Source organism: Notechis scutatus, chromosome 8, assembly GCF_049901735.1.
Source record: "Notechis scutatus isolate UNSWTSFEM ecotype Mainland chromosome 8, rNotScu1.2, whole genome shotgun sequence".
In the NCBI taxonomy this organism is placed as follows: Eukaryota; Metazoa; Chordata; class Lepidosauria; order Squamata; family Elapidae; genus Notechis; species Notechis scutatus.
The window spans coordinates 18,171,625-18,315,803 of record NC_142016.1 but is presented as its reverse complement, the minus strand read 5'-3'; the positions used below and the strand labels follow the sequence as shown (position 1 = coordinate 18,315,803).

General features: G+C 43.5%; 4 protein-coding genes across 5 annotated transcripts in view; 2 read left to right on the top strand and 2 right to left on the bottom strand.

The window, feature by feature from the left end:
* Positions 1–3,880, bottom strand: part of FCGBP (Fc gamma binding protein) — a 54,994-nt gene extending 51,114 nt beyond the window's left edge. Inside the window, exons 1-2 of the mRNA XM_087970886.1 lie at positions 3,841–3,880; positions 440–493 (exon numbers count right to left, since the gene is read on the bottom strand). Coding sequence (XP_087827012.1) covers positions 440–491 — 52 coding nt within the window. The 5' untranslated portion in view covers positions 492–493; positions 3,841–3,880. The remainder of the gene's footprint in view (positions 1–439; positions 494–3,840) is intronic.
* Positions 3,881–25,405: 21,525 nt separating this feature from the next.
* On the top strand, positions 25,406–54,055 carry LOC113426783 (IgGFc-binding protein-like). Its single transcript, XM_087970395.1, is given in 11 exon segments — positions 25,406–25,409; positions 27,478–30,755; positions 32,132–32,705; positions 34,464–35,053; positions 40,068–40,371; positions 40,374–40,628; positions 43,517–44,121; positions 45,324–45,897; positions 47,468–47,667; positions 50,414–50,794; positions 53,771–54,055. Coding segments are annotated over 11 exon segments (7,050 nt in total).
* Positions 54,056–64,848: 10,793 nt separating this feature from the next.
* Positions 64,849–107,547, bottom strand: LOC113426784 (IgGFc-binding protein-like). The gene is made up of 19 exons (XM_087970394.1): positions 107,505–107,547; positions 105,320–105,922; positions 104,690–104,989; positions 103,970–104,304; positions 99,532–100,105; positions 95,554–96,158; positions 92,986–93,553; positions 91,276–91,868; positions 89,148–89,721; positions 86,546–86,745; positions 85,311–85,449; positions 83,644–83,975; positions 81,222–81,792; positions 79,251–79,819; positions 77,268–77,793; positions 72,478–73,040; positions 70,763–71,321; positions 66,350–66,543; positions 64,849–64,923 (listed from the first exon to the last, which is right to left on the bottom strand). Exons 1-19 carry the CDS (start codon positions 107,545–107,547, stop codon positions 64,849–64,851), a joined length of 7,923 nt encoding a protein of 2,640 aa, XP_087826520.1.
* Positions 107,548–117,294: 9,747 nt separating this feature from the next.
* TYROBP (transmembrane immune signaling adaptor TYROBP) lies at positions 117,295–127,285 on the top strand. 2 transcript variants are annotated; one of them, XM_087970885.1, is made up of 5 exons: positions 117,295–117,495; positions 120,044–120,064; positions 123,469–123,603; positions 125,067–125,098; positions 125,891–127,285. In XM_087970885.1, the coding sequence occupies exons 1-5, from the start codon at positions 117,327–117,329 to the stop codon at positions 125,960–125,962; spliced, it is 429 nt and encodes a 142-aa protein (XP_087827011.1). In that variant the 5' UTR covers positions 117,295–117,326; the 3' UTR covers positions 125,963–127,285. The 2 variants fall into 2 exon arrangements, with proteins under 2 accessions (XP_087827011.1, XP_087827009.1); XM_087970883.1 differs by having other exon boundaries at positions 117,297–117,495; positions 123,469–123,606.
* The last annotated feature ends 16,894 nt before the right edge of the window (positions 127,286–144,179 follow it).

The following is a 144,179-nucleotide window of genomic DNA, read 5'->3' as shown; positions in this document are numbered from 1 at the left end:
ACAAAGCAGGGTTGATTCAGTGACCCCACTCTTTATTTCTACAAATCAACATATTTGTACTTGACATATTTATGAGCACCCCACAATTAGAACAATTTAAACTGATTATCTCCCTAAAATATTTAGCAAACACACCGAGGAGAAGGTTCACCTGCGAATGTTTTCAATGCATAATAATTTATCTCTAGATTAAAGTATTTCACAGAATTTCTGGTTTCCGAGAGTTCATATATCTTCAAAGCATATCAGCCAGGATAGTTTAATGTCTTGGCAGACTTATGCACTTACTGCAACTCAAATCCCAGAGCTATTTTCTTTCCTGACTCTGTGATGTGAATCTGCTCTGGAGTTTTACCTAAATTCAATTTGCAATTTATTCATCTGATTCATGAATCCAGGGTGTGTGTAGACTTTCGTTTTGAGATTATTTCCTGCTCACCTGTGAGTAAAGCCAGCCCTATGGTTAGTGGCAGCAGCCTGCATATCCCCATGGCTATGAGAAAAAAAGAGAATGGAAAATGGTAATTAAGGATGAGGAATTGGGTGAAGGTAAAAATTCAATAGGCACTTTATTTTTATCCCACCTTTATAATTTTTTAAATACCCCAAGGCATACTCAAGACTTTTCCCTCCTTATGTTTTCCCCTCAACAACAACCCTGTGAGGTAGGTTGGGCTGAAAGAGAACGACTAGCCCCACGTCCACCAGGAGGAGGAAGAAGTATTTGGCATGTTCGGCTTTTTGAGTTATTTATAAAAATAATAAAAGGGGGATAAACAATATCCAAACTATAGAAAGAAAGAAAAAAGCCATTTGTACTACAATGCCCATAAACAGGAACCACCCACCTCTCTGTGCCTGTTATTCTGAAATCCTGAAATTATAAAAAGACACGATAAATTTAGAAGTTGTAAGGAACAGTGATACAAAGCAATGTAAAATCAATATGGTATTCAAGAAGCAATTTGAAAAATTGTTCTCTCTCTCTCTCTCTCTCTCTCTCTCTCACTCACACACACACACACACACACACACACACACACACACTCACAATAGAATATATATACTATATTGCTGGTGGATTTTTGCAGCTATTCCCAATATATCCACTTGCAAATAAATCCCATTCAATTCAATGGGATGTATTTCTGTTTAGAGCAAAAACCAGACTGGGTTGAACCTTAATCTCCAATTTCTTTTTCCTGCTGTTCTCCATCCCTTGAAATATTTTTTAGGGTGAGGTGGGGATTTGCAGGGGGAAAAGAAACTTTGGTTTTTCTCATTTATTTTGATGAAAAGATTGATTAAATGAAGCAACCCATTTTAACATGAGTGGAACGGTTTCAAAACGCTCATTATTGTTTCACACCAGCTGTGGCTAATTTAAAAAATATTTCTTCTTTCTATTAGGGTGGCAACATTTTCTTCAATTCATTGGTTCATGGAGCTGCTCCAAAATCAATCAAAACCATTTTCCCTCATGCACAACTCAAAATGCTTTAAAAAAAATGCCTGCCATGATAAGAGCATTCAATTATCTTTTTTTTTTAAAGGATGTTTTCTCTTTTTATTCAAATTCACTATTTTATTCAGAGGCAAATTGCTCAAGCTGTAATTGATTAAAGCTCATATTAACATTTGAGGGGATTATATCTATTTAGAGGCCTAGATTTATACCTGGTGCCAGAAATCCTTGGTTGAAGCCCCTAGAGATCCCCCAAACATGCCTCTCAAATGGTAACTTTTGAGTGTTGGAAGTTAAAACCCACCCCTCTCCTAGGAAAATGAAATATTTTAGGATATATTAAAAAGGCAAAATATTTCCCTTAAAAAGAGAAATAGAAACTTGGAAGCAGAAACTCACCTCAGAAGCAGAAGCTCACCCCCACCTTTGTTAATGGGTGGGTCATTAAGGCCTAGGCCAGAGTATTCTACATAACAAAGGCCTCTGCCCATCTCATCACCTGGCCTGGGAAGGTTGCATCAGCCAGCACTCAGGTGGTCCAGACAAAGCCTACAAAATTAGCTAAGACCCCGCCGCTGGGAGTCTGACAGCCAATGGGATACATTTCTTACACAGGAACAGGAAATACTAAGGTGAGGGCCAACAGAGGGTATATAACTAAGGGTCTCTCAGCATCTAGGCCCTTTTTTCCTTCTTTCTTCACCCAAGCCATGTGGTCCTGTCCACCATTAAACCATCTTTCCAAGCAGTCACCATGTTTCCAGTGTCTTTCTTCCCCACTTGGAACTGAACCCAGAAGGATATTTCTGCCAACATGAGGTTGACAGCGTAAACCGTTATGATATTAGCAATAATTGTGAGAGGGAACTTGGAGTCCTAGTGGACAATCACTTAAATAGGAGCCTGCACTGTGCTGCAGCTGCCAAAAAAATGCCAACACAGTCCTAGGCTGTATTAACAGAGAGAGAGAACATTGTTGAGAATGGATTCTGATATGCACATTCTTTTGAGAAAAAAAATAATCTTAGATTACTGTCAGAATTTTCCCCAGCTTGGTACTTTCCATCTGTTATGAGATAGAAACCCCATCCATTTGGGAATTTTGGAAGATGTGTTCCCAGAAGAAGAGCCTGTATTATATAATCTTCAGGAGACAACAGAATGGCAGAGTTGAAAGGGACATTGGAGGTCTTCTAGACTAATCCCCTGCTGGAGCAGGAGACCCTATACCATTCCAGATAAGTGTCCAGTCTTTTCTTAAAAGTGTTGGAGCAGTATCCACAACTTCTGAAAGCAAAAGATTCCACTGGTTATTTTTTCTAACTGTCAGAAAATTCCCCCTTAGTTCTAGATTGTTTCTCTCCTTGATTAGTTTCCACCCATTGCTTCTTGTCCTGTTCTCAGGTTCTTGATTCCATCTTCTTTGTGGCAGCCCCTGAGATATTGGAACACTGCTACCATGTTTCCCCTAGTCCTTCTTTTTCATCAGACTAGAATTTTCTAGTTCCAGCAACCGTTCTTTATATGTTTTAACCTCCAGTCCTCTAATCATCATTGTTGTTCTTCTCTGCACTTTTTCTAGAGTCTCAACCTCTTTTTTTCATATTATGACAATCAAAACTGGAGCCAATATTCCAAGTGTGCTCTTACCATGAAATTATAAAGTAGTGTTAACGCTTCATGGGCTCTTGAGTCTATCCCTCTATTAATGCAACCTAGGACTGTGTTGGCTTTTTTGGCAGCTGCAGCAGAAAATAAGAAACAGGTAGATAGCTGTTTGGTTTCCACTTTAACCAGAAAGACAGAATTCCTCATATTTGGTCACCACCATTCCTCCATTAAACCGCCTTCCTAATGCAGATAGTTCTTGACTCACCACTAGAACTGAGCTCCAAAAGTGAGTTAAACCCCATCTATGACATATGTCAGTTTTCCAAGCCCCCAAATTTTGATTACAGGACCATAGGGATGCTATTAATGGTAGTGAGCCTAAGTCACTTTTTTTCAGTGCCGTTTTAACTTCAAACATTTCCTAAATGAATGATCGCAAGTTCGGGACTAGCTGTAAGAGCCGTGGTGGTGGAGTAGTTAGAATGCAGTACTGCAGGCTACTCCTGCTGCCTGCCGGCTGCCTGCAATTTGGCAGATCAAATCTCACCAGGCTCAAGGTTGACTCAGCCTTCCATCCTTCCGAGGTGGGTAAAATGAGGAGCCAGATTGTTGGGGGCAATAGGCTGACTCTGTAAATCACTTAGAGAGAGCTGTAAAGCACTGTGAAGCAGCATATAAGTCCAAGCGCTATTGCTATTTAGGCAATACCTACAATGACTCCACTTTCCCATATTTATTTCACAAAGTTAGAGTACCCCACTTACCTGCTGATGAGAGGTTGTATCCCAGCACCACCTTTGCAGGCTGAATATATTGTTGGGAATCTAAAACTTAACCAAATATAGGAGTGACCAGTTGAGTCATTATTGTTTCTGGGTGGAGGGAGACTGACCGTGGGACAATAAAAACTCACTTCTCCTTATCATGAAAGGATCTGGTTTATTTAAAATGGTATTCAATTCACCTATAACCCAAAAGTTGAGGTTGGGATCCTAAGTAAGTTTTCTATAGTTTTTTCCTAGTAGAATCAAAGGAATGTGAGCATTCTTCTCTGTTTTTGATCTCCAGCCTAAATCAACTTATTTGGGGTAATTTCCCATGTTCTTCCATAATGTTGTTCTCTGATATGTTTACAGAAAGTTAATCTTTTCGGAAAATTTCCCAGTGGAGGTCTTTGACAGTATAATTGGGTAGATGTTTTTAACTGATGTAACTCTGAGATCAATGAAGTACATTCCCACATAAGAAGTTATAGGACTGGAGTTTACATAAACACCCAAGATGGACAGAGAATATTATTTCTTACCTGGTTTGTAAATTTCCATTCAAAACTCTCTTCGTTTTGCCTTCATGTTTAAATTTTAACATTTCAAAAATCCACAACATATAAATTATTCAGTTAGCATTCTGGAATATATTTCTTTTTTCAAAAAATATTTCTATATGTACTTCCTTCACATTATAGTCAGATTCCATATGCAACGTTTATTTGCAGTTTTCGTAATTTAAGCTGCAGCTTGCACTAGAAAATTCAGAGAAGTGTGACTTCGCAGTTTGCATTACAACCTGCAATTCATTTGAAGCTGTTTCAAGCACTTGGAAAAAGAAAGTTTTGCTGAAGAAAGTGGACTTTTACTTTTGGAAATACATTGCTAAGGTCTGGTGGCCTAAAGGTGGAGCTCTCGCCTCATAATCAGGAGACTGTGAGTTCAATCCTAGATAGTGGCAGATATTTCTCTCTGGGTGCAATGAGAAAATACTTGTGACTGTGCTGTAACCTCTACATAGGTGTCAAGAAGGGCATCCAGCCAGTAAATGCTCAACTCCATTTAGTCACCCCAATTGCACCCTAATGCAATGGATTATGGCAGGAATGTCAAACTCAATTTCATTGAGGGCCACATCAGGGCTGTGGTTGACCTTGGGGGGCCGGGCAGGCATGGCCAACTGGTTGGGTGGGGCCAACTGAATGGGCGTGGCCAGCTTGACACCATCCCCCAAACTGCTGGCATGTTTCTTCTTTGCATTGGGTAGACTGGGCCAAAACAATGCAGGTTGACCAGGCTGAAGTGATGCGTGCTGGGCCCTTACATTTTTCAGGATGGCCCCACGGGCCAGATCTGACCACACCGTGAGGTGGATTCAGCCCGTTAGCTTTGTACTTGATATCCCTGGATTACGGGAATGTTAAAAGGAAAAAAAAAGGTTGCTAAGGTTTGGTTGAGTCTTATCTCCCAAACACTGGAGAAGTTGAGTTTTACATATTCCTTAATGGAAAAACTATTTCAGGAAAAATCGGGTAGTTTGGGTTTCTTAGAGTCTAACGCATAGTTTTCAACTGAGCATTTATCTCATAACATAATTTAGGGTGGGAGTATTTCCAGAGAAGTTTCAGAACCTTTATCATTTTCCTCTACTTTAACCCTTAGGTTATTTTTCTGCTCCAAGTATTTTCAGCATCTTTTTTTCTTTTTATTTAGCCTCCCTCAGAACTTTACGTTTAAATATTTGCCAATCCATCCTATCAATATTTGTTGTTTGCTTTCACAGGGGATTAAATAGGAAGGGATTTTCACCGTCATGGTTCTGAAACTGTACAGCAAAGGAATTAAATCTCGTGACGCTCGTCTGAACTCAACCATGACACATCACAAATACTGTTTTGATAACTTCCTGAATTGGGTGCCTTTTGTTATATGCCACTTTATAAACCTGAGCTGCAAAATTGCTAATGAAAGTATTGATGATAAAGAAAATAATAAGAACTCTTTCTCAGCTGACAATGAGGGTGAGATGGTGGGTTCTATTTCAGAGCAGCTGGCCTCTTCTTCTTACATTACATTTTGTTTCAAAGATAAGGCAATCAGGTATATCCCAGGGTAATGCAGAGTCTAGAAAACCCACAGCAGGATTAGTTCAGAGGAAGTATTCAGCAGCCTTTATCATTCATTCATTCATTCATTCATTCATTCATTCATTCATTCATTCATTCCTCTCTGTTTTTAAAGAGCTCAAGATGACTTACAAGAAGCCATCTTTATTTTATCCCTTCAACATCAAGCTGGTGAAAAAGATGAAGCTGTAAGGAAGTAACTGGCCCCATATCACCAATGTATGTTTCATGATCAATGGGTTTTTGAACTCTAAGGGTTTCACTTTAGCACAATTCAATAGTCTAACCCTGATACCACATAGAGGAACACTTGCCTCTATAAAACTGAAGACGTTGAAGAGCTGTGGTGGTGCATTGGTTAGAATGAGTATTGCAGGCTAACTCTGCCCACAGCCACAAGTTCAATCTTGACCGGCTCAAAGTTGACTCAGGCCTTTCATCCTTCCAAGATTGGTTAAATAAGGATTCACATTGTTGGGGGCAATATGCTGATTTTGTAAATTGCTCAGAGAGGCAGTATGAAGCGGTATATAAGTATAAGTGCTATCGCTATTGCTACCATGAAGTCTAACAGACAATGGAAACCACAGAGGCTGCATTCACACATAACATTGTCCCCAGATGTTACCACATATTTTGTACCAGATATTTTTAGCTTTCTGAATGGGCATGTATGAAACTCACATGTCGTTTGTTGACTATCAACCAATTAGCCCCTTCCTTCCTTCCTTTCCATCCATCCATCCATCCATCCATCCATCCATCCATTATTTACATACTGCTCTAATCTGTATAGACTCTTGATAGTACCATGGGTCACATAAAAACATAACCAGTCCCTTAGTCTATTCTCTTATCCACCTATCTCCCCTACATGATGACTCTGGGTCACATACAAGATGATTCCCCTACAAGGTGACTCTGGACCTTTCATAGTAGTTAATTCCAATGTTGAATTGCACATCATGTCAACAAAAAAATCCTTTTCTCTGTCCAGATACTTTGAGGATTCAGTTTTAATATATAGGCTGACCTCTGGTTCCTACTATTTGGGGGAAGGGGAAATAACTTCTCCTTGTCCATTTTATCCACACCATGTATCATTTTGTAGCCCTCAATCATGTTCCCTCTCCTTCACCTCCTTTCTAAACTAAGAAACTTCACCTTCTTTGTAAATACCTCTTTTCTAACTACATATTGCCTTCAATTTAAATTGTGTACAAAAAAATCAGATAAATATTTATAAGAATGAATGATACCAAGTCTGAAGAAGTATATAAGTAGCCTCGCCTCTAACATAGGCATTTTTCAAATTCAAATGCCATCAGATGAGGGGAAAGAGGGCAGTTAAAATCAGACTTAATACACGTTGAAAATTAATCCTTCCATCTCAGTTTGCATCAGGAGAAATCCAGCATTGATCTATTGATTTGGAAAAAACCAACATGGGTTCTTTGTTGTGTCATGAAATATTTATTACAATAATCATTGTTGCTCCTTGCTTCAGTGCTGAACAATGCCTGAGGAGAATCTAAATAATATTATCAAATAGTAAATTCTATGAAGATAATTTCTTAATGAAGCAATGCCGCAAATATTTCCAGTCCTATTATTGTCTTGCTAGATGGGCTTTGTCCAGTTAAGTTAGATGGCACTTTTTCTTTCTCTATGCCTCATTAAACCATGACAAATTACACTTAGCCATGATTTATGGCTATTTCCTTGATTACCAGTAGAAAGCCATCATAGATTCTGGAAACCGAGCGCAGAGTCAGACATGTTAACAGAACCAGTGTAACCTTTCAGTTGTCCTAGAGTGCCCAACCTGGGCCACTTGAAGATGTGTGGACTCCAACCCCCAGAATTCCCAAAACTCCTATGCTGGCTGGGGAATTCTGGGAGGTTAGGAAACATTGCTCTTACAGGGTGTTTTCACACTAAGACTCTGAAGCAATCCTTCTTCCATTGTTGCCTAGAAGAGGAATTTCAAACAGAAGTGAACTTCAGTTTGGATCAAATCCAGACAGAATTTATCTAACCTTTATCAGATGGCCAAATCAAAGCACAAGGAAACAAAAAAAAATGTTCCTAAAGTATCTGAAATTACAACAGTGTGTAAAGAAACTTTCCACCCTAATATGTACTTCTGGGTACAGTTTTTTTTTTTTTTGAAGATGAAAACTGCTTTGCAAATCTAAAAAAAAAAAAAGAAGATCATTCAGTGTATAATTGTTTTCCAGTTCATATAGTCCTATTCTTTCCCCCATGAAGCCAATGCAATAAAAACCACTGAGATATCCAAATTATTCAAATCAGAACAGAATTTTCCTTATGCTTGCTGTTTTCTGGTTTTAGCTTAACAGACCATGCCATCACACTAGAAATCCATGCTTGCATGTATATGAGCTTTAACTGCTATGATTATAGCAGGCTGATTAGTTATTTCTCTGCTGAGTTTTCTCCGTCAGCCTTATCCTTAGGCAAGTAAGGAAGAGCACATCTGTAATTTGAATTAATCCTTTCTGGTCATCCCTTCATTTCTATAAGCCATCCACCACTCTGTTTCCAAGGGTGGAAAATAACTACTCCCAAACACGCTGCAGCCATTTTAAAAATTGAAATTACAGGCCCCTGGAAAATATGCTACTAATAAAGCTACAAAAGTGGATGAAAAGCTAACAGAACTTTATCGGCTAAATCCGAAAGGGAAAACCAGGACTGCAGATAATTAACAGATGCTTGCGAGATCCACAGAGAGCCCCTCGGTAGGCTGTAATTTGTAATTTGCACTGTAGCAAATGGGGAAACGTGGTTAGATTTATGGAGAGTAGTCGTATTTGTACATCATTAATTTCATTTTAAAAATGTACTTTGAATTGATTTATTTGGCTGGCAGCCACACTTTTGGGGGATGGGACCACTGGTACGTGAGCCAGAAGCCGAGTATTGCTTTTCAACACCCCCTGTCTGATACTCAGGGTGAAGGCAGAGATGATGGGTTAAGGATGCCCCAATGAAGTGCCTTTCTACCCAGACAAAGGTCAAATCTCCTTCAAACTGAGTTTGACTCCTGGTGTCTTAATGGACAGTCCCTATATTCCAGGACTGCGATGGAAATATTTTTACTACCGGTTCTGTGGGCGTGGCTAGGTGGGCGTGGCTAGGTGGGCGTGGCCATGTGACTGGGTGGGCATGGCTTCTTCTTCTTCTTCTCCCCACGCTCCATCTTTTTTCCTCCTGGGCCTCAGGGAAGCCTCCTGGGCGAAGCAGTAAGACAGCGAGGGGGATCCCGGCACAGCTGATGGTCAGAACAGCTGATGGCCGGGAGGGGAAAAAAAAAAAGAAAATACCAGTTTGGCCAAACTGGTATCTGTTTTTTTACTACCAGTTCGGCCGAACGGTAGCATTTTTTACTACCAGTTCACCCAAACCGGGCCGAACCAGTACAATCCCACCACTGCTATATTCCCTTGAGCCTAGCATCCAAGAACTAATCAAGTTTGACCCTACTTGACTTCTGTAGAAAGTTAGCACCCACCCCTCTCCTAGAAGAATGAAATATTCTAGGAAATGTTAAAAAGGCAAAATATTATACCTCCGTGGATGAGAAAAGGAGAAACTTGCTCTTGGAAAGCAGCTCCCACCTTTGTTAATAGCCCCAGAAAGACTGGGACTTCCTATTACAAGACAAAAGGCCTTCAGCTCCAGGGTGATAGGATCAGCCCTTATTCAAGATCCAAACCAAGACAAAACCATTAAGCCACAATAGGAATTGCCCAACACCTTTTCAGAACACAACCCCCTTCATTACATCATCCTCCAGCAAGATTCAACCAAGCCTGGGACATAGACAGCCTACAAGGTTAGCTGGACCCCTGCATAGCCCCCTGGGAGACTGACAACCAATAGGATACATTTCTTGGAAAGCCCAAGAGAGGGTATAAATATCTCTCTCTCTCTCCACTCCATGTGTTCATCTACCCAGAATCACACATGCTTGGTAGTTCTGCTTCACCATTAAATCATCCTTCCAAGCAGCCTCCATGTTTCCAGTGTCTTTCTTTCCACTTGGAACTGAACCCAGGTGGACATTTCTTCCAACACTTCCAAGCCAACGGCTATGCTTGGCCCTTGGCTCAACTGGGAGGAACATTGGAGCAGAATCACTAACCACCTGTGAGATCTTTGCAAAAGAGCAAAGCAAGACCCACACAGTTGCAGTGCTGATCTCCAGACCTTCCTGCCTGTTTTGGAATGTACGCCAAGAGAAGCAGTGGACAGCACAAGAGCCTTCCCAGAAAAGATGCAGTAAACTCTATCAAAGAGGGGTCCCAAGAGAGCTCAGGGAGGAAGGAAGAGGTTCAAGGTAGCCATACCCCCCAGAATCTCTCAGGATACACCTAGTAGATTAAAATAATGTTCTTTAACCTTGGTCAATTCAAGGTGTCTAGACTTCAACTTTCAGGATTCCTCAGCCAACAATGCTGGCTATGGAATTCTGGGAGTTGAAATCCCCCCACTTTAAGTGACCAAGGTTGAGAAACACTGGATTAGAAGGTTATAGCTTTAGCTTAGATTCTGTCCAGCAGGTGTAAGCAAATAAAGGATTTGGACTCGATGGGATTTTGCTGTGTTGTCTTAGGCTTGGATTTGACACTGCCCTGACTTGCAATTTTGCACCTTTTTTCTCCCTTCCTACTTGCTCTTTTCAAGTCCAAGAACAAGAAAATGAGACAGGAAGCTCATCTGATTTGCGTTGGCTTCCTGAAATCCTCCAAAAGTTGTACTTTCCCTGGACTATATAGAAAAGGTCTACTCTGGGTTGATTTTTTCCTTCCAGCTATTAAAGCCCAAGGACAAGGCACAGTTGTGTAGGAGTTGTCCCATGTTGTTCAAGGAAACAGGGGTTTACTGATTTGGCTCTCCACCCTCTCTGATGAAAATATACTGTATGTCATGTACTCAAATGAATGTAGACTAACAAAGACACCAGTCCCAAAGAGTCAATATTTTAACTGCTTATTTATAATTAAGAGTCTTAGTTTCCATTCTTTTGCACTTTGGCCACTTGCTGAAACCATTACTGGGAAAGGTACACTGTTTGGATTAGATTAAAACAGAAATTTGTCCTGTGTTAGCAGAAAGTGTTAGACAAATAACAAGGTTGCCTGCCTACACACATAAAGGTGAAAGTGGAAAAATTAGAATATCGTGCAAAAGTTTATTTATTTCAGTAATGCAACTTAAAAGGTGAAACTAATATATGAGATAGACTTATTGCATGCAAAGCAAGATAGTTCAAGCCAGGATTTGTCATAATTGAGATGATTATGGCTTACAGCTCATGAAAACCCCAAATCCACAATCTCAGAAAATTAGAATATTACATGCAATCAATAAAACAAGGATTGTACATAGAACAATATCGGACCTCTGAAAAGTATAAGCATGCATATGTACTCAGTACTTGGTTTGGGGCCCTTTTGCAGCAATTACTGCCTCAATGCGGTGTGGCATGAAAGCTATCAGCTTGTGGCACTGCTGAGGTGTTATGGAAGACCAGGATGCTTCAATAGCAGCCTTCAGCTCTTCTGCATTGTTCGGTCTCATGTCTCTCATCTTTCTCTTGGCAATGCCAAGAGAAAATTGGGAGTGTCCTATCAAATTCTGTACCTGTCAATAGTGGTGTCCCCCAAGGCAGTGTTCTAGGACCAACTCTTTTCATACTCTACATAAATGACCTCTTTGATCATATTAAGAGCAACTGTGTTCTCTTCGCTGATGATGTAAAGCTGTTCAATACCACAGACAATACTGCTACCCTTCAAAAAGACCTTGACTATGTATCAAAATGGTCAAACAAATGGCAACTTCAAACCTCAACAAACAAATGCTCTGTCTTACATATTGGCAAAAAAAAAAAATCAGAAAATAAAATACAGGCTGAATAGTCAAGACCTTGTTGATGATCCAAGCTCTGTAAAGGACCTTGGAATACTCATCTCTAATGATCTAAGTGCTAGAGCCCACTGTAACTACATAGCCAAAAAGGCATTAAGAGTTATTAACCTAATCCTATGTAGCTTTTTCTCTGGTAATATTACACTAATAACTAGAGCATACAAAACATTTGCTAGACCAATACTCGAATACAGCTCATCAGTCTGGAACCCACATTACGTATCTGATATTAGCACAGTTGAGAAAATCCAGAAATATTTCACAAGAAGAGTTCTCCACTCCTCTATTCGTTGCAGAATACCTTATGCTACCAGACTTGAAATTCTAGACCTAGAAAACCTTGCATTATGCCGTCTTCGGTCTGATCTAAGTATGGTATATAAAATCATACATTGCAATGACTTACCTGTCAATGAATACTTCAGTTTTAACCATAACAACACAAGAGTACACAATAGATACAAACTCAAGGTTAACCGCACCAAATTTGATTGCAGGAAATACGACTTTAGCAACAGAGTGGTCAATGTCTGGAATACTCTACCTGACTCTGTGGTTTCTTCCCCAAACCCCGAAAACTTTAACCTTAGACTATCTACTATTGACCTCACCCCTTTCCTAAGAGGTCTGTAGGGGGCGTGCATAAGCGCATCAACGTGCCTACCATCCCTGTCCTATTGTTTCTTTTATTTTTCTTATATGTACCCATTTCATGTATTCATAACTATGTATACACTTATACCTATTATCTTGTAAGCAATTGACAAATCAAATCAAATCAAATCAAATCAATAAATAAATAAATAAATAAATAAATAAATAAATAAATAAATAAATAAATAAATAAATAAATAGATTCTCTATGGGGTTCAGGTCAGGCGAGTTTGCTGGCCAATCAAGCACAGTAATCCCACAGTCATTGAACCAGGTTTTGGTGCTTTTGGCAGCGTGGGCAGGTGCCAAGTCCTGCTGGAAAATGAAGTCAGCATCCCTATAAAGCTCGTCTGGAAGCATGAAGTGCTCCAAAATCTTCTGGTAGACGGCTGCGTTGACCCTGAACTTAATGAAGCACAGTGGACCAACACCAGCAGATGGCATGGCTCCCCAAATCAACACAGACTGTGGAAAATTCACACTGAACTTCAAGCATCTTGCAGTGTGTGCCTCTCCATTCTTCCTCCAGACTCTGCGTCCTTGGTTGCCAAATGAGATGCAAAAGTTGCTCTCATCAGAAAAGAGGACTTTGGACCATTGAGCAACAAACAGACCAGTTCTGTTTTTCTTTAGCCCAGGTAAGACACTTCTGACGTTTGTTGTTCAGGAGCGGCTTGACAAGAGGAATACAACATTTGAAGCCCATGTCCAGGATCCGTCTGTGTGTGGTGGCTCTTGATGCACTGACTCCAGCCTCAGTCCACTCCTTGTGAAAGTCCCCAACACTTTTGAATGGCCTTTTCCTGACAATCCTCTCCAGGCTGCGGTCATCCCTGCTGCTTATGCACCTTTTTCTTCCATGCTTTTCCCTTCCACATAACTTTCTATTAATGTGCTTTGATACAGGACTTTGGGAACATCCAACTTCTTTTGCAATTACCTTTTGAGGCTTTCCTTCCTTATGGAGGGTGTCAATGGTTTTCTGCTCAACAGCAGTCTTTCCCCTGATTGTGATTCCCACTGAACCAGACTGAGAGACCATTTAAAGGCTCAGGAACCCTTTGCAGGTGTTATGGCTTAATTAGCTGTTTACAGTGGGATACTTTGAGCCTAGAATATTGAACCTTTTCACAATATTCCAATTTTCTGAGATTGTGGATTTGGGGTTTTCATGAGCTGTGAGCCATAATCATCTCAATTATGACACATCACGGTTTGTACTGTCTTGCTCTGCATGTAACAAGTCTATGTCATATATTAGTTTCACCTTTTAAGTTGCATTACTGAAATAAATGAACTTTTGCATGATATTCTAATTTTTCGAGTTTCACCTGTATGTCTAGCTTCCCATGGGGCTTGGAATTATACATCTCCAATCACCCAGATCAGGCCCATTTCTCAACAAGCCAAAACTCATTCCATTAATTCCAGTGCTGCCTGGGGAATTCTGTGAGCTGAAGTCCAAACATCTTAAAAGTTGCCAAGATTGAGGAGGAGATTGGTTTAAGGTCTCACCTTCATTGCTCAGGAACCGCTTTGGACTTCTTTCTCTGCAGAGTTGCCAGTTCTTTTGCTGGCTCTGGTTTTTTTTTTTTTTTTTTTTTTTTTGTGCCTTTAGAAAAGAGATAAATCAAGGTCATATTTAATTGCAGCTGTTTCAGTGTAAGGTGTAGCCCATCCAAGATTAAATTCTGAGCCCTGCAGTACTAAACAATCTTAGGCCAATCATTCTCCTTTCACAATTTCCCATTACTAGGCTTATGAAGACTGAAAGAAGGAAGACCCTTAAAAGTCCTTGGAAAGAAAATAGTGGGATACTGAGATGGGGAGGGAGGGAGAAGGGAGGGGAGGGGAGTAGAAGGGAGATGTAATAACACTGAAAAGTAAAGGAAAGCAGAAACGTCGGGCATGCCAAAAGGCTCTTCCATATTTATCAGCCACAACTGCTACTCAGTCATGAAGCTGCAGTTAATTCATATTCTCCAAATGATTCCTGCAATGAGGACAATTTCACTGCAGTGTTTAAAAAAAAACAAAAAACCAAGAAATCTAATTGCTCCTTATTGCATTCTGCAGTTCTACTATCAAGAAAGTGCCTTTCTTGATAGTAGACAAACAGCGCCCTCTGCTGGGCTGATTCTGCTGCAGCGCTCTTCGCCCTCTCGTCCTCCCCCTCCCCCAGCCAAATCACTGTCCATGGGGTGAGCCATCATCAACAAAAACCACAGGAACCACTCCTTAGCTGAATTCTAGAAATGCGTGCACACTTTCAGGAGCAGGGATCAGAGGTAGTGTTCATCCGGTTCAGACTGATTCTGACATACCGGTAGTGGAAATACCGAAGCACCCTCTCCAAACCAGTAGGAAAAATTTTTGGAAACCCACCACTGGCAGGGATGGAAGAAGCATGGCCTGGTGACCACAGGCACACTTCCAGCATCCCTTCTGTAGCCCCAAACTACTCGATTCCAGAGCTTCCAAAGTAGGTGAGCGTATAAAGTTGACTTTGTGTTGCATTTAAGTGTTGGAAGGTTATGGTCAAAACCTTAAGCCTTCTACTGCATATGCTTAAGGTACCCAGTTCACATCCTAAAAGCTTCTGAACCCCTCTCCAAAAATGTACCCCTGCCTGGTTTTGGAGTAAGACCACTTCATTGTGGCTACTGCAGTCCCAGCTCCCTCCATTTTAAGGAAGTCCTGCTGAATGAAGGAACTTTCTCTGCACAGGATGATGAACACCTTCTCAGAAACATGGGGAAATTATATCTGAAACCTCGGAGAGCATCATTTCTACACCTGAGAAACATGGACAGTGGATTTAGAACACAATTTATAGCCTCTTTCTATAGCTTCCATTCAGGGATGAAAGAAATTGTGTCTTTTGGGGATTCCTGGCGATCTTCCCCTGAACCAGAGGTCACAAAGAAGGCCAAATATTTTTGTTCCATTCCTTCTAATCATAGCAGAGATGATCTGCAGGTGTCAGCTGAGGAACAAATCAAGTGTCACCTAAAGCAGGGATGGTCATTTTTTTTGATGGCTCAAGGACCATACTCCACATTTTTGGAACAAGAAAATAGGAGCCAAACCGCACACGTTGTAGGTTTGGGGATAAAGAGTCGAAGGCTTTCTTCTTCTTTTAACAATTATGTGCCTATTTAGGGAGTTTGCACTACGTTTTTCTTGCTTCTTACTGCAACATTGTGGGAAACTGGTCCTTCAGTTTTCAGAAGTCTTGATCGAGAGGGCTTCAATAAATGCAGGATTTTTATTTCAAAGGCAAGAGAACCCTTTGAATATCCAGTGGACGCTCAGTGAACAACGATACATGACTGGTAGATGGATAAAGAGGAAGGATGCAGCCACGTTAATCTTGACCTTCCAGCTTTAAGCATCCTTGACCTACATGGATATTTCTAAAGTAAGCAAGCAAGCTGCCCCCTCACTCGCCCAAAACAAACCAAGGGAGAATCAGAAGAAGAAGCAAATCCCTGCCTTTTCTTTAGGAAGCATTTTAACAATTACAGGATTGGGGGTGGGGGAGAAAAGAGGTGACTGTCAACCAATTCCCAAGATATTTTTTTCCTTTCATTTTTACTTTATTCTCTCTTTTATTTGTTTGGAGTTTTCTCTTAAATAATAATACAAAATATGCAAATGGTACATGAGTTGTGCTTAAGCAATAGAAAAGACATCCTGAGTTAACCAAGATGTGAGCAACTCTGTTCCATCGGCTACCTGCTCAATTTTATTTTCCATCTCAGACTTTTCCAGCAGAAATAAACTATTCAGTTATTGTAGATGTTGCTGCTGACATTTTAAATACCCTGCTCATTTATGTCTGAAAGGAAATAAAACTAGTGTGGTGTATTTTATTTTTTCTTTATGTACATTGAGAACATATGCACCAGAGACAAATTCCTTGTGTGTCCAATCATACCTGGCCAATAAAAAATTCTATTCTATTTTTTAAACTATGTTTTTATTGAGTTTCTAATTTTCAACATAAAACATCATAGTTTCAACAACATTCTTGACATCTATTTAAGTTCTTATCTTAAATATCTTAACACATTGTATTTATATTTATCTAATATCAATAACTTTTACTATAATCATTATTTCTATATTCTTATATAATTTACAAATTTACATTTTATATTCTTAAGGCTTCTTACAGTTAAGTTTCTTGTCTTATTTTTTTGTTCTGTTTGCTAACCAATCATACCATTTATTCCAGATTAGGAAATATTCAGAGTCATCTCTTTCTTTCAATTTCAACGTTAACTTATTCATTTCGGCACTTTCTGTTACTTTTTGTAATATCAGTTCTTCTTTAGGAATATTCTATTCTATTCTATTCTATTCTATTCTATTCTATTCTATTCTATTCTATTCTATTCTATTCTATTCTATTCTATTCTACTTTACTCTACTCTACTCTACTCTACTCTACTCTACTCTACTCTACTTCTATTCTATTCTATTCTATTCTATTCCATCCTATTCCATTCTATTTCATTCTCTTCCATTCCATTCCAATTCCTATTCCTATTCCTATTCCTATTCTATTCTATTCTATTCTATTCTATTCTATTCTATTCTATTCTATTCTATTCTATTCTATTCTATTCTATTCTATTCTATTCTACTCTACTCTACTCTACTCTACTCTACTCTACTCTACTCTACTCTACTCTATATTCTAATTCTTTTGGATGTCTTCAGCAAAAATCTAATCTTTTTCCCCCAAAGAAAAAAATAAAGCTTTCTGTCTCTACCTTTGGGATAACAATACAGCTGCACTGTTCTTCCTATGGGAACAAGCAAAAGAGTCATTGAAAAAAGGCACCTGGTGGCCAATTGCCTGTTCCTTCTTTAACTGGTGGGACTCTCTCATCTTTGAACAGACAACTCAAATGAGCAGAAGGTCCAGCTCACCCATTGTTCTACATTCATGCCTTGCAAAGATTGTCTAAAAACACATTGATCCTGACCAGGTCAAGGTGGCCCCCTCCACACTGCAATTAAAGCATGGCTCCCATTGTGATCAGGTGCCTGGCTGGGTAGCACACACCCTACCTCTGACTCCAGTTGAGGTTCCTCATGCTCCTCTGCCCACAGTAATTGCACCCTGAAAGAACCGCCATCCTGATCGCTTTTGTTCCTGATGCAATAGGTAACTCATAAGTACTTGCCACCTTTTGAAAAGAACACACACACACACACACACACACAATCTTGTCCCAGTGAAGTCTGAAGTCTTACCAATTATCTGCTTTACTGTGATTGGAACGCATCCCTGAAACTCCTTCTAGAGTTTGCTCAGTGTAGTAAGCAGGAAATAGGCAACTTCTAACTTGCTCACTTAGGAGATGCATTTTTATAATCATCGTTATTAAGCAATAGCAATAGTACCTAGACTTATATACTGCTTTATAGTGCTTTACAGCCCTCTCTAAGTGGTTTACAGAGTCGGCCTATTGCCCCCAACAATCTGGCTCCTCATTTTACCCACCTCGGAAGGATGGAAGGATGGATCAAGCTTGAACCTGGTGAGATTCTGCCAAATAGCAGGCAGTCAGCAGTTAGCAGAAGTAGCCTGCAGTACCATATTCTAACCACCACAGTGGCTCATATTATTATCTGAATGACTATCATAGGATTCCAACAAGTTGAGTCCTAACCTAAAGGTCATGGAAGTATTACTGTAAAATATATGCTGTGCTTTTAAATAATCACATTCCAATAAGTTTTACATTTCTAAATATTTGATTATTTTTTTCCAGGGTATTGCACCAAAGACTGCAATCGGCATGTGGGTTTTTCCCCTCTATAATCTCTATTTGGACATTGCGATAGTTGGCTATTTTCTCTAGTTATTATCAACTTGACTCCCTTTAGATATTGCCATGTCAATGAACCCCACCTTCTTATTTTTGATAACAGTAATTCTTATGTAAACATTATTCTTATTGGTTTTTATTCATCAAGGAATAACATACCGCAAAGAACAAACAAAAAAGAATCACGTCTTTGGTGTTGTTTGTTTAATACACCTCTCCTCTCTTCTGGCACCTTGCAGAGTTCTGCAAATCGCAACACATCTGGAGAAGGTTCTTCTAAAGAATTCACACATTCTTTCATAAGCAAAAAAAAAAGAGGAGTTGATTCAAAGAAAGAAAAAGAAATATGGAAGAAACCAACGTGGACCCTTCCCCTAGGACTCCTAGGATGGAAGCTTTATCAGAATAGTCAAAAAATCCCTGCTTGATCAAAGTCCAAATCATCAAGCATTTTGTGTCCCACATAGCAGATTAAAAAAGGAGGTTCACAAATACAGAAGGACATTGATTGATGGACTGGATTGAATGATCAATTACCTGTCAACAACTGGATGTTAATTCTTAATAACCATAGGCAACTTTAGGATGATCTATCTATCCCAACCTGGCCTTCAGGTCTTCCATCACTGCTCTAATCAAGTCCATCCATGTTGCTACTAATCATCAACTTTCTTTCTTTCTGTCCATTTCCCCAGTTTTGTGGACTTCTCAAGGAAGCTCGACCTTGCATGATGAGTCCAAAAACAGGATCATTTGAGCCTAGTCATTTATGCCTCTCAAGTGAACATTCTGATTGATTCTCCCTATTATCTCTTCCAACACAGCATTCAGAAGCTTCAATAATACTTTTCCTAACCTGCTTCTTTAGGATCCAAGCGGAAGGTCCTGCCATCCTCAGGTGCTTCCAAGCTACTCTGATTTAAGGGTGGTTCTATTTTCTTCAGAGGGCAGGAAAATCAGAGATGACCGGAAAAGGGAAGGAAGTCATTGCAGAGAGAGAGAGAGAGAGAGAGAGAGGGAGGGAGGGAGGGAGGGAGGGAGGGGAGAGAGAGAGAGAGAGAGAGAGAGAGAGAGAGAGAGAGAGAGAGAGAGAGAGAGAGAGAGAGAGATTTTAATCAGGAAAATCTGAGCTTTGAGCAGACCACTCTAGAAATTAGCAGATGGTCTTTCGTTGGAGGAATTTAAGTTATTGGATGGTCATCTGCCAGAGTTGCTGAAAGATCATCTGCACAGTTGCAGGATTTCTGCACAGCGGCTGAAGGTAGATTAATGGGTTGGGGTATTTTACTTGTGAAGCTGACCGGAGTGACCTAGAAACTAATTAAATAATAAATAAGTAGATCAATAAAGGTCCCTGAGACGTGTGGGGTTTTTTTTAAAAAAATTATGATTTGATATAATTGAAAAGAAAACATCTTGCATGCAGAGGGTAATTTTTTTTTCTTTGTTCCTGTGCCCAAGATGGATGATGTGGAAGGGCTGATCTGCCAACAGAGGCATGGATTAACCTTAGAGTTGGGTCTCTCTGTCTCCAGGCTGGGAGACACTCTAGCCATAAATCTACGGGCAGCGATTCCACCCTGACTGTGTCTATGCTTTTGATTTACTCAGCAATTAAAGGGAAGAAAAGGCATAATTGGGTGGTGACATGATCCTGCCTTTGACCCACAGCAGAATGACACAATGGGGCTAATGAATCTGATCAGAGAAAGACAAATAAATCAAGTCAGCCTCCAACTGGTGGGGAGAACAAAATTATTACCTCTAGCCCGGAGACAGCCAAGCTCTTCATCCCTGGGGGATATTAGTTCACAATAAAAATCAAGTGAGGAAGGCATGTTTGCAGTGGCCAAAGCTGAAGCTGTAAGTGGGTCACGCTGGTATTTACTTTCCTTCTTATTCCAAATTCCTGTGGAGGGAACACCTCACCATTAACAAAAAAATAAATAAATCTGAATGATTAACTTGTAAAGATTTGATGAAATTAAGCTAAGGATCAAGAATGCGGGACCCCTACTCCTCTCTTAGTGCTTTTCTTAAAACAACAACAACAACTGAGTAACTTTGCATGATTTCAGGGAAAGATCTTCTCCATCCATAACCTGATAACTTTCAGATATAGTGGACAGAAGGTCCCACCATTTTCCAGCTGGTGGCTAATAGCTTCTTGTCTCTGAGAGCAGGAGGCATGCCAGGATAGGGAAAAATGTCTGAATATGTTGAGCAATTTCTCTTGAGGAATCTACTTAATGCAACACTGGCTGGGAAAGGGAGAAGGAGAAGGGGAACGGGTGAAGGGAGGATGGTGAAAGTTGAAGGGGAAGAAAGTGACGGAGGTGGTAGTTCAGTAATATCTGGAGGGCTGCAAGTTTTGCACCCCTGTCTCAACGGTCCTCACTTTCAGCCTTCCATAAACATTTCTCAAAACAGAGAAGTCCAAATTTGCAGTTTCAAAAACACGAAAAGTCATGTGTTACGCATTCTCCCTCCTCTTCTTGAAGTTTTTCATACAGAAAAACTATATATGTGGCTTATATGGTGCCTTTCGTTCAGGAGCTCAAGGTGGCACATGTAGCTTTCCCTCCTCCTGTGTTCTCCCACAACACTCCTAACTGGCAAGCGGAGCCAAGAGACAATCCCTAGCCTAAAATTTCCCAGTTAAGCTAATGGGGCTGAAGGTAGAGTTCCTAACACAACACCCTAACCACTGGCTCACACAGACTCCAGAAAATCCAAGGGTTTTTATAGAGATGAAGCCCCACATGGATTGACTTTTAGGGCTGCCCCCATGAGGCAATCGATCTCTATTACTAGATTGATGTCACCATCAGCGCCCTCTTTCTTTGCTCTGAAGCAACCAATCAGAAATAAATTCCGGTTCCCATGTATCCCATTTAAATTATTATAATCAGCCTGCAGTCTTTCTGAAGTCTAGGAGTGTCCCTTATCTCATTGGCTGGGCTCTGGTCCTGAAACCTAGAAAACTGAGATGTTGAGTCCCAAGTTCTCATCTAGGAGCCAGGAATGAGGTAGATCAAGATCAAGACTCCGAAGATCAAGTCAACCAAGGTAGGAGGGAATACATATTATATGCAGGAGAATGAGGCCAACTTCGCCCAGGAAAGTAGGTTCCCCCAGCCAACTTCTCTGTCCATGGAAGGTCATGGTCCAAAAGTTGCATTCTTCTGCTCCAGGCTTTACAATGTATTTAATTGAGAGAACTTCTTGGAGTTGTAAGCTGATAAAAAATACTGATGAGTGTCCTGTAAAAGTGATTGAAGTGGAACCAGCATCAGGGCTAGAATCACTGGGCATATGCCCAGGTCATATTTCTCTAAGCATGCCAGGTTCTAATCTTCAAAACCTCTTAATCTTAATTTCAGATCCTTGTTTCTCCTATTTGTTCATTCTCAGTCTGCAGTTTGTTGTGGACTAAGCCTGGAAGAAAAGGGCAGTCGAGAAAGTTAGAAGGACATGGACAAGGAAAAAATATGTAATTTTGTCAAAAGGTTATGAGAGTTACTATTCGATTCAACCAGGAGAATCAAGGCTGGCTATACTAAATGCAGAGCTAATGGAACCAACCATAATTGACAAGCAAGCCATCATTGTCCTTGTCATAATCTATTATGGTTCCAATGTTCCTTTTTCATTAGGATGTTATTTTTTTTAATGAAAGGTGACCTAACAATGAGTTGGAATTTACCAATTATTCAAGTAAAATCATTTTACTCTTCCTTCACTATTTCAAAGAACCGTTCCTATTGGGAAGTCATTGGTAGATATTTTAATGAACTGCATCAGTTCTTCACTAATCAGTTGTAAAAAAAAAAAAAAAAGCAAAGAGGCACTCAAATAGCATCAATTGAGAAGGGGCACTGAAGAATTCATAACTGATTGTAAAATCCATGGCCTTTTGTTCTCTCTTCTATGTTGGTCAAAACTCTGCAGGATCCTACTTAAGTCATCACCTATTTCTCTCACATAGGTGCTATGCTGGGAGCATTTTAAAACATTTTTAATGTAAAAAACTGGTGTTTTTTTTTAACACAGTAAAGGATTTATGCAAATTCACGTACCTTTAAGAGAATCCTAGTAGCCTTTCAAATATTCATTGAGGGGCTGTACAATAGATCTTTTTGTAAAGATATTAGATAAAATGTACTCTCGTTGTACAAGTTCAAAGGTTCCTTCCTTCCTACCACAAAATTGGAGAGATCAGAAGCTGCACTTAGTCAAGGAAAGTAGGGGACGGCTGGGTGATTGTTTTCTTTACACCCACTTTTTTTAAAAAAAAATTGCATGAATTTAGCTAACAATCTTTGGGCAGGATTAATGCCACTGTAATGAAAAGAGCGAAATCACTCCTATTTATTGTATGGAAATGAATATCAATTGGGCTGATGGTTTTTTTCCCCCCGACTTACCAACTGTAAATTATCAACCTACTATTTATGCAGAAAAATGCACAACAAATATTTACATGCGTTGCTGTGCCCACATTTCAAATATAAGAGTTTTTGTATTCTATTTTCATAGTGTGCCATTTGAGACAAGGAACTGTGTTTTTTTTCCCCCCGCAGGAAAAAAAAAAAAGCTTATATCTTTGGGTCTGCAATTTTTGAAAACTTGCAGCCTTTTGCTTAACAATGACTAGGATGGGGTCCTTGCAAGGTCATGCAACAATACCATCAGTTAATCCAGGCGCCTTAATAAGGAGACTATTGGTTTTGCTGAAATAAATTAACTTAGCAAAAAAAAAAAAAAAAAAAATGGGCACGTGCAGATCTAGCAAATGCATCCAGTTTTGGTCCCCACAAAATTGAGACTCTAGAAAGAGAGCAGAGAAGAACAACAAAGATTATTAGGGGAGAGAAGAGAGAAGAAAAGAACTTTATTGTCATTGTACAAGTACAACGAAACTGTGGATGCCTCCCAGCAACTGTTCGCAATACAATAAAACCAAAGCACTTAAAAATGGAGATAAGAAAAATAGAGTACCCACGTCTCCATTTGCAATTAGAGAGTACAATATCTACGAATATACACAAAATATACTTGACTTGAGGCTAAAGCATATGAAGAGCAGTTGAAGGAATTGGGTATATCTAGTTTAATGGAAAGAAGGGCTGGGGTGACAGGATAGCACTGTTCCAATATTTGAGGGGCTGCCAGAAAGAAGAGGGAGTCAAGCTGTTCTTCAGAGCACCTGAAGGCAGGACAAGAAGCAATGGGGGGAAACTAATCAAGGACAGAAGCAACCTAGAACTAGGGAGAAGTTTCCTTGACAGTGAGAACAATTAATCAGTAAAACGACTTGCCTCAGAAGTTGTGGGTGCTTCATCACTGTAAGTTTTTAAGAAGAGATTGGACAGCCACTTGTCTGGAATGGTATATGGTTTCCTGCTTGAGCAGGGGGTTGGACTAGATGACCTCCAAGATCCCTTTCCAACTCTGTCACTCTGTTCAATGTGAACCAGAAGTGTGCTTTTGCAACTCACCTCCCGAAATGTTTAAAAAACAATGTCATTCTGGTGCATTTATATTCTGCATATATTTTGGCAGGTTTGAAATTGGTATGTTGTTCTAAAATTTCCCGATAAACCAGATTTCTTATCCAGCGCTAACCTGTATTGCACCCAAAGATGGATTCTGTTTATATCTTTCAGGTTCTTATTTCCAACGGATATGACTTTAGTCTATAATCTTAAGCACGGAGGGATTTCATTTATCAAATGAAACAGCTAGTGGAAAGCAATCTTAAGTACATTTATTCAAAAGAAATCCCACTACGTTGTGTGAAAGCTGGATTTTTTTTTTTTTTAGCCCTGTCGTTTGCTAGAAACTGGTCATTTCTTCCTCGTTTAAAACAATCAGAGGGAAAGACAACCATGCTTTTTTTCCCATCAGAGATTTCTAATGCACTTTATTCTTGTTTTACTTTCCAGATTGCAAGATGTCCCGAATGTGGCTTCTAGAAACATTGGTTGTCATGTTCTGTAAGTACAGTCTTCCAGGATTTTAAATATTTTTGAGCAATAGCAATAGTAACAGCATTTAGACTTGTATACCGCTTCACAGTGCTTTACAACCCTCTCTAAGCGGTTTACAGAGTCAGCCTATTGCGCCCAACAATCTTGGTCCTCATTTTACTGACCTTGGAAGGATGGAAGGCTGAGTCAGCCTGGAGCTGGTGAGAATCAAACTGCCAAATTGCAGGCAGCCGGCAGTCAGCAGAAGTCTAACCACTGTGCTACCACAGCTTATAAGTAATAAGTATATAAGTGAGCTAGTTCCTCAAAACCATAGATGATTTACATCTACAGAGATTCTCAGTCTTCCAGGTCATGGTTGTCCCAAAGGGGCTTTTTCAAGAGGGAACTGGACTTTTCTTGCTTTTCTTTGAAGACGTTTCGCTTCTTATCCAAGAAGCTTCTTCAGCTCTGAAGAAGCTTCTTGAATGAGAAGCGAAACATCTTCAAAGAAAAACCAGAAAGTCCAGTTGCCCCTTGAAAAACAAAGGGCTTTTGGGGCACGGGCTTTTGGGGCACGGAGGATTTATTTCAGTTTATCCAAATTTAATGACCACTTGTTCAGCCATCGTTCAAACTTGCGACGGGGGTGTACAAGTGATACTTCCAACCTGTTTTTAGAGTTCGAGCTGTCACAACATTCCCGTGATCATGTAGTCATCCTTTGCTGGAAATCCATGTTAAGTCAGCAGGATGTCACAAAAAGGTCACCATGTAACATGCTCACTTAATGACAGCAGTGGGATTTGTGTGATGGCAGCAACCGAGAGTGTCAGAATTGTGGTTTGTAAGCAGTGTGGTTATCTAAGATCATGATTTTTGACCATGCCTCTTAACGATAGAAATTCCAGCTCCAATTGTTGTTATTATCTAAGGAATACCTGTAGGAATTCATGGAAGGCAGGCAAAATGTATGGCTCGTACATCTTGCTAACAATGGACCATGGGTAAGCACACCATAATGTATTATGGGCCACATGCAAATATTCCAGTATGAAAAATATTGAAAATTAAACAGAAAGAGGATGTAGAATATTATCAAACATGGAATTTATTTTACCAGTGGTTGGAAAAAAGGGGTGGAGATTAAGAATGTAAATTTGTATTGTTAAGCAAATTAAATACCCAGACAACATGATTTTTATTAAGCATTAAGAAATGTATTTAATAAAATCAATCAAATAAAAAAACAAATATAAATAACAGATAACAGATAATCAGAGTTGGAAGGGACTTTGTAGGTCATCTAGTCAACCCCCCGCCTAAGCGGGAGACCCTACACCATTTCTGACAGATGGCAGTCCAATCTCTTCTTGAAGGTCTCAAGTGATGGCGCTCCCACAACTTCTGAGGGCAACTTCTGTTCCACTGGTTGGTTGTTGACAATGAATTTTACTGTCAAATATTTCAGTATTGGGTACAGCTACTCCTCAACTCACAACCATTCATTTAATGACCGTTCAAAGTTACAGCGGCCCTGAAAAAAGTGACTTATGACCGTTTTTCACCCTTACAATCATTGCAGCGTCCCCCATGGTCACATGATCGAAATTCAGACACTTGGCAACTTGTATGTACTTGTGACAGTCGCAGTGTCTCGGGGTCATGTGATCACCTGTCGACAAGCAGAGATGTTTCTGTAGGATGTTTTTGTAACTGGATGTTTCCACATAGTGAGACCATCCAGGAGTAACCAGACCTTGCACATGAAGTCAGCAAACAAAAATTGCAATGTGAGATTTTAACAGCCAACTTTAGCAATGCTGCTTCAGGCCTTCCACGTTTGGTAAATTGTGGCCTTCCACACCTTGCTAACAGGATTCCTAGGCTACCCTTTCTAGCATCTTAGGCTGATATAGCCAAGGATGAGAGATGCCACACATTATAAATCCACAAATCCTGCAAGGTCACAGGTTTCTAATCATAGTCTCTGTTGCAGCAAGAGCTAGGTAACAGCCAAACAGTTCTTCTGTCTGTCTTTCCAGTGGTGGGATTCAAATAATTTAACAACTGGTTCCCTACCCTAATGAGTTCTTCCAACAACCAGTTCGCCAAACTGCTCAGAAAGTTAACAACAGGTTCTTCCAAAGTGGTGCGAACTGGTTGAATCCCACCGTTGCTGCTTCCCACCAACAGCAGTAGCATGAGGGTAGCCTTCAGACCACTGGAGCAGGGTTTTCCAACCTTGACCATTTCCACGTAGATGGACTTCAGCTCCCAAAATTCCACAGCCAACATAGCCATTTCTGAGAATTCTGGGAGTTTAAGTCCACTCACCTTCCATTGGCCGAGGTTGGGAAACCCTGCTGCATGGTAAGAGGGAGAAGGAGAGAAAATGAAGATTTTTAAAGCCTTATAATATTAAGGCACACAGCAACCAGAGGCTTACTTTTACCGAGTCCCTGTAAATAGCATGAAAGCACCAAATATTTGTTCCTTAATGTATTCCAGCAATTCAGTAAATCAAAAATTGCAGCTCTATCCAGTATGCAAATACGTTTTGTCCCGGTGATGAATATCGCTTTTTTTTCTCTCTCCTTATAACATTTGCCTGCTCTGCCACCTGGTAGAGCAAATTCTTTTCTTCCCCAGCTCTATATAATGGAGGGCCGTCTAAGGGGAATGAAATAAAATGTTAATTCAGAATTATTTAATTCAGAATCATTTTAATTTGCTTTTCAGTCTGAATTAGATATAAATAGGGTTCACTCTCCTTCCCGCCACCCTTTTTACATTACACAAATTACATCCGTACTGATTTCTGTGGAGGGCATTAGCATTTTAATCAGCCGTGCCATACTGTATCTGGCAGCCCAACTTACAACTCAAGGTGTATTGATCTTTTTTTAAAAAAAAATTACATTCTCCATGAACATAAACGATTAATGTGGGGGCGGAAATTGCACTTTTTTCTAGCAACCCAATAGCATCTGCTTGATGCTTTGAAACTTCCAGAGTATTTCTATCCTTTATTTTTTTTCCCCATATATCATCTGTAATTTGTTTCTTTTCTAGCACTGCTGCCTCCAATAAGCTCTCATCCAGATCCATGCCATGAAGTCAATTGTGGGAAAGGATATGTTTGCCAAGATGTTCACAACCAGGCGGAGTGTTTCCCAGAACCGCAGTCCTGCAATTCTGTCCAATGCCAAGAAGGGATGCTCTGCGCGATAGTTGATGGCTTGCCCAGATGTGTCCCTTACCCATCCTCTTGTCATCAGGTCCAGTGTAAAGAAGGGACAATTTGTAGCCTGACAGATGGCTTCCCCAAATGCATGCCTGTGCCGCAATCCTGTGCTGCCGTTCAGTGCAAGGAAGGCACCATCTGTGCTATTATTAACAGTTGGCCTCAGTGCATTTCAAGGCCCAAGTCTTGCCAAGACATGCCGTGCAACCCAGGAATGGTGTGTGAACTCATGAATGGCTGGCCGCACTGTGTGCCTCACACGCCTTCCTGTCGCAGCGTCCACTGCAAAGAAGGGACCGAATGTCAGGTCGTTCATGGCCAGCCCCAGTGCGTTCCAGCATCTGCCTCCTGCAGCGAGATCCTGTGTGAGAGAGGAACCATGTGCGAGATGGTTGATGGCCAAGCCAGGTGTGTCCGATTGCCACCCTCCTGCCTCCATATTGAATGCAAGCAAGGGACCATGTGTGATATGGTGGACGGGTGGCCAAAATGCCTCCCAAGTCCAACTTGCAAAAATTTAAATTGCGAAGCTGGTTCCGAATGCAAGATGATGAATCACTTGCCCAGATGCTTGCCTATCCCACGCTCCTGTGGCCAAATTCACTGCAGGCCTGGGTCCATATGTGAGCTGGCAGATGGTCAGCCCTTATGTGCGCCCATCCTACCCTCTTGCAGCAAGATCCATTGTGAAGAAGGAACGCTCTGTGAGATCCTGGATGGTGTCCCCAGATGTGTGCCTGCCATCACCTCCTGTAACAACATCCAGTGCCCGATGGGAACCATCTGTGAAGTGGTCAACAATTGGCCCACGTGTAGACCTCGCCCACCCTCCTGTGAGAGCATTGTGTGCAAGAATGGAACAGCCTGTGACATCGTCAATGGCTGGCCGACTTGTGTTCCGGTTGTGCCAACAACTTGTGCATCCATTGTTTGCAGAGAGCAAGCTGTGTGTGAAATGGTGAATGGTGTACCAACCTGCACACCCATCCCACTCTCTTGTGATAGATATAAGTGCAGAGAGGGAACAATTTGTGAAGTTGTCCACGGATGGCCCACATGCATACCTTTGGCATCCTCGTGTCAGAAAATAGATTGTGCCCAGGGCTCTGTTTGTAACATAATTGATGGCTGGCCTAAATGTGTCCCAGCCCCACCTACTTGTGACCAGCTTCAATGTAAAAGAGGAACCATCTGCGAAAAAGTAAATGGCCAGCCTGCGTGTGTTCCACTCCCTCACTCTTGTGAGCGCATCTATTGCCAACAAGGGACCATTTGTGAAATCGTGGAAGGATGGCCCAGGTGTGTTCCAATCCCCGCATCTTGTGACAAAATCCACTGCAGGCCAGGGACCACCTGCAAAACAATCGATCACTGGCCTCAGTGTGTTCCCATCCCACCTACCTGTGACAAACTGCGCTGCAAAGATGGCAGCGTTTGTGAAATTATTGATGGTTGGCCCATGTGCACGCCTACTCCTGCTTCCTGTGATAAAATCGAATGCAAGGAAGGAACTGTTTGTGAAATGGTTGATGACTGGCCCAGATGTAGCCGAATGTTGAACTCTTGTGAAAAAGTCCACTGCCAGGAAGGGACCAAATGTGAAATACACGATGGGCTTCCAAAATGCATTTCCATATCCCTTTCCTGCAACAATTACCATTGTAAAGAAGGGTTTCTTTGTCAGATCGATGAGGGTTGGCCAAAGTGCTTTCCTGACCGTTCTCCTTGTGAAAAACTCAACTGCAGTGCAGGAATGGCATGTGAGACACTTCAAGGGCAGCCCAGATGTGTCCCCATCACCACCTCCTGTACTAATGTCATCTGCAAGGAAGGAACCATCTGTGAAATCCACCATAGTTGGGCCAGATGTGTTCCCGTCTCAACCTCTTGCGTGAACTTCAAATGCAGTGAAGGGACTGTGTGTGAGATATATGATGGGCGTCCGAAATGTCTCCCCATCTCACCTTCTTGTAATCATTTTCAGTGCAGCTCTGGAACTGTTTGTGTAATCAGCCATGGTTGGCCCAAATGTGTCCCTATCGCACTCTCTTGTGAGAACTTCAGATGCAGTGAAGGAACTGTGTGCGAGATAAATGAAGGGCAGCCAAAATGCCTTCCTAGATCTCCCTCATGTCACCAATTCCATTGTAAGAGTGGAACAGTTTGTCAAATAAACAATGGCTGGCCACAGTGTGTTCCGATTCCCCCTTCTTGTGGAAATGCCAGTTGCAGCGTTGGGACCACATGCCAAATGGTTTCTGGCTTGCCCCAGTGTGTTCCTACATCACTGTCATGTGATCAATTCACCTGCCAAGATGGAAGTGTTTGTAAAATGGTTGATAACTGGCCAAGATGCCTTCCTATCCTGTCCTCATGTGATAGGTCAAACTGCCGGGAAGGTACCGTTTGTGAGATTGTTAACGGATTGCCAATTTGTGCCCCAATTCCATCTTCCTGTGAGAAAACCATCTGTAAGGAAGGGATGATATGCCAGATGGTGAACGGTTGGCCAACCTGTATTCCAGCATCCTCAATGTTGTGCGCTTCTACGCATTGTCACGTGGGAACTGTGTGTCAACTTGTTGGTGGAAGCCCACAATGTGTGCCTAGCACACCTTCCTGTAGCCAGTTTCAGTGTCCTGCTGGGACTATCTGTGACATGGCCAGTGGATGGCCTAAATGCGTTCCTATGCCAACATCCTGTGAAAATGCCCATTGTCAAAGTGGGACTATTTGTCAAGTTATAAATGGTTGGCCCCAGTGTGTGGCTTCTACCCATTCATGCCAGACAATTCAATGCTGGGAAGGGACCGTTTGTAGAATGGTGGATGGTTCACCTAGATGTTTTCCTTCTGTATCTCCCCAAGTGATGTGTTGGGCCTCTGGTCAGCCCCATTATCACACATTTGATGGACGCAGCTTTGATTTCCAAGGAACTTGCACTTATACAGTGGCTAAGATTTGCAGCACCAGCTCCAACCTGCCATTCTTCCACCTCTTTACCAAGAGTCAGAAGAGTTTCCCTTTCTCTTTCATCAATCAAGTCACCCTCACCATCTACAACTCCAGCATCACTATGGTCAAGCACGAGTATGGCCTTGTCAGAGTAAGAACACTCTTTGTACCGTTTCATTATTTATTTTTTACATATTTACATTTTACATTTCTTAACTGCCCATCTCCCTCAGTTAACATTGAGACAGTGCTGGTGGCTTAACTTCAGCTGCCCCCAATGAAAAAAATTTCTGCTTGTGAGAGACAAATGAAAGCAGGTAAAACACATTTCTTTTGGTGGGTCAGTGTTGAAAGTTGATAATCTAATAGTTATAGAACGTTTGAAACCTTCCTTTATGCCAGAACAGACAATAGGACATTACTCTAACCCAGGGGTCTCAAACTCAATTTCATTGAGGGCTGCATCAGGGCTGTGGTTGACCTTAGGAGGGCTGCCGGGGGGGGCACGGGCAGGGGATGTGGCCAACTCGATGTCATTCTTGTTGGGGGCGCCTGTGGTGGCCCAAGTGCTCTTCCAGGCTCTCAAGCTCCATTTTCAGCTACAACTGCCTCTTGCAACCCTCTGCCAGTTATCCGGCCTCCGGGCCTTGAGTTTGACACCACTGCTCTAAGCCATTAAAAAGTGCATGGCTTAGAACAAGGATGTCCAATCTAAAGTTGTCCTTGAGAAATTCCTCCACCGGCCATTCTGGAAATTGAAGTCCACAGGTCTTAAAGTTGCCAAGGTTGGAGACGCCTGGCTTAGAACCAAGTAGTTGTGGGCTGGATGTATGGTTTTCTGTTTTAGTGTCTAGGCAATTGTGTCACCTTATATCGTCTTCCTGTCCTATATGTAAGGTCCCTTGCTGAACATATTTGGCCACCTTGTAACACAGAATGAATGGTAGATTATATGGCTCTTTAGCTATTCTTAATGTTCTTAAATTATAGCTAACACAAATGGGAAAACATTCACATACTGGCTCAGCAGGGTAGGTTTTGACCAGTTCTAGCCCTCCAGGATCTCACCCATCAATTAGTAACTTGACCTCCCTTTTAACCTAAAGATATTAAATATTGGGAAAATGTTCTGCATCCATAGCACAGCAGACTTTACTACCAGTGTAAGTAATCTGCTTTCATACGACTGGAAGGAATGTGATCACAAATAAATCTACCTTATTAATTAAAAATTGGGTCAGCATATTACTGAAGATGTACTTCCAGGATACCTATAGGCATTGGTTCTCTATGGGAATAAGAAGTTAGACAAGAAGGAACATTTTGAGGTTTAACTCTCAAAGTGTCCATCTGCTCTTCCATTTTAACATTTCTATTGAGGCTCTGTTATCTTTTTTTTTTTTTAAATACTTCTGAAAATGAAATTACAGTTCACGAGCTGCTTTGGTGTTTTGTTGCAACCCCATTCATCTGTCAAATATGTAATCTCAAAAACAAACAATGATCACCGGCCTCTGTCTCTTCTAGATCAACCAGGTGCGCTCTCGTCTGCCGGTAGGTCTACACAATGGGATGGTCTCCTTATACCATCGAGGAAACCAACTGGTGATCGAAACCCAGTTTGGCCTGAAGGTTTACTACGACTGGAACTATTACCTAGTGGTGAAGGTCACTGCAGCTTTTCAAAGTCAAATTTGTGGCCTTTGTGGCAACTACAATGGAGATCCCAATGACGACTTTACTACCCCTTCGGGAAGCTTGGCCACCAACGCTGTGGAATTGGGCAAGAGCTGGAAAGTAGAAGATGGAGATGAAGCTTGCAGGCACGGCTGCCATGACAGGTGCCTGCAGTGTTCTGCCGAGTTAGCAGCCAGATACAATACAGAAAGTTCGTGTGGCATGATCATTCAACACAGGAGCGGTCCTTTCCATCGCTGCCACTCCTTGATTGATCCCAAGCCATATTTGAATGACTGCGTAATTGATTTGTGTGCCTTTGAGGGTTACAAGCAGATTTTGTGTCGGGCCCTGAAGACATATGCTGATACTTGTCAGAGAGAAGGAATAGCAATATCTGCCTGGAGGAAACACGTCGGCTGCCGTGAGTAGAACCTGGGATTTATGGAGATGGGGCTCCCACTAGTTTACAGTGACAGGAAGCATTCATGGGAGGGGACTGTCATTCCAGATTGCAATGGGTGTGATAAATCAGTGTTGCATATATGTATAGCCAGACAGATGTTGCAGGTAAATGGAATAGAGATTGACTGCAACATTACACTTAAAAGGAAATGGTTCTCAGAAGGGATTAGTTGATGAGCTGCTGAAAAATAATCAGAAAATAAGAAGACTGATTATATTAAGATGGATGGAGAAGAGTGACGATGAAAAGAGAACCAGGCAATCTATATAAGACCGGGTGACTTGGGATCTGCACCCGAAGGCCAGCAAAAAGCCATTTCATTGGTGGCTTAGCAAGTGTTCGTAAACAGATAGAGGCATGGTATGGTACTCCACAATGGCCTTACCTGCAAAATAGCCACTGTATTCTGCACCAAATGTAAGTTCTGAATGTTCTAGTGTAGCCCCATGTAGAGGACAGAACTCATACAAGGTGAGTGAGTGAGAAAAAGAAATTTTGGTTCAGAAAGGATGGATTTGGGGCAACAGATAACTCTGTGTAAAAGCTTTGGTGGTCACAGCTGCCACTTGCTCTTAGAACAGGGGCTGGGAGCCCAGGAGGACCCCAAGTTGCATAGCAGTTCCATTTGAGGAAGCGCCACACCATTCAAAACCAAATATGGAGAATCTCCAGTAGTGGAAGGACCATGCACTTAATTCAGTGTGGTCAGGCTTCAGTTTAAAGCAGGAATGTCCAAACTTGGCAACTTTAAGACCTTGGGACTTCAATTCCCAGAATTCCCCAGCCAGTATGGCTAGTTGGGGAATTCTGGGAGTTGAAATGCACAGAGCTTAAGTTTGCCAAGGTTGGGCACTCCTGCTTTAGAACCTGTTCCTCCCCACCTAGACACTAACAGCTCCAGACGTTAGATCAGGGGTGTCCAACCTTGGCAACTTTAAGACTTGTGAACTTCAACTCCCAGAATTCCTCAGCCAGCAAAGCTGGCTGAGGAATTCTGGGAGTTGAAGTCCACAAGTCTTAAAATTGCCAAGGTTGGACACCCCTGCGTTAGATCAACACTTCAATATAATTACTTAGTCAAGTGAGGGCCTAAATATACAGCGAAGTATCACTAGCATACTGATAATATTTGACCTCATGTTGATGGATGACCTTAACTTAGACATTAAACAAGAGGGTATTATATATTATATTAAACCAGGGGGATTAGGGGTCTGGAGACTAAAACACATGAAGAACAGGTACAGGAACTGGGCATGGCTAGTCTAGTGAAGAGAAGGACCAGGGGAGACATGATAGCAGCCTTCCAATATTTGAGGGGGGCAGCTATTTTCCAAAGCACCCGAAGGCCAGACAAGGAATAATGGATGGAAACCGAACAAGGAGAGATTCAACCTGGAAATAAGGAGAAATTTTCTGACAGTGAGATCAATCAACCCATGGAACAGTTTGCCTTTGGGAGTTGTGGGAGCTTCATCGCTTGAGACTTTCAAGAAAAGACTGGACTGCCATTTGCGAGAAATGTGGCATGGGTCTCCTTCTTGATGACCCTTCCATCTCTGTTAATCTGTTAACAGAGGGTGGAGCATCAATTTCCTGAGGCACTCCACAAACTAGGAATCTTCTCTGTTTCGTTGCCTTTTATTATACAGCAAAGATGAGATCTTGTACAAGAACATTGAGCGCTAACCCTGTTTGTTCTTCCTTCTACCACAGCCTTGATCTGCCCTGACCACAGCCAACACATGGCCTGTGGCACAGCCTGTCCTGCCACTTGCAACAACCCTGATGCGCCAAAGAAATGCCACCTGCCCTGCATGGAAACCTGCCAGTGCAAGCCGGGCTACGTGCTTGATGGTGGTAAATGCATTCCCAAAGAGCAATGTGGCTGCATCTATCACGGTCAGATCTATGCTCCCAATGAGCAGTTCTGGGGCGATCGGCAGTGCCACCTGCAGTGCGTATGCAACCCACGAGACAGGAAAGTGGCCTGCCACAGATCCACTTGCAGGGAAGGAGAGGGGTGCCATGTGATTAATGGCGTAAGAAAGTGCCATCCAACTGTCTATGGGACCTGCACTACCCTGGGCCAGCTGCATTATATCACGTTTGATGGACTGCACTTTGACTTCTCTGGAACTTGCGTTTATCGGTTGGCTGAGCTCTGCTACAAGATAGCAAACCTCACTCAGTTCCAAGTCCTGGTTCAGCACCAAGGACAGGGGTCTGAGAGCTCAGCGGCCGCCAAAGTACTTGAGGTCCATGTTTACGGCATGGCAATCCTTATCAGCCATAGCAGAGTCTTGGTGAGTACAGTACAGGTAGTCCTCAACCACGATTGAGCAAGTTGGTGGTTAAGTGAGTTATGCCCCATGTTATGACCTTTCTAGGGACACGGTGGCTCAGTGGCTAAGACGCTGAGCTTGTCGATCAGAAAGGTCAGCAATTCAGCGGTTTGAATCCCTAGCGCTGCGTAACGGAGGGAGCTCCCAGCTTCTGCCAACCTAGCAGTTAGAAAGCATGTAAAAATGCAGAAAAATAGGGACCCCTTTGGTGGGAAGGTAACAGCATTCTGTGTGCCTTTAGTCATGACCACAGAGATGTCTTTGGACAGCACTGGTTCTTCGGCTTTGTAATGGAGATGAGCACCGCCCGCTAGAGCCAGAAATGACTAGCACGCATGTGCGAGGGGAACCTTTACCTTTATCTTTATGACCTTTCTTGCCACAGGTGTTAAGTTGTGCAGTTAAGTTAGTAACCCAGGTGTTATGTGAATCTGGCTTCCCTGTTGACTTTGCTTGACAGAGGGTTGATCACATGACCACCAGGATGATTCAACGGTCATAAGTGTGAAACACAGTCATAAGTCATTTTTTTCAGTGCCGTTGTAACTTCAAGAAGGCAAATTTTGTAAGTCAAGGACTACCTAATATCTTCTACCTTTCTCTATTTATACTTGTGAGATTCTTTCAAGTGATATCTCATTTTTATTTCTGGAGGGTTTATTATCCTCTCAGAAGAGAATGAGCAATCAAAATAGGATGATTGGGAAATTGTTAATTATTGATCGGAAATTATAAACCTCACCTATTTGCATATTACTCTTTCAGGCAAATGACCTGTGATTCCCCAGGTGTTACTTAACTACCCTCTCCAACATGCCTCATTTTTGGCTGTGATTCCCAGGGATTTGAGGACGTATAGCTAATCCGCAGCTGCAATGCCATAGGTGTCCTATTCCTCTTCTAAGGAAAATCTACCATCCACATTTGAGCACCAGTAGAGATAACAAATGCCTGCCCCCACTGCTCAAATTAAAGAAGAAAATTGAGGGAGCCCCTGCCTCCAATTAAGGAACTCTTTCCCCAGAAAAGAACAGCTGGCCCCCGTGCAATCTTGTTTTAAACAATAATTGAAGACATGCTTGTTCACTCAGGCATATTTAAGATAATTGGCTCGTGCAAGAAGGTTTTGATTTATTTCAATGAGGCACTTAATGCTGTAAAAGCAACTTGAGTGGCCTTATCAGGGTGAAGAGGCAACATGATTTAACTCAATGAGCTGCTTTTCATCCCATTGCATTCCCCCTCTTAGCCTCCTCTAGCTCTTGCAAAATCCAGCAGAGAGGTGTGCAAAGGTACTCGGTGTGCCTAGAAGCCTTTTTTTTTGGCTATGCAACTGTGTGGCTGTTCCCGAGGCAGGGAAGGTGCTAAAAAAAGGCAGGCAGCTCTTGCAAAACCACTCAACCCTGTTGACTTACGGAGCAGCTTCAAGGGCTTATTTTTGCTCCATCATCAAAGTGGAACCCCCCTTTTTGAAGTTCTGTGTGGTTCTTGAGCAAGGGTGGGCAATTATGGCCCCTTTATGACCAATGGACTCCAACTCCCACAATTCCATGGTTAACTCAGGAATTCTGGGATTTGTAGTTGCCCACTCCTCTGCCTTAGAGAATAATTGTAACTCCGAGACTCTTTCCTTTTTAAAGAGTCACATTTGTTGTACTTAAATTGTTAACTTTAAGGCATTCCATTTTGCTGTCATTTGCCTTTCCCCATGGGGCTCTAGGAAAGCACTACAGCAACAGAGGCAACTTTCTGTCATACTTGTTCACGGAGCCAGAAATAAGCTTTTTAGCAGAGTTGCGACGGCCAAATTCTAGCAATCCACATTTTGTGTCAAGGTGCAAGAGATGAGGCTGTACCAGTTTGCCCCAGTTGAGAGACAGATTAATTTCAATAAGCAGAGAATAGCTCAAGGTTGAACTGTTGGGTTCTTAAAGGCAGGGGTGGGCTTCAAAAATTTTAGCAACCGGTTCTCTGCCCGGTTGCTGGGTGGGCATGCCCATGGTGGGTGTGGCTTAGTCAGCCTCCTGCACCATGGTGGGGAGACATTTTCCTTGAGCCTCCAGGAGAGCGAAAACTGCCTCCCCCGGGCTCTGGAGGCCAGAAACGGGCCTGTTTCCAGCCTTTCGGAGTTTCCAGGTGGCCTGTTTGTTGCCCTCCCCGGGCCTCTGCATGTGCCCTGCAGTTACCCAGGATCCAAAATGGGCTGTGTTGAGACTCCTGGAAAGGGAGGGGAGAGTGGGTGGGGCCAGCCAGGGGTGGGATTTGCCAGTTCGCTGAAATGGCCATACAATTAGCTATCAGTTGGCTAAGGGTTTGCATAAAATTAGCTATCAGTTGGCTAAGGGTTTGCATAAAAGTAGCTATCAGTTGGCTAAGGGTTTGCATAAAAGTAGCTATCAGTTGGCTAAGGGTTTGCGTAAAATTAGCTATCAATTGTCTAAGGGTTTGCGTAAAATTAGCTATCAGTTGGCTAAGGGTTTGCATAAAATTAGCTATCAGTTGGCTAAGGGTTTGCGTAAAAGTAGCTATCAGTTGGCTAAGGGTTTGCGTAAAATTAGCTATCAATTGTCTAAGGGTTTGCGTAAAATTAGCTATCAGTTGGCTAAGGGTTTGCATAAAATTAGCTATCAGTTGGCTAAGGGTTTGCGTAAAATTAGCTACCGTGTTTCTCATATAATAAGGCCGGGTCTTTTTTTTTTTTGAGCCCCGGAAAAATGGCTAGTGCATCTTTTTGGGGGTGACTTAATTCCCCCCCTTGCATCTTTGGGCAGGCGGCGACGGCTTGGATGTTGACCTCGGCGTTGGTGGGGCACTTCATATCGGGTCAACGCAGGCAGCACCATATCCAGGTGTGCAACAAAAGTACTTCCTAATGGCAAGCCCTCCCATTCCTCCCATTTCGCATGTTTTAATATAGGCCTTAATTTGGGGGGAGGGGCTTAATTTCATTTCATGCCTATAAAACATGCTGGGACTTCCTATTGGGGGAGGCCGTATTGTTGGAGAAACAGGGTATCAGTTGGCTAAGGGTTTGCGTAAAATTAGCTATCAGTTAGCTAAGGGTGGGCTGCTACCTGTGAACTGGTAGCAGCCCACTCCTGCTTAAAGGCTTGAGAGTTGAATTTCTGTTTTGCTGACAAAGAAAAAAGGGAGACTAATATAGATCTATTTCAAGCTATTTAGCTCTCATCAGCTAGCCATACCCTTCTGGGATTCGGACCCAGGCTACTTGCATCTTAGGTAGATGCATTAACCTCTAACGGAAGCAGTATGCTCCATCCCATAATTGGGTAGACCAGGTTGCCCTGACAAAAAAACACTTAAAAAGGCTTGAGAGTTTGTTTCTCTTGCTGCAGATGTTTCATTGCCAAGTTAGGTAGCCTCTTTGGTGCATGGCAGAATGACACTTGCTGGCTGCTTATATATATATAACAGTTGTAGTTTCTCCTTCTAGCCTGGTTTCCTTCATCTATTTTTCTTTTCTGCTTTCTTGATTGTTCCTGTTTATCTGGTGCTAATCCTGTTCTCTGAGTCCTGGTTAATGGATCAAGGAATTCACCCTGGCAGATATAAGATATGCAGCTTCAAAGTAAAACTGACCCCAAAGTTATTTTAGCTAGAAACCTGAATTTTTAATACTCAAGCCTTCTGCACTCCACAGCCAAGCAGAGATGGCGCTAAGAAGCTTTGAGTTGGCTAGAATTTGATTACACAGAGCTTTTAAGTTTCTCCTGCCAGTGGTCATTCTTTTACCTTCTGGTTCTCCAGCTTTTTCAACCTGTATTTTCAATGCTGGGTAGTCTTGTCTCCTGATCAGAATATAAGTGCAAGTTCTGGGGCTTGATTCTGGTATATATCTACAAAAGTGGATAGCAGTAAAGAATATTTGTTGTGGGGACGCAGTGGCTCAGTGGCTAAGACGCTAAGCTTGTCAATCAGAAAGGTTGGCAGTTTGGTGGTTCGAATCCCTAGCGCTGCGTAACCGAGTGAGCTCCCATTACTTGTCCCAGCTTCTGCCAACCTAGCAGTTCGAAAGCATGTAAAAAATGCAAGGAAAAAAATAGGGACCCCTTTGGTGGGAAGGTAACAGCGTTCCGTGCACCTTCGGTGTTTAGTCATGCCGGCCACATGACCACGGAGACATCTTTGGACAGCACTGGCTTTTCAGCTTTGTAATGGAGATGAGCACCGCCCCCTAGAATTGGAAACGACTAGCATGTATGTGCGAGGGGAACATTTACCTTTACCTTAAAGAATATTTGTAGCTCAGGGTTGAAGTAAGGTGATGCTCTCTGAGCTTGGTTATTTTCTTGCAGATATTCCACGAACCAAACTAGGTAACTGCCAAACAAGTTAACAGAAACCAGCCCAACCAAAGAACCTCCAAGATTACTCCCACCAAGACTGAAGATGAAACCAGTAGAATATAAACTGAGAGCAAAGCCCACTCCTTTCTAGCCTTGATGATGTTACCTAGTTTGGACAATGAAACATCTGAAAGTAAACATCCAAGCTCAGAAGGCACCAAGGACCCCACAATCCTCTTCCTCTTCTTCCCCTCTCCTCCTCCTCCTCCTCCTCCTCCTCCTCCACAATCCCCTTTCCCTTCTAGCACTGATGATTTACCTAATTTGGGTGCTGAAACGTCTGCAAGTAAACAACCAAGGACACCAAGGAAAATTGAGTATATCAACTGTCTTCCTGTAAGAAAGATAACACATCTGGCTGATCCCTGATCACCTCTCTATTTCCTACTGGGGAAATTGTCTTAATGGAGAATGCCAGAAAAAAAAAAAAAAGAGGTTTCCGGCAAAAGAGGGACCTGCAAGGGCCTGATGTATTTTCAAGGTGGATATCTTTATGCTCTACCAGGTTCCAAGATCTGAATTGCTGCTTCCCTAAAAGACTTGTTTAACCTACATATTGCAAAATGTTTTTTTTTTCTCCCTCTCTCTCTTTCCCCCCTGTTTTCCAGCTGAACGGCTTACTGATCAACCTGCCCTACAATGTTGATTATAACAAAATTTCCCTCTACCGCCTGGGATGGGATATCGTGATCATGACTGATTTTGGTTTAATGGTTACCTTTGACATGAAGAACAATATTCGTGTCACAGTATCTGGAAGCTACAGGGGACGGACCTGCGGTCTCTGTGGCAATTTCAATGGGAAAGTAGAAGATGACGTGATGCAACAAAGTGGAATGCCAACAACGAATCCAGGAGAATTGGGCAGAAGCTGGAAGATCTGGGATATCCCAGGGTGCCTTGAGAAGGAACGTCCTGTGTGGACATGGTGCATTTGGAGTACATGCAGAGAACGAGTAAGGAGTGTGGGCTCCTACTAGATGTCCACGGCCCTTTCAAGAGCTGCCATAGCAAGGTGCCACCTGAGTCATACTTCAAAAACTGTGTCTTCGATTACTGTTCCAGTAAGGGCAACAAGAATATCATCTGTCACATTATCTCCTCTTACGCTGCAGCTTGCCAAACATTAGGGATCCAGATTTCCAAGTGGAGGTCCTTCCACTTTTGCAGTAAGTGAGCACGGGCTTTCGACAGGTGGTTCCCGACTTACGGGCACAGTTGCAACCCAAATTTCCATGGCTAAGCAATGGCGGTTTTTAAGTGGGAGTCATGCCTGATTTCACAACCTTTCTGCCATGGTTATTGAGCGAATCGCTGCAATGTTACGTGAATCACATGGTCATTAAGTGAATCCAGCTTCCCCCCCCCCTCCTTTGACTTAGGCTAGGGAGGTTGCAAATGGTGAACAAATGACGCCGGGACCAGGGGTGGGTTTCAAAAATTTTAGCAAAGAGTTCTCTGCCCGGTTATTGGGTTGACGTGGCCATGGTGGGCGTGGTCTAATCAGCCTCCTGCACCATGGTGGGAGTGGCGTTTTTGCCTTCCCCGGACTCCGGAGGCTTTTCTCGAGCCTCTGGGAGGGCGAAAACTGCCTCCCCGGACTCCGGAGGCTCTCTGGAAGCTGGAAACAGGCCCATTTCTGGCCTTCCTGAACTTCTGGGAGCCCCGTTTTTCGCCCTCCCCAAGCCTCCATGCATACCCTGCACTTACCTGCATCCAAAATGGGCTACGTGGGGACTCCTCAGAGGGGAGGGGAGGAATGGGTGGGGCCAGCCAGGAGTGGGATTTGGAGGTTCTCCAAACTGCACAGAATCTTAGCTAGGGGCCCTCCCGAACCCTTGTAAGCCCCTAACAGCCCATCCCTGCCTGGAACCCCACAACTCTTGTTAATACACGCTGGTTGCCAAGCGCCCAATTTTTCATTACGGGGATCCTGCCAATGGTCATAAGTGAGAGGGCTGATTGCAAGTCGCTTTTCCCAGTGCTATTGTAATTTGGAATGGTCACTAAATGGATGGTTGTAAGTTGAGGTTGTAAGTTGCCTGTATAAGGTTCATAGTTTGTGCAAATCTATACCCACCCATTTCTGTAACCGTTTGACAAAAATGTTTTTGTGCAAACAAAACAGTTTTATACAAATTTGGCCAATCTATAGGTTGGGGTCAAAAAAAAAAATCACTCTGCATCAAGATCTAGATTAGTTTTATATATTTCCTTAATGTCCACGATTTTATGTACTGGAGAACAGCATCACACGAGGTAAGGAAAGGATATATGCTTCAGTCTTATGGAAACAGATCAGAAAAACACATTAGGTCAGTTCCTACTGAAATTTGTGATGAATGAATTATATTCACATCCATAGCAGACTATTTCTGGATAAGAAGCTTGTAGAAATTTCCCACCAAGAAATGATGAGCAAAGCAACAAGCAAGCCGCTTCTTTTTCTGAGTGAAAAAGATATGAATTATTCATTTTAATGAGAAAGTGGCTAGGGAAATAACATTCTTGCTCACCTTGTCTAGAAGCTGGGTCAGCCCAAAAAACCACTGTGCTTAATCATTATGAAAAACAGAACGTTAAACCGGATCAAGGTACAGTCATCCATATATTCCTAACTACAGTTCCTAGCAGCCTCCGCTTTGCTTTCATATCCAATGGCAAAGACTTGGGGGAATAGCAATTCTAGATGGGCAATCCTTGGGTTGGCTTTTAGCAATAGCACTTAGACTTATATACCGCTTTATAGTGCTTTACAGTCCTCTCTAAGCGGTTTACAGAGTCAGCCTATCGCCCCCAACAATCTGGGTCCTCATTTTACCCACCTCGGAAGGATGGAAGGCTGGGTCAACCTTGAGCCTGGTGGGATTTGAACTGCCAAATTGTAGGCAGCTGGCAGTCAGGAGAAGTAGCCTGCAGTACTGCACTTTAACCACCGCGCCACCGAGGCTCCTTTTGTTCTAATAAGCAGGTCTATTTTCATATCTTTGTTCCTAGCTTCAGATCAGAAGGGATATTTTGATGATCTTCCTGGTCATCCAGCTAAAAACAGACTGGCTTAATATGTTACCGTCAGATGTCCTTGATTTTAACTTTCCTAAATCAGATATTGAAAAGGGCATCTTCACATCTAGAAGGTACCTGGAAAGCAATGTATTGAAAGCATGTCTAAGTGTTTTGCAACGTTTCCAGAGGTGGTATTCAGCAGGTTCTGACCAGTTCTGGAGAACCGGTAGCGGAAATTTTGAATGATTTGGAGAACCGGCAAATATCACCTCTGACTGGCCCCACCCCCATCTATTCTCTGCCTCACTGATTGGCTGGGTCTTCTTTGGTTGCCCTGCACAGGAGAATGGAACTGAAAAGCAGGTTGGGGAGGGAATGGAGATTTTACAGTATCCTTCCCCTGCCACACCCACCACGCTACGCCCACGGAACTGGTAGTAAAAAAAATTTGAATCCCACCACTGAACCTTATGATATGTGGACTTCAACTCCCATGGCTGGCTGGGGGATTCTGGGAGTTGACATCCACACATCTGAAAGTTGTCAAGGTTGAAAAACAATGGTTTTAAGAAGACAGAAATTAACATATCTTCTTCCTTTGATGATCAAACAAGTAAGAGATTAAGAAAACTGAACCTATAGCTCCAATAAACAACCTGGGAATCTTTCAATAATCTAAACTACCAATACTCAATCTTTCTTCATCAGCTATACCATACGCAACTTATTTCAGTTGTGAAGCCAAATCTTTGGGGGAGGGAGGGGGAGCAATAGTTTCCAATCAAGATTCAAAGGGAGATTAGGTATATGATGTAAATTAGTTTGATGTAAGAATAGAATATTAAAGTAAGAGTAATGAATATGTATAAACTATAATGGTTATTGCACAAGATACGTATACTCAGATGGCACACTGTTCAAATGAAAGATGGAATGTTTGTATAAATAAAATAAAATAAAATAAAAAAAGATTCAAAGGGAGATTTAAGAAAATGTGATACAACAAGACTGTCTTCTGCAAAATACATCAGTGTCTTCTTGTGTTCCCCAGAACCTGACTGCCCCCCAAATAGCCATTATGAAGTCTGTGCCAGCCATTGCCCGGTGACCTGTCACATCCTCTTTAATCCAGTCCTCTGCACTACCAACTGCCGAGAGGGATGTGAATGCAACCAAGGTTTTGTCCAGAGCAGTGACCAATGTGTCCCCATCTCACAATGTGGCTGTGTCCATCAAGGTCTGTACTACAAGGCGGGCGAGTCTTACTTTGTCAATGGGTTTTGCAAGGAGCGGTGCACTTGCCATGTCGGTGGTATTATGGAGTGCCACCGATCCTCCTGTGGACCCCACGAGGAGTGCCGTGTGGTGGAAGGCATCCAGAAGTGCCATTCAGATGCTCCCAAGAAGACCGGGATCTGTCACGTCGCTGGAGACCCTCACTACATCACCTTTGATGGTGCCACCTTTGACCTTCAGAGCAACTGCACTTACACGCTGGCGAGGAGCTGTACACGTCAACATTCCCTTCCGCCTTTCTCAGTCAATGTACAAAATGAAAGGCGGTCCAGGGGCAAAATCTCTGTGACAAAAGTTGTATCTATCACAGCCTACCAAAACACCATTTCTCTCTTGCGGGAAAAGAGAGGCATTATCCTGGTAAGAAGATATAAATTGAAATATTATGAGTAGAGATGGGTGGGTTGCTTTTGGTTGGGAGCTTCAATAGCAGGTAAGTTAAAGTGCCAACTCATTAAAATATTTCTTTGGACATTTAGAGTTGCCAACAGAAAGGGTAGCAGCTTGCAAAACCGAAAGTGCATTCCATAGATGTTTTCATAGATAGTTTCCAGGCGACTGAAGTTTCTGCCATGCAAAATTCTAACTGGAGAGTATGATTGATGATTCTTGGCTATGGATGAGTCCCACTGGAGAATATGAATTATGATCCACCCAGGGGGTGGGGGAAAACCAGAATCAAGGGTGACAATGAATGATGTGCTTCAGAGTCGGCTACACCCAGGCAGCACTGGCATGTCTTCTTTGAGCTTTGAAAATCCGGCTAGAGACTCATGATTTAAATGGAGGTAACTACCGGAGCCCTGACATAAAGAAGCAAATGGTTGTATTAGCTACAAGGCAATGAAAATATTGAGGATGTACATGTTGAGATGTCCATATGAATATAACAGAATGTGAGTGGAGAATGATTCTAGCTATACCAGACAGTAAAAGCTTAGAGGGAAGGTAGGGCATGTTATGGGTCCCATCGATTAGGGATGTACACCTGAGGGATCATGAAAAAGGCCCTTCTCAGTGCTGCCCTCTTCTCTATGGAATATCATTCCCGCCCCAAGATATGGGTGGTCCCTACCCTGTTCCTTTTCCAAAAGGCCCTAAAAATGTGGTTTTCTCAGTGGGCCTGTGGACCATGAATGGAGACAAAACTGATCAGGAGGTTATTTGATTGTAATGCTGCTACCATGTGTGTGGTTGGGTATGTGTGTGTGGAGAAGGTAATGTTGTTGTTTTTTAATCTGGTGGATGTTTAAGTGTTGTAACCCTCCCAGAGTCACCTATGTGTGAGTTGGGCAGCTGTATAAATCTGTATAATAAATGGACAAAAGTGACATGTTCTTTTAGACCAGGGGTCCCCAAATTTGGCAAATTTAAGACTTGTGGACTTCAACTCCCAGAATTCTCCAGCCAGCATAGCTGGCTGGAGAATTCTGGGAGTTGAAGTCCACAGGTCTTAAAGTTGCCAAGTTTGGAGACCTCTGTTTTAGACAAATCAGGAGTAACTGATCTTTCTTCTTCCAATTGTCTTCTTGCTTCGATCTCATTCCTTACCAACGCTACAGGTGAATGGTGCCATGACCTACTTACCTTTCCGCCTTGAAAGTGACAGTATGTGGGTCTTCTATCACGGAGACAACATTGTGGTTCGGACAGACTTCGGCCTGTTTGTGTCTTTCGATCAACTCTACCACCTGATTGTCCAGGTGCCAGAAGCTTACCAGAGCCAGATGTGTGGTTTATGTGGCAATTATAATGGGCATCCCCTCGATGACATCTCTCTGCCCACCGGCCAGCCAGCCCTTAGCGTGCAAACCTTTTCGGCTGCTTGGAAAGTAGCTGCTCCATCTGCCGCCTGCACTGAAGATTGTGCCTCCGTAGTGTGTGGTGCATGTCAAGAAAGCCGGAAGGCCAGCTACGTACACAGCACCCAGTGTAGCATTTTGCAGTCCCCCTTTGGACCTTTCAGTGCTTGCTATTCTACCATCAACCCTACAGACTTCTACAACAATTGCGTGCATGACCTTTGCAAGGCAAGGGGGAACCCAGTTATTCTCTGCCGAGCTGTCCATAGCTATGTTGCGGCTTGTCAAGCAGCTGGCATCCAGATCAAACCCTGGAGGACAGCAAACTTCTGTCGTAAGTCTTCTCCCAGGAAGACAAAGAGTGGGAGCATCTTCTGAGGCAGAGTAGGGAGAATGTGTTCTGACCAAGGCTTCCGAGACCATAATTAAGCACACGCTCAGTTAAAATAATTCCTGTTTTATTTCAACGCTGGGAATTATGTTCATTCCCAGCCGGTAATGAGTCTCAAACAGTCCCTCGAGATAAGCATCCACCTTTCTTTCCTGTGAAGTGCTGCCAACAACAGAAGTGCCAAATGAACTATAAAAAAAAAACAACTGAAGGACAAAGTCCACACAGAGCTTCAAGGTTTAGTCCAAGCAGAGTGAACATCTTTGCTTCCTGCAAAGGTTTCTCAACCTTTGCACTTCCTTTATACCTTTATGGGAGGAGCAATCACCTCCAAGCTTTACTCCCGAGTCACCCCTTTTGTCTTAGCTGCTCTCGCCATCTAGCAGCTATGCGCACACGAGCACTGGGAACAGGCTCCCCTTGTTCCTCTGCCTTGCTGCTGCCAGACTCCGGAGGCTCCAGAGGCATCCCCCCACTCCCAGATGGTCTTGGCCCCATTTCTTTATCAGATGAAGGACCCTCATCCGAGTCCTCCCCAGACTCCTGGACTGATCCCTGTTCTTCCCCACTGTCCAATTCTGCTGCCATCTGCACAGGCTACCGGTGAACCACAACAGAATGGGAGGTTTGCAGTAGTGGCAAATATCTGTAGCTCAGGTGTAGGATGAGAGTGAAGGCTCATTCTCTGAACTTGTGGGTTGGTTTCTGAACGTTTCATTACCAAACTAGGTAACGTCTTCAGCGGAGTTTGGGGAATGTCAGTATCCATGTTCTTCTGTTTATAAGGGCTTCAGCTGTGGGTGTGTCAAGTGAGGGTCTTGTGATCAGTCAGGTGTGAGTCATCAGTGAGACTCTTGTGATGGGTCTCATAATAAGGAGATTACAGGGCATAAGTCAGGCAAAGCCATACCAGGCACATCGATTGTCCATTTCGGAGTTGGAAGACGTTTCTTTGATAGCAATTCAGCTTTAGGTGTCCATGTTTCTTCCCCCAATCACCCAACATCTGTCCTCCCTTTATTGTTGTTATTATTGTTGGTTGTACTCAGCCAGATGTTTAGACTGGACTTGGCTTTTTTTTTTCCATCCAGTTATCCAATGCTTCCCCAGGAGTTGAGATAGGCAGATGTCACCTGATGGTATTAAAGAGTATTTTTCAATCACCCATTTGAGAAGCCCTGATTTTAAACATATGAGTTGACCTCATTCTAGCATCCACAAGAGAACAACTCACTCTGGCAATAATGTTTTTCTCCTTGCAGGAGGAAATCCGTTGCACATTATTTGAAGAAAAGCTGTAGCTCGAATGGGGAAAAGTACATGGCTTTGCCTGCAGGAGATTATTAGTTCAAGCCCAAGCAATGTCAGATGAGGTTTCATTTTGGCTATCAAGCTAGTCAGTATGGAACTTGAGCAATCTCTGTTCGAAAATACAGCTTCTCAGATTGCTCTGTGGCTGCTGCCTATAGTACATTCCCTATTCAAGTAAACTAGTCCTGTTTCTTTCTTGCAGCTATGAAATGCCCAATCAACAGCCAGTATGAACTCTGCACCCGGGCTTGTCCCGTCAAATGCAAAGAGGCAACTGTCATCACGAAGTGCCCCAACCACTGTGCTGAAGGCTGCCAGTGCAAAAACGGCTTCTTTATGGCTGGGTACCACTGTGCCCCCATCAGTCAATGTCGCTGCTTCCACAAAGGCAGGTGGTTTAAGGCAAGTGAAAGCAGAAATTATTTCGATTGCAAAGTTTAGTTTTATTTATTTAGCTTTTCTTTCCCTTTTCTTTTTCAGAGGGGTGGTCCAGGTAGCTCTCGAATTACGAACACTTTCTTGACTGAAGTTACAACCAATCCCCTAGAGATCCTTAGGATCCAGTTCCAAAGTTCCAATGCTCCCCATGTGGCTGCATTTTGGACACTTTTGGACACCCAGCCCGCATTTGCAGCATCCGACAATCCCGTGGCCATGTTTTTATCATTTTTGTGTGTGTGCTGAAAACAGGTTTTGGGGAAAACAGGCCCAGAGTTAACAATAATGACTGCTGGAACAAAAAAGTCATAAAATTGGGTCTGTCACATGGGTGACACTACTTTACAACTGTCAACTGACTTACAACTGTAATGAGCAGGCTCCATTATAGCAGTAGCACTTAACCCGATATGCAACTTCACAGTACTTTACAGCCCTCTCTAAGCAGTTTACAGAGACAGCATATTGCCCACAACAATCCGAGTCCTCATTTTATCAAGCAACTATGGAAGGCCGAGTCAATCTTGAGGTGGTCAGGATCGAACTCCAGACAGTGGGCAGACTTAGTCTGTAATACTGCACTCTAACCACTATGCCACCACAGCTCCTGATGGCTAGGTTAGAATAAGAGGATAGGAAGGTGCAGCTAAATGATTTTTTCCCTCATTTTGCATGAACAGGATGTAATGAGTAGTGGAGGGAGACTCCTGGGTGACTAGACAATGGTTAGTGGGGGGTAAAAAAACTGGCTCCCTTGTCTCCTGATCCCTTGAATCTGGTTCTGCCTAACATTATTGCAGCCATTTCCAGCTAGGCAAAGCCCCCATTTTGTGAGAATGGTGTAGCATGTGCTGAAAATCCCCAAAGTGCCCACTTAATGTTATTTATTCATTCAATGTCTATAGCTGCCAACTAAATGAGCCTGGGTGACTTAATCTCAGAAGGATGGAAGGCTGAGTTAACCTTGAGCTGGTCAGGATAGAACTCCTGGCCGTGGAATGCAGAGTGAGCCTGCAATACTGTGTTCTAACCACTGTGCCACCGGGGCTCTTAATTATGGTTTGTTAAGTCAAGGACTACCTGCAGCATAACTTTCTGTCTTCTCCCAGTTTTCCTCATAAGAGTCTATGAAGTAAGCTGAGCTGAAAGGAAATGACTGATTGACTCAATAAAAGAATCGAGCAGGAGACGTCTAGTTACAACTTGATTTTGGCTTTCTGCCTTTTCCGTTTCAGTGATGCACGTTGAATGCTTCTGCAGAGTTGATGATTTAAGAAGCAGAATAGCATCTGCATAGTAGAAAATGATTCTCCAAAGTAGAAGAACTAGAGTTGTACGAAAGGGGTCATATGGATGGATCGGGGTTGCCAGCAAACAGAAACACGTTGGCATTCTCACTGCTGCACCCCAAAAGAGTAAAATATTAAAGGATAAGGAGGAATGAAACTTGGCTCAATAGCAGTAAATGTGAGAGAGATCTTGGAGTCCTTAAATGTGAGCCAGCAGTGTGTTGCAGCTGCCAAAAAAGCCAGTGCAATCCTAGGCTGCGTTAACAGAGGGATAGAATCAAGTTCACCTGAAGTGTTAGTACTGCTTTATGATACCTAAGATCACACTTGGTATACTACATCAATGTTTGGTCACCACCATATAAAAAAAGATGTTGAGACTCTGGAAAGAGTGCAGAGAAGAGCAACGAAGATGATTAGGGGGAGGCTAAAACATATGAAGAATGGGTGCCAGAATTGGGTATGTCTAGTCCAGTGAAAAGAAGGACTGGAGATCACATAGTAGCAGGGTTACAATATTTGAGAGGTTGCCACAAAGAAGAGGGGGTCATCCTGTTTTCCATTGGAAGGCAAACAAGAAGCAATGGGTGGGACTCAATAATCAAGGAAAGAAACAACCTGGAACTAAGAAGAAATTTTCTGACAGTGAGAACAATTAATGAGTGGACTGAGTTAGCTCCAGAGTTTGTGGGTGCTCCATCACTTGAGGTTTTTAAGAAGAGAATGGACAACCACTGGCTGAAATAGTGTAGAATTTCCTGCTTGAGCAGGGGGCTGGACTAGAAGACCTCTAAGGTCCCTTCCAACTCTCTTAGTCCGTATTCTATTCTGAATGGAAAGAAGAATGAAAATGAAAATGGGAATAATGATGATGCCAAGAGAGACAGTGGGAAATCAGGGATGATCCAGATGAATAGAAATTAAGGACTCCATGTATCAATTCCAATTGAAGTGAAGGGTTGATAATTAGATATCAGACGGTCTTGCAAATATGCAATTATGCCACTGTAATTGTGATCATCATCTTGTTAATGTAAGATATAAATACACCCTGCCATGGATGTTGGTCATTTCTTAGCTGTCACCCCGAAACCTGCTGTACTTTTTTCCTAAGTAAATATTTTATTAATCATATTTCCACTCATTACAGCATTCAGGTATTGGTATTCACTCATATTGACATAGTTTCTAATTATATAGGTTACTATTCTATTTATTGTATAATTATTGCTACATTTAACTTGTAACACTATTTGCAGATGTATATACCGTATTTCCCCATTTTACTATAGCTCGTGTAACAACTTTACGTCTGTTTCTAGCCACTTATACCATATATTCCAGATCTTACAGTATTCCGTTTCTTCTCTGTCTTTTAATTCCATAGTTAATCTATCCATCTCTGCATGTTTTTATTGCAGCCTGGAACTCCAACGATCACATCCAATTGCATGGAGAGATGTACTTGTGAACATCAAGGTCATCTGACATGCACTCCATTCCCGTGTGCAGCTGGAGAAACTTGCGCACTGCAAGATAACAAGTGGGTCTGTGTCCGGAAGGAGGGACACTGCACTATTGCCCATGAACACATCTTCACCTCTTTTGATGGAGTATCTGGAAAGCTTCCAAGTGAAGGATCCTTTGAGATCACAGCCCTTGTCAACGCGAAGTCAAAATCCTGGTTCCGAGTGGTGGTGCAGGTGAAGAAATGTCCCCAGTGTGCAACACCCAGTGTGGTCTCTGTCACTGTCTACTTCCACAAACTGATTGTGCTGGTGAATAAGGATAGCTCAGTCTTGGTAAGAAACCACTACTGGCAGATGATAGCGCTCATGTTTTATTCACCTACCGTACTCTACTTATAGTCCTATCTATCTCTTTCTTTCTTCCTTCTTCTCCTTCTACATACAAAATGTACGGGATTGCTAATCACCTAATTGCCTTTCCTTCTCCCTTTCCTTTTCACCTAGTTGTCTCTGTCTGACCCAGACTGCCACAGCTAATGAACAAATCAATGAGGTGTAAATTTTATAATGAAAGGTGCCCGTAGCAACTGAGATCCAGCTGCCGTGAAGTTATAGTCTACATACTCTTACAAAGACTAGGATGTAAGACAGAGATCAAATGAATGAAGGCAAAGCTACATGTCCCAGGATAATATTGCAGGGTCCGATCTGGGTCAGTCACTGGGACCAGAGGTATAATCTCCTGAGCTTTTGGACTTATTCTGGAGCCCATCTTCAAGGAATTTCTCTCTAGCAGAGTATGCACTTTCGGCTATTCTGGGTGTGGTATTTATATGGTGCCTGTTGTGTGTGGCCTTTTTAGGTGTTGATTGGGGGTATTGATGGCTTGCTATTAAGTTGTTGGCTGTTGTTTCCTGGTGCTGTTAAGGCCCCACCTCCTAAGATGGCACTTGAGTAATGAGGGGCCCATTTCCCAGGCGTCAACCACTTCCGCGACTGTTTTTATACCTGCTCAGCCAACAATCTTAGTAGCCACAAGATTGAATGTATACATCACATATTTAAATGTCTAGGAGTTAGCATGGCAATTTAAGATGGAAGAACTTGGTGCAGGTTGATAAACCAAGGGGATGAAGCTGGTGAGAATTAGGAAGAAAAGTCTGGAAGAATTTGAACCAGAAACAAGAAGAGAGAGAAGTAGATTGACAGGTAGATAAATCTGAGGGCAGAGGCAGCAGACTTCAGGGGGGAAACAAGCCAAAGCTTTGTAGGTTTATAATTAACTCTTGAAATTCTAGTGGAAGGCTCAACTGCACCCTACCACCCAATTCATCCATTTGATCTATGGCAGGGGTCCCCAACCACCGGGCGCGGACCGGTACCGGGCCGTGGAGCACTCTCTACCGGGCCGCAAAGAATTTTTTTAAAAAATGGCGGCTTTCTTCACCTTCGGTGAATGCTGCTGGGATCAGGGATCAAGGACACAAATGAAAGAAGGGGAGGGAGGAAGCAACCGCCTGTCCTGCTCTCTGGGTCAGCTCTCTCAGTCTCTCTCTCGCTCCTCCACCAGCACAGGAAGAAACTGCTTCAAAGAAGCGGGGGCTTTTCCTGTCGCCGAAGCGCCCGTTTCTCCCCCACCCCCACCCTGTTCGCCCGCTCGCCCGCCCGCCCGCTCGCCCGCATACAAGACGCTGCTGGATTCAACCCAGTGCTCCTTCTGCCTGCCTGCCTGCTTCGTTAATGGTTGAATCGGAACAGCTTCGGCTGAGTAAAAGAGCGAATAGTTATTATTCTCAGCCGAAGCTGCTCCCAAACAACCAGAAACTAAGGCAGGCAGGCAGGCAGGCAGAACGGGACACTGTGGATTGAGCGGGCGGGCGGGGTGGGGTGGGGGTGAAACGGGCTTTCGAATAGCTGCGGCGACAGGAAAAGCCCCCCTCCTTCTCTCTCTCCCCCCGGTCCTTGCAAAAATTTTCTGCTTGAAACCGGTCCCTGGTACAAAAAGGTTGGGGACCACTGATCTATGGCAGAGGTCACCACATCTTTTGGACCTCAGGGACCACCAAACTCATAATTTTAAATCCTTTGGAATGTTGACTGACGGTGAATGTTGAATGTTGACTGACGGTGGCTTGCTGATGTTGGTGGGAAAGTCGGTCCCATATTCCAGAGCTGCAGTAGCCACAGGACTGGCCCTTTGGTCATCCCAGAGCAGCTGCTCCTCCACCCGGGTACACCAGCCTGCCATGGACTGGAGGAGCTGCTCTGGGATGACCAAAGGGCTAGTCCTGTGGCTACTGCAGCTCTGGAATATGGGACCGACTTTCCCACCAACATCAGCAAGCCAACCCGGGGCGGATTTCTCTCCCCTGCTGTTGGTCTTACCTTCCAGTTCCAGCTCTCGTGGCTCTACTCAGGGTAAGGGTTTGTACTCGGCCAAAGGGTGGGGGCCAGCAGGTGGGTGGGTCATGTGGGCGGCGCAGCCTTGAGTTCCCACACAGCCTGGATTAATTGTTTTGGGGGGAGTGCTTGAGGGGGGACATTTTTCTGTGGACCACCAAAATTTTCTCATGGCCCACCAGTGGTCCCCCACCCGCCAGTTAGCAATCATTGATCTATGGGATCTCTTGCAAGGCTTATTAATCCCTCCTGAAGGCCTCTGTGCCCTGAGTTTTATATGAAGAGGATCCAACAGGAGTGACATACTACTTGAAATATCCCGTCTCTTTCTTCTAAACATAAAAATCTGGAAGTTAATTTGGACGTGGTGTTAACTAGTATGTAAGACTTTTTAGGCTGCACAGCAGGCTTAACTGGTACAAACAGGGGTCTTAAGCTTAGTTAGAGTAAACTTAGTTAGTCGTGGCCTAGACTTTTGAATGAAACCAGATTATTTGGTTAATTTATGATTTCACATATTCAGCAAACTTAGAAAATGGGTAATTCAGTAACCAGATTTTTCTGTGCAACGCTAGAAGAGAAGTGAAAAGATTCTGATAGCACCTTTTGACAAAACTGCATAATGTGAAATAGCAGAAAATGGAACGAGCCAATGCAACTCTTGGCAGTAGAGTGTTGAGTTTTAAAAGAGAAATGTAACAGAAATGAAGAGACTGAGAACTACCACGTGTTGACCCAAAGGGAACTGTAAATTTAGCCAACATGGCATTCTCTGGCTTGTGGTAAGTACTGATTTTCTAAGGGGAATTGCCACTTTCTAGTATTCTTATTCACCTCTGGTTTCCTCACATATCTTCCACAATTCAGTACACAATGTCTCCAGGAAACCTGTGGATTTGCATTTTCTAGGTGAACGGGCATCCTGTACACCTCCCAGCTCAGCCTTCCAAGAAGGTATCCATAACCCTGGTCCAAGATACGGTGATAGTGGCACATGAATCAGGTGTACGGGTTCTCTATAGTTCTGGGGGTGACTTAACAGTGACAATCAGCGCAACCCTGGCCAACAAAGTGTTCAGATCCTGCGGGAACTTCAACGGTAATGGTGCTGATGACCTGAGGCTCCCACATGGGAAGAAGGCCCACACCATTACTGAAGTCCTAAACTACTGGATTGTCAGAACAGGAATATAACAAGGTATGTTAAGGATAGAAACGTCTTTCTTTCTTTTTCTTAACATTTTTTCCTAATTTTGCTCTCTTAATTTAACCCCATCTTTAGACAATCAGGTGGATACTAATCCAGCACAGAACCAATCTAGAACTAAGGAGAAATTCTTCCTGACAGAAGAATTAATCTGTGGAATGACTTGTCTTCAGAAGTTGTGGGTGCTCTAACACTGGAAGTTTTTTTTAAAAAAAGAGATTGGACAATAATTTGTCTGAAATGGTCTAGGGCAGTGATCCCCAACCTTTTTATGCCGCGGCCCGGTACCGGCATCAGCTGGGCGCCGCGCCCAGTACCGGCATCAACTGGCGCCGCCATCTTTTTGACGAAAAAGTGCTTCTGGTGACCTCACTGGAAGCACTTTTTCATCAAAAAGATGGCGGGCGAGTGCTCCGGTGAGCTTTTTCGGTAGAAATGGCTTTCACCCGGAAAAGCTCACGAAGCGAGCCGCCATCTTTTGATGAAAGCCTTCCGTGAGCTTTCTACCCGGAAAAGCTCACCGGAAGCACTTTTTATCAAAAAGATGGCGGCGCCCAGCAACCAGCGGCCTGGTAAGACTTGTTCCGCGGACGGTGCACGGTCCGCGGACCAGCGGTTGGGGACCCTGGTCTAGGGCAGTGATGGCGAACCTTTCTGTTGTGGTGTGCCGAAAGGGTGTGCGCGCCAGCACCCCACTCCCCATGCGCATGCATGCACAACTCTCCTGCCCCCTTACCTGCACTGTACTGCATGCGCGCATCCCAGCTGATTTTTGACCCATTTGAGGCCATTTTTGCCCTCCTGGGGGCTCGAGGGAAGCCTCTGCAGCCTTTGGAGGCCAAAAAATAGGTCCGTTTCGGCACTTCCGGTTTCAGCACTTCCGGTATTTTTGGAAGGCCTGTTTTTCGGCCTCCAAAGGCTGCAGAGGTTTCTCTCAAGCCCCCGGGAAGGCAAAAAAGGCCTCAAATGGGCCGAAAATCAGCTGGGAGGCACACATGCGCAGTGCAAGTACGTTTGGCTGAGGTTCCCATGCCTGCACAAATGGCTTTGCATGCCACCTGTGGCACGCATGCCATAGGTTCGCCAACATGGATCTAGGACAGGGGTCTCCATCCTTTCCGGCTTTGCAGTGGAGGAGGGAGAGGGCATGGTTCCATACAAGCAGCGGGCGTGCACACTCCCATACGTAGATCCATTTGCACAAGAGGTAGGTCGATGCACCCACTGCTCACCCAAATTGAGTTTTATGAAAGACAGCACCTGCCACTTGTGCAAATGGAGCTTCGTGGGCAAGCATGAGTGCCCACTGCTCCCCCAAATGGAGCCGCATGCACAAGCACAAATGGCCGCCACTACTGCAGCCCGGTTCTGAATGTTCCACAGTCCAATGTCAGGCCTCAGCCTGGGGTTTTGGGGACTCCTGGTATATGGTTTCATGCTTGAGCTGGGGGTTGGGCTAGAAGACCTCCAAGGTCCCTTCCTACTCTGTTAGGAAGTTAGTGCCTACTGGTGCAAACATCTAACAGATAACTGATAATCACAGTTAGAAGGGACCTTGTAGGTCATCTAGTCCAACCCACTGCCCAAGCAGGAGACCCGCTACCATTTCTGACAAATGGCAGTCCAATCTCTTCTTGAAAGTCTCAAGTGATGATGCTCCCACAACTTCTGAGGGCAAGCTGTTCCATGGGTTGATTGTTCTCACTGTCAGAAAGTTTCTCCTTATTTCCAGGTTGAATCCCTCCTGGTTCAGTTTCCATCCATTATTCCTTGTCTGCCCTTCAGGCGCTTTAGAAAATAGCTTGACCCCTTCCTCCTCCCTGTGGCAGCCCCTCAAATATTGGAAGACTGTTATCCTGTCTCCCCTGGTCCTTCTCTTCACTAGACTAGCCATGCCCAGTTCCTGTATCTAGGTGTACCATAGCCTTCCTAACCCTAACCCTTCATGCTTAAGGAAACATGTTGGTCTACTTAATGTTTGCCCTTCTTAATGTTAACATCTTTTCAAGCTCCATATGAAAATGCTAAACAGACATGTATTGCCCTAAGGGGTGGGGTGGCATACGGTTGTTTGAAATTCAAAATACCAAAACACTTTTTTTCTTCCTTTTTTTTTAAAGCTTATTTGAAAACTCACTCCTATACGGCGCCTTAATTCAAGAGCAGTTTTTATAACACCAACATTCCCAGGAATGCAGCCTGGACTGTATCATGGATGGATGGAAGAGAAAATTCTGTTCTTTATACAAACTCATTCAATTAGCATCTCTGAAAATCTGCATTTGACCACATTGGGCAGTGGTGTTTACAACTAAAATGGTAAAATGATGTCTATTAAAAATCCCCAGATGCATAAGCATTTGGAGAAAAGAATCCACAATTGCATTCAGGGAAATGGATGAGACAGAGATTCTCCAATGTGTGCAAATTTTGTGTGAATTTTCATTTTATTTTATTTTTTTAAAAATGTATATTGAATACTGAATGCTGGGAAATTCGACAAATTTGATAGATTCACCTTTTCTTACAAGCAGGAATATCTTCTAGTGCAAAGTTTCCCAACCTTAGTAACTTTAAGCCAGCATGACTGATTGGGGAATTCTGGGAGTTGAAGTCCATGTGTCTTAAATTTGGCAAGGTTGGGAAATTCAGTTCTAGAATCCCAGACCACAAGTGAGCCATTGGTCTTGTAAGCGCAACATAGCATCTTTTGTTCTATTGCCAACAGCTACCTCCCACCAACTGGATTTACATATTCTACAAACCTACTTATTAACTGAGATCACCAGCATAAGCTCTGGTTTGTTTTTAACACTGAACAAAGCCTACATCAAACAAGCAAACTACTGTACGGATGTAATACTGATGTGTGAATCCAGCCACTGATTCAGAAATGAATGAAGCCCCAGCAGTTGAGATTATTATACTTAACTCCCTAGGATCTGCTTTTTTTAAAAAAAAAATCTACTTTGATGTTTTACATTAGTTTACCTACAAAACACCAATACGATCTGCTGAATTAATGTGGTTACCATATTTGAGGTGCAAAAGTTCAGTTGACCACAAGGTGTCACCAGAGATCCCCCTTCACAGTGGTCTTGTCAGATACTTGCAATCGAGATATGGTAACTCTAAATATACATAGTAGCTGTTCACTGCAACATAAGGTTTCGATATATAGCTTTTATTTTATTTTTATTTTCTGGGTGAGGGAGGTTGAATGTTTTGAATCATTTTGAACTAACACTGTTGAAACTGTTAGGATCAATTAAAGCTTTTGATAAAAGACTGCAGTTTTTTTGTGCTGTTTACATTAAACCTGTTGCAGCTTTAACAGAAACATTTACTCTGTGTTCATACAGTTTTATATATAAACCGTTCCAAGAAGGAAGAATTTAGCAGGCTCTGTAGAATAGTGAGAATAGGGGAGGGTAGAATTTAATTGGTTGCAATGTTTTAATCTTTCTCATACTCACAGAGGCAACCAAATGCAGGTTCACATGAACAAATCCACCTACAACTTTGCTAAAGGCTGTAGCTGGTTCATTGATTCAGCCCCAAAGATAAGTCAGAAGAATTCCATAAGCATGTTCTCCCATTCAAACCTCATATCCATCACCTGTCTTCCATTCAAAGAACCCACTAGCCCATTTTAATAAACAATGATCCCTCGTCACAATCAAAGCCTCATGCTAGAAGCAAGAGGAGGAGGTTAAACCAAGATCTAGCTGCCATGGGGGAAAAAATATAGCAATCCAAACAATGAAGATTTGAAGCAAGATTCTTTATTAAAATACCCTATAACAGTGATTTCTGGGCTGCCAGCCAAACTGACTGAGATATAGCGAGAAAGACAACAGATTGAGAAAAGATTTCACAGGAGACAGAAAAGGTATATTGGCAATCAATTTTAAGCACACAGACAGAAAAAGCACCCAAATCTATATGGGCAATGAGGTAGTTAGATTTGGCCTTGAGAACAGCACCCCAGTTTCCCTATTTCCCTCTTATTTTGCATTTCTTTTGTTACGATGACCAGATGAGCCTTTTTCACCTTTCTCCACAAAATCCAAGCCTTCTTACCCTCTTCGTGCTCCCTTCCACAGGATCACTCTAAACTAAATTATTTATGGCAAAGGATCCTCATAGAACAAATCAATTTATAATTAACAGAATCTACTTTTGCAGAGTTTTAAATTCCACATCGTTTAGCTTCACTGGAGCAATTCCTACAGAGCTCAGACCTCCAAAAAGTTCTGTTTCCCACATCAACTTCCTTTGATGGTGAGGCTTGCCGAAGACTTTCTTGGTGGTTTCAATCCACTATCCGATTAGCATCATCAGATCAGCCTGTTCAATCTTATCCCTGGGCACACTAAGAAGTAAAAGAGAGATAAAGTATAAGAGGAAGGAAAAATGGCAAAGGACACAAACAAAGAGGAGTTTTTAGAGAGCGACACTGTCAGCCCAAGAGAACTTAGGGTCCTAATTCCCCATCAGACCAATCTTACCACTGAGATCTTGTTCTTCTGTTTGATTAGTGTCCCTGGCTTGGTTAGCTTCGCTGTCTCATCTTCAGCTGTTCCTATATATTATGTGGGTTCTCCTTTATCTATGTGTCGATGGTTGGGTGTGTGATAAAGAAGTGACTGAGCCAAGTAGATCAATGAGAAAGAGGAACACAAACTATAAAATAGGGTCAAGGGCAGCCATGCATAAGAAGTCCTCACTACCTTGTGCCAAAGCTCTGATGATGTTGATGCCTAGTTCGGTGATATACTGTTCACAAGAAGAAACAACAAACAACAAATTCCCAACATTTCAACATTGAGCTACACGGGTTTTTTTTTTTTTTTTTTTGGTTTTTTTTTGCAGAACTACCACTAGAAGAGCATTTGCACAAATCAGAAGGTGGATGTGCCTTGCCCTGGATCAAAAGATCCTGTTCAGTGTCATGGATACTCTTTAGTCACCTCCAAACTGGGTTACTGTAATACACTCTACATGGACTCCCCTTGAAAATCACTCAGGAATTACAATTGATCCAAAATACATTAGCACGGGTATTTGAAGGTGCGTTTAGGTATGCCCAGGTAACACCACTCATTCCCAACCTACTAATGGCTTCCTATAGATTCCAGGTGCAATTCAAGGTCCTTGATGCTCTCTGAGCTTGTTTGTAGCTAGTACTGATGATGTTACCTAGTTATCTACAACCAAGTCACCTGCAACCAAGTTACCTACAATCAAGTGAAGACATTTCATTACCCAACTAGATAACATCATCAGTGCAAGTAATGTGGGGTTTTCTCTCTGTTCATGTACAGTAGCTTGCCCTGCCACTGTGGAGGATGTGTGGTTTCTTCCTTAGAGAACACCAAGGATGCCTCATTTCAACCCTGAGCTACAAATATTCTCCATTATTGCTAATTCAAGGTCTGTTTGCCACCTACAAAGCCCTACATTGCACAAGTTATTTGCAGATATCCCTGTTGATACATACTCATCCCCTACCAAAAGAATGGGCATGTTCCTTCCTTGACATGATGCCATCTGATGGGACCATGCTTTTCAGTTGTGACACCTGCTTTCTGGAATGATCTGCAAAGTCCCATGAATGCCACCCAAAGCTTTATTGCTTGCAGATTTTTTTTGTTTTCATTCATGTCTACAGAAAGAGAAGCCTCAGGAACCCTGGTGCTTCTTCTAAAATGGATGGAGCGGCTGGGAGATGTAAGGTACACACCAGAGCATTTTCACTGCAAGGGAATGTGTATAAATCTGATCTCTGTTAAATATGTCCAGAAGGTCAGAATCCAGTATTTTCAGCCATCCGCTCTGGTACATTTACAGTTTCATGATTTACAACAGAATAAAATGTTGTTATCTATCTCAGAGAGGAAGCATTTTGGTGAGTGACAAATGGCTCCCAGATGCCAGCATATCCTTCTCCTGCGTGGAGGCAGCAGAAGCTCTTGGCTCTGTCTGTCAAACTTTAACGGCCCCTCATTCTCCTCTTCCAAACACCACCAGGTAATGATGCTAGATCGAAGCAGTTTCACAGAGCAGTTGGGGAGAAGCCATTGGCAGCGGTAGCTAAGAGCCAGAGAAGGGCATCAAAAATGTTCAATGGAAAAATGACGTCCAAAAATGTCTTCACTGCATTTCAAGGTCATAAGAAGCCACTGAAATGTCAATGAATGTTTTTCTCTCTCAAACACACACCCTCAGCTCTGCTGTCCTACAGTGATTTCAGGTCAATGCCCCAAAGGTGCTTTTTTCAAGAGGCAACTGAACTTTCTTGGTTTTTCTTTGAAGATGTTGCCTCCTGAAAAAGCACCTTTGGGACAACCAGGACCTGGGTGACTGAGAATCTCCATAGACTTTCAAGTCAATGGTTCTTTGAGAAAGTTGATGGCTCAGCTTGCCATTTTAATTCAAGCAAAGGTCAAGGAAGGCAAAGGTTTCCCCCTACCCTGTCTTGTCTGGCTATGGGGGGCAGAGCTCATCTAGGGAGCCAGGATTGTCCGAAGACGCTTCTGTGGTCATGTGAATGATATGTACATGGAACGCTGTTACTGTCCTACCGAAGTGGTCCCTATTTATCTACACACATTTGCATATTTTCCAACTAATGAGTGGGCAGAAACTGGGGTAAGGACAGGAACTCATCCCATCTCAAGCCGATTGGGTCTCGAACCTAGACTGTCAGCTTTCCATCTAACTAGCTCAGCATCCTTAACCATTGAGCCATCGTGCTTCACCCCCACCCTTAATTCAAGTAAAGCCTTATTTATCAGTAGACTAGCCTGGGTAACAGGACAGGAAGAATCTGTAGGGAGGAATAATCAAAAACTCATTTACCAGAGGAGCGAAATCTCTGGCCGTCCAAGACAACAAGAGCTCTGGAACACTGCTGACATCCACTCCGCCTGGTCCCTTCAAGTCATCCGCCGGGGTGTAGTTGAAGTTTCCACATGCTCCACACACCTTCCCTGTCAAAGCTGGGCTGACAGACACGGATATTCTACGATTTGGGCCAAATGTTACTTGAACCTGAGGTGTCTGAAGGACAATCACATCGCCGGTCAACTCAAACTTCACTACGTTTGTGATCTCAAGTGGGATTCTCACCGGCAGCCCGTTCACCTGGAACGCACAAAGAGAGACTCAACAAAGTTAGATGGGGATGCAAGGAAAATAGCCAGTTATGTTGTCGCCGGGGTGGGTGGGAGGTTATTATATTATTTTATTAATTTATGATATGGTTCTCTCTTTTATTCATTTTATTGTGTGTTTTTTTATTTGAGGTTTTTATATGAGCCTCGGTGATGCAGTGGTTAGAGTGCAGTACTGCAGGCTACTTCTGCTGATTGCTGGCTGACTGTAATTTGCCAGTTCAAATCTCACCAGGCTCAAGGTTGACTCTTTCTGATGTGGGTAAAATGAGGACCCAAAATTGTTGGGGACAATAGGCTAACTCTGTAAATTGCTTAGAGAGGGCTGTAAAGCACTATAAAGCGGTATATAAGTGCTATTGCTATATTCTTGTAAGCCGCCTGGAGCCCCCATGTGTGAATAGGTGGAAATATAAATTTCTTAAATAAATAAATTCTCCTCCAAATGCTTCAGTGAGCTAGGCCATCACTTGCTTTTTATTTTTCTTGGTTTATGTCTCTGCTACCTTGTATGGATTTCCAGGTTGGTGGCATGCAGCACGTTATAGGTGCTCCAACACTGGAGGTTTTGAAGAAGAGATTGGGCAGCTGTTTGTCTGGGGTGATACAAGGTTTCCTGATAGACTAGAAGACCTCCAAGGTCCCTTCCAACTCAGTTATTCTGCTATGCTAAGTTAAGAATAGAAAGTGTACCAGCTCGAGGTGATTTTATCTGCAGAGCGGGAACAGACTACTTTGTACCTTGTGGATGGTTTGGGGATTATAATTGCTATAATTCTCTATCAACTGCAGTACGTAAAGCTAACTAAACGTCTCCTTAACCCCAGGTACTGGTAGAGGAAACAGTGAAAAACAAAAGCTAGCTCTGAGATCCAATTGTTCAGAGCCTTAGATCCAAGTTTGTCAATCTTTGGAAATTAAGTCGCCCAGACTCACTGAGTTGAGTTGGCAGCTATAGAAATTGAATGAATAAATAAAATTAAGTGGGCACTTTGGGGATTTTCAGCACATGCTACACCATTCTCACAAAACAGGGGCTCTGGGGGAGAGTCTTGCCTAGCTGGAAATGGACGCAATAATGTTAGGCAGAGCCAGACCCAAGGGAGACAAGAGGGCCAATTTGCCCCCCCACACAAACACACACACTAAACCATTGTCTAGTCACCCAGTAGTCTTCCTCCACTACTCATTATTATTACTTATCATCATTATCATCATTATTACTTCAGCTTCAACCATAACAACACAAGAGCACACAATAGATACAAACTCAAAGTAAACCGCACCAAACTTGATTGCAGGAAATACGACTTCAGCAATAGAGTGGTCAATGTCTGGAATACTCTACCCGACTCTGTAGTTTCTTCCCCAAACCCCAAAAACTTTAACCTTAGACTGTCTACTATTGACCTCACCCCTTTCCTAAGAGGTCTGTAGGGGGCGTGCATAAGCGCACCAACGTGCCTACCGTCCCTGTCCTATTGTTTCTTTATTTTTCTTATATGTACCCATTTCATGTATTCACAACCATGTATACACTTATACTTATTATCTTGTAAACAATTGGCAAATCAAATAAATAAATAAATAAAATAAATAAATTATATTCTGTCCAGGCAAAAGGGAGAACAAGGCGCTTAGCTGCACCTCTTATCCCAGCCTATCCACCAGGAGCTGTGGTTGGCGCAGTGGTTACAATGCAGTATTGCAGGCTAATTCTGCTGAGTGCCAGCAGTTTGATCCTAGTCGGCTCAAGGTTGACTCAGCCTTCCATCCTTCCGAGGTCAGTAAAATGAGGACCCAGATTGTTGGGGGGAAATAGGTTGACTCTGTAAACCATCCAGGGAATGCTGTAAAGTAGCATGGGGCAGTATTCAAGTCTAAGTGCTTATCGCTATTGCGATGTTTTGAACCTCATAAACAAATGTCAGGCTCATCTTACCTGACCTCAAGGCTGCTATGTTTCCTGTGCTGGCAAACTATCTCCTCCCCTTCTCCACAATGCAATGTGGGTCTGAGTTGCACAGTAGAGAACAACTCAGTTAGGTTCCCATTGAAGACAAACCTGTGGCAATGTCTTAGATTACACCAAGGGGTCTTCAAACTTGGCAGCTTTAAGACTTGTGGACTTCAACTCCCAGAATTCCTCCTCCAATCATGTTAGATCAGGAATTCTGGGAGTTGAAGTCCACAAGTCTTAAACTTGCCAAGTTTGAAGACCCTTGGATTACCCAATGAGCCTTGCAGGAGTTCCCATGAAGGGCTGAAAGAAAGAAGTACAAGTAATCTTCTACTTACGACAATGGCACTGATAAAAGTCACTTATGACTCTTTTTCATACTTATGACTGTTGTAGCATCCCCACGGTCACATGATCAATATTCAGACACTTAGCAACTGACTCATATTTATGACGGTTGGAGTGTCCTAGGGCCATGCGATCACATTTTGCATCCTTCTGCCAACCAGAGTCAACAGGCAAGCCAGCTTCACTTAACAACTGCATTACTAACTTAACAACTGCAGGGATGCACTTAACAACGGTGACAAGAAAAGTCATACAAGGAGCAAAACTCACTCGTCTTGCTCAGCAACATAAATTTTGGGCTCAGCTACCGGTTCCGAGGATGAGCTGAGAGGAGAAAGAAAAGTACAGGATCGGCCCTTCCACCCACTTTTCTCTTCTTTACCCTCTCAGCACAGGCGTGTTAGGTGCACGCCCGATCACCGAACCGGTAGTAGAACAGGTAGGACCCCATTGCTGGTTCAGTTGTGGTTCTAAGCTGAGGACGACCTGCAATCGGTGATTTTTAATAGATCACAAAGAGAGCTCTTTCCTTGGTTTGGTTTCCACTTACCCAAACTTCCTTCTGGTCATTCACTGTAATCATTGAATTTTTTAAGAAGAGGTACAAGGTGACAGTGGCCGTTTGGAGAGGCTGACACAAGGTGACCCTAGCTATCAGGCGGAACCAATCGTCGGAGAGGGTGTCGCAAAGGGAGACCAGCTGGTAGGCTCCAGGAGCAACGGCATCTCCAGAAAGGCCATCGCAGGAAGAGAAATGTTGGCCTGGTATCATTATGCAGCGGCCTTCAGTGGGGAAGCAACCACGTAGCCCGTCTCTCACGCCACAAGCTTCACCAGTTCCACAGCCATAGAGGAGGCAGAACACTTCGCCTGGGCTTTTGCACCTACATTTCCTCTGACAGTCTGGAGAGATGTAGCTTTCCCCTCGCTGGAGAAATAGAAGAAGACATCCCATGAAAACAATATCCCACAATTACAAACTGAAGCTTCATCTTCTCCAGCTTGGAGAATATGAAGGAGAATTTCTATCACGTGGTTTGTGCTGTTTTTGTTTTATTATCTTTTATTATTTTTTTATTTAAAAACAAACAAACCAACCAAAAAGAAGGATCGGTTTTGTTTTCCAAAATTCAAGAAAGAACAACGCCACAAGAATAATAAGATTATGAACAGCAATAAATGGAGGGAGGGAAGTTCAAGATGCTACCAAATCACATGGTTGACATCAACAGGAAAACAATTGCAAACATCAAGCATGTTCTGCAACATGTAATTTAATAAAAGTGAGGGAAAGTTAGAGGCGTTCGGGGGTAGCGCTATTATTTTGTGCATTACTCAAAATTATGGGTTCAGCCAATTTGGAAAGAGGCTGAAAGAAGAAAGAAAAGATGAAGATATAACGGCAATGCAGAAAAATCATCCGTGTTGGATATGCAGATGGCTGAAAAGACTCCAATGTTTGGGGTTGAATATTCCCTATCCAGGGAACAGGAATTTTCCATTAAACGTTAAGCAAACTATACGTGTGTGTGTGTGTGTGTGTGTGTGTGTGTACGCGTGCACGCCTCTATTCACACATTTGTAGCTTTTATTCTGCACACAAAGGATAAAAATGTGTTTTAGGATTGAAAGGCGGCCCTTGAAATCAGAGCAAAAGACTGAATTCCATTTATGGAGTCCATCTACTTTGGCTGCTGTACAGCATGAGCACCGCCATCATTCATAAGAGTCGTTTGTGGCTCAGTTCTTTTATTGCTCTGCTATGAAACTGTTCCAAGGGCAATATAACCAGCAGAGTGTGGTATCCTTCCCTAAAATAGCAAATTCAGGTGGTGAGTTACGAGAGGAATCAAACCCAAACTGTGGTTGTTACATGCATGGAGAAATACGGAGTTGAAAATGCCTAGAGTGGAATAAACCCCCCTCGGCTCTACTTCCACCCCCTCACACTCCATCAAAACAAATAAATAAATAAATCTGAATTAGCTCAAGCATGCTTAAGAGGAGTGAAGAAGGCCGGTGGCCCATCAAACAGTAAGCCAAGATAGACAGAGGACTCATTAAATACAGTTTCCTGCCTTTAACACCAGCACGAAAATCTTTTAAATTGCTCTGTGTTTTAACTCAGGGAATGCCTTTAAAAAAGTCAAGTTGGGTCTTATATATTTTAAAAAATAGGTAGACCTTTGATCATACCATGCTGGTTGGGTGGGGGGTTTTTTATAAAAAAAAAACTATACCTTCCAGACACCCCTGGCCAGGAGAGGATATGGGCAAAAGTGTTCAGATAAGGCCACCACAGTGTGATCCAATGCATTTACGTTTCCAATATCTAAGGGCTGCCACAAAGAATAAGGAATCAAGCTATTCTCCAAAGCACCTGAAGGCAGGACAAGAAGCAACAGGTGGAAACTAATCAAGGAGAGAAGCAACTTAGAACTAAGGAGGAATTTCCTGACAGTTAGAACAATTCATTAGTGGAACAACTTGCCTCCAGAAGTTGTGGATGCTCCAACACTGGATGTTTTTAAGAGGAGATTGGACAACCATTTGTCTGAAATGGTATATACAGTTTCCTGCTTAAGCAGGGGGCTGGACTAGAAGACCTCCAAGGTCCCTTTCAACTATGTTATTCTGTTATCTATTGCACATTTAAAAAAGAAAACAGAGAAAGCTTCCACCAACCCATCATAGTCGACACCTTAATTTTTCCCCATTATATCCATTTAAGGAAAATAGTTGATTTCTGGAAAAGAGGGTAAAATTCAAATTTTTTTTAAAAAAATCCTTCTCACCAGAGTGAGCCTCCCTTCAAACCAGCATCCACACTGTTCTGGAGTCACACAGGCTACTCCGTTTGCCCATGTTCCCGCGTTGCACACGCAGCCTTCGACGCACGGATCCACACACACAAGGTCTCTTGCACAGGTGCCCTTGCAGTTCCGAACGCAAGGCTCGTAATGGCTTCCAGGCAGGCAATTCAGGAGAGCTGTGGAGCAGAGATCAATTATATGAGTAAGCGGTTAATTCCACTTCTATGAGGAAGCTACTAGAAGAGGTTTGAAGCCTCCTTTTCTACGGAGAGTACATGGGTCAGATCAGAAACCAAAAAATGGGGAGGAATGCGTTTTTCCAGCTAACTTCTCCTAATTTGTGGCGACATAAAATCATCATCATCATCCCACTGTATAGATTTCTCGGTTCTTATCTTCTTCACGAATCCCAGTTAGGAGGTATCACTTAGACTATCACTTAGCCTGTGCATCTTGGACAGCTCCATCATTAAGGCCTGCTTAGTGCACATCAACATTTCCCAACCTTGACAACTTGAAGATGCGTGGACTTCAATTACCATGATTTCCCAGGCAGCATGGCTGGCTGGAGAATCCTGGGAGTTGAAGTCCACGCATCCTCAAGTTGCCACGGATGAGAAACACTGATCTAAATGTTGATACCATTCATGCAGAAAAAGCTGTTTGATCATTTCCTTCTAACCCGCCCCCCTCTGTCCCCCACTCCCATATCAATCAACTCAGAGTCTGTAGAGATCCAGGTCCTGGTTGTCCCAAAGGGGCTTTTTTTCAGGAGGCAACTGGACTTTTTTTCTTTTGAAAACATTTCGCTTCTCATCCAAGAAGCTTCTTCAGCTCTGATTGGATGGTGGGGAAATGGAAGGATTTATATTCCTTGCAGACAGCTGGTTGTTTGCATTCTTTTAGAGCAGGGGTGTCCAACCTTGGCAACTTTAAGACTTGTGGACTTCAACTCCCAGAATTCCTCAGCCAGCAAAGCTGGCTGAGGAATTCTGGGAGTTGAAGTCCACAAGTCTTAAAGTTGCCAAGGTTGGACACCCCTGTTTTAGAGAGTCATTAAGGCCACCTGGATGTTTATCTGTGTCCTCAGAGTCACCTGAGTAGTGCTTCCTGGTTCCTGTAGTCTGCAATTGATAGTGGGGAATGAAAGGATTTATATTCCTTGCAGACAGACCCTGAGGACACAGGTAAACAGGGGTGGGATTCAAATTTTTAACAACCGGTTCTGTGGGCATGGCTTAGGTGGTGGGCGTGGCTTGGTGGTCATGTGACTGGCTGGGTGTGGCCAACTCTATATCACTCACATTGAGGCACGCATCTCCTCGCCTGGCCTCTCATGACTGTGGGGATGCTGCAACAGTCGTAAGAGTGAAAAATGGTCACAAGTCACTTGTTTCAGTGCCATTGTAACTTTGAATGGTCATTCCCCACAAGCAAAGTACCAGCAAAGGAATAGGGAAAAAACTCCAGAGAAGTTCCTGAGACAGGAAGTCTAGTCCTGCCAAGAATGTAATGAGGGTCAATGGAGAGGCAGTTTCTGTAAGCAACACCAGAATGTTTCCTTCCTGCCTTACAGGATTAGGCCAGTAATTTCTTCTAACAACCAGTTCTCCCAACTGCTTAGAATGTTAATAACCAGCTCTAGAGAATAGGTGTGAACTGGAAGAATCCCACCCCTGCAGATAAACCTCCACCTGCTTCAACAACTCTCTAAAAGGATGCAAATGACCAGCTGTCTTCAAGGAATATAAATCCTTCCATTCCCCACTATACTGTCAGAGCTGAAGAAGCTTCTTGGATGAGGAGCAGAACATCTTCAAAAGAAAAAGAAAAACAAGGATGTCCAGTTGCCTCCTGAAAAAGCACCATTGGGACATTCAACTCAGAAATCTGCATTTAGGTGGAGTTTAAAATGCCATAGCTAACTTTAGTTTGTCGAATAAGTCATACAAGCATGCATAAACCATGACTTACATGCTACCGTGGCTGAATTCACTAACCAGCCCTGGTAGAAGGGTTCCCATGGCAGGTAAAACCAGTCTGAACATGATCCAAAAAAGAAAGCATCCTTTGTTATGGATATGCAGTCCTAAAGCAGCAACTTGGATGGTGAACTATATTTTCCAAGAACTTTAAAGAGCAGGCATCCATGTACCTGAGTGTCAGAGCTTAGGGCTGTGGCGTGCAAAGTTGTCTCTTTATGCTTGGATGAATAGGATCATTAAATCCCCCAAGGAAATTAGCCTGAGAAAAAGGCCTCTCTTTGGTATGAACGGAAGCTGCCCTTTGGAAGCTATTAGCAAAACGCTTCTGGAGAGCCATATTTCCAACATTGCAAGTTCTGCTTTTTTTTTTTTTAACACTTTTCCCATAATCTCACAGCTAGTTATAGAGAGCCAGTTCGGTGCAGTAGTTAATACATAAGGCTACAAACCAGGAGACCATGAGTTTTCAGTCCTGCCTTAGGCACAAACCCAGCTGGGTGATCTTGGCCCAGTCCAGAGGTGGGTATTCAGCAGGTTCTGACCAGTTCTGGAGAATCGGTAGCGGAAATTTTCGAATAGTTTGGAGAACCAGCAAATCCCACCTCTGACTGGCCCCACCCTCATCTATTCTCTGCCTCCCGAGGCCCAGCTGATCAGCTGGGTCTTCTTAGGTTGCCCTGCACAGGAGAACAGAGCTGGAAAGCAGGTTTGTGGGGTGGGGAGGGAATGGAGATTTTGCAGTATTCTTCCCCTGCCACACCCACCAAGCTACGCCCACCAGATCACACCCACAGAATCAGTAGTAAAAAAATTTGAATCCCACCACTGATACACTGGAACAAGAATGGACAAGTGATGAAACACACATCCTGGTGTAAACAGAGATGGTATTCAGCAGGTTCTGACCAGTTCTGGAGAACCGGTAGCGGAAATTTTGAGTAGTTCGGAGAATCGGCAAATACCGCCTCTGACTGGCCCCACCCCCATCTATTCTCTGCCTCCCGAGGCCCAGCTGATCAGCTGGGTCTTCTTTGGTTGCCCTGCCCAGGAGAACGGAGCTGGAAAGCAGGTTAGTGGGGTGGGGGGAAGGGAACGGAGATTTTGCAGTAACCTTCCCCTGGAGTAGGAAGGGGATGGGATTTTGCAATAACTTTCCCCAGGAGTGGGGAGGGAATGGAGATTTCACACTATTCTTTCCCTGCCACACCCACCAAGCCACGCCCACCAAGCCACGCCCACAGAACCAGTGGTAAAAAAAATTTGAATCCCATCTCTCTCTCTCTCTCTCAGACCTAGGAAGTCGGCAATGGCAAACCACTTCTGAAACACCCTGCCAAGAAAATGGCTGTTTGGCTGTCTCCCGAAGTCAGCCTTAATTTGAAGGCACACAAACACGTGCATGTTGGTTTGCTTTTTCTTGTATTCTATGGCCATTTTTCAGCACCATGATTCACAGATTGCCCTCCAATCCCCCTTTTTTTTTATTATCCCCACCCCACTCTCTCAATCCACATGGTCAAATTTCAGAGATAAACTACCAGGAAATTGACTTTAAAAAGTCCTCTCTTTACAGCAAAAGAAAAATAACAGTATTAGCCGGGTATACAAAGCTTCTCTAATCCCTATAACCCCTGGAACCATAAGTCTCATCTATCCAATGAAATGACCATGTTCTAAAGAGGGAACCACCTCTCTACCTCCATCTAGAAAGAGTGCAGAGAAGAGCAACTAGGATGATCAGGGGACTGGAGACTAGAGCATATGAAGAACGGTTACAGGAACTGGGCTTGGCTAGTCTAGTGAAGAGAAGGACCAGGGGAGACATGACATCAGTCTTCCAATATTTGTGGAGCTGCCATAGAGAGGAAGGGGTCAAGCTATTTTCTAAAGCACCCAAAGGCCAAACAAGGAATAATGGATGGAAACTGAACAAGGAGAGATTAAACCTAGAAATAAGGAGAAGCTTTCTGACAGTGAGAGCAATCCACCAATGGAACAGAAGTTGCCCTCGGAAGTTGTGGGAGCTTCATCCCTGGAGGCTTTCAAGAAGAGACTGGACTGCCATCTGTCAGAAATGGTGTAGGGTCTCCTGCTTGGGTGGGGGGGGGTGGGTTGAACTAGATGACCTACAAGTTCCCTTCCAACTCTGTAACTCTGCAAATTTACAGCTCTCCAAGGCTACATTCAACTGGTTACCGAATGGACTCGTTTACTGGATTTATGCCAAATAATATCATAAATAAATCAACGGGCAGGGTTCATACAGCATTCTAAGTTTTGTAAATAAATCTGACTAAGTTGGAAAGTTATCCGGATTATCATGCTGGGCAAAGATGCCTCTTGGGTCTTTAGCAGATCGGACTAAACATTAGGGGTAAACACTTCATGAAGACCCTCCATCTTGACTTACCACAAGGGGTGAATGGTCTCCATGCATCAATGGTGGCACCAGCCAGTTGACAAGCCATTGCATAGGCCTGAAGGCTTTGGCAGAGAGATTCTGTCGCTCCATAACTGGAACACAGCCTGGCCACGCAGTACTTGAAGTAGTGATCTGGGTTAACGATGGCGTGACATCTACTGAATGGACCTGGGACAGCTTGGATCAACCCACAGAACTCTTTGCTTTGGAATTTTGCTTCCATAGTGTTGTCACACTCAGAGCATTTCTCCTTGCAGGTTTCCAAGCATCTGCCACCTTCAATTTTCCAAAAGTTTCCAAATTCGGTCAAATCTTGGGCTGGCTTCCCTCCAGGCAAAAAAAATTCGTCATTCTTGTCCTTGTTGAAGTTGCCACAAAGCCCCTTCAAGAGGCCCTGGTAGGAACCAGATACAGATACTGCCACCCAATCGCTGTGGTCATAAAAAACCCGCAGGCCAAAATTGTTACGGACTAGCACAACTTTCCCCTCTTGTCTCACCGAGATGTCTTCAAAGTCAGCTGGCAAGGGAAGACGCTGTCCATTGACCTGTGCAACGAGATGCAAGAAACAAGATTGAATCTGATGTATTTCTTTGCATTTTTGTCTGTTAATAAATATCAGAGGAATGAATGATCTGCAGGTTTTTTTTTTTTTTACTTTTTACAACCCTGTAGTCCCCATTCGGGGTTGACTGGATGGAGCTATGAGTTTACTGGCCGGATGCCCTTCCTGATGCCTAAGTGAAGTTCACAGCAGATATTTTTTTCTTTGTGCCCAAGGAGGGAAACATCTGCCTCTACCTAGGATTGAACTCCCAACCTTCCAAGAGATGGAAGGTGAACATCTTCACCACTAGGCCACCACACCACTCGAATGAATGAACTACAGATAGTCCTTGACTAATGACAACAATTGAGTCCACAATTTATGTTGCTAAGTGATAAATTTGTTAAGCGAGTTTTGCCCTATTTTATGACCTTGGGGGATCAAGCCAGGATGGGTAAAACAAATCTCTGTTTATAACAGGGATGTGCTAGCTTCTGAAACATGTGTGTGGAAAGCTTTGCTTGAAAGAAAGCTTGCACAAAGCACCCATTTTGGACGTTTGGTGATACAGTGTGCTATTCTCCCCTCCCTCCCACGCACATGTGTCTAAAAGGGGAGGTGCTTTGGCATGTCACTTCGTTCCAGATTGTTCCAAGGACTCATCCAGCGTGCCAGGAGCCAGAAGAAGTCCCAGGAACACAAGAAACACAAGAGAGACGTGGTCTACTGGGGAGGAGAGGGCCTTGATCCTCTTCATGGGCTGCAGCTGTGACAACTGGATAAGAGGATGGACCTGCATACTGGCGAGTGCTGGCAACAAAGCTTGGAAATATCTCTATTGTTCCTCTCTGAGTTTGGCGTCCTTCCCAGTGTGTGTTCTGATATCTGTGGACATCTTCCAGCCCTTATCTTGCCTGGTTTGTGTTGTTTTTTACACTTTATAATTTAAACAGCATTTCCTCCTTCTTGCAACTGCTTGTGTGGGAGTTTTTTGTCTCCAGTCAAGGATATTTGGAGCTTGGAAGCAAAGTGAAGGAATAAAAGGGGCTTCACCTGTTTTTTGTGACTGTGTTTATTTTGTATCCCACCCTGGGTCATCACAACACCCCTGGTCTAAGTGCTAGTGCTGTTGCTATTGGGCGTGGAAAAGACTCACCAAAATTTCCCCGGCCTTGCCTCTTTGAAAAACGACATTGTATTCAGAAACCTGAACCTTGACTTCCTCGATGCCAGTGAATCCAGCTGAGAGGACAACGGAGAACTTGTGCCTCTCGTCACTTTGGGCGAGGATGTAGGAGCAAAGAACCGGCAGCGAATATTGCGCGCCATCAAAGGTGACATAATTCCAACCGTCCAGCACATAGCAGGTGCCTGGTTCCCTGGGGAAACAAACTGAGACGTCATTCACCACTTTGCAGGCGTCCTCGTCGGAGCAGAAGTCGTGACACTGAACTGTTCCATCTTCCATGCATCGGCACTGTTTCCGGCAGAAAACGTTGGAGAAGAATTCCTCTCCTTTCTTGTAGTATACGCCCTCAAATTCACAGACGCATTCCCGGAGTGGTACGCACAGGTTCCCATTCAAGATGAAGCCCGGTCTACAGATGCAACCTTCACCACAAGGCGCCCTACACATAAGCGGAAGCTGTGGGTTTTCACAGGTAGCAGCACAACGGGTCCCACAGAGTTCGTACTGAGAGTTCGCTGGGCAGGATTGAGCTAGTGAAGGAAAAATAAAGAGAGGATTAAGAAAAGTTCCAGAAAGGTTGAGCTATCATGGTGTCCACAGCAGAACAGCAAGCTACTCTACAGGTAGTCCTCAACTTACAACCACAATTGAGGCCATAAATTCCTGCTGCGAAGCAAAAAAGTGAATTTTGCTCCATTGCACGCCCTTTCTTACCACCAGGCTTGTTGTGGGAAAGATGCTGACGTTGAAAAACCCTTAGAGAGGGATATAAAGAACTGCAAAGTGGTATATAAGTCTAAGTCAGGGGTGTCAAACTCGATTTCATTATGGACCACATAAGGGTTGTGTCTGACCACGGAGGTAGGTTTGGCCAGAGTGGGCATGGCCAGCATGGCGTCACTCATGTCAGGGGGCACCTGTGGGGCCCTGGGCATTCTGCCAGCAAAAACAGGCTCCCGAGATCCAGTAGCAGCAACTGTGAAAGGGATCTTGGAGTCTTAGTGGACAACCAGCTAAATATGAGCCAGCCGTGTGCAGCAGCAGCAGCCAAAAAAGCTAATGCAATCCTAAGTTGTATTAACAGAGGGATACAATCAAGATCAATGGAGGTACTAATACCTCTCTCAGTAAGACCACACCTAGAGTTCTGCATCCAGTTTTTTTCACCTCATTATAAAAAAGATGTTGAGACTCTAGAAAAATTACAGAGAAGAGCAACCAGGATGATGAGGGGACTGGAGACTAAAACATACCAAGAACGGTTACAGGAACTGGGCTTGGCTAGTCTAGTGAAGAGAAGGACCAGGGGAGACATGATAGAGGTCTTCCAATATTTGAGGGGCTGCTACAAGGAGGAAGGGGTCAAGCTGTTTTCTAAAGCACCTTGAGGCCAGACAAGGAATAATGGATGGAAACTGAACAAGGAGAGATTTAACCTGGAAATAAGGAAAAGCTTTCTGATAGTGAGAACAATCAACCAATGGAACAGAAGTTGCCCTCGGAAGTTGTGGGAGCGCCATCACTTGAGACTTTCAAGAAGAGATTGGACTGCCATTTGTCAGAAATGGTGTAGGGTCTCCTGCTTGGGCAGGGGGTTGGACTAGATGACCTATAAGGTCCCTTCCAACTCTGAATATCTGTTATCAGTCATTCAAGCAAATTACTGCGCTTGTTAAATTGGTTACCATGGTTGTTAAGTGAAATGGGCTTCCCTATTGACGCTGCTTGTGAGAAGATTACAAAAGCAGATAAGATGAACCTGGGACACTGCAACGGTCATAAATATGAGTTGGTCACCAAGCGTCCAAATTTTGATCACGTGACCACGGGGGGGAGGAGTGGCTGCAACAGTCATAAGTGGGAAAAACAGTCATGTTTTTTCAGTGCTGTTGTAACTTTGACCGGTCACTAAATGAGCTGTTACAAGTCAAGGATTATCTGTAATCATGGCTTAGATCCTTCTGGTGTTATTCTAGTTTTGGTTCAGTTTCAAACGAGGCCACATGTTGTCGGGGACTACCTGTATTAGGTGAACCTAGGTTCTTCCAAGCGATGTCAACAGCAAAATTATAAATGGATTATGTTCAGCAGATGCAGAGAAATGAGGTGGAAAGAAATATTCTTCATTTTGTGACAGGGAATTAAATGTGAAGTCTAGAAGCTACAGCCATAGGCAGCTCCTGGATCAACATTTAATCCAGCATAGATGAGGTGGTTAAATTGGAAAGAGAGAAGACTCTTCCATCAAGCATTGTAGGAGGGATTAATGTTGGCAGAAGATTAATTAATCATATTCATTGCCACTATGAGATAGTTTTGTATTATAACTCTCATAAATATGTTGAAAGAACAGGAAGATCACCTGCAGCTTTAGCCACTCCGCTTGCGGTTCACTGATGAACAGAAATATCGCAAAAATAATCTTTGGCACAACTGTAGTTATCATAACTGCTGGGTCACGTGATCAGGATATATAGCAGCCACAAGCCAATTCAGCTGAAATGCACCAGCTGCATTAACTATTGAATTTTCTCAAGGCACTTTAACTCAATCGAGATAACTGTGAGAGGGATCTTGGAGTCCTAGTGGACAATCACTTAAATATGAGCCAGCAGTGTGCAGAGGGATAGATCGCACAAACGGTTAGTACCACTTTATAATGATGTGATAAGATCATGCTTTGAATATTGCATCCACTTTTGGTCACCGTGATATAAAAAAAAGATGTTGAGACTCTACAAAAAATGCAGAGAAGAGCAACAAAGATGAAAAGGGACTGAAGGCCAAAACATATGAAGAAAGGTTGCAGGAATTGGGTATGTCTAGTTCGATGAAAAGAAGGACTGGGGATGACATGATAGCAGTGTTCCAATATCTCAGGGGCTGCCACAAAGATGAGGGGGTCAACCCAGTGGTGGTATTCTACCGGTTCAGCCAGGGGTGGGGTTCAAATTTTTAACAACTGGTTCTATGGGCGTGGCTTAGGTGGTGGACATGGCTTGGTGGTCATGTGACTGGGTGGACATAGCTTGGTGGTCATGTTATTGGCTGGGTGTGGCCAACTCAATATCACTCACATCGAGGCACGCATCTCCTTGCCTGGCCTCTCATGACTGTGGGAATGCTGCAACAGTCATAAGTGTGAAAAATGGTCATGTCACTTTTTTCAGTGCCATTGTAACTTTGAATGGTCACTCCACACAAGCAAAGTACCAGCAAAGGAGGGGGAAAAAACTCCAGAGAAGTTCTTCAGACAGGAAGTCTAGTCTTGCCAAGAATGTAATAAAGGTTAATGGAGAGACAGTTTCTGTAAGCAACACCAGAATGTTTCCTTCCTGCCTTCCTTATAGGATTAGGCCAGTAATTTCTTCTAACAACCGGTTCTCCGAATTGCTTAGAATGTTAACAACCGGTTCTGGCGAATAGGTGCGAACTGGTAGAATCCCACCCCTGGGTTCAGCCCAGTTTGGACAAACCGGTAGTAAAAGAAATGCTACTGTTAGGCCAAACTGGTAGTAAAAAAAACACCTACTGGTTTGGCTGAACCGGTATTTTTTTCTTTTTTCCCCTCCTGACGATCAGCTGTTCCAATGGTCAGCTGTGCCAGGATCCCCCTCGCTGTCTTACTGCTTTGCCCAGGAGGCTTCCCTGAGGCCCAGGAAGCAAAAAGGGGCTGGGGGAAGGGGTTCTGCATGGGCCTCCCGTGCTCCATTTTTTGCGTCCTGGGCCTCAGGGAAGCCTCCTGGGAGCAAAAACAGGTTCCCAGGAGTCTTCCCTGAGGCCCAGGAGGCAAAAAACAGAGCGCGGAGGCGGGGTGCTGCACCCAAAATAAAAGAAGAAGCCACGCTCACCCAGCCACAGGGCCACACCCACCTAGCCACTCCCACAGGACCGGTAGTAAAAATATTTGCATCCCACCCCTGGGTCAACCTATTCTCCAAAGCACTTGAGGGCCGGACAAGAAGCAATGGGTGGAAACTAATCAGGGAGAGAAGCAACCTGGAATTAAGGAGAAATTGGGTATATCTAGTTTAATGAAAAGAAGGACTTGGGGGTGACAGGATAGCACTGTTCCAATATTTAAGGGGCTGCCACAAAGAAGAGGAAGTCAAGCTATTCTCCAAAGCACCTGAAGGCAGGACAAGAAGCAATGGGGGGAAACCAATCAAGGACAGAAGCAACCTAGAACTAAGGAGAAGTTTCCTTGACAGTGAGAATAATTAATCAGTGAAACGACTCACCTCCAGAAGTTGTGGGTGCTCTAATGCTGGATGTTTTTAAGAAGAGATTGGACAGCCACTTGTTTGAAATGGTATAAAGTCTCCTGCTTAAGCATGGGCTGGACTAGAAGACCTCCAAGGTGCCTTCCAACTCTATGGTTCTGTTATTCAAGTGCTCTCTCTTTGACTCACCCCCTCTACCCCCAATCCTTCAATGTAGTAGCAATTGAGATCCTGTAGAGGGCGCACGCAGCATTCTGCTGTGCCTAATACCTATATGGGCCTCTTTGCATGATCTCACTCCCTGTCTCGGGTTGGTAAGTCCCGTACCTGGTACAGTGATCTCACATTACTAACATCACCACTATTCTTAAGGATTGGGAGGGGATTCACCTATCCTGATGCTGTATCTATGTTGCCTTTTGCTACTTGTAGAAACTATATAAAAAGGAATAAACACTACGCGAGTAGTCAGACATCTTGGCACCATGCATAACGACTGGTCTTTGAAATCCATCACTTCAAGTTCAAACTTACGGCAGAAGCTATCCGTCCTCCAGTTCTGTAAAGGGATACTTCTGGCCTGACAGGCTGCTACGTAAGTGGCAATAACATCACACCAAACATTCTTCTGTCCCCGAATTTCACAGGTCTTTCTGATACACTCATCAAAGAAAGGTGCAACTGGAATGGTCCCACGGCAAGAAGCGAAGGGACCATTTGGCCGGTTCAACAACCCACAGAATGAATCTTGTTGATAGCTTTCTAGCTCAGTGGATGAGCAGGGAGGGCACTTCGGGGAACAGCTCGGAGAGCATCCTACGAACCAGTTTTCCCCATATTCTTGCATCGTCTCATCAGCCAAGTTTCCATTGGCGTTTCCACACAGTCCACACAGATGTCCTGCAAAGCTTGAAGGCACGGTTGTTTCAATGTTGAGATTTTCCTTGAAGAGTTTGACCACCAGGCCAAACTGTGTGTCAATGGCAAATTGGTGCCCGTCAGAATGAACCTTAATTTTCTCCTCATAGTTGAAGGGCAGATTTACTGGATTGCCATCCACCTGAATAAAAGAGAGTATTTAGTTTTGTTTCTTTTCCAATTAAACTGAACCAAACCCCTCCAAATTCCCAGCTCTTTTTAGTGCTAGGGAAAAGAAATGTTTGGAAATAGAATCTAAACAAAGGTAGGTATTTTGGGAAGCAGGAGAAACAGCTATTTGAAAGCTGACCTTTTAAGATTTTCTGCTTTCCCCATAATGAATGTACTTTAACTAATCAATGTAGTTCAGTAACAAATTCACCATAAATTACACAGGTTGAAAAAACCCAGCCTTTCTTGCTGCAGAACCAGAACACTTTTAAACTTAGGATTGCATATATTTCTAAACAACACTAAAACGCCCTCTGCATTTAAATATGGGTAGATACGTAATTGCCTGAAGATCACATGTGCCTCTGCAGATTAAGTATTGTAGTCCCCAGTGGGCCCATTTGGATCATATTGCTGAAATTCAATACTGTAAAATAGTAATATTCAGCAGCATAATATGTGACCCATTTTTAAAGAATGAAAACCCCAAATAAGCATGTTAATATTCTGGCTGGATCAATAAACCACTTTTCTGTTATTAAAAAAAAACAACTACACTCAAACCACCGTAAAAAAAAAAAAATCAGCTATGCCTATTTGGTAAACTCATATCATAACCATGCTATCCAAAACCAAAAAAAATTAAAATCAAATACTACTACTACTACTACTACTATTATTATTGTTATTGTTGTTATTATTGTTATTGTTGTTATTATTGTTATTGTTGTTATTGCAGTACTACTACTGCAAAATTTGTAAAAACCCTACAAGGGCAGTAAATGTTCTGTTTAATTATTATTTAAATTTTTACCCTGGCGTTGTTTGGCATCGAAGGTCTACTGAATTAACCATTTTTCCTAGATCTACACCAGGGGTGTCAAACTCAAGGCCTGTGGGACAGATCCAGCCTGTGGGGTGCTTAGATCTGACCCACGGAGCCATCCTGGAAACAGCACAAAGCTCCGTTTTCACTGCAATGGCCTCCTGAAACTCTCGGCCGGAGAAAACGGAGCTTGTGAGGGCCACGTTTGGCCCTCCCGAGCTCCATTTTTGGCTGCAACGGCCTCCTGCCACTCTCTGCCCGAGAAAACGGAGCTCAGGAGGACCTCCCGAGTTCCATTTTTGCTGGAAGAGAGCTTGAGCTACTACAGGCACCCCCAACATGAGTGACATTGAGCTGGCCATGCCCACCCCGCTCCCCTGAGGTCAAACACAACCCTGATGTGACCCTCAATGAAATCAAGTTTGACACCCCTGATCTACACCATATGTTGATCGGAAATTAATCCGACGGTCTGGTTTAACAGAAAACCAGAAAAGAAACACTATCCAAGGTTAAAAGAAACCTATATTAACATGCCATGCAAATGCAACAGTTAGATCTCAAACTGACTTGTTTCAACCTATTGAGTAAAGAGAGCTTACCTGCACCTGGTCGGTACGGATAATAATGCTCTTTCCATACACTTTTAATATAACTGCACGGCCTTCAGGAGCTACGTTGTTCTGAGCTGAGAGGTCAAACGGTATGAGATCAGGCCTGGGAAGGCAGACTTTAGACAGTTGGTAAATGCAGCGGCCCTCAAACCTATAGCCATAACCATCAAAGGTGGTGTATTGGTAGTTTCCTGCAGAGATGCAGGTGGAGGCGCTAGAGTAGCACCCTTGGACTCCGTTGACCAGCTTGCACTGCTCCCCAGTTTGACAAGCAGCCAGGGAACACACCACGGCCCCAAACCTGGAATCACATTTGCAGCGCAATGTGCAGTCCTTGTTCCAGAATTCCTCTTCGGGTTTATAGTAGACGCCTTTGTGCGTGCAACCACAGCTTTCAATGGGCACACATTTGTCGACGCTAAGGATGTAGCCGTCGTTACACTGGCAGGTTTCCACACATTCCAATGTGCAAGGCAAGGGCGTGTTGCGGGAGGAACATGTGGCTGGACATCTACTTCCACACTGCACATAGTGGCTGTTTTCAGGACAAGGGAGAGCTGTGAAAGGAAATAACTATTAAGTAGCCATAGCAATAGCACTTAGACTTATATACTACTTCACAGTGCTTTACAGCCCTCTCTAAGCAGTTTACAGGGTCAGCCTATTGCCCCCAACAATCTGGGTCCTCATTTTACCCACCTGGGAAGGACGAAAGGCTGAGTCAACCTTGAGTCTGGTGACATTTGAACTGCCAAATTGCAGGCAGCCGGCAGGCAGCAACAGTAGCCTGCAGTACCGAACTCTAACCACTGGGCCACCACAGTTCATAGTAACTATGATTGCCCCATTCTCTAAACTCCATGCAAGCAATATTCTATACATTTTCGATACTTTGGGGTAGTTATTTTCATGAGCCTTTATGTTCTTCTACATTGATCCATACCCATCTATGCCCCTAAAATCTAGGATTTCCCACTTTCCAACGGTTCCTCTCATCAGCCCTGTTAAGATCTCTTATTTAAGAAAATGCAGGTAGTCCTTGACTTACAACAGATCATTTAGTGACTGTTCAAAGTTTCAGTGGCACTGGGGAAAAAGGTGACTTATGATTGTTTTTTCACATGACCACTGCAGCATCCATATGATCAAAATTCAGACACTTTGCAACTGACTCAGACTTATGAAGGTTGCTGTGTCCCAGGGTCATGCAACCTTCTGACAAGCAAAATCAAGGCAGAAGTCAGATTCACTTAACAATTGCAGTGATTCGCTTAACAACTGGGGCAAAATGGGGCAAAACTCACCTAACGAATGTCTCACTTAACAACAGGTCTCAATTGTCGTCGTAAGTCAAGGACTACCCATATTTCTTCTACAAGTAGAACAAAATTTGCTTAACTATGTTGTCCATCATTTGTCTGGAATGGTATAGAGTTTGCTGCTTGAGCAAGGGTTGGACTAGAAGACCTCCAAGGTCCCTTCCAACCTAAGGTGGTATTCAGCAGGTTCTGACCAGTTCTGGAGAACTGGTAGCAGACATTTTGAGTAGTTCGGAGAACCGGCAAATCCCACCTCTGACTGGCCCCGCCCCCATCTCTTCTCTGCCTCCTGAGTCCCAGCTGATTGGCTGGGTCTTCTTTGGTTGCCCTGCACAGGAGAACGGAGCTGGAAAGCAGGTTAGTGGGGTCGAGAGGGAATGGGGATTTTGCAGTATCCTTCCCCTGCCACGCCCACCAAGCCACGCCCACAGAACCAGTAGTAAAAGTTTTTGAATCCCACCTTTGCTTCCAATTCTATTATTCTGTAATTCATTGAACTCGATTATATATATTTTTAATTTACTTTTGTTTTTTGCTCCTCGCTTACGTCATGTTGTTCTTGCGCTAGCTTTCATTGTTAGTAGGGATATTAGACATCAAGCTAGGACACTGTTGGGTAGACCCAACGTTCAACACTTACGGCAATTGATGGGGGTTCTCCAGTCACCAACTCGGACGCCTTTCGCATGGCAAGCTTCAGCATAAGAGTTCACAGCTTGGCACAGAATGCCATGGTCTCCTCCGTTCATACAAACATCCAAAGCACAGTTGTCTAGGATAATGTTGGGATCCAGAACAGCATGGCAATCCTGGAAGGGTCCATTTGAGACGGAGACTATCCCACAATGCCCATCTGTTTTGTATTTGGCCAGCTGTTGTTGATCACAGGTAGGGCATTTTCCACTGCACTCATGGAAACAAAGAGGATCCCCATCTTCCACTTTCCAGGAAGTAGCCCAGGTGATCACATTGGGCACCAGGAAATCCTCTGGGCTTCTCAACTCATCCCCTGGCAGTTGATTGAAGTTACCGCAAAGTCCCCCGGTGTTTCCATAATGGCTACTAGACAGGTGGGCGTCTACTTTCCAGTTCCAGTCATAGGTCAACAGTAGACCAAAGTCGGTCTGCAGGTTGGCAAAGTTGCCACTGGAGAAGATCCGGATTTTACCTCCCAGAAGAGTTATGGGAAGGTTGAAGGTCACACCATTAACCTGTGTCAGGGGGGTTAGAAAAGAAATTTGCAAGTAAGTGTGCTTTTAGGAAGCAAAAAGGGAGAGGCAAACCAGTTTGACTTGGATGTTGGATTTCCCAATCGGCAAAGTAAGGATAAGACAGACTGCAAGAAAGACACAACACTCAATTACCTCATGAAAAGCATTATAGTCCTTGACTTAAAGCCACAATTAAGCCCAAAATTTATGTTGCTAAGGGAGACCAGTTGTTAAGTGAATTCTGCTCCACTTTGTGACCTTCCTTGCCATGGTTGCTCAGTGAATCACTGCAATTGTTCATTTAATAACTCAGCTGTTAAGTGAATCTGGCTTCCCCATTGACTTTTCCTGTCAGAAGGTCGCAAAATGGGATTGCATGACTCTGGGACACTTGCAACCGTCATAAATATGAATCAGTTGCCAAGCATCACATGACCATGGGGATGCTGCAACGGTCATAAGTCATCAATGGTCATAAGTCATTTTTTTCCAGCGCCATTGTAACTTTAAATGGTTATTAAATGAACTATTGTTAAGTCAAGGACTTCCTGTAGTTAAAAATGACAATTAAGACGTTGGAAACATTTTCCTCCCAGTGGTGGGATGCTGCCAGTTCAGACCGATTCTATCGTACCGGTAGCTCCAACAATCAGCTGGCCCCACCCATCTGCCCTATCCTGTCCTATATTTCCACGATTTTCAGCTCAGCTGATTCTCACAGGACAGTGGATTCCCGTGGCTCAGCTGTTTTACTTACTGGGGCTGCCCTAGAAGGTAAGCTGTAGTGCTTGAAACTGGTGTAATTTAAATGCTGCACGCTCTCATAGAACTGGTGGTGGGATTCAAATTTTTTTTTTTACTACCGGTTCAATGGGTGTGGCTTGATGAGTGCGGCTTGGTGAGCGTGGCAGGGGAAGGATACTGCAAAATCTCCGTTCCCACTGTCACGCCCCTGTCGGAGTCTGAATCCGAGGAGGAAGACAAACAGCTGACAGGGGGTGGGAATGTGGTTCCGTTGGCTGTGGAGGAAACTGGGGAAGGGCTAAGTCTGGCTGGGCAGAGCAGGGGAGAGGTAGAACAAGGGAGAGGGAGTTCAGAGGAAGATCTAGGCCCACCCCCCTCTTCATCCAAGGGCACGCAGGGAGGAAGAGAGAAGAAACCAACGTGGTTTGCCTGGCTTTTGGGGGAGGAAAGGGCCCTGATTTCCTTCATTAGCCACAGATGGGAATGAGAGTTTAAAAGGGATGCAAGCTGAATGTGGTGTCTGCTGGGAACAAACGTGAGTTTTATCTTATGTTGACTTATCTGTGTTCCTGACATCCTCCCAACCAGGTTGAATTACAACCGAATGGAATTCCTTCTCTTGCCCCGCTGGACTAATTACCTCATCTTGCCTTGATTGGACTTATAGTTACACTTTTTCTTGACCACATTTTGGACTTGATTTTCTGCAGCCAAAGGCTGTTCCCGGGAGAGATTTTCTCCATCCAGAAGGTAACCAGGACATTGGGGGCAAAGTTGGAGCTAATAAAGGGACTCCTACTGATTATCTGACTGTGTTGCCTTTGTGCCACGCCCCAGGTCATCACACCCACCCCACTCCAGGGGGAAGGTTACCACCGATTCTCCGAACAATTCAAAATTTCCACTACCGGTTCTCCAGAACTGATCAGAACCTGCTGAATCCCACCTCTGAATCCCACCACTCTTTCCTTCTATCCATTTGATTGGGAACTGCCCAGAGATGGCTAAAAGATGGATAGCTATGTGAATCTTTTAAAGGAATAAGATAGGGATGGAAGTACAAAGTGAACGTTCAAAATAGTGATTGATAAAAAAAATTGCTCTTACCCGGACTCTGCCATTTTCTTGTTTATGGATGCTGATGACTTGCTCATACACACGTAAGCTAACAAGTTTGACATAGGAGACCGCTTTGTTGTCCCCTCGGTTTTCATTCTTTACCACCACAGAGAAAGGTACAAGGCTTTGATCAACGCCTGTCGACTGAACGAGCACATAGGAACAAGTGCCTTGGAAATCATAGCTGTAGCCATCAAAGGTATGACAATGGGGGTCCCCCCAGCACCAACAGTGCCCCGTATAATCCGGGACACAAACAGCCTGTCCATTCTTAACCTGACATGTCTCCTTGGGACGGCAAAGCTTAACTTTGCAAGGATCTGCGGGGAAAACAGAAAGGCAGAACATAGAATCACGGAATCATGGAAGGGACCTCAGGGGTGGTACTGGAAGAGAGTTATCATGTCCTCTTCACACACACACACCCCGCAATCTTTCTCTTTGATAGGCTGCAGAAAGTAAAAACTAAGACTAGAAAAGGATTAGTATAAGAGCCACAGTGGTGCAGTGGTTAGAATGCAGTATTGCAGGCTAACTCTGCTCACCTTGCCAGAAATTCGATTCCCTACAATCCTGATCGGCTCAAGTTTGACGCAGCCTTCTATCCTTCCAAGGTCAGTAAATGAGGAGCCAGATTGTTCGGGGCAAGAGGCTGACTCTGTAAACCGCTTAGAGAGGGCTGTAAAGCACCGTGAAGCGGTATATAAGTCTAAGTGCTGTTGCTATTGCTATCAGTATGTCTTGAAATGTACACCTCTGCAGCTGACACAACATGCTTAATCTGGTTTCACAAGTAACCCGTTTTCTAGGTTATATTGAAGCATAAACTAGCCTGGGTCCAAATAATCAGGGCTTGCACCCCATGTGAAACCACACACACACACACAAATCTACCACACATTAAAACTGTCAGGTTCCAAGTAATGTAATCATTATAAAATGCACTCAGAGGTATCGTACTTCCTCAAAGAACTATTTTATTTAATTACACCATCTTGGTACTAACTGGTGGAAAGCCAGTACTGAAAGTTTCCCAGCTTTCCACATCACTATGACTAGAATTTTCTCATTTTTTCCAAAACAATATGTCACATTGTCCAATCAGGATATGAAATAGTTTCCTGGCAACTTTTGTCCCTCCTTCCTCTGGCTGAGCAGCCATTGGAATGCAGCTGATTCATCGCCCAGCTATATTGTTTTGGCTGGAGCTCCATCCATCTCAGTTCTCCCCACTTCCAGTTTTCAAGTGTGTCAAACTGAATTCACCACCAAACTAAATTGAGGCTTGACACTAACCAGGTTTAGCATGTTGAGCAAGTATAGCCATTATGTTAGTTAGTGACTTGGCTAATAAGCACATTGAACAAATACATGCTAAATAGATATTGTGTTAGACCTATGGATAAAATCTTCACAGCTCTATAAATGCTCAGAAAGGCACTCTGAGAAATAGAAAGAATTAAAGTCCCTCCCGTAGCAGCTACTGAAATTGAAATGCATGCATTTCACGCAACACTGCGTTCAGTTTCAGTCTATACCCACAGGATCATTGCCTGAACCACTGGTTACTCCCAAGACAACCTGATGGATGTAGAATCATATCTTTCTTTCTTCGTCCATCAAGGGCTCAACAGTGAGGTGGTATCACCCATTACCTATGTTCTGGCACTGCATAACTCCATCTTTTGTCACACAGTCTTCATTGGCGGCACAAGCGTGGTCTTCACAGAAGAACCCTTCTGGAGTGCAGAGACATTTCTCCTTGCAATTATTTTGCAAGGTGGGCACATTAGGCTGAGCGTTGGGGAAAAACAACCACAGGTAAGAGAAAAGGATCCAAAACCACACACACACAAAAAAAAAAACCAATCGCATTGGGAGAAAGTTATCTGCAGCAAGGCAAACCTCATTCAGGAGGAGCCAGGTTCGCGTACTTCTGCAATACTTCCACCAGCTTTGTGGAAGAAGCAAAATTTATTTAGAAACTGCTCCACAGCAACCTGGAAGGTTCCTAGAGTAGCAGGTCCTCATTGGTTCCTGGAAATGCTGTTTGCCTTGAAGCTGTAGTTCCTTAATGGGTTGAGGGAGAGGAATGGAATCCCGGATCATCTGAGATACGTATTAAGAATCCATAAGAGGGATGGGATTAGAACAGAGAATAACTGAGTTGGAAGTTTAACCCTCTGCCCTAGCGGGAGATCCTACACCATTTCAGACAGAAGTGGCTGTCCAGTCTCTTCTTAAAAGCCTCTAGATTGGACTGAATCTAAGCAATTAGAGCCACTTGTCTCATGGGTTTTTTTTTATGAAATGTTACCATACAGTTTTCCCTTCCACTACATTAGTTTACAATGGAGCCATTCATAAAAGGACAACAATCCCCTGAAGACACCTTGAAGGGTTTGCTTTTGCTGTGAAGTTCTTTTGTACCATCTAAAACAACTTACCAGCTCCTGGTTTAATTCATCCATACGGCCATCACACAGCGAGTGACAAACATCAAGAGATTAATAAAACAGGGAACAGGAACGGACTAATTAAGGAGTACAGTAATTCTCCTGTAAGATTGAGCTGCACTTAACAGGAAGCTGTAATAAGTAGTTACCAAACGAAATTAGCTTCTGATTACAACCACAGTAACAGTCTGCCAAAGATAGGCTAGCACTGCATCAAATTGGGAAGGTGGGAGGGAAACCTCCAAAAATTGGACTAAAAAAAAAGAAAAAAGACACAAGGCCTACAATGAATTAATGATGTCATCTTGATTCCCGCTGAAAAGTAAGTAGCCAACAAGATAATGCTAGACTAAATGTCTAATACAGACGTGATTTTTCACAGGTCCCTCAGAGAAACAAACTAAGGTCCAATATTTCCTTCCTTTTCAAACTACCGGATAGTATACGTTGTTTTCAAAGCAGCCACACTCGTCCAAGGGGATGCATTTGAGGCCGTCTGAGAAGAAGCCATCATCACACTGACAACCTTCAACACAGGTCTCCGGACACGGAAGGTGATCCGTAAGCCCAGCACAGGTGACTTCGCAGATATTAGAACAGGTGGTGTAATGGCTATTGGCTGGACAGGTTATTGCTGCAGAAGAAGAGACAAGAGGAGCCAATCAGCTGAAGCAATGTCCTTCAACCTTGGCAACTTTAAGCGGCGCGAACCTTCGATTTCCAGAATTCTCCAGCAGGCAGGAGTTGTCAGACTGCAATAACCAGTAGGTGGCAACCATTAACATCGTCTGTATTTTCTTACAACCATCTAGTGAGGGGTCCTTGGTGCTCTCTGAGCTTCCTTGTTTTCTTGCAGACATTTCACTGCCTAACTAGGTAACACATCAGTGCTTGCAAGGAGTTTATATCAGTTTATATTCCAGTGACTTGCCTGTCTGTGTGGATGGGGGCAGTGTTAGGGTTTCTTTGGTTGGGTTGTTTACTGATGGCTCTTTGACAGTTTCTTGATTTGGGGTATTGCTTACTTGATTGTTGGTCTGAATTTAACCTTGGAGTTAATCTATGCTGATCTGGGTGCTGATTACTGGTGAAGAGGTGCTGGGGTCTTTTTCTCTTTTGGGCTGGTTGACTTCAACTCCCAGAATTCCCCAGCCACCAAGCTGGATTTCTGGGCCTAGTTAGAGCTTAGGGCACTATTTTCCCTGCCTCTTACTTGTGGCTGACTTGGGAATAGCAGCAGAAGAAGAGTCAATAGCAATGGCCATGTCCTTTTTCTCATTGGCTCCTTTCTTGCTGTTCTGATACTACAACTCCGACTGGGCCATAAGCTTAGGCTACCATGTCTTGAAAGAAAAAGATGACCACTCTGACATGTCAGCCAAGAGATAGGTGTGGCCTGTCAGCCACTGGCCCCTCCAGCAGCTGAATCGAAGGAGAAGGAGGAGGAGGAGGAGGAGGAGGAGGAGGAGGAGGAGGAGGAGGAGGAGGAAGAGGAAGAGGAAGAGGAAGAGGAAGAGGAAGAGGAAGAGGAAGAGGAGGAGGAGGAGGAGGCGGCATGGCAGCCAGGGTCAGCATCAAGGCAACCTGAAAGCTCCAAGGGGAAAGAGGGAATGGAGCTGGCAGAGAGAGAGAGAGGCAGAGGCAGAGCCTGAGCTGTCCATCAACCCTCAGATGGAGAGTCAACAGCCCCCAGGTTTGGAGTTGGCTGATGAGGAAGAGGAGGAACAGCTGTGTCCAGTGCCTGATGTGTGGATGCGCAGAAGGCAGAGGAGAGGAGAGCAGTGGAAATCTATGGTCCGGTCCTTGGGACAGAAGAGCCACTGCTGCTAGTGAAGCCCCTCCCTAGCTCTGGGGATAAAAGGCAGGGGGCAGAGATGAGTAGATGTGGCAGACAATTATTCATCCCCTGGCCGGCTGGACTTGTTAGCCTGCATCGAGAGAGGAATTTTTTGCCGGGGCTACTGGCACTCCTAATTAAAGGAATCTTTGAGTTCACTTCAGAGGGTTTGTCGTGTTTGGGTAGCTGGGTCAGAACAACAGAGAAAACTCTCTTTGCTACCATCTAGTGGTAACTTGGATGCTTGCAAGTCAATATATAGCGATGCTACCAGTTCAATCAGGTTCATTGAAGGCATAGGAGTAGACAGAAGGTGGTTCTTGGTGGGCCGGCCCCATGCTGGAGACTCCAACTTAGTCTCCTCCTTTGCCTTCTCTACATTTACCCCCATGATTATTGTAGAGGTAATAGACAGCAATCTTTCCTGTTTGGGAATGCAAGGTGTGATAGTAGCCAAAGCAACAAATCCCCTTGGGCCATGGCCAGATGAAGAGGAAGGGATGTTTAAGTGCTGATTACCTTCCAATTATCTACTTAATTCTCTTTCTCTCTTTGGGGGTTCTTAATTAAGGCTGCGTGAAGCATCCGAGATTCTATTTATAGGCAATGTGGTCAAAGCATCATCTGAGCTAACAATTCAATACAGCAAATAAAATTAGGCACCTTTGAAGATCTGGTGGACTTTTATCTATGTGCGCTTGTACTCTGATCAGATCAACTCTTCAGATTGCACTGGCTCTTTAATTTTGCACCAACCTTTGGAACCAAATCACAGAATCCTAGCTAGTTCACACAGCCCCTCAGTCTTTATAGTACGGACATTCCCAGAGGTGGTAGTCAGCAGGTTCTGATCAGTTCTGGAGAACTGGTAGTGGAAACTTTGAGTAGTTCGGAATACCAACTGTGACTGGCCCCACCCCTATCTATTCGCTGCCTCCCAAGTCCCAGCTGATTGGCTGGATCTTCTTTGTTTGCCCTGCACAGGAGAATGGAGCTGGAAAGCAGGTTAGTGGGGTGGGGAGGGAATGGGGATTTTACAGTATCCTTCCCCTGCCACGCCCACCAAGCCACGCCATGCCATGCCATGCCCACCAAGCCACAGTCATAGAGCTGGTAGTAACAAAAATTGAATCCCACCACTGTACATCCCCCTTTTCAACCTATAGTCCAATTAGTAATGCTTCTTGATTGCTACTCACGACAGAATTCTGGGCTCCTCCAAGTCTGGATGGTGACCTTGGCTCCTTGGCAGGCTGCCACATAGCTCTGGATGCTATGACATAAGATTTGTCTGTCCCCACCGCCAATGCACAAATCGAGGACGCAGTGGTTTAGATAGGCCGTGGGAACTACAACCCCATGGCACGAGCTGAAAGGCCCATCGGTGGCTGTAAGGATCCCACAGAAGGAGCGTTGCTTAAAAAACTCTTTCTTTGCCTCCGTGCAAATTGGACAATTCTCCCCAAAGCACCCATCTGTGCAGGAGATGCCAGGGGTCTGGATTTTCCAGGCAGCAGTGAACACAGCCACATCAGAGACCACTGTGCCATCTGGTAGCTGAAGATCGTCTTGCAGCTCTCCATTGTAGTTTCCACATAAGCCACCCAGCTGATCCTTGTAGTTGTTGGGAACAGTGATTCTCACATTGTAGGAGAGGTCAAAGATCACCGTAACACCAAAGAAAGCCTCGATCATCTGATAAAAGCCATGCTGATAGATTCGAAGCTTGCCATCCAAAAGGTTTACGGGGAGGCGACGGAGTACGCCATTTACCTGCCAGAATAAAATTATATCTTCGTGAAAAAAAAAAAGGAGGAGGAAAGAAAATGAAGATGAAGGGGGGGAGAAGAAGAAGAAGAGGAGGAGGAGGAAGAAGAAGAAGAAGAAGAAGAAGAAGAAGAAGAAGAAGAAGAAGAAGAAGAAGAAGAAGAAGAAGAAGAAGAAGAAGAAGAAGAAGAAGAAGAAGAGAAGAAGAAGAAGAAGAAGAAGAAGAAGAAGAAGAAGAGAGGAGGAGGAGGAGGAGGAGGAGGAGGAGGAGGAGGAGGAGGAGGAGGAGGAGGAGGAGGAGGAGGAGGAGGAATAAGGGGAAGAGGAAGAGGAGGAGGAGGAAGAGGAGGAGGAGGAAGAAGAAGGATTGATACATCACTAAAAACCTCCCAAATACCTTCAAAAGTCCAGAAGATATAGTGGTTTTTTTTTTAACAAAAGGCCATGTTTCTGTTGCAGCAACTATTTTAATCTGCCCAGCCATTTCTCTTATCCCCCCCTCCCCCGCCCCCAGATGGAGAGAAATGAATTAAGAAAAAGTCAACCGTGATACCGTTGGGAATTTATCACATTGAGAAACTCTATCTGATCAATGTGATGGTGAGGTCACAACAGGTGAGGGTCACGTCAGATATGGGTCTTGTGATAGGTCAGGTGTGGGTCAACAGAGAAGGTTTGATGATGGGTCCTGCAATGGGGAGGTCACGCCAGGTGAGGGTCATTGGGAGATGAAGTGCTGGTTGGTGGGGGAAGGGAGCGTTGTGCAGGTTGGTTGTGGGTCAGTGCTGGCTTTGGTTGGCTGCGAAATTGATTTGAGTTGCCTTTGGAAAAACACCTTTGGAACAACCATGACCTGGAAAATTGAGAAATATCCATATACATTTTGAAATACCATATACATTCAATGGTAGGATTAAAAAAAAAATTACTACTGGTTCTGTGGGTGTGGCTTGATGGGCGTGGCATGGCTTGGTGTGTGTGGGTTGGTGGGCGTGGCAGGGGAAAGGATACTGTAAAATCTCCATTCCCACTCCACTCCAGGGGAAAGATACCCTCCCCACCCCACTAACCTGCTTTCCAGCTCCATTCTCCTGTGCAGGGCAACCAAAGAAGACCCAGCTGATCAGCTGGGACTCGGGAGGCAGAGAACAGATGGGGGCAAGGCCAGTCACAGGTGGTATTTGCTGGCTCTCTGAACTACTCAAAATTTCTCCTACCAGTTCTCTACAACTGGTCAGAACCTGCTGAATACCACCTCTGCTTTCATTCGCGCAGAATGGGACACTGGACACTTACTCTGTAAGTCACCTAAGTAATTACACCTAATATTTAGAATAACAGAGTTGGAAGGGACCTTGTAGGTCATCTAGTCCAACCCACTGCTCAAGCAGGAGTTCCTTTGTCATTTCCTGACAGATAGCTATCCTGTCTCTTCTGGAAAGCTTCCAGCGGTGAAGATTATTCTACATGGGTTCTATTTTCCCCAGCGGAGAGAGAAAGCTATCGCCGCCACGACTCCACACACTTATCTCCTCCAGTGAACAGGATTCAGGAACCCACCTGTGCATATCCCCACTTGTCTTGCAACAGAGAAAGTGCAAAGTTCAACGTCTCCACCGTGACCACCTTGGGCACTGCGATGTTTCCATTCCCCGAGACCTGATTCTGTACCACTACAGTAAAAGGTGGCAGGTTCGCAACCTTTGCGGTGAACACCGACTTGCTTAGGATGTAAGAGCAGGTGCCTTGGAAGTTGAAGGGCAGCCCATCAAAAGTGAGGTAGAGATCTCCAACAAGAGAACAGGTGGCACTTCCAGTGGGGTAGCATTTCTGGTGTCCATCTTGTAGCTGGCATACTTCATTGGGACCACAAGGGGTCACTTCACACACCACTTTGCCACCAGCCTGGCAGACACAACGTTCTTGGCAAGTTGGATAGAACACTTCGGAGACCGGATAGTAGCGCCCTTGATGGAGGCAGCCACACTTCGCCATCGGTACACAGGCGTCGTTACTCCGAACGAAGTTGTCATTGCAGACACAATTCTCTTGACACTTGGTGGGGCAAGGAGCTGGGAAATAGAGGCTGCTACAAGCCTGGTCACATTGTTTAGCACAAAGTTCATAGTGACTGTTGGCAGAACAACGCGGAGCTGAAAACGAGAACAGAAGGAATAAGTTAGTCATGCAAGAGAGGTAATGGGGCACGGGACTAAAACTCAGTCCTTGCAGAAGAACAAGAAAGGGTAAAAAAAATACAGGTAGTCCTCAAGTTACCATGGTCTGTTTAGTGACCATTCGAAGTTACAACCGCACTGAAAAAACTTATAAACGTTTTTCACACTTATGACTGTTGCAGCATCCCCATGGTCATGTGATCAAAATTCGCACTTTGGCAACTGGTTCGTATTTATGACGGTCGCAGTGTCCCAGGGTCAGGTGATCACTTTTGTGACCTTCTGACAAGCAAAGTGTCAACCCTGAAGCTGAACTGACCGAGGCCATTTTGAGGCTTCAATGTTGCCACACTGGAGCTGAGGGATAGGGAGGGGGGAATAGAGGTAGATGGAGTTTGTAGCCAAAACAAAATACTTTCTCCTGGGAACCAAGGACATTCTCACAGGGGGCCAGAGAGAGGAGGAGTGAAGTTACCAGGCAACCAGACGGAACCCTGATTGGACCATATGACTGATTGTTTGGGGAAAGGAGAAAACTTTCACTTTTAATTAGGTGAAAACCGCGGGAACATTTAGAGTTGGTTTTCACCAGTCCGTGCCAATATGATATACCAAATAAAACTCTTCTTTGAGCAATCATCCTGCCTCGGAGTTCTGTTTGCCATGGGTGTATTACTTGGAACCCTGACACAAAGTCAATGGGGAAGTACCAGGTCCACTTAAGAACTGCATTACTCACTTAACAACCACAGTGATTCATTTAACAACAAAAGGGATGAAATGGGGCAAAACACACTTAACGACTATTTCGCTTAGCTATAAAAATTTGTGGCTCGATTAAAAGTCATAGGTTGAGGACTACCTACAATGGCCCAACCCTTGCATCTGGAAAGATAAGCTCTCCTTGGTACTTCTTCTGCAGTAAAATTGCAACCTTCAGGTGACTAAACTGCTTGATTAGTTGGTCTAAGCATGAAGCATTTCTTCTCTTGTGTACACTGACTCCTTTCTCTACGTCTGGTTTTCCCAATCCCATTAGAACAGACTTTTCTTCCCCAAGTCAAAGCGCCCAGTTTACATCCGAGAGACTCACGGCAAAAGGTTGGAGTTCTCCAGGGGTATATGGTGATGCCAGCAGCTTGGCAGGCCAAGGCATAATTGGCGATGGCTGCGCAGACGAAGGCGTAGTGTCCCTTGAGGAAACAGGAGTCATAGATGCAGTCCTGGAAGGCGGCTTCTTGATCCACCTGGCCGTGGCATTCTCTGAAAGGCCCGTTGATGGCTACGATGAGACCACATTCCCGTCCTGAAGCCCGCTGCTGTTTTGCTAAGATGTCCACTCCAGGGCAGGCGGGATCTACGACCTGTTTGCAGCTTGGGTCAACTGCCTTGGTGCCTTTAGCACCAAACACGGGGATTTTGGGAACGAGGATCCCTCCGGGCACAAGAGCGTCATCCGCAGGTATGTTGTTGAAATTCCCACACAGGCCACAGAGTGTATTTCTATATGTGCCGGGTACGGTGACTGTGAGTTGGTGGTCCCAATTAAAGCTGACTGTGAGGCCAAAATCAGTTTCGACCACAGCACTGGGGCCTTTCCGATATATCTTGACTCTGTTTCCAACAGCATTATAAGGCAGGCAGGTCAATATACCGCCAACCTATGAAGGAGAAATGGGATGCTTACGTTAAGTCAATGAAAAGGAGCAATGATGGGGGGGGGGACCAGTCGTGTCAAAGACTATCTCTCATCTCTTCTATCCTTCTCAGGGTCTGCATAACAGCAGAAATAGAGGACGATTTTTTTTACCAGAGACCATAGCATTTTTGTCATTTTTCTCCCCACAATAGCAGAAGGCAACAATGGTTGGAGCAGAGACTTGGTGAGATCATAGAATTGGAAATTTGGGGGTCATTTCTTTATGTGCATCTACGTACTTTAATGTGCATATGTTGCCCCTGATGCCTGGTAATGGAGCCTTCCCTCCCCTCCCCCAAAAAAGGACATGGAATCTCCCTGCACCAACAGAAGGACACTTCTATAGCTTAGAAGCCAAGTATCCACCTTGGGGTCCTACAAAATGCTCTTCTCCATTCTCTAGATACTCAAATGATATATAGCAATATTATAGCACTTAGATTTATGTACTACCCCATGGTGCTTTACAGCACTTTCTGGGTAGTTTGCAATGTCAACATATTGCCAACAATCTGAGTCCAAATTTTATCAACCTCGGAAGGATGGAAGGATGAGTCAACTTTGAGCCAGTCAGGATTGAACTCCAGATTGCGGACAGAGTTAGTCTGCAATGCTGCATTCTAACCACTGTGCCACCAGGGTTCCTAATGGATAGATACAACCAGTTGGCCTGCAGATAAAATAATGATGGCATTCTAAGATTATTAATAGGAGAACAGCAACCAGCTGCATATCTATCTGAAGCTGTTCAGTTGTGTTACAGGTGAAATATTGTGACAAGAAATCAGAAATGAGTTATTCTCCAGAAAAAGGATGGGATGTGTAATGTATCAGTGTATGTATAAGCATAAAATGCTTGTACAGAGGTGTAAATTTTAGAGGTACATATAAATCTGCACCACTTTCTATAGGTCCCCCAATGTGGCAATTTATATGGTCCTCAAAGCCAAACTACTCCAGCAGATCTGGATTATTTGTGTTCAATGAAACCCACTAGTTTATTTGCAGCCGGGTAACACAGCGGTTAGAATGCAATATTGCAGGTTGACTCTGCTCATTGCCAGGAGTTCAATTCTGACTAGCTCAAGGTGGACTCAGCCTTTCATCCTTCCGAGGTCAGTAAAATGAGGACCCAGCCTGTTGGGGGGGAGGGGTGGAAATTATGCTGACTATGTAAACCACTTAGAGAGAGCTATAAAAATGGTACCACTATGAAGCAGGATACAAGTCTAAGTGCTGCCATTATGGCATCCACTAGTTATCTTTTTGGTTTGATTGAAAGATAGAAATGGCAGGTTGGGTTGATTTTAGAGGCCTCAGGCATCACCAGTCCTTCGCAGGACTCTGTTTATAAAAGGAGCATTAAAGAGAGATCAAGGCAGGGGTGGGATTCTACCAGTTTGACCAGTTCGAATGAACCGGATGTTAAGTTTTCATCTGGTTTGCTGAACTGGTATTTGAACTGACCGGCTGGCCCTGCCCCTCCCGCCCCTCCCAGGAGTCTCCACACGGTCCATTTTCCATGCAGGTAAGTGCAGGGTCTGCGCAGAGGCTCTGGGAGGGGGGAAAATGGGCCTTCCGGAAGTGCGGAAATGGGCCAGTTTCTGGCTTCCGGAGGGCCTCCAGAGCCTGGAGGAAGCCATTTTCGCCCTCCCAGAGGCCCAGGGGACGCCTCTGGACCCTTGGGAAGGTGAAAAATGGCCCTCCCAGAAGCACTGGAAGTCTGAAAACGGGCCTCTTTCAGGCTTACGATGGGCCTCCAGAGCCAGGGTGAGGCCATTTTCGCCCTCTCAGAGGCCCGTGGGAGGCCTCCAGACCCTTGGGAAGGTAAAAAAAAATGGCCGTCCCAGAAGTTCCGGTAGGCCACACCCACCTAGCAACCGGGCAGTGAATCGGTTGCTGGGATTTTTGAATCCCACCCCTGTATCAAGGTTGTAATAACCAGATACTACCCAAACTTACCAAGACTTTCCCAAGATATTGTCTACTGATTATGATCTCAATGCCGTGGACGTTGATTTGTACACTCCGGGTCCAGGACACAGCACGGTTTCCCCGATATTCATTCTGGACATAAACACCAAACCAGTTCAGATCCATGGGTTTTTCACACACTTCAGTGAGGACGTAGGCGCAGGGTCCTTGGAAATCAAATTTATACTTGTCGAAGGTCAAGTAGTGGGGATCACCATGAATTTGGCAGCTAACAAAGTCAATAGGGTAGCAGTCCCTCACCCCTTTTATAACCAGGCATTTTTCTGAGGATTTGCAAGCTTGTTGGGTGCACTCAACCCGATTCGTGGCTGGGTTGCACACACATCTCGTTGTGCACTTATCATCGGCCCAGAAAACCTCATTGGGGGCATAGAGGTAGCCTTCATGCCGACATCCACAACTGGACTTAGGGTTGCATTTGCCCTGGCTCAGCACATAACCTGGTAGGCATTGACAACCTTCTACGCACACCGCTGGGCAGAGGAGCTGCTGTTGAGTTTGTTCATCTAGGCAGGTGGCTGGGCAGGCTGTTCCACATTGCTGGTACTGACTGTTGGGAGGACACTCCGGTACTGTGTGGAGAAAAGAAAAGAAAAGAAAAGAAAAGAAAAGAAAAGAAAAGAAAAGAAAAGAAAGAAAAGAAAGAAAAGAAAAGAAAAGAAAGAAAGAAAAGAAAAGAAAAGAAAAGAAAAGAAAAAGCTATCAATATGCTCTTCCTTCCTCCACTACTGAAAGGGCAAGAATGGAGATGGCAAAATGGCGTCTCTTTAGAGATGCGCTAATAGGCAGCGACAAGACTATATTTATCCCAGATTGATAAGTGGCTGCTGCCTTAGAGAGCACATTACCGTAATAAGATCCTCACCTGTTGAAACCATTTAAAAATCAAATTAATCCTCATTCCCCGTAATTAGACAGAACACACTCCCAAAACGGCCAGCTGCAAAAAGGCTGGTAAATTTGGGATAACCACGTCTCCTTCACTCTTTGACTTCGGCTCTTTGAAAACACAGCACATTTTATGCCTTGGACTGTGTCTAAATATATCAATCAATTGTCACTCAATCCATTCGTATTGATTTGGGGGGGTTTCCATGTTTTTGCTCCCCTAGATGCCAATCCGCTCCATGCAAATTCATCGCCTGGTCCATTAGCAAGAGCGGTGGCTTCACAAGTTTACCGACAATTCAATGGCAATCACACAAGGGCACAATGTAAAACAAGCATCGTTCCCTAGAAAAGATGCCACCATTTGAGGCCGCCAGGGTGGCAACTGGCCATATCTGAAGACTTAATTCCTTTTCCAGGACTCCTTCCAAAGTTTTTAAGGGGGAAATGATCATTAATTCATCCTGAATCAATTGCTGTCACTCCAGTTTAGAATGTGCCTTCCTTAGAATACAGATCCAAGCCCAACTCGGAGATTAAAAGTGATCCTCAACCTGCGTGAAAATCATTGAGTTTTCCTGATCAAAATGATGGGCATACCATGTAGATTTTTAGAATGTTCCTAAATCTGTTTTCAGCTATTTATCAAGTTTTAGTAAATTAAAGCTGTATTTGAAACTGAGTAAGGTAGGAGAGATACAGATAGACAAATTAATATGAAAAAAAGAATAGCTGGATTTTAAGAAATGTGATTTACTAGCTCTATTCCCGTGCTTCGCTATGAAACTATGATCGGGTTTAGTTTTTGGGGAGGAAAATAAGGGGGGAAAATTGTGCCTCTGCCTACCAGCATCCACTGGTATTCATCTGGCTAGCATCCTGTCAGTGTGTGAGAGTTGAGGGCTGCTTGGAAACTGAAACATGGAAACTGAAACAGTATTTGCTGTGTGAGCAAGGAGGAGACAGCAAGGAGCCTAGGCGTGGCTTAGTTCAACTGTTCTGTACTAAAGCTGCTTGCTGCTGTGAAACTAAAACTGAAACTGAAACTCCTCTCCTCAGCTTGTGTTTTGCATTTGGAACAGATTTCTTTTCCAGTGGGGAGGGGGACTAAACTCCTTAGCATCAGAGCGTGTTAATAATAATATACAAAATGCTAATGCTCTGATGATCACTTTCTTAGTGAGCATCTAGAAGCCAAGAGGAACAAACGTGCCAAATTTCGAGTTTGTAGGCTTTATGGTTCTGGAGACTTTGTGATGATTCTTGCGTAGTATTTCACTTTTATATATATATAGATTTGGAATACAGTGACTTTGTGCTTTGGCTGTTGATACTCATAGAAATCTAATCCTACATATACCAGTATTTATGTACGAAGCGGGTCCCCTGGCTAAAAGATGCCCATAAATTTACGGAAGTACACGTATTCTTTAGAGAAAAGAACAAAAGGAGGAAATAAAAGGAAGAGAGCTCGTGAGAGCTGAGCATGATTATAAACATGAAGTGCTGACTGATCGGATTTTAAGAATAGCTTGGAATCCAGTGGAGAATTAAGACACGCACAGGGTCTCTGGAAGGCAGCTCAAACTGAAAGTAATTCTTTCCATTCAAGATTGTCTAGCAAACTTATTTAATGAGATTTATTGAGATGAAAGCGACAGGGGGGCTTACAAGAATTTCAGCTCCTCCATAGTTCCTATTTATGACCATTTCACCCATGGTACGGGTAGTCCTCAACTTACGGCCACAAGTGAGCCCAAAATTTCTGTTGCTAAGCGAGGCGGTTGTTAAGTGAATTTTTGCCCCATTTTACAACCTTTCTTGCCACATTAATTCGGCAAATCCCTGCATCTGTTAAGTCAGTAACACAGTCGTTAAGTGAATCTGGCTTCCCCATTTACTTTGCTTCTCAGAAGGTTGCAAAAAGGGGATCACACGTCCCTGGGACATTGCAACCGTCATAAATATGAGTCAGTTGAAAAGCATCTGAATTTTGATCATATGACCGTGAGGATACGGCAATGGTCATAAGTGTGAAAAACGGTCCTAAGTCCCCCTTTTTTCAGCGCTGTTGTAATTTTGAACGGTCAGTAAACGAACTATTATAAATTGAGAACTGCCTGTGCATCTCAGTTTCTCTCTAACAGCTTTTGGAGCAAGGTTCTTTTAACTGATAATGGAGGAACTTGGGGCTAGTTTACACAATTAGCTCCTGAATTTTATCATGTGTCAGCGACCAAGCACCACAAATAGCCCCGAGGTAATGTTTTACATTGTGCCTTTGAATCGCATACTTTGCATCCGGTTCTCACTTGTTTTAAATGAGGTGGGGCTGGGGGTCAGCATTCCCACTGTAGAAAGTTAGCCCCCACCCCTCTCCTAGAAAAATGAAATAGAGAAATATTTAAAAAAACGCAGAATATTGTATTTCCCTGGATAAGCAATTGAGAAACATGGTTTTTTAAGAGGGAGAAAGCAGCCCCCACTTTCTTAATAGCCCTCAGCAGATGTCAGCACTTAAGAGATAAACAGCTTGTTGAAAGAAGCCAAGTATCTAGGTAGCTCCATTCAAAGGCAAAAATTCCCTGCAGCAAGGTCTGAACAAAGGTAAAATTAGCCCTGACTCAAGATCCAAACCAGGACAAAACCATTAAGCCATATTAGGAATTGTCCAACACCCTTTCAGAATACAAGCTCCTTCATTACATCATCTTAGAGCAGACCAAACTTCAACCAAACTTAGCTCGGACAACCTATAGAGCCAGCTATGACCCCTACATAACCCCTACAACAGCCAATAGAATGTATGTTCTTGCACAGGAACAGGAAGCTCAAGTGCAAAGCTCAGAGAAGGTATAAAAAAAACCCCACATTCTCAATTCCATGTGGTCAGCTTCCCAGAATCACAAACCCATGAGGTTCTGCTTCTTCATTAAACCATCTTTCCAATCAGCCTCTGGCCTCCATTTTATCTCCAGTGGCTTCCTCTCAGCTTGGAACTGAACCAGAGGGATATTTTTTTCCAACACCATCTTATTGAATTCCTTGCATACTTACAGCATCCGGCCAATTTTCTCCATTCACCAATCTGGACCCCATGTTTCTGGCAGGCATCTGCGTAAGACTCCAGGGCATCACATACCGATTGTCTGTGTCCTTCATTGGCGCAAACATCGTAAACACAACCTTCAAGGTAGAAGCCAGGGTCCACTTTAGAATGGCAAGGAGAGAAGGGACCACCGGGAGACTTTATTAAACCACAATATTGCTCAGACTGGTATTTCTGGGCCTGATCAGCTTGGCAAGGCACGCAAGGCCCATGGCAATCATCCCAACATGTGTCTTGGTCGCCAACATCCACCTTCCAACTCTTGCCAAAGGCGTTGGCATCTGGGGCCTTCGTTCCTGCTGGAGTTTGGAAGTCATCTCCAGGTTCGTCATTATAGTTCCCGCAAAGGCCACAGAGACTTCCCTGAAAAGCACTACTGACGGTGACGCGTAGTTGTTGGTTCCAGTCATAAGACACCCGGAGATGAAATTCAGTGACCACTACAGCAGAACCTCCACTTTGGAAGATCTGGAGAGAGCCACCATTTAGGTAGATGGGGAGATGTGCCCGAATGCCATTTACCTGCATTAGAAGAAAGGACAATTGCAAAGGTTGCAACATTGCAACAACAAACAGAAGCAATTGCAATCTGGATCCCCATCTGGAAAGGAAGCGATTGCCAAGATATTTCATTTATTTATTTGTTCGTTTGTTTGCTTGTTTTTTGTTTTGTTTGTCAAGCATGTATGAGAAAACAAGTATAAGTATGAACATAATGTATAAACATATAAGTATAAACAGGTAGAAGTATATACATAATAAATGAGTATGAATAAACAGGGATGTTAGACACGCTGGTGCGCTTATGCACGCCCCCTTACAGACCTCTTAGGAATGGAGTGAGGTCCACAGTAGACAGTTTAAGGTTAAAGTTTTGGGGGTTTGAGGATGTAACAACAGAGTCAGGTAGTGAGTTCCAAGCGTTGACCACTCTGTTGCTGAAGTCGTATTTTCTGCAATCGAGTTTGGAGCTGTTTACTTTGAGTTTGTATCTATTGTTCGCCTGTGTGTTATTGAGGTTGAAGCAGAGGTGGTATTCAGCAGGTTCTGACCAGTTCTGGAGAACCTGTAATTGAGTAGTTTGAAGAATCAGCAAATACCACCTCTGACTAGCCCCGCCTCCATCTATTCTCTGCCTCCTGAGTCCCAGCTGATTGGCTGGGTCTCCTTTTGTTGCCCTGCACAGGAGAACAGAGTTGGAAAGCAGGCTAGTGGGGTGCGGAGGGAATGGGATTTTGCAGTAACCTTCCCCTGTAATGGAGTGAGAATGGAGATTTTAACAATATCCTTCCCTTGCCATGCCCATCAAGACACGCCTACAGAACTGGTAGTAAAAAATTTTGAATCCCACCACTGGGTTGAAGCTGAAGTTGTCAGCTTCAACTGCAATAATATTATCATTAACAGCAATAATTAAATCATTTTAGTGTCCTCCTGACCCAGGGTTGGAGGCAAGAAAATAAATAAATAAAAGACTATAAAACTAATAAGAAGGGGATTTAAGAATCTGAGTTTTATATTTGTGTTTAACTTTTCATAAATAATTTTAAAATATCAAAATTTAAAGAAAAAGGAAGTAAAGACAAGTAAAAGGAAAGTGATAAATAGAAAAGAAAAAAGAGAAAAAAGATGCAAAGAAGTCGCTTTTGATCTTCACAGCAGTTACAAGTTCATTTGTATTTTATCCTATTTTAAGATCACAGCATAATTTCCTTCTTTCTATAGTTTACCTTTTCTAATCATCAAACCCCTTAAATCATAAGGTAATTTTTTTTTTCCGGTAAAAAGTCCATAAAGGGTTTCCAGTCACGAATAAATGTAATCTCTTTTCCCTAATCGGACAAGTCACTTTTGTTATCTCTGCTAATTCTCTCATCTTCACCAACTATTCCTCCATTGCAGATATTTAAAAATCTTTCTCCTTTTCTGCAGATAACATATCTCATAACAGTAATCATAGATAAAAAAAAAATAAGCTTCTGTGGCTCTTTTCCAATTGGTTGTCAAATAACCCCATCAAGAAAAGCTCTAATTTCAATTGAATATTACTCTCTAAAATAGCAAGGAATTATTTTCCAGGGAAGCCTGAAGTATATTGAGCAATCGGACATGAGAAATTCTTCATCCTAGGAAAACGTAGGCTGAGTTTGCATAACACACTACTCTAAACTAAAATAGGGTTGCGTAGTTGATATTTTAGCACGCTGAAGGTGCCCAACTATTGTGTGAAGCAGACACTATATTGCGCCATGTTCCGATTTATTTTTCTGTCTCAGTAATTTTGTGAATGCCGCCATTGCATTTTGTTAAAGCAGCATATTGCGTGAAATCAACTTAAAAAGGGGGCTTTGTTATGACTAATTTAAACCTACGCTGTAGGTTTAAATGAATATTTTATGACACATTGTATGCAAAATAGCATTCCACCAACAATGTAAAAGCTTTTTTTCTTTTTTTGCGGGGGAGGTTTTGCCTTGAAAATCAGCCTAACGTTATTTTAAATAAATAAATCTGAGTTTTGATTCTTGTTCTGCTTGCTTTGCTCATTCTGCGTTTCCTTTAAAGTTAATTCTATGTATGTATTTAATTGCTATATTTAAGGAGATGCTATGTTTTCCTTTTTTTAGCTTCTTATCTTAACTACTGCTCCAAAAATTAAACCAACATCTGCAGCCCTTACGTTAAATCTACAAAAATAGGCCAGTTGTCCTTGTTCTAAGAAGGGCTTAGAGCAAATAATAAAAACTATCTTTGAATTCACCTTCACCAGGTTTCCTATGAACCCGAAATAAGTCTTGGAAATGTTATCAGGTAGTCTTTTCTCAGGACCACCTGTTGTAGTGAGCCGGCAGCAGGTGCGGACGGCTGAGGAGAGCGAGGACTCAGATGAGGGGCCAGGACCATTGGGGAGTGGGCTGCTGCCTTCAGAGATTGTGGGGGCTGGCAGCAGCGATGAGGAGGTTCCCGAGGAGCCTGTGCCAAGTGCGCGTGTGCGCAGGATTGCTCTTAGGAGAGAGTAGTTACAGCAGCATGGGTGACTCGGAAGTAAGGCTGCAAAGTAATGGCCCCTCCTTCAAGAAGATAAAAGCCAGCTGTGAATCAGATGTTCTTTGTAGGAAGCAGACATTTTGAAACTCCAGCCTTGTGGACATTGCACTATGTTAAGTTGGTATTTGAAGACTCTTGTGTTGTGAAATATTTCTTATCTATGATTCTTGGCAGTCTCGCACAGTTTTGGCGAGGCTTGTGCTTATCAAAGTTAATTAGTTTGCAGCAGCCTTTTAACCGGGGATTTTTAAGAATCATTAAAAGGTTCCCTTTGATTCGTGTTTGTTTTATTGGAAAAGGGTTTGGGTCAGAACACCACCTTAACCCGGCACCTGCCTTTCACTCAATCTCTAGATTTTATGTTAGCTGACAAAATGTTCATGTTCTGATTTTTGAAGAACGGTACAAATAAGTATAGCATTTCCGCACAAAACTTGATCGCAGGAAATACGACTTCAGCAACAGAGTGGTCAATGCCTGGAATACTCTACCTGACTCTGTGGTTTCTTCCCCAAACCCCCAAAAACTTTAACCTTAGACTGTCTACTGTTGACCTCACCCCTTTCCTAAGAGGTCTGTAGGGGGCGTGCATAAGCGCACCAACGTGCCTACCGCCCCTGTCCTAATGACCCCTTTTATTCATACCCATTTCATGTACTCTTAATCATGTTTATACTTATATATATTATCAAATGCATGCTTGACAAAAATAAATAAATAAAAATAAATATCACTACAATCATTTTACAAATTTGAATGGGTGGAGAAAGGCCATCTAAACCAGTGTTTCCCAACCTCAGCCATTTTAAAGATATGTGGACTCAGAGAATACAGAATATAAGAGTTGGAAGGGACCTTGGAGATAGAATAAAATAGAATAGAATAACAGAGTTGCCTAATCATCTTTGTAACTCTTCTCTGCACCCTTTCTAGAATCTTAACGTCTTTTTTGTATCGTGGTGACCAAAACTGAACACTGTATTAGAAGTGTGGGCTTACCAAAGCAGTATAAAGCACTATTAACACTTCACATGACCTTGATGCTATCCCTCTGTTGTTGCAACCTAGGACTGTATTGGGGTTTTTTTTTTGGCAGCTGCAGCACCCTGCTGGCTCATTCTTAAGTAGTTGTCCACTAGGACTCCTAGATCCCTTTCACAGTTACTGCTGTTGAGTCACCTACTCTATACATGTGCATTTGGTTTTCCTTGCTTAAGCAGGGGTATTCTGGGAGTTGAAGTCCACCCATCTTAAAATGGTTAAGGTGAAACTCTGATCTCAGTGGTGTTGGGAACCAATTATCAATGTAGCTGAGATCAGTTCTGAATCATCTCTTACCTTCACAAAACTATTTTCTGATCTGGTGATTGTGATCGTGTATCCATAAACCTCAATGGTCACCATCTCGACATAGGAGACACGTTTACTCCCTCTGTTTCCATTCTTAGCATAGATGTGGAAAGACGGGAGTCTGAAGTTATTGCCGCACGTCTTGGCAATTGTGTAGGTGCAGGTCCCTTGGAAATCGTACTTGTGCTTATCAAATGTATTGTAGTGAGGGTCGCCCCAGATCCAGCAGGTACCGTTCGAAGTTGGCACACAGTGCGGCGCACCATTGATCATCTTGCATTCAAGGCCCTTTTGACACAGGACATGGCTGCAGCTGAGAGGACCTAAGGACCAGATATGAAATTTTAATCATTAGTCCTATGTCAATGGAGGAATCAGATTCAATGCAGAATGTCATTCTATTTTCAGTGACGTTCAGACCTGACTCTGGGCTTTGAAAGTTACAGCCCTCTCTAAGCGGTTTACAGAATCAACACATTGCCCCCAACAATCTGGGTCTTCATTTTACCCACCTCGGAAGGATGGAAGGCTGAGTCAACCCTGAGCCTGGGGAGATTCGAACTGCCAAATTGCAGGCAGCTGGCAGTCAGCAGAAGTAGCCTGCAGTACTGCATTCTAACCACTGCGCCACCACAGCTCTTAAATATTCCAAATATCTTCCCATTCCACCCCTCCACAAACTTATAAGTCAGAAGACATTCTACTCACCTTGCATACTAGAACCAACAGTCCCGTAGCTGTCCTGGCTGGTCACGCCCACAATGAGAAGGCCAAATGGTGAATTTGGATGTTCCACTCTGTAGGGGACAAGTGCCACCTGCAACTGATACAAGGCCCAAGAGAAAACTGTGCCAGGAATCGGAGTCCATTGCAACGTAGGTAGGGGCCGGCCTCCTACTAGCAGCCCATTGATCTGCTGAGTCTCCACCACCAAAATGGCAAAGTTCTGAAAATTAGCCTGGCCAATCACATTATACGTCTGGCTGTACATGCTGGTATCTGGAATCCCTATCAAAAAAGTGTCGTACAAAAGGTTTTGGTAAGCAGCGCCTGTGCTATAGAAAAGTACTTGGAAGGGCACATCGGCTTGCACGAATAACGCTGTTTTAGACAACATGTTGATTGTCAGGACTTGCCCACCATTCAGGATTACTGCCTGCTTTTGTGCACCCATTTGGTATTGTATGGCTGTGGTTTGGGAGGCTGAAATAAACACGATGTCACTCTTCGCCTGCCAAGGTATTGGTGGGACTATGTAGTTCTTCCCCCATGCCTTCACTGGTTGGAGCTGCTCAAATACATGGTTACATTTTTTGTATTTCCATGAACAGGTATGACCTGCTAAGACTACCACAGAGGTCTGGGAGACAATTCTGGTGCCGGAAAGATCCCCTGTTCCTTGCAGCTGGATTCCTTGCAAAGCCTGCAGTGTTACGGTGAGTTTACTTCCAGCAGTGTACGTTTTCCTGTTGAAGGTCACCTGGGTCGTCAAATAGATGTCTACCACATTAGGCCCTTCATAAGATAAGACCGCAAACTCCGGGAAAGAGCCAGTGGGACCTCCTGTTGGGGTGACCACATAATGCTCAGTTCCTGAAAGGCTCCTAGGAAAGAGTTGTGCAATTTCAGTACTCAGAGGCTTGGAGTTCAAAGAGACCACCGAGATGCCTTTGTCTGCAGAGATGCGCACCACGTTGGGGAACACTTTGCTACCTTTAATTTCGATAGAGGGTGGGAGGACAACAGACTGCAGCTTTCCTTTGTACACGGTAACGGTCTTCGTAAATTCCTTTCCACAAACGTTGCACAGCACAGAAACAGTGACGGTAGTCTGGTCAAAGACACCAGTAATTTGAATCTGTAAGTTGGCGGTCTGTGTGCCATAATTTTGCATGTAAGCGGTGATAAATTCTCTTCCTATGCTTTGACTCAGGCAGGTCGCTGTGAGGGGAAGATGAAAAGAAGAGATGGGGGGAGGGAGAAATGGTTACACTGGATCTGTTCAAGGTCCAACTTCTGTTGTAGTTGCAGCTTCAATCCCATTTTAACTTCTGTTCCAAAAGAAGGATTGTGCCAAAGGTGTCAGTGTTCCAGAAAACCTCCACTCCAACAAATAACTCCGAGACAAATATCTTCTCAAAAGTTCTGTTTAATTGGATAGTAAACTGGCACATCTGGGGAATCCCAAATCTGAAAGTTCCGGGCTTCCTTGCAATAAGTAAAAAACTACAAATCCACCCCCCTTCACCCATCATCGCATCACATGCCCCAATCACCATTCGTCCCAACTTGAGATTTTCCCTCACCCAGGTGCAGAAATAACATGACCTTGGCTTAGAAGAAGAATGTTATTATGTCTAACCACATACACTCCAAAAAACTCCCCCCTCCCACTTTCCCACGCTTAAGAATGTGGCAGCATGGAAGCGTCCAGTGTCAATATAGCTTCCAAAGCTGACAAGAGGTGCTTTTTTTTTTTCCAAGGGAATTTCTTTTGTTTTTCCTTGAAGACATTTCGCTTCTCATCCAGTTCTGGAGGAAGGATGGCTGACTGAAGAACTGAAGAAGCTTCTTGGATGAGAAGTGAAAACATCTTCACGGAAAAACAACAAAAGTCCCATTGCCTCTTGAAAGAGCAACTTTGGGACAACCATGATCTGAATGACTGAGAATCTCCATAGACAAAAGAAAGAATTAGGAACTGCTCCTTCATCCCCTGTTATTAATCCCCCTTATCTAGGATTCAAACGAACTAATTTCATTATGTGTTCCCAGGTCATGCTCTGAATTATGACTGTTTTTGGACTCAGAGGCTGAAAGGAGGATAGAAATAAAACCCAGAAATTAGGATAAAGTTGGGCAATTTTTAGTTGAAGAAGCCAGCAATCTTGGCTTTCATGAAATTATTGTGGATAGTCTTTATGCCATTTTGAAAGCCTCAGTCATGATTCTCAGGCATTCTTCCTGAGGTCCCAGGGGAAGACACCACAGAAAAACACAGTCATGCAATATTTTTCTGCAGACATCTCAGGGAAGTACAGAGATGCCACTTAGCACCTACATACATCAGCTGACAGAGTGGTGCAGTGGCCTACAGGTGGAGCTCTCACCTCACAATCGGGAGGCTGTGAGTTCGAACCTACTAGAGGCAGATATTTCTCTCTCTGGGCACACTGAGAATATATCTGCTGAACAAAACTCCGCATTGGTGACAGGAAGGGCATCTGGCCATTAAAACACCCTGCTAGCTCCATTCAGTTGCCCAGATTCCACCCCACAAAGTATTATGGGGTCATTAAAAGAAAATGAACATGATGATGGCAATCTCTTTCTCAATGAGAAGAGTTCAATTATATTTCAACAGATGGAGCAAGAAACAGTTTCTTTAAAACAAAGGTGTTACTCACCCCAGAAGGCTGAGCTGCAGAGCCAGAAGCAGAGGAGGAAGTCTTTTATCCTCCCCATAGCTGTTCAAAAAGAAGAAAGAGAAAGCCTTCAGATCAACGGTTCTTGGATGCGATACCTGAAACGCCAATAAGCTTAAAGCAGATATGAGTGTCCATCATGGTTCCATTATTGCTATTCTCCAAAGCATTCCGAAGAACTTAGTTTAGAAGAATCTACTGGTATCGTCCCAGAAAAACAGAATAGCCCTGTGACTCCTTAAAAATTAACTAGATTATCACAGTGCTTATAAAACAAACTTATGGGAAAGAAGAAGGCATGCATAATAAAAAAGGAACAGATTTGTATATTTTATGCATGCACATACATACGCATTTTGAAATAACAATCAGTTAAATAGGAATACCATAGTTCTCACCACAACAGGAAAGAGAAATCAGGAGACCTTGGAGTGCCTGCTACTCAAAATCCAAGGGATGAATAATTTTAAGCCACCCGCTTTTCCTTATTTTCTTTATTTTTTAAACCAGGCCTGGAAAGGATTCCTTTACTTTAAGCCGAGGGTCTTATGTTACAGTATGTATGCAGCATATTGAAAGAACAGAAGGAGCTGTATTTATTTTATACTCCTTGTAAGAATACAGCCTTTAAGTAAGCAACTTGCCAAGGGAAGAAGGATTTGAATCTTCACCTTCATTTACACATTCATTACACTCTGGCTTTGTATTGTGAACCAGACTAACACATTAAGATGTCGTGCCAAACCATAGTTTAGCAAAGGAGCAGAGTTCATGTAACTTTATACAAACCACAAGGACCTCTTTGGCATCTTCCAGTGGACCTTTTCATAGGTTGCCAAAGAGACAAAATAGGTGTTTGAGTCTTACAGAGGCTTCAGGCATCCATCTCCAGCCAATAATTGGGCTGATCTTGAATCCTGCCCATGCACAATTTGATACAGCAATGCAACCTTTAGCATGACATGCAAAGCATAATGCTACTTACGAACAAATGGAAGTTGTACACTTTGGGTTAGCCAGAGGAGCAGAGGCACATTTAGCTTGGGGGTTCTAGTGCCCCTCTTTTTTCTCCTCTCACCACAGTGATCTTAAAGAAGAGTTAACAATTTTGCTCTTTGTTTACATTAGCACCATAGAATAGAATAGAATTCTTTATTGGCCAAGTGTGATTGGTCACACAAGGAATTTGTCTTGGTGCAGATGCTCTCAGTGTACATAAAAGAAAAGATACATTTGTCAAGAGTCAGGAATCATAAGGTACAACACTTAATGATAGTTGCACCACCAGCAACTCTTCAGCATTTCATATGTGTTCTTGATTTGGTTCAAGCCAACAATGGTGCATTCAGAGTAACCTGCTTCATTGGAAATGCTGAGAAATCAAATTTAGCATTGGCCATAGTTAGCCGGATAACATGACAAAACTGGGCTAAGTAACACCACGAATTTCCAAATTTCTTCTTGAAACTATACAATTTGAGAGAAAGGAAACCCTAGGCTTGTTTTAGCTTGTAGTTTGCTCTTGGTCTACTCCAGGGGTCTGTAACCTTAAACACTCAAAAACCATTTGGACCCGTTTCCCACAGGAAAGAAAACACCAGGAGCCAATAATTTAACAACCGGTGTGACTGGGTGGGCATGGACAACTCGACGTCACTCACTCCCACCCAGTCGCCTCCCGCTCTGGAATATGGAATGAGTCTCCATCCTCCACCATCACCCTTACCTTCTCAGGCCAGGCGAGGAGTGATGGGGAGGTGCCAGCCAGTGGTGGGATCAGCTGACAGGGAGCCGCAGCAGAGGGCCAAAAGAGCCGCATATGGCTCCAGAGCCATAGGTTGCAGACCCCCTGGTCTACTCCATTATAGTCAGACACGACTTCCCAGCTTGTTGCCCGAATAGTAGCATTATTCAACCCATCTAGACACATGGCAATCCCACCCAATGGAACAAGCATGTGCCCTCTTCCATTATACCTTCACTCATCTGTCCTCTCACCTGCAGGCAGGTTCTGTGGATCCCACTGCTGAGTTCATTTCACCCATTTATATAGTAGTGAAGCCTAACTTCTCCTTATCCTCCATCTGACAATGTTTGCATTCCCCCCCTGCTTGGAGGGAACAGCAGGTTCAACCTGCGATCCTATCTTTATTTTAAAAATGCTCACGTCAGTTGTCATATAAACATCAAGTTAATGTGCTCCTAGTGGAGTTTGGGTGGAATGTTGCCTGCCATGCCTTGAACGACATTTCAAGTCCATTCGTTTTTAGATTTCACTTAAAATTATTTTAATACATGAGATTCCTCCCCCCCCCCAAAAAAAGAGTCCTGCCCCCCCTTTTTTTAATCAGCACCCAGCTAGATCGTGTGCAATTCATTTGCATTCTACAGATGTACTAGTCATTTCTCAGGCTTTCCCACAACGGAATTCTGATGTCCTATTATCCAAAATTAATGGGACAGAAAGTACCACCAACAGGCATACAAGCCCACTGTTGTTTCGATCAGCCTGAGGTCCTGTGGAATCTTCAAAGCAACCAACTAGAGTCTAGGTGTTTTGATTTGATGGGGCCAGACATCCTGGAGCATACATTGACCTATATTATCTTGAGACTTAGCACAATCAAAGCTGATTTAACTAGTCATTCAGAATTTCCCTCTAAATGGAGCTGTAGTTTTAATTTCTGAGAAAGGCATAGCCTTCAGATAGGATCAGCCTCACGGCTGCACCAAAACGACTGATCTAGAAGGCAACTCCTCTGGACACAGAAACATGGAAATCTAGTCACCTGGAAAAGATTATTGTAGCCTCCAACTCCCCAACCCATCCATACGCATTAAGGCTATCTTGTCATCAAATTCCTCTAGCTTTTACATGAATTCGGGCACGGATTGCTTTCCAAATGTTGGGTCTGCAAGTAGAACATGGAAGCAGATCTGTATGCCTGGGTCTCCTGGAGGTATTCTGAAAATGTCCTGTTTCCTTCCCCCACCCCCCAAAAAAACCTTTAAAAATATTGCCAGAAGGTCTTATTCGGAGAACAAGTTGCCATCTTTGATAGACCAGTTATCCAGATACAAATACAGATGAACAGAGTTGGAAGGGACCTTGTAGGTCATCTAGTCCAACCCACCACCCAAGCAGGAGACCTACACCATTTCTGACAAATGGCAGTTGTCAGCGTTCCAAGAGCAGTCCAATCTCCCACAACTTCCATTGGCAACTTCTGTTCCATTGGTTGATACTTCTCACTGTCAGAAAATTTCTCCTTATTTCTAGATTGAATCTCACCTTGTTCAGTTTCCATCCATTATTCCTTGTCTGGCCTTCAGGTGCCTTGGAGAATAGCTTGACCCCTTCCTCCTCTCTGTGGCAGCCCCTCAAATATTGGAAGACCACTATCATGTCTCCCCTGGTCCTTCTCTTCCCTAGACTAGCCAAGCCCAGTTCCTGTAACCGTTCTTCATGTGTTTTAGTCTCCAGTCCCCTAATCATCCTGGTTGCTCTTCTCTGCCTTTTTCTAGAGTCTCAACATCTTTTTGATGGTATGGTGATTAGGATAGGAAACATGCAAGGAGACTAAGAATTGCAGATCAGTAAAAGAAAACCTGGTCTATTTCTTGTTTACACAATGAGGCAGTAATATCCATAGTCTGTTCTGAAACAAATCCCTAGGCAGGGGGAAATTAAAACAAACCACTTACGCCTGCATTCTACCCATGGAGCTTTTATGCAATCTTCTCCATGTTCATAACTATTTGTGTAAATGACTCAGGGCTCTTTGCTTTACGTATATTTGTCCAGCATCACTTTGTTTAAATTTCCCTAAGGCAGTTTTTTTTAAAACATTCATGTTCTTGATGTAAACTTTTCTTTTTTATGTATGGGTTTACAGGCTGCTGTTGTTTGAAAGCCATTTCAGATGCCTTTTTAATGGCTCTTTGGCCAAACAGCATTTAAAGTAAGCCAAACGAAACCCTACTTCCTTGTAGCCTTGAAGACGTTACCTAATCTGGTAATGAAATGACTGCAAGCAGGCAGCCAATTTTAGAGAGCACCAAGGATTCCATCCAAGTCAGAGGAGACTTGACACTGCAACTACAGACCAATACATCGGTGCAAACAATCCTCCGAGCTTTTCTGTCTCCATTGTATCAACAGTAGATACCTTCCAATTTCTAGGTTCTACTATATCACATGACCTAAAATGGACACCTAACATCAAAAACCTCATCAAAAAAGCACAACAAAGAAAGTTCTTTCTGTGCCAACTCAGAAAGTTCAAACTGCCCAAGGAGCTGCTGATACAGTTCTACAGAGGAATGATTGAGTCTGTCATCTGCACCTCTATAACTGTCTGGTTTGGTTCTGCAACCCAACAAGACAGACACAGACTCCAGAGAGTAATTAGGACTGCAGAAAAAACAATTACTACCAATCTGCCTTCAATCGAGGACCTGTATACTGCATGAGTCAAAAAGAGGGCTGTGAAAATATTTACACACCCCTCACATCCCAGACATAAACTGTTTCAACTCCTTCCTTCAAAACGACGCTATAAAGCACTGCACACCAGAACAACTAGACACAAGAACAGTTTTTCCCCGAACGCCATCACTCTGCTAAACAAATAATTCCCTCAACACTGTCCAACTATTTATGAAGTCTGCACTATTATTACTATTAATCTTCTCATCACTCCTTATCACCCATCCCCTCCCACTTGCGACTGTATGACTGTAACTTTGTTGCTTGTAGAACAATCTATATTGACTGTTTCCTAGTATGATTTGATTGCTTATGGCACCCTATGACTATCATTAAGTGTCGTACCTTATGATTCTCGATTATTGACGAATGTATCTTTACTTTTATGTATACTGAGAATATTTACACCTAGACAAATTCCTTGTGTGTCCAATCACATTTGGCCAATAAAGTATTCTATTCTATTCTATTCTATTCTATTCTATTCTATTCTATTCTATTCTATTCTGTTCTGTTCTGTTCTGTTCTATTCTATTCTATTCTATTCTATTCTATTCTATTCTACCTTTGCTAGGTTTCTGCGAGGCTCTCCTTGACCACTAGAGGGCACACTAAGCAAAATGCTCTTCCAAGGTGAGAGATTATTACACTGCATTAAACTTGTATTCGATCATTTCCAAACTGACTAGGGAATCCTGGGAGTTGACATCCATACCTCTCGCCAAGGTTGAGAAATACTGGTCTAAGAACTTTAGAGGCTTAACTGAGAAGGAATGTGATTTACTTATTTATTGATTGATTAATCAAAGTCATATAGCTACCCATCTTCCCCCAAGGGGACTCTTTGATGGCACTGGCCTAAGCACCCACCCAGCTGGCTTCACATCACTGCCACATCTGTCTTGTAATAATTGGGAGATCCATTAGATGGCTGCAAAGAAATATAGAAAAGGCTAACTGGTCCTCTGGCAGCAGTCTGGATGTTTAAACCTCAGGCTTACTGCAGTAGTATCATCTTTATGTCCGTTTAATTTCAAGGGTGGCATGCTAATACCTTCCATGCCTCTGTGGTGGCACAGTGGTTAGAATGTAATACTGCAGGCTATTTCTGCTGACTGCCAACCGCCAGCAGTTTGGCAGTTCAAGTCTCACTGGCTGAAGGTTGACTCCAGTGATGGGATTCAAAATTTTTTTACTAGTGGTCCTGTGGGCATGGCTTGGTGGGCGTGGCAGGGGAAGGATACTGTAAAATCTCCAGTCAAAGGTGGGATTTGCTGGTTCTCTGAACTACTCAAAATTTCCACTACCGGTCAATAAAATGAGAGCCCAGATTGTTGGAGGACAATATGCCGACTCTGTAAACCGTTTAGAGAGGGCTGTCAAGCACTGTGAAGCGGTATATTAGTCTAAGAGCTATGGAACTGGAGGCTAAAGAATGGTTACTGAAATTGGGTTTGTCTAGTTTAATGAAACGAAGGACTCGGGGAGACATGATAGCAGTGTTCCAATATCTCAGGGGCTGCCACAAAGAAGAGGGAGTCAACATATTCTCCAAAGCACCTGAAAGCAGGACAAGAAGCAATGGTTGGAAACTAATCAAAGAGAGAAGTAACTTAGAACTAAAGAGAAATTTCTATTCCTTTCAACTTCAACTTCACCACCTCATTCAAAACAGTTCCACTGGCTTAGACAAAGGGGCTGTAAAATCCAAAAGAGACCATTTGGTCTAGCAGTTAAGGCACTGGGCTAGAAACCTGGAAGGTGTGAGTTCTAATCCCATTTTAGGCACCAAGCCAGCTGGGGCACCTGGGGCCAGTCATTCCATCTGAACCCCAGGAAGAAGGCAACATCAAACCACTTCTGAAAAATCCTTGCCAAGAAAATTCCAGGCTGTCCATCAGGAGTCAAGACTTGACTAGACTCAGAAGCACCAAAACATACAATACAATCCAAGAAAAATGGGTAGTCACTTTATATTGACTTGATGAAAGTCTATGAGTGCATTTGGAATTATTTTCTATGGGGTCCCCTTGCAGGTTATCACAAAGCTTGAGGAAAAATGCCATCTGGGGCATTTTAAAGCAACGGGTTTCTCAACCAGTTTGTCTAGCTCGTGAATCTCCTGGAAGATTGAGTAAGGAAGTAAGAAAATCAGGGATTTCCCCAAATTAAGAAGCCGGCTCAAACATCTAGAGTACGTCTGTCTTGGAAGTAGCAGCAGTGCACGCTGGGATTGAGATATATGAAATAAATCCTTCTTGCTTCATATTTGGAAGATAAGAGCCTTCTTTTAATTTAATCCACCTCCCAGAGAGGAAGGTTAGCAAGGAGTAAACTCGTCCATTTGAATTTATTTCATTTTTTTTTTCATTACTGCCAACATGTCGGTATGTCATTGTAACTTTGAGAAAGCCTTAATTGTTTCTATTGGGTTTTAGGAATATTGAAATAGAAAAGCAACAAGGGAAATTAATATTATACATAGTAACTGCAGCAAGATGGAAGAATAAGGAAATACCCAGAGTGGGTAGATTAGATTGTAAACTTGACAGAACTTGCAGAAATGGTGAAGCTGACCAGTTTAAGTCAGAGGGGGGAAAAATGATAAACATTTTTTTTGAAAGATTGGAAACCTTATGCACACTTTTTTTTTGCTGAAATAAGAAAGTACTGAATAGAATGGAATAGAATTCTTTATTGGCCAAGTGTGATTGGACACACAAGGAATTTGTCTTGGTGCAAATGATCTCAGTGTCCATAAAAGAAAAGATACATTCATCAAGAATTAACGATTTATCAATTTGAGGATTAAAAAGAGTTAAAAGGGGGGAATTATAAAGTAAGGGGAGGAAGAAGTAAAAGTCCAGAGTCACTCTGAAGAGTGAGATGAGCGACATATACATTTAATTGATTAATTAATAAATGAAAAGATGGAGGGAGGGGAAAGATAGCAATAGCTATAGTATTTAGACTTATATACTGCTTTACAGTGCTTTACAGCTCTCTCTCTAAGCGGTTTACAGAGTCAGCATATTGTCCCCAACAATCTGGGTCCTTATTTTAACCACCTTGGAAGGCTGAATCAACCTTGAGCCTGGTGAGATTTGAACTGCCAAATTTCAGGCTGCATGCAGTCAGCAGAAGTAGCCTGCACCACCGTGGCTCAAGTATGGCAAAAATAATAATTTTACATTTACTTTTTCTTATTTTTCCCTTCCTTCTTCGTACTTGCATTGTATTTAAACATTCCAATAAATAAATGCAGAGAATGTTTGTCTTAACATTGACGTATTGTCCCAGGTGTGAATTTTTGCATGAATTTGGTCTAAGGCGCAGAGCTTTTGCAAATGTCTTTCCCTACTTTCATGTTTTAGGGTATATTAATTTTAGGCATATGTAGTTTTTTTCTGCAGATCCTTTAACTATTATCACCAACATTATCATCAGGCTGCACTACAAAGTTTAGACACCTATGCCGCCAACTTTCAAATAATGAATAAATTAATTTAGTTTGGAATTGTTTGAAAACTGCAAAATAAATTTATCAATGGGAATCATTCTTTTTTTTCTCCATTCATAGTTTCCAAACCCAAGCCCTTTAGACCCACTCAATGAGAAGACCTTTTCATATAAAAAGGGAATATGCATTTGCAAGAGTAGCTCTTACCTTGTTGCCTAAGAAGGTACTTTTAATTGCTTGTTGTCTTGATGTTCTCAATTTTCCTAGGAGCAACAAAAATGGGCAGAAGCTTTAATAAGTTATTTCTTGAGGTGTTTTCCTGCTGCCTACCTTCCAACCGACCTTTAAAATACCCGTCTCCTTAATACCTCCCATAGCCTTTCCTTCCTTCCTTCCTTCCTTCCTTCCTTCCTTCCTTCCTTCCTTCCTTCCTTCCTTCCTTCCTTCCTTCCTTCCTTCCTTCCTTCCTTCCTTCCTTCAAATCACTAATTCTTGCATTCTATCTTTGGCAACTGTGGTTATCAACTAGACCTCAATCTCCTATGCTCCCCTTTCCATGTCCCTTTGGTTTGCAGAAGGTTTTGTGGTAGGAACTCCAGGCATAGTCCTTACAGATGGGTTCCAACTATTAAGTTTATGAGTCAGCAAACTGGTTCCTGCCTACTATCTTGGACATCCTTTTCCTCCAGCTTCACCCAACAGTTGGACTAGAAGACCTCCAAGGTCCCTTTCCAGCTCTGTTATTCTATGGTCTATGTTCAGTGTGGTCACTGGCAAAGGATTGTAGAAAATCAGAAATTGAAACATTGGGAAGAGATGCTACACTTATACCCGTCCTTTCATATCCATCGTTTTCCATTTCTGGGGTGAAAAACCACCCAGAGTTGCCTCACAGGGAAATGGGCAGCATATACATTTAATAGAGATGATAGATAGATAGATGATAGATAGATAGATAGATAGATAGATAGATAGATAGATAGATGATAGATAGATAGATAGATAGATAGATAGATAGATAGATAGATAGATACATAGATAGATAATGGACGGACGAATGGATGGATGGACAGATAGACAGACAGATAGAAAGATAGATGGATAGACACATGGAGGGATGGAGGGATGGACAGATGGATGCATAGACAAACAGACAGATGCACAGACACAGATAGATAGATAGATAGATAGATAGATAGATAGATAGATAGATAGATAGATAGATAGATAGACAGACAGACAGATAGATAGACAGACAGACAGATGGACGGACAAATGGATAGATGGATAGACAGATAGACAGACAGATAGAAAGATAAATGGATAAACAGATGGAGGGATGGAGGGATGGATGGACAGATGGATGGATAGACAAACAGACAGATGCACAGATAGATAGATAGACAGACAGACAGACAGATGGATAGATGGATGGATGGATGGATGGATGGATGGATGGATGGATGGATGGATGGAGGGAGGGAGAGAGAGAGAGAGAGAGACGGATGATGGATGACGGATGGATGGATGGATGGATGGATGGACAGACAGATAGATACTTTTATATTTTTTATTATTTCTATGCCACTCAATTCCATAAAGATTTTGAGTGGCGTACAATAACTCAAAAGTCAAATCTGAAGGATTAAAACAAAAAAAAACAAACCAAAAACTAACCCCAGAACTAAGCAAAGCAAAACCCAAAAGGCAAAGGAGAAGGAAAAGAGGAAAAGAGGCAAGGATAAACCTACAGGCCACCTGACTGAAGCTGCTTCAGGTCAGAAGCAAAGCTGAGATCTCAGGCTCTTCTTTTTAAGCTGGACTTACTTCCGGAGAAGCGGGGTGGGGTGGGGTGGGGTGAGCAGGAGGGTTCTTGCTGACTTGATCCCATCACAGTGACAACCTCTTCCCTTTTTTTGAGGTTTCCTGCCTAGAGCTATTTCTCTTCCTGTTCTCTCGCTCTTCAGACGGATGTCACCACTACCCCTCCAGTCCCAACGCCCTCACTCTTGGACGCTCTATTCCCAACAAGAAAGACTTCAGGGTCAACGGCAATCCCTCAACTTGGGAACGTCTAATATGGCACAGTTAGGATTCCCAATCCTCCCCATTCTCCTGGGTTTGACCTGGCCTCAGTTGGGTGAGTTGTGTCCCCATTTTTTAATCTCCTTTGGCTTTCTGGCTTAGAAAGAACTTGCCTTTTATTGACTATCCCTTGATGAATATAATTTCCAGGCATTTTCTCAGGCTGTATTTTAAGAGGAAAAATGTGTTAAAGCACATAAATCCTTCTGGTTAGTCTTCTGGGGCTGGTGGTGGCCTCCCAAAGCCAAATCACGAGAAGAATTCTTTCTTCTTCTCTTCTTCTTCTTCTTCTTCTTCTTCTTCTTCTTCTTCTTCTTCTTCTTCTTCTTCTTCTTCTTCTTCTTCTTCTTCTTCTTCTTCTTCTTCTTCTTCTTCTTCTTCTTCTTCTTCTTCTTCTTCTCCTCTCCTCCTCCTCTCCTCCTCCTCCTCCTCTTTCTCCTCTTCTTCTCCTCCTCCCTCTCCTCCTCCTCCTCTTCTCCTCCTCCTCTTCTCCTCCTCCTCCTCCTCCCTCCTCCTCCTCCTCTTCTCTCCCTCCTCCTCCTCCTCCTCCTCTCCTTCTCCTCCTCCTCCTCCCCTCCCCTCCTCCTCCTCCTCTCTCCTCCTCTTCTCTCTCCTCCTCCTCCTCCTCTCTTCTCCTCCTCCTCTTCTCTCCTCCTCCTCCTCCTCCTCCTCCCCTCCTCCTCCTCCTCCTCCTCCTCTTCTTCTTCTTCTCTTCCTCCTCCTCCTCCTCCTCCTCCTCCTCCTCTTCTTCTCCTCCTCCTCCTCCTCCTCCTCCTCTTCTCCTCCTCCTCCTCCTCCTCCTCCTCCTCCTCCTCCTCCTCCTCCTCCTCCTCCTCTTCTTCTCTCCTCCTCCTCCTCCTCCTCCTCCTCCTCCTCCTCCTCCTCCTCCTCCTCCTCCTCCTCTTCCTCCCTCCTCCTCCTCCTCCTCCTCCTCCTCCTCCTCCTCCTCCTTCTTTTTCTTCTTCTGTTGGCCCTTTTCTAACTACAGCCTCCCAGACCATCTTTTTAAAACCACTGTTTGCTATATCTCTGAAGGGTTTGGAAGGCTTCTGTAAAGCCTGTAATCTTATAGGACACTTTAACAAACAGTTTCAGATGGGGAAAAAAATCTCTGGAAAATTTTGGGGTGTCACAACCACAGGAAATGCAACCTGAGGATATGAGTACAAAATGATTCCTTGGGTCTTCTGATTCTCTGTTCAGCTATCAGTAATGGGCTTGGTATTCCTGCTCCATTATGTCAAAAATGTACAATCCTTCATACCAGTTGCAAAGAACCCAATGTGTGGGAGGGAAGGAGGGAAGGGCCGGCCATCAAGTTGAGCCCTCTGCATGATATAATACAGCCTGTGACACAGTCCTCAGAGGAAATGTGTTGTGGCTTATGGCGTGAAACAGTTCAGCTACAATCTGCACAGCAGCTATTAATCCTCCTCCCTTACATCTTTTATTTTAAACATTTAAAATACCGTGTTTTTCTCTTACTCTTTCTCTTCTAAATCATGAGAGAACTAGGGGTGTTGGTAGTGAAGAGACATAAAATGGGAGATGGAAACCCACCCACCCACCCCACACGCACACTTCCAAGACATTCTAACCAGCGTCTTTGGGTTTGAAAATATCACTGATACCAACACTCACAAATTAGCAGATTAAACAATAGCTCTATTCATACAACTGGCATAAAGGTGGCATAATTTTAATCTCACTTACATTTTTGTGGCCTAGTGTGCTGTCAACTCACTAGGCTAATATATAACTCAACCCGTTGCGCAATCTCAGAAAATTTATTGATTTAGTAACACGGTTAATTATGCCGAGTGAAACGGAAGGTTTATACTAACAAGAGCAACTCCTCCAACTCCGTTCAACACAACACAGTTGCTTCTCAACACTGCCAGAGGGAGCTTTCTTTCCCCCCCTTCTTGAAAAAGGTTAGAAAAATTAAAACACCATGATCCAAATTACTTTCACAAATGTTGAATCTTTACTCTGTTTATTTCTCTAGATTAAAGCAATTAAAAGATACAAAAGGGAACCAATTGTTTTTGCCTCTCTAATGGCTTTACAGACCTAAAACTCACCTGTAGATATAAATGCTCTATTATAGTCCCTTTCTGAATAATCGATGGTGGCAAAAAAAAATAAAAAATAGGCGGAGTGTGGCAGAATCTTTTCTTGATTAATAAATGGCAGATGCTTTCATGAGCTACAGCTCACGTCATCCAAGTGGCTAGGTTGATATAGGATTCAGTGGGGGTGAAGTGGGAACCATTGCTAAATGTGCACACATTGAAAAGTGTCAGGCAATCTCAGAAGGCCTCCAACCCAATGAGGTTTTTAGCACATTACATCAGTTCATTGATTACTTGCTTGTAATGTGTCTCATGTATAACTTGGGTCTGCGTAACCGGGCTGTCTCCCTTTCCTTTCTCCCACCTTCACCATTGAAATCCTATGTTGGTCTAACTCAGTGTTAGAGCAGCTACTCATTGTATCATCTCTGGAAAAAATGAATTGGGGAGGAATGGGTGGGCTTGCTTAAATGATGTCACAAACTAGATAACAAACACAGCCTCCTTTTTTTCTTATCTCTTTCACAGGAGCTGCCCAAGTTGCAAATGGTAAGAGCCATTTCACTTCCTTCTTCATAAATAGTGGCCTAGCTAGCCGGTACATGACACAGAAAGAAAACAGGGAAGTGCCACAAAAATGAATGTGTTTTGGGAACAGCCTTCACAAGTCTGGTGCCCTACAAAGGTTTTGAACTACGAGTCCCCTCCAACTCTTTGTTGGAGTATTTATGCTGCCTGGATGATTATGGGAGTTTGTTTATCAGGGGTTCTTTTTCCCACGGAGAAAAATCTATGTGGTCACTAGAAGTCAAACATGACTTGATAGCACATTAATAAATCAATCAGATTTATATCATACTAATATAGCTGAAGGTGGGACTGGCTGCTCCCCTGTTTGACCCACAAAGAGCAAATTTTGTGAAGTGAGTTGGGGGGGAGAGAGAGTGACTGGCTGCAAAACCTTGTCTAGCATTTTTCACGGCTATGCCACACTAGATCCGGAATTAACATCCAGTCATAACCGTAAGGCATTCTATTGGAAAAAGATGGTTTAGACAAGGCAGCTTGTCCTCTGGTATACAAATAGGCGAACCGTTGCTGTTTAAAATTTTAGTGCTGCGCCAATTGTTTCTCCACACTGCTTCTCTGCAGGAGAACTACTAACATTTGTAATTAATATGCTCCGTAGGTATAGATATTTCTTGAGTGTACTTTCCCTTCTCGTGTAGATTTCTCTATAGCAGGAATGGTGAAACTTGTAGGCTTAGCGTGTCAAAAATTTGGAAACTGCCCAACATGACTCTGCTGGCATGTCACACGCATATGCATACAAGCATGTACCCACCTGCCCGCCCCCCACAAGTACAAAGAGAGAGACAGAGACAGAGAGAGACAGAGAGACAGACAGAGACAAAGACAGAGAGACAAAGAGAGAGAGACAGAGAGTGAGAGAGAGAGACACAGAGAGAGAGAGAGAGAGAGAGAGAGAGACAGAAACAGACAGAGAGAGAGAGACAGAGACGGACAGAGAGACAGAGTGAGAGAGACAGAGTGAGAGAGAGACAGAGAGAGACAGACAGAGAGAGAGACAGAGAGAGAGACGCACACAGAGAGAAAGAGAGAAAGAGAAAGAGAGACAGAGAGAGACAGAGAGACAGACGGAGACAAAGACAGAGAGACAGAGAGAGAGAGACAGACACAGAGAGAAACAGAGACAGACAGAGACAAAGACAGAGAGACAGAGACAGAGAGACAGAGACAGAGAGTGAGAGAGACACACACACAGAGAAAGAGAGAGATAGAGACAGAGGCAGAAACAGAGACAGACAGACAGAGAGACAGACAGAGAGACAGAGTGAGAGAGAGAGACAGAGAGAGAGAGAGAGAGAGACAGACAGACAGACAGACAGACAGAGAGAGAGAGACGCACACAGAGAGAAAGAGAGACAGAGAAAGAGAGACAGAGAGACAGAGAGACACAGAGAGAAACACAAAAGTAAAAAAAATTCTCAACACCCCAGGCCTCAGCTTCAACTCTAGTGCCACCACTGTCACGGAAGAAGGCCACCTTGTGCCACTCTTCAGGCACGTGACCTTTGGGGAATGATGTCACCCTAATCTTCTTGAAGCAGCTTCGAAGAATGCTCTTCTGCAGCCTCTGCAGCCTCCAAAAACTTCACAAAAGCACACCTCATTCTCACAAGAGTTTTATAAGCTTTACTTCTGGAGGCCTCAGGAGCTGCACAAGAAAACGCACCCTGTTTTCATACGGCCTCTGAAAATCATGTGAGAAAGAGGGGGGAGTGCTTTTTGAGAAAAGTTGTTGTCGGGTGTTGATGAATGCTGATGTGTGTCGTTCCCCCACCCCATAAAAACATTGTGGTGTGACATCTTTGACATGCATATCATGGGTTCGCCATCACTGCTGTATTGACTTCTCCAGATTGTTGAACAAACCCAACACCTGCTTGCTCTCAGGAATGGCATAGCATCTGGTGTTTTCAATCTAGTCTCCAAGTTCTGCATTCTATTGTATTTATTTATAGATTCAGTCTGATCCTTATTAAAGGGGGAAAAATGCCTTTTGCAATGTCTTCACTCCTTGCTCTTAAACGGATAGGCCAAAATTTTGAAATTTAGGTTGTACAATGAAATCCGCTCATTTCGAATTTTGCAGCTGTGGTGTTAATGAGGAAGCAGCCGTAATGATGCAACTCACCTAGAGAAAAGTGCATTATGTGTAGGGGGGAAAAATAGCTTGCAGAAATGGTCACAACCTGAAAAAGATAGCAAGACGTGGAGAATTGTGCACAAAGGTGTTTTTTTTAACATGCAGCGGGTCCTATACTCTACTTTATAATTCTATAAAAGTGAAAGAATGCTCATCCCTGCATTCAATCTCTGGAGTTATAAATAAAGATTACAAGCTGAAGTTTTAAAACTCCAATTTAGCAACAGGCCAAGCAGCCGTGACTCGCTTTTCCTGTTTTCTTCTGCTGATCTTTGATTATAATAAATTAAAATGGAAAACTGTTTCTTCCCTGATCCAATTGTCTCCCCCTTTTCCCCGAACCTGCTGCAACTATTCTAGGCTGCAAATGCAAGCAGGAAACAGAGTGAGTAAAAAAAAAGATCTGATAAAAAAAAAATAGAAAAATGTGCATATTGCTGCTAACTCTTCTGACGTTCCTAGAGCTGCATGAAAGATGCAAGGAGACTCCCTAACGTTGCATCTGCCCTAAATTGGGGATGTTTCTGTAGAGAAGGTTATTTTGGCTTAATGGTAGGGCCAGCCTAATAGAAAAGAATATCTGTAGCTCGAGGCTGAGCCATGGAGTTCTTGGTTCTCTCCAAGCTTGGGTTGTTTAGCTGCAGACTAGAGGTGGTATTCAGCAGGTTCTGACCAGTTCTGGAAAACTGGTAGCAGAAATTTTGAGTAGTTCAGAGAACCGGCCAATGCCACCTCTGACTGGCCCCGCCCCCATCTATTCTCCACCTCCCGAGTCCCAGCTGATCGGCTGGGTCTTCTTTGGTTGCCTTGCACAGGAGAACGGAGCTGGAAAGCAGGTTAGTGGGGCAGGGAGGGAATGGGGATTTTGCAGTATCCTTCCCCTGCCATGCTCACCAAGCCAAGCCATGCCACGCCCACCAAACCATGCCACACCCACCAAGCCATGTCCACAGAAACAGTAGTAAAAACAATTTGAATCCCACCACTGCTGCTGACATCTGACTATACCTGACCAGGTAACATCATCAGTGCAGTGATGGTGTTACCTGACCAGGTAATAAAGCCATCTGTTTTGCAAGCAAACAACCAAGCTCAGAGAGCACTTAGGACCTCATGGTAGAACCAGCTTCTCATTGCCAAGAAATTAGGGCTGAAATGATACATGAAGCCCCAGAAAGCAGGTCTCTAGGCTTCTCACGGTTCTATCCTTTTTAATCCCCAGATTATGGCCATTGCTATCAGATCAATCCCGGTACCATTGCAGGAGTCGTGCTGGGAGATTTGTTCCTGACTTTGCTCATTGCTCTTGGAGTCTACTACGTGGTCAGCTGTATCTATAAACAGCAAGCAACCAGCAGTGGTAAGGAGGAGAGATTCCCACATCCCCAGTGCACACTTTCCCCTTGAAGAAATGTCAGTGCTTGATGGTGCGTGGATCTAAGTGAAAGAGACTTTTGTGCCCACAGCAAATGGCTGTGTGCTGAATGCGCACTTGGCAAAGTCGACGGTGTTAGCTGGCCTTGACCCTCACTGTTTTAGCATACCATCCATGCCAAGTACAATCTGCGGAGCCTCCATAAGACAAGGTCGTAGAAACGGAGTTTTTCAAACTTGGCAACTTTAAGATGGGTGTCAGCCTTGGAAGCCATAATTTACTCGGGAGCTTTGAGGCTGCCACATTCAGTGCCTGGGAACTTGGGAGGGGCGATAGAAGACCAAACAGAACAACATTCTTTTCTCAGAGTTTCAAGGACATGTTGCTCTGCACCTGGAGGGGAGCGACTGGAGGGATGTCTCCAATTGGGACGAAGATTTGCTTGGGCCATGTGTTGGACTGATGGGTGCAGGGGATGGATCTTTGATTTCTCTTTTGGGAAGGGAAAACCCAGAACTCTCAAAATTGGGTTTTCCCAGATGTGCCAATAGGGCAACTCTAATAAAATGGAACTTTGAGGAATTGTTTGTCTCAGAGTTTATTGGTTTGAAGTTGGTTAGTTGGAACATTGACAATGGGTGGACTTCATCTCCCAGAATTCCCTAGCCGGCATGGCTTAACAAAAGCCATGGCTGGCTGGGGAATTCTAGGAGTTGAAATCCACCCATCTTAAAGTTGCCATGCTTGAAAAACTGTTCTAGATTATAACGCAACCCTAATGCATTTGGGAAAAAGAGAAGGATCTGTGCTTTCTTCTTAGCAGAGAAAAAGGAAGAGAACGGGTTAAAAAGCTTCTCTTGATCTATCTATATCTATCGATCTATATCTATAATCTACATTTATATCATATCTATCATCTATCTATCTATCTATCTATCTATCTATCTATCTATCTATCTATCTATCTATCTATCTATCATCATCTATCATCTATCTATCTATCTATCTATCTATCTATCTATCTATGTATCTATCTATCATCTATCTATCTATCTATCTATCTATCTATCTATCTATCATCTCTCTATCTGTCATCTGAAGTATTATAAAAGGAGCTTTAAAATGGAGGAAGGCAGCAGAGAGACAAGCTAGAATTCTTCAGAAAACCGTCTTGGTAAGGAAGTCAGTGTCCACTGAAACACGTGGTCAGATGGACCTCTTTTTATTTTTAAGCCCAAAGAAGGTCAGGTGGCATTGTCTGAAAATTCAAGTTGGGCAATCCTAGCTTGAAGCCGCAGCCTTTCAGTAAACCATTAACCACAGTTTCAGTGTCGCATCATTTCAGCAAGTGAGATAACGCAACCTCCGTTCCCATCTCTTGATTCTCTTTGGGTAGAATCTCAAAAATATGTTTCATACACTCACAGCCTTCTCTTTCTTCTTAGCAAACAAGGCTCAGCATGAATCTCCCTATGAGGTAAGTATAATGTATAAACACTATATTTACTTTTCTTCCTGTGGTCTCCATTGTGGGTTGTGGAGTGACAGCTGCAGCTTCTCTGCTAGCCTGGGAGGGAGAAAAAAGGAGTTGATGACATTTAACATTGCATGCACATGCACACAATGTGGGCCCTACTACAGGAAGCCAGGTTGCATGCAATAGTAAGGCTGGGTTTGTTTCTGGGTCAGCTTGTCGTCATGCTGCACCACCATCCATGATTTGGGCAGGTTATTTTGAACACAACAGTTGTCTTTTGTTAAGCCAGGTTTAGAATTTGCAACGTTGTAGAAACCGAGTCAGAGAGAATGCAGGCTACTGTGTGATTTGTTGAGTTTTAACTCAATGTGAATCCAATCATGACACATGCTATACTTAAATGTGTGTTATTGATTATGTGCTATCAAGTTGGTGTCAACCAAGCATTCCCAATAACTAAGAATTTTATCACAGATTTGCCGGAAAGTCTGACTGTTTAGTTCCAATATGTAGCAATATGTAAATGTTGCTAAGGAGGGGAACACTAAATGCAGCTAATTCATAATGTTTGTCATCTCTTGGCTAAATAGAATCTTCATACATTCTCTGGAGAGTATAGATTGTGGAGAAATAGGAAGATGGGTGGTTAATATTATGCCTGATTTGCATTTGATTTTTCTGAAGACATCTGGTCAGGCTCAAAAGAAAATTTTGCTAATTTATCAGAGCTTCGGATTCTTTGAGAAAAGGAGAATGATAATGTACGCACACATCCTCTTTCTGATCCCACAGGAACTTCAAGGTCAGCGAGTGGATATATACAGTGACTTGAAAAATCCAGCTTCCCGAATTTCTTACAGATAATCTTCCTCCACTTCCTTGACCTTCTAATATGAAATAAGAAATTCTGAGATTGAAGTCATTTTCAACAGCTCCAACTGTTGTGTGCAAGCTTTCCACTGTGAAGTTCTACCTGACTGTTTTCCCTATATAACATCTTGCACTTCAATCAACATTTAATCTATTTTCAAAACTGTCTGTTTCTCCCACTACCCATACTTGCTACTCGTTTAATAAGTGTGTCACCTAAGGTTGCTTGGGCAATCGAGATGGCTTATAAATTGAACAAATAAGTAAATAAACATTGACATATTTAGGACAGTATTACCCGAATCACCATTCATTCCACTCATTGGTGGTCACATCATTGAAAGTGTTCTTCAGGAAATGTGAACTCACTGTTCTCCAAACAGAAGCATTATTTCTGCCCAGATAGAGGAGATGAACGGCATAAAAATGTAATCAATAAATAACAAAATAATTTCAAAGTAGACAGTTTCTCGCATAGCAATCCAGACCATGTCTCTCATCAGACTCATAGACCTAACTGAACCTGAGTTGTCCCCATAACCATATATCCAAAGGAGGCTGCCTGGAAGATTTGGGGAAACTATTTTTTAGATTTTCTTTTTTCATGGAAGCCTCTCAGTTCCTTTTGTTTCTTTTTTCTTTGCTCAAAAACAAAAGGATTGAATTCAGGCATAGCTGCCTTTAGATTTTGAGGAAATTTACATTAATTGAAATTAATAGGGTCTTAAAACCGGATGAATTTGATTTTCAATGAAGTTCATTAAATTCACTTCCAATCCAATAAGTTCCACCATTTTTTTAAAGATGTGGAAAGCCCAAATGCATGGTTGTTATGGAAGATGTATAAATTGCTTTTACTAGTGCTATTTGTTTATTAACTTCTTCTGGTATACACTGAGTTCCAGGGAGAAGCATTTCCCATAACCTGCTTTTAATTAGAAAGACTAGAAAGTCAACCTTGGCCCTCTAACATGCAAGGTGATGTTCTATCAACTAAGGAAAGAGAACTTCTAAAACAAGGGTATCCAACTTGGCAACTTTAGGACTTGTGGAATTTCAACCTCCCAGAATTCCCCCAACCAGCATGGCTGGCTGAGGAATTCTGAGAGTTGAAGTCCACAAGTCTTAAATGTTGCCAAGATTGGACAGCCCTGATGTACGAGATCCTCATTTCCTTTGCTTCCTGTTTAAGTGCATGGTTGGCATATTGTTTATGGATTTGCTTTACTTTTATTACCTTTTTTGCATATAATTTGTGTATATTTTTTCATTGAGGGTTTTTTTTTTCCATTCAATAAAGTTTGCTTTGCTAAAATACGGAGAAAATCCCATGCCTCTGATTGCTGTAAAGCATGGGTGTCAAACTCAATCACGTCATGTGATGTATCGTGACATATCATGATGATTTTTTGCCTTTGCGGAGCCGGGGTGGGCATGGCCTGCGCAGGATGAATCCGGCCCATGGGCCACCAGTTTGAAAAGCCTGCAAGAGAATGGCTGGATTCTCATCTCAAACTAAATTAAAGATTACCCCACAGGGCCACCCAGGGATGTATACCAAGGCTCTAGATGGGTATATTAGAAGCCAGGAGAGGATAAGGCAGACACGAAGCCACAGGGGAAAAACCAGGGGTGGGATTCAAATTTATTAACAACCGGTTCTGTAGGCGTGGCTTAGTTGGTGGTCATGGCTTGGTGGTCATGTTATTTGCTGGGTGTGGACAACTCAATATCACTCACATTGAGGCACGCATCTCCTTGCCTGGCCTCTCATGACTGTTGGGATGCTGCAACAATCGTAAGTGTGAAAAATGGTCATAAGTCACTTGTTTCAGTGCCATTGTAACTTCGAACGGTCACTCCACACAAGCAAAGTTACCAGCAAAGGAGGGGGAAAAAACTCCAGAGAAGTTCCTGAGACAGGAAGTCTAGTCCTGCCAAGAATGTAAGAAGGGTTAACGGAGAGGCAGTTTCTGTAAGCAACACCAGAATGTTTCCTTCCTGCCTTCCTTACAGGATTAGGCCAGTAATTTCTTCTAACAACCGGTTCTCCCAACTGCTTAGAATGTTAACAACCGGTTCTCGCGAATAGGTGCGAACCTGTAGAATCCCACCCCTGGGGCCACCCCACCTGTGAGAGTCTCCTAGCTTGATTTCTCAAATACAAAATTTAAAATAAAAGTAAAACAACAGCTGAAATTTCACAATCTCTCTGATCTTGTGATATCCTTCAACAATTATGGAGATAGTTTGCCTCATGACTGCATTCAATGACCTTTAATTGCCAGGTTTCTAGCAATGTAGAAAAACCATTAAAAAGTTAAGAAGTTCTAAGCTGGTTTACCGGTGATCAGGCTCTATTGTGCTTAAGGCTATTTCTGCAGAATGGATTTCTCCATGATAATAGCAGTAACCGTGAAAGGGATCTTGACGTCTTAGTGGACAACCAATTAAATATGAACTAGCAATGTGCAGCGGCAGCCAGTAAAGCCTACACAATCCTAAAATGCATTAACAGAGACAGAGGGATACAGTCAAGATCAAGGGAGGTACTAATACCACTCTATAAAGCCTTAGTAAGACCACACCTAGAGTACTGCATGCAGTTTTGATCCCCACACTATAAAAAAGATGTTGAGACTCTGGAAAGAATGCAGAGAAGAGCAACCAGGATGATTAAGGGATTAGAGACTAAAACATATGAAGAGCATGAAGAGTGAAGAGAAGGACCAGGGGAGACATGATAGCAGTGTCCCAATATTTGAGGGGCTGCCGCAGAGAGGAGGGGGTCAAGTTATTTTCCAAAGCACCTGAAGGCCAGACAAGTAATAATGGATGGAAACTGAACAAGGAGAAATTTTCTGACAGTGAGAACAATCCATCCGTGGAACTACTTGCCCTCGGAAGTTATGGGAGCTTCATCCCTGGAAACTTTCAAGAAGAGATTGGACTGCCATCTGTCAGAAATGGGGTAGGGTCTCTTGCTTGGGCAGGGGGTGAGATTGGACTAGATGACCTACAAGGTCCCTTCCAACTCTGTTAATCTAATCTAAACACCCCAGTTCTAGCACTGATGATGTTACCTAATTTGGTTCATGAAATGTCTGCAAGAAAACGAACAAGCTCAGAGAGCACCAAGGACCCCTCATTTCAACCTTGAGCTATAAATATTATCCTTTATTGGAACCCCAGTTCAGTTTGGATGCAAGCTTGAAATTCCTTTTAGCCTTAGTTGAGCTCAATCAAGACCGCTGCAGCAGTGGGCAAATTATTAATCAAGATCACTTAGAGATATTGGCTTTTAACTTTGCCCCCTCCCTTGCAAATATCAGATTCATCAACTGTGCAGGGGTGAAACAAAATGGGCAGGGCATGCAAACCGCAGTGAAATTCATATGCCGTCTGCATGATCTTAGGCAGCTAGTGAATTACAAAATGTACCAATCTGCATTCAGGGGTTGGGCACTTATTGGCTGTGTGCTTCACTTCTTTCTAATTAGCTGCTTTTCAACATAGCCATGCATAAATGTAAAAGCCACAAGCTATTTCCTGCTGGCTCATTGAAGAGCTGTGCAGCTGACAATGGAGGGCATGTGTTCTCTGTTCCGTCCCATAGAAGCTACTGCAGGACCCAGGTACCCATACCGAAATGAACACTGCAGGTTTGTCCTACACCAGGGATCAGTAACCTTAAACACTCAAAGAGCCATAAAGGTTCTAACCGGAAGCCCCCCCCCTCTGGACCCAATTGGAAGTCCGGTTCCCCACCATAGAGTCTCCTCCTAGCGTGGCATCCTTTTTCTTCTACCTGCCCTAACCTAAAGCCCTATCAATTGTGGAGCCGATTGGCAACAGTGAGGCGCAGCAGGGGGATGAAAGAGCCACATGTGGCTCCAGAGCTGCGGGTTGCTGACTCCTGTACTACACACTGAACCATCAACCAGCCAGACAAGTATAAACCATGAGATACTTTCACGTAGGGTTGGCTTGTTTGGGGTGCTGTGTATCATGTGCATACAGTCATGTGACTGGTCCCGCCCCCATCTATTCTCTGCCTCCCAAGTCCCAGCTGATTGGCCGGTTCTTCTTTGGTTGTCCTGCACAGGAGAACGGAGCTGGAAAGCAGGTTAGTGGGGTGGGGAGGAAAGAGAGATTTTGCGGTATCCTTCCCCTGCCACGCCCACCAAGCCATGCCCACAGAACCAGTAGTAGAAATAATTTGAATCCCGCCACTGGACAGCATAGGTGCAAGATTTAATCTGGAACTGAGTTGGTGGACCCTTTTGTCATTGATGAGGAGACTTGCTCCATCCCACTGGTCTGCTCCTCAGAGTTTCTTCTTCCTTCCTAAAATGCTGGAGCCATTTCTTGTAATTTACAATTTCTTGTAAATTCCTGTCCTGTGGTGCCCTTTGGCCACTCTACTAGATAGTGGCTCTTCGTTTTGTTTCCTTCACTCCAAAAAGCAAAAATGAGAAGGAAGCCAGGTAATATTCGTTCACCAACTTGCATTCAATTTGGGTGGCCACAATATAAAAATGATGTTGAGACTCTAGAAAGAGTGCAGAGAAGAGCAACAAAGATGATTAAGGGACTGGAGGCTAAAACATATAAAGAAAAGTTGCTGGAATTGGGTATGACTAGTGTAATGAAAAGAAGGACTAAGGAATGACGCGGTAGCAGTGCCCCAATCTCTAAAGGACTGCCACAAAGAAGTGGGGGTCAACCTATTCTCCAAAACACCTTGAAAGCAGGACAAGAAGCAATGGGTGAAAACTAATCAAGGAGAGAAGGAACTTAGAACTAAGGAGGAATTTCCTGACAGAACAATTAATCAGTGGGACAACTTGCCTCCAGAAGTTGTGAATGCTCCAACACTGGAAGTTTTTAAGAAGAGATTGGATAACCATTTGTCTGAAGTGATGTAGGGTTGCCTGCCTAAGCAGGGGGGTTGGACTAGAAGACCTCCAAGGTCCCTTCCAACTCTGTCATTCTGTTCTGTTCTGATCAACTAGGCCGGGCCAAAAACTGCACAGGACAATGTAAAGCATAGTGAAGCCCATATGCCATCTGCATGATCTTAGCTAACTGGTTAATTACAAAACACACCAATCTGTACTATAGCGTTGGGCAATCATTGGACATACCCTCACGTTTTCTTTTTTAATTAGTGGCCTTGCAACATAGCCACGCACAGTTCAAAGCCACAAGCTACTTCCCTCTCCTGGCTCGCTGCAGGGAAGCGTACCTGAAGACAGAACATTTTTTGGGTTGCAGAACCCAGGTGTCCAAACTTAAACAAAGATTTTAGTTTAGTTTACTTTGTTGTCATTGCACCTCGTACAATGAAATCTAACACCATCTTCAATGCACATTATTATAACTATAAAAAATAAAATACACACATCCTTTGCATTCTGTACAATTGAATTGAAAACCCCTGATATTGCATTAATGTTGCACTATATAGTAGAATTCAGTATAGTTATTGCTGTGGGATAGAAGCTGCTTTTCAGCCTATTTGTCCTTGCTTTTATTATCCTGTACCATCTGCCAGATGGTAATAGTTTAAAAAAAAGGGTTCCCAGGATGAGATGGATATTTGAGAATGTTTTGAACTTTCTTAAGGCAGTGGGAGCCATAAAGCTTTTCCAAAGAGGGGAGAGGGCAACCAATGATCCTCTGGGCAATGATGTTAACCCTCTGGAGTGCTTTCCTGTCTGCCCCTGTGCAATTGGCAAACCATACAGAGGTGCAGTAAGTGAAGATACTCTCTAGGGTGCAGCAGTAGAAGGTCACCAGCAGTTTTTCATTCCGTTGTTGTTTCCTGAAAAGTCTCAGGTAGTATAATCTCTGATGGGCCCTTTTGATCAGTGCCACAGTGTGAGCACCTCAGATCAGGTCCTCTTTTATGGGAACACCCAGAAACTTAAAACTGGCCCCTTGATCCACTCTGTCTCCATTGATAAGCAAGGGCTGGATGCCTGATCTGTTCCTTCTATAGTCCACTATAATCAGGGATGGGATTCAACCGGTGTAACAACTAGTTCGGTGAGCACACGGACGCAATGTTTTAAAAACACCCATTTTCAGCTCTGAAACTTACCTTCTACTGCAGCCCTGGTGAGTAAAACAGCTGAGGCGCGGCAATCCACTGTGCAACAAGAATCAGCTGAGCTGCCAAACACAGAAATAAAGGACAAACTAGGACAGGGACAGGTAGGTGGGCCAAATGGTCACCGGAAATACCGGTTCACCCGAAATGGTACGAACTGGTAGAATCTCACCCCTGACTATAAGCTCCTTAGTCTTATTGGTGTTAAGGACCAAGTTATTGACTCCACACCACGAAAGCAACTGGGGTCCACCTCATCTTGATAGGCAGACTGTGATGACCTGGGGCATGGCACGCAGTCAGATAATCAGTAGGAGTCCCTTTATTAGCTCCAACTTTGCCCCCAATGACCTGGTTACCTTCTGGGTTGGAGAAAAACTCTCCCAGGAACAGCCTTTGGCTGCAGAGAATCAAGTCCAAAACATGGTCAACAAAAACTGTAACTATAAGTCCAAACAAGGCAAGATGAGGTAATGTCTGGCAGGGCAAGAGAAGGAACTCCAGAAGTGAAGGAATGACAGTAATTCAACCAGGTTGGGAGGATGCCAGGAACGCAGATAACCAAAGTCAACACAAGATAAACTCCCGTTTGTTCCCAGCAGACACCACACTGAGCTTGCATCTCTTTTAAACTCTCTTCCCTGCTGTGCCCAGCCGGACTGTGCCCTTCCCCAGTTTCCTCCACAGCCAATGGAGCCACATTCCCACTCTCTGTCAGCTGTTCATCTTCCTCCTTGGATTCAGACTCTGACAGGGGCATGACACACAGAGATGAGTCCCACCACTGTTGTATCATCTACAAATTTAGTAGTAGTATTACTGGCATGTTTGGGGATGCATTTTACATTCGGGAAATCGCTGTACCATCGACGGAGGAGAGGAATGTACACCATGCCCAGCTCACAGGCAATTGGCCAGTCGGCGATACAGCATATCATGTGCACATAGAAACACAGGGGGGATACATGGAAACATCGAGTAACTAAAACTGAGCGTTTCAGACGCTTTTTAACATCATCCCATTATTATTGGATGTTGTAAAAGCCACTTCGAAGAGAGTATTTATGAAAGAACACTTTTAAAAAGAAAAAGTATTAGAATCAATTCATGAAGAATCTGGATCAAGGGCAAAATATAAAACTGCACACAAAAGAAAAGAAAAATCTTGAAGACAGCCACCAATTTAATTTATACAATGCAGACACTTTTACGAACAAGGGAATAAAAGCTCAAGATAATAGCAAATGGATTTTTGGGGGGGTGGGGAGGAAATGAACACAGAGCCACATAGGCAGGTAAAGATCATAACAGCATTAGAATAATTTGGAGATAAGAAGAACTCTGTAACACTTTTCCCTAGTTTTCTTTTGCCTTATAGATCTCCTTCTTTGAATTTTTAAGAAATTGAAATTCATTTATAGTGTTCTGATATTTCATCTTTACCCTTTCTTCCACCATAGAGAAGAAAATTACTTATCAAAAATTGATAAGCTCATTATAGATTTATTCATTTAAATCAGTGTTTCTCAAGCTCTGCGGCTTTAAGACATGTGGACTTCAGCACCCAGAATTCCCCAGCCAGCAACTGGCTGAGGAATTCTGAGAGTTGAAGTCCACATGTCTGAAAGCAGCTGAGATTGGGAAACCCTGATTTAAATGGATTGCCCACCCGACTCCAGTGGACTCCAATGGACTCTAGAAATAAACATAAAAATAGCAAAAACATTAAATCAGATGGACAATCCAGAGTAAAATGAGGTAAAATGAGTTCAGAGGTATTTCTTGAGAAAAGTACTCCACTCCTCCATTCACAATAGAATTCGCTATGCCTCCAGGGGTTGAAATTTTGGGCCTGGACAATCTGGAACTGTGCTGCCTGCAGTCCGATCTAAGCATAGTTCACAAAATTGTCTGCTATAACATAATCTTGCCTGTCAATGACTTCATCAGCTTCAATCACAATAATACACGGGCGAATAACCAATGCAAACTCAAGGTAAATCACTCCAAACTCGACTGCAGAAAATATGACTTCAGCAACAGAGTGGTCAATGCCTGGAACGCCCTAACTGATTCCATGGTTACAGCCTCAACCCCTCACAGCTTCAATCTAAAATTGTCTACCGTAAACCTCATCCCATTCCCAAGAGGTCCTTAAAGGGGGCGTGCATAAGCGCACCAGAGTGCCTACTATTTTTTTATTTTTATTTATTTGATTTGTCAATCGTTACAAGATAATAGGTATAAGTATATACATAGTTATGAATACATAAAATAGGTACATATAAAAAAAACAAAGAAAACCCAATAGGACAGGGGCGGTAGGTGCGCTTATGCACACTCCCTACAGACCACTTAGGAAAGGGGTGAGGTCAATAGTAGACAGTCTAAGGTTAAAGTTTCTGGGGTTTGGGGAAGAAACCTACTATCCAGTGGTGAGATTCAAAAAATTTTTTACTACCGGTTCTGTGGGTGTCGCTTGGTGGGTGTGGCAGAGGAAGGATTCTGTAAAATCTCCAGTCAGAGGTGGTATTTGCCAGCTCTCTAAAGTACTCAAAATTTCCACTACCGTTTCTCCAGAACTGGTCAGAACCTGCTGAATACCACTTCTGCTACTGTCCCTGTCTTACTGTCTCCATTTATCTGTATTTACTCCCTTTGTTCTTGTTTCGGTTCATACTTATAGTTGTTACCTGGTACATGTTTGACAAACGAAATAAATAAAAATAAATAAAATAAATAAATAAACATTAAAAACACTAAATCAGATGGACAATCCAGACTAAAATGAGCTTAATAAACAACAAAATCAACAGATGCCTTGGACAATTTAATAAATTTCAGCCGCAGGCCTAGGGCCCTAGCCAGATCTTAAGGACGTTCCGGGACCCTAGAGAGAAGATGCCATCCTTATTCCATTCAAGGGGACGCTGTTCCAGAGGGCAGGGGCCACAACACAGAACATTATGTTCCCTTGATCTCACAAAATGACAGCATTTAATGGAGGGGAAACTAGAGCAAACCCACTCTGCTGGAACACACTGGGTGGGTGAAATGATTGGAGACAGCAGCATCCAGATTAATTAAACTCCCCCTTTATGAAAGATGAGGTATAGTGTAAGATGTTATCTCAAATTTAAAAAGGCATAAATCACACACACACACACACACACACACACACCTCCACCCAGGTGGCTGCGCAACCAAGAAATTCAGAGTGTTACTACTTCCCTAAATTGGTGATTCTTTTAAACTCTGCCTTAAGTGTTTCAGAATCGGAGATCTCAGTTTGAGATCAGCCATGCTTCTTAAACTCAGGACTAGTAGAATCGTATTGTCCGTTCGCCCAGCTTAATCAAGAGTTAAAGGTTTTTACAGCTTGTTTGGTAAGAAGGCTAAAAACTCTTTCATGAAGGATTACATAAATCCTGAGCAAGCAGGTTTTCTTAAAGACAGGCAGATAGCAGATCCAATTCGTCACATTCTGAATGGCCTGTATTGCAAAAAAGAAAGCTCCTTTTGCTACCCAAACTATATATATATATTTAGGGTTTTTGGATCAGCTGCAATGGCTGCAATTTGATTATACTGGCAAATCATCTTCAAATGGGATCTGGGCGTATTATTAATCCATTTATTAACAAATTCATCCACAAACATATGGTACTTCTTTTGCCACCGTGCAATTAAATATTTGGAATTTTTATTTATTTATTTCGCATATGGCAAATTTTTGAAATACTGAATCATTTCCCACACTAGAGGCCAAATATAGGAAGGCCTATGAGTTACCCTTTTATTCATCCAGAGTTGTTCTGGCTAGTGAGCTGGGTGGGATAGAAATTAGCTGAATGAATGAATGAATGAATGAATGAGCATTCGCCATTGAACCTTTATGAAACTCTTAGCCACAGCCATCTTATTAGAGGTTTTTTAATTAACAATACCAAACATAAGATCAGCTTTTATACGGATTATATTGTCCTAATAGTGGTAGACCCCTATTTTAGTGTGGTTCCCACATTACAAGTGGAATTGTCCAAATCTGAGGCTGGGGCAGGCCTAAAAATAAATTCCTTAAAATCCAAACAATTGTGTTGTAAAGTTGGACTAAAGATTCTGCACAAACGTCTCAAATTCTGTGCAGCAAAGTGATTACTCGGAAGTACTTAGAAGCAGGGGTGGGATTCTACAGGTTCGCACCTATTCTCTAGAACCGGTTGTTAACATTCTAAGCAGTTCGGAGAACCACCGGTTGTTAGAAGAAATTACTGGCCTAATCCTGTAAGGAAGGCAAGAAGGAAACATTCTGGTGTTGCTTACAGAAACTGCCTCTCCGTTAACCCTTATTATATTCTTGGCAGGACTAGACTTCCTGTCTCAGTAACGTCTCTGGAGTTTTCCCCCCCTTCTTTGCTGGTACTTTGCTTGTGTGGAGTGACCATTCAAAGTTACAATGGCACTGAAAAAAGTGACTTATGACCATTTTTCACACTTACATCTGTTGCAGCATCCCAACAGTCATGAGAGGCCAGGCGAGGAGATGCATGCCTCGATGTGAGTGATATTGAGTTGGCCACGCCCAGCCAATAACATGACCACCAAGCCATGTTCACCCAGTCACATGACCACCAAGCCACACCCACCACCTAAGCCATGCTCACAGAACCGGTTGTTAAAAAATTTGAATCCCACCCCTGCTTAGATGTCTATGAAGATTCTCAATCCTCCAGGTCATGGTGGTTCCAAAAATGCTTTTCTGAAAGGCAATTTGATTTTCTTGATTTTTTTTTCTTTGAAAACTTGTTTCTCAGCCAAGGATTCCCCACTCATCAATTAGAACTTGAAGAAGCTTCTTGGATGAGAACTGAAATGTTTTCAAAGACAAAAAAATAACCAAGGAAGTTTTGGAAAAGCACCTACTCAGAAATAGGCTTTTAAAACTGATTTAGAAAGTATATCCCAACTGATGTGCAACCAGCATTCCTATTATCTTCCCTGTGCCAAATAAAGATGGGCATTGGAGTTGGGTGGACAATAAATTTAAGTCAGGGTTTCTCCACTTTGAAACTTTAAATCAGGGGTGTCCAACCTTGGCAACTTTAAGACTTGTGGACTTCAACTCCCAGAATTCCTCAGCCAGCTTTGCTGGCTGAGGAATTCTGGGAGTTGAAGTCCACAAGTCTTAAAGCTGCCAAGGTTGGACACCCCTGCTTTAAATCATGACACCTTAAAGACTTTATTTCTCCCAATGGGCTCATCCCTCTGTGATTCTTTTGTTTTTACAGGCTTTTTTATGTATTTTGCTGCTTATTGTATTTTGCATATTTTAAACAACGGAATAATGAATGCTTTGATCCATTTTTTTAAGCAACCCTATGCGCGGACTGAATCAGGCTGTGAATTGCTTCGAAACGAGAATGCCTTTCAAAAAGGAGACAAAGAAGCCATTGAGATGGAATCTTCCAGAGGCTCCCTAAACATCAGCTGTTCCTTGGTTGACCCTTGGTTTCATCCTGTGGTTGAACATGCACACGAGTAGTTCCATGCGCCATTAGACTGATGGTTTTCACAAGCTGGATTGGTTCAACGGCTGCACTAATCAGGAGGGCAGTTGGGCAAGATTTCACCTGGAACTGGGTGGTGAGCAGCTTCTCCTTCGTGAGAGCACTTGCCTCACCCTACCACTCTGTTCCTTGGAGGTTCCTTCCTTCCTTCCTCTTGAAATCAGATACCATGGGTCTTGCAAATCATTTCTTCTTTTTCTTTTTGCAATTTTGGGCAGGTTTGAGAAATGCTTTTTGCCAATCTACCGTGTTTCTCCAACAATATGGCCTCCACGAATAGGAAGGCCCAGCATGATTTCTTAGGCATGAGGTGAAATTAAGCCCCGCCCCCAAAATTTAGGCCTATCCAAACCATGCTTTTCCCCCGCCATTTCTCACATCGTTTGTTAGAATTACACGAGGTGAAGAGAAATGGGCGGGGGAAGGGCGGGGGGGGATGGGGAGAAAACTTGCCTTTAGGAGTGCCCTGCAGGTAGCCTAGGCTAGAATACCCCGATAGCCGATAGAAGCTCCCTGAAGGCAGAGTCCCCAGCCGCTTCAGGGCGTGGCGTGGCTGCCCGTGTCCCCTCACCTTTAGGGCAGTCTCTTTCGGGTGATCGAAGCTCCCAAATGCAATCACCAGCTACTTCAATCGGCCAGTAGAAGCGGCCTCGCAGCGAGGAGTGTGTGTGTGCCACGCCTCACCCGAAGCGGATGGGGACTCTGCCTTCAAGGGAGCTTCGATCGGCCGGTAGAAGCGGCCTCGGGGTGAGCGCGCATACACACTCCCCTCGCCGCGAGGCCGCTTCTATCGGCAGATGAAAGCTCCCTTGAAGGCAGAGTCCCCAGCCGCTTCAGGGCGTGGCGTGGCTGCCCGTGTCCCCTCACCTTTAGGGCAGTCTCTTTCGGGTGATCGAAGCTCCCCAAATGCAATCACCAGCTACTTCAATCGGCCAGTAGAGCGGCCTCGCAGCGAGGGGTGTGTGTGCCACGCCTCACCCCGAAGCGGATGGGGACTCTGCCTTCAAGGGAGCTTCGATCGGCCGGTGAAGCGGCCTCGGGGTGAGCGCGCATACACACTCCCCTCGCCGCGAGGCCGCTTCTATCGGCAGACGAAAGCTCCCTTGAAGGCAGAGTCCCCAGCCGCTTCAGGGCGGCGTGGCTGCCCATGTCCCTCGCCTTTAGGGCAGTCTCTTTCGGGCAATGGAAACTCCCCAAATGCAGTCACCAGCCACTTTGATCGACCGGTAGAAGCGGCCTCGGGACAAGCGCACACACACACACACACATTCCCTTCGCCACAAAGCGGCTGGGGACTCTGCCTTCAAGGGAGCTTTCGTCTGCCGATAGAAGCGGCCTCGTGGCGAGAGGAGTGTGTGTGTGTGTGCGCTCGCCTCGAGGCCGCTTCTACCAGCCGATCGAAGTGGCTGGTGACTGCATTTGGGGAGCTTCCATCACCCAAAAGAGTCTGCCCTAAAGGCGAGGGGACACGGGCAGCCACGCCTTGCCCCAAAGCGGCTGGGGACTCTGCCTTCAAGGGAGCTTTCGTCTGCCGATAGAAGCGGCCTCGCAGCGAGGTACATGCGTATGGGCCGCTCTAGGTGTGGGATGAAATTAAGTCACTCCCAAAAAGACGGCCTACCCGTTTTTTCGGGGGTCAAAAAAAAAATAAGGCCCGGCCTTATTTTGTGAGAAACACGGTAGTGGCTATTTGTTTTATTGTCTGCATCCTTGTCACACATGACAAAGAAATAGTGAGGAGCACCTGGCCACCCTCTTTCTCTTCTTCCTCTACTGCCCAGCTCAGAGGAGAATGGGACAGATTGGAAAAAAAAAGATTTGCTAGACCAATTCTTGAATACAGCTCATCCGTCTGGAACCCAAACTGCATATCGGACATTAATACATATCGGACATTAAGTCCAGAGATATTTCATAAGAAGAGTCCTCCATTCTTCTGCTCGCAACAGAATACCTTATGCCACCAGACTTGAAATTTTGGGCTTAGACAACTTAGAACTACACCGCCTTCGGTCTGACCTAAGCCAGGGGTGGGTTTTTACTGGTTCTGTCCATCTCTGTAGAACCGGTAGCTCTGAAGAGCAGCAGACATAGAACTGGTTCTATGTCTGCTGATGTTTTTGCCCACCCACCCGGGCTCTTACCTGATCTTTATTTCCTGATTTTTCAACTTCAGCTGCTGAACAAGGCACAGCTGCAGTTAAAAAAGCAGGAAAAGAGGGCTGTTTCAAAGGCTCTGCATGCAGCGTGCTGATGACGATTTACAGGCGTGCGCTCACAGTGTGCAGGGAAGCACATCATTAAATTCCCAAACCTTGAAAAACACCAAACCGGTAGTTAACCCTGTCGTATCCCACCCCTGACCTAAGTGTAGTACATAAAATTATCTGCTACAATGTCCTCCCTGTCAATGACTACTTCAGCTTCAACCACAACAACACACAAGCACACAATAGATACATACGTAAGGTATATGGGTCCAAACTTGATTGCAGGAAATACGACTTCAGCAACAGAGTGGTCAATGCCTGGAATGCACTACCTGACTCTGTGGTCTCTTCCCCAAACCCCCAAAACTTTAACCTTAGACTGTCTACCGTGGACCTCACCTCATTCCTAAGAGATCTCTAGGGGGCGTGCATAAGCACACCAAAGTGCCTACCATCCCTGTCCTAATGTCTCTCTCTTATTTGTACCCATTTCATGTACTCTTAATCGTGTTTCCAATTATATCTGTTATCTAAAACATGCTTTAGAAAATAAATAAAGAAAAAGAAAAAGAAAAGAAAACATGGTGCACGGGTGAGAATCACATCGGTGAGGACAATCACACTAACTTATAAAAATCCCGAGGGGTTGTGGGTCTGCACAATAGCCAGTGATTGTGTGAAAAGGTCTGAGATTTAGATTTCCCTGGTTTGCTAGGTCAGGCTTCAATATTTCACGCACCTGCAGAAAACTGCTTTGATTGTGTAAACCGTGGTTAAATTGGCAGGGCTATAAGCAGAGCTATAGACAACTTTATTGTGTCCTGCAGCTACAATATTGCCACATTTCCTGTGTCATCTTGAAACGCAGTGTCATTGGTTCTGTCCTTCTTGCAAAAAGCTTGGCCTGAGATAGGCACATGAGATGACATGAGTCATCTGATTTTCAATTTTCTTCGTCTTCTAAAGTTTCCATTCTCTCTCACGCACAACAACAACAACACCATCAAACAAGACAAGAAAAAAAGAAAGGCAGTTATCCAGTTCAGATGTTCAAAGAAAGAGAGGAGAGAGAGAGATGTAAATGTCTGTTGGCTACGTTCTATTAGCTAATGTTTCTTTTATTTTTCTGCTGAAATCAGCAGTCAGTTAAACGAACTTCATTACTTAATATTCCGTCTGATTTAAGACCATGTTTGATTCAAAATTTGCTTTTTTTTTTTTTTCCTGACTGAAAGCTGAAGGGGAGGCTGGACGGAGTCAGATAAAATGGGTCAGAGCGGTTTTTGGTTCTGTTTTCTTGAGCACACCACAATTTTTGTTATGAAAGCAGGATGTCGGTGGCTCATAAAAACCCAAGGCTGCTCAGAGATATTTGAGGATCTCAGTGGAATCAGGACTTTTCTGCATCTCATCTTCTTTCATTAGGTAGATGCAGGGGTGGGATTCTACAGGTTCGGACCGGTTCAGTATATGATTCTGCGCAGTTCAAAGAACCAGTAAATCGTGCCCCTGGCCGGCCGCTCCCCTTTCCATCTACTCCTCCCCTCCCTACCCAGTCAGTCCTTATCATTCATGCACAACAACGCATGCATGAGTGACATTGCTGATTGCATTCTCCCCCCACTCACCCCACCCAGTCACTCCTTACAGCAGGGGTCCCCAACCACCGGTCCGCGGACCGGTACCGGTCCGTGGAACAAGTCCTACTGGGCCGCTGGTTTGCTGGGCGCCGCCATCTTTTTTGATGAAAAAGTGCTTCGGTGAGCTTTTCTGGGTAGAAAGCCATTTCTACCTGGAAAAGCTCACCGAGCGCTGCTAAGCGCCGCCATCTTTTTTGATGAAAAAGTGCTTCCGGTGAGGTCACCGGAAGCACTTTTTCATCAAAAAAAGATGGCAGCGCCCAGCTAATGCCGGTACCAGGCCGCGCCATAAAAAAGGTTGGGGATACCAGGCCGCGGCATAAGAAAGGTTGGGGATCACTGCCTTACAGTATTTCTTTTTTTTTCTCCTCCCGACAATCAGCTGTTCTGATGATCAGCTTTTCTGGGATCCTCCTCACTGTCTTACTGCTTCACCCAGCTGCTGCACCCCTGCACTCCATTTTTTATTTTATTTTTTGCCTCCTGGGCCTCAAGGAAGTCTCCTGGGAGGAGTTTTTGCAAAAAAAACCAGGGTGGGGTGCTGGAAAAAAAGCCATGCCCACCGAGTCACATGGCCACTCCTACCTAGCCACTCCCACCTAGCCACACCCACAGAACTGGAAGTAAAAATATTTGCATCCCACCCCTGGGTAGATGCATCTATTACTCCTATAAAGGAGCAACATCATTTACCCCTCCAGTTTGAATGTCATAGAAAAGAGAGTGGCATGTCCTGTAAGTTATAAATCTAAGCAACTGTATTCACAAATTGGCACAGCCAATGGCAAAAAACCTTCACTGGACATTTGTTTCCTTGTTTATAATTTGTATCCCGCCTTTATGATTTTACCAATAATTGAAGGCGCAATTAATATTCAAAGATGCTTTTTTTTTTTTTTTTCCAAAAGGCAACTGGGCTTTGGTTTTTCTTGAAAATGTTTCCCTTCTCATCCAAGATGCTTCTTCAGTTCAGTTCTCAACTGAAGAAGCTCCTTGGGTGAGAAGTGAAATGTCTTCAAGGGAAAACGAAGGCCAGTTGCCTCTTGAAAAAAAACACCTTTGAGACAACCATGACCTGGATGATTGAGAATCTCCATAGACAATTAATATCCAAACATATCCAACACCTCTTCTGCCTACTGTTGTCCCTACAACAACCCTGTGAGACAGAGGTGGTACTCAGCAGGTTCTGACCAGTTCTGGAGAACCGGTAGTGGAAATTTTGAGTAGAACCAGCAAATACCACCTCTGACTGGAGATTTTACAGTATCCTTCCCCTGCCGTGCCCACCAAGCCATGCCCACAGAGCCAGTAGTAAAAAAAAATTTGAATCCCACCACTGTTGGGAGGTGAGTTGAGCTAAGAGATAAGGACTGGCCCAAAGTCACCCAGCCGGCTTTCATGCCTAAAGCAGAACTAGATCTCATGGCCTCTTGCTTTCTAGTTTAGTGCTCTCTGTTTTTTTTTTTATCTCCCTCTGGAACCACACTACCAGAGTCAACCAAATATTAGGACAATATAATCTGCAATTAAGTTGCAATTGCTGCAAAAGATTTAACATAAATTTGAGTATGCATTAGTTAATATATGAACATGTATGCAAGCACCGGCGTGGGTTATGAATTAGAGCCTCTTTACGATTTGCTGCATTACGCAACCTCAGCAAATGAGGATTGTATGAGAAAAGAAACAGGAAGGTAAGAGATAAAGCTAAAGACTGAAAAGCCAATTCACCCTGCCAGGGGTGAGGGGATTCAGTAAGTCTCTAAAGTAGAGGTAAGCAATGTGCAACCTTAGGTCCCGTGTGCAGCCTTAATGAGGCCGTAATCTCATTTCAAAAGTTCATTGTGAACAGTCAATACTAGCAAGAGCAATACACATTTTCTCTGGGAATCTGACATATCGGAAAGAAGAACAAAAATAATAGGATCTCAGGTAAAGAGAGATTGGGTAGATGGATCTATGTCCACCAGGGGTAACAGAATAACAGAGTTGGAAGGGACCTTGGAGGTCTTCCAGTCCAACCCCCTGCTTAGGCAGGATACTCTACACCACCACTGCAGACAAATGGTTGTCCAATCTCTTCTTAAAAACTTCCAGTGTTGGAACATTCACAACTTTTGGAGGCAAATTGTTCCACTGATCAATTGTTCTAACTATCAGGAAATTTCTCCTTAGTTCTAAGTTGTTTCTCTCCTTGATTAGTTTCTACCCATGGCTTCTTGTCCTGCCTTCTGGTGCTTTGGAGAATAGCTTGGCTCCCTCTTCTTTGGGGGCAGCCCCTGAGATATTGAAACACTGCTATCATGTCACCCCTGGTCCTTCTTTTCCCTTTTGAAAAACGGTAGATTACAATTCTCTGGGTGTCATCAATGCAAAAAAACAAGACAGCAAAATCACAGGCTGCAGATTTAGATCTGAATCGTTGCGGTGCGACAAGAAAGAGGAAGGGAGGAAGGACAGAAAAATGGGAGCTCCTTCTTAAGCATGGATCATTCATGGTTGCACATGCAAATTGGAATGGCTACCCAAAACCACAACTCAAGAAAGGAAGTCAAAGATGGTAAAGGCACACATCTCCCGGAGCAGAGGTCTTTCTAACTCAATTCTCCCCCTGCTGAACTTAAAGAGAAGGGCAAGTGCAATTGATTATTTCCTCTTGAATATTTCTACGCTACA

Excerpts from the sequence above, each read along its gene's own strand:
- TYROBP (XM_087970883.1), top strand. The coding sequence starts at position 117,327 with ATGTCACCACTACCCCTCCAGTCCCAACGCCCTCACTCTTGGACGCTC. Across the intron at positions 120,065-123,468 it reads AGCTGCCCAAGTTGCAAATG|ATTATGGCCATTGCTATCAG; the intron begins GTAAGAGCCATT and ends TTTAATCCCCAG. Across the intron at positions 123,607-125,066 it reads ACAGCAAGCAACCAGCAGTG|CAAACAAGGCTCAGCATGAA; the intron begins GTAAGGAGGAGA and ends CTTTCTTCTTAG.
- LOC113426784 (XM_087970394.1), bottom strand. The coding sequence starts at position 107,547 with ATGATGGACACTCATATCTGCTTTAAGCTTATTGGCGTTTCAG. Across the intron at positions 104,990-105,319 it reads CTCTGTGGTAGTCTTAGCAG|GGATTCCAGATACCAGCATG; the intron begins GTCATACCTGTT and ends CTTTTTTGATAG. Across the intron at positions 91,869-92,985 it reads GAGAACTCCAACCTTTTGCC|CTCCGCGTTGTTCTGCCAAC; the intron begins GTGAGTCTCTCG and ends TCTCGTTTTCAG.